Genomic DNA, 144,179 nt, shown 5'->3' on the forward strand with positions numbered 1-144,179 from the left:
AAGATCTGTATCTTGCTTTACGCTAAGGTACAGGGCACAATTAAAGGGAGGAATTTCTGGGATACCGTTAAGTGCGGAGGTGGAGCAATTGAAGTTGAAGATTCCTGGTGTTTGTGACGTCTGCTGTTTGGTGTGACTCAGACCCAGTGGAGAGCGTGATGAAACAGGTGACAGCCTGCTAATTTGAACTTTGATTTAGTCTTTACCTGACAAAGTAATGTTAGGATATATGAGTTATGCTGTTAGAACTTTTGTGCCGACTACACTGCGGTGTTCTAGGTGTCACGTTTATAGGCATGTAGAAGCAGTGTGTAGTAGGGAGATTCCAAAACGTGCAGAGATGGGATAGAGGAGTGTGTAGTTTCGGTGGGAAAAGCTGTGTGTCAACTTGTAGGGGTGCTCATGTTGCTGGGGATCAGCGGTGTTCGGTGCGAGAAAGGAAGGTTGATGTTGCCAGCCTCAGTAGTGCAGAAGGTGTGGTATGCTGAGGCAGTGAAGAAAATAGAGGGAGGATGAAGGGTAAGGGATTCTGAGAGGATCCCTGTGAATAGTACATCTGTACCAGAACAGAGGTTTGGGCCAATGAGTGATATACACTACATGACCCAAAGTATGTGGACACCTACTCGTCGAACATCTCATTCCAAAATCATGGGCAATAATATGGAGTTGGTCGACCCTTAGCTGCTATAACAGTCTCCAATCTTCTGGGAAGGCTTTCCATTAGATGTTGGAACATCGCTGCAGGGACTTGCTTCCATTCAGCCACACGAGCATTAGTGAGGTTGGACACTGATGATGGGTGATTAGGCCTGGCTCGCAGTCTGCGTTCCAATTCATCCCAAAGGTGTTAGATGGGGATGAGGTTAAGGCTCTGTGCAGGCAAGTCAAGGTATTCGTGGGTACCTGCTTCTATAAACCAATGAGGAAATAGGAGAGGCAGGACTTGCAGAGCGATCTGCGTCAGAAATAGGAATTACTTCCATTTTAGCCCTTGGCAACACAGACGCTCGTTGGCGCACGCGATGCGAGCGGTGTGGTCAGCCTATAACATGGACGATGCTGGGACAATTTTGCGCCACCTCATGGGTCTCCCGGTCGCGGCAGGCTGTGACACAGCCTGGGATCAAACCCGGTACTGCATTGACACCTCAAGCACTGCGATGCAGTGCCCTAGACCCCTGCACCACTTGGGCGGCCCGGGGTACGAGATTTGACTTGTGTTGAGTGGTAGTGTACTGTCCTCTCAGGCCGTTGGCCTGGGGTAGGATCAGATAGGGTTAAAGTAGTGGAATAAGGTGATGGTTGTAATGAGTATTGGGTTAGTTGGTAGGGTAATGTCAAGCTGTCTAGGTGTTATAATTATTTCAGCTCTGCCCAAACTTGAAAACGGCTTGCTCAACACGTGAAGGATGCAAAGGGACAACTCAATTCCTTTTTCGTGTTTTATTATGGTTTTGATGCCATTTGTTGAATATGTTGAAACCGTTGATTTGTTGAATAGAGTAGTTGAATGACAGAGGAACAAGGAATAGGGAACAGGAATAGGTTGATAACCTTAAACAGAGAATAAACATGCATTATTTTACACAATAAACAATGCATGACACAGCAACAAAGCATGGCTTTGAAAAAAGTAAACATTTAATCTAGCACTTAAAGCAATTACTTCTGCAGTCAGAAAATATCCACAACAAAAGAAGTCACCACTCCTACCAGAGTTAAACATATAAATTGTGCTAAGCACTGGATGCAACATAAGAAATAATTCCAAGCATTACATACAAGTTGCATCTTTAGGGTTGAACAATGAGCTGTTGGTATGTTGAGGACCCAAGCAAAGCTAAGCCCAAATATTTTATACCCATGCTTATCTGCCAGGTGCGCATGTAAAAGTAGTCCCTCCAGAAATCTTGGCTCAATTTTTTAGTTCCACCCGTTTTTTGGGTTATCTGCCCCCTTGAGGCCTGGAGTTCTTTAAAGGAAGAGCTGCCATTGTGCTCATGTTTTGAGTGTTCTGTTTTTTGACGCAACAGGTAATAATATATAAATATATATATATATACACAGTTGAAGTCGGGAGCTTACATACGCTTAGGTTGGAGTCATTAAAACTTGTTTTTAAACCACTCCACACATTTCTTGTTAACAAACTATAGTTTTGGCAAGTCGGTTAGGACATCTACTTTGTGCACAACACCACAAATCTTCCAACAATTGTTTACAGACAGATTTATTTCACTTATAATTCACTGTATCACAATTCCAGTGGGTCAGAAGTTTACATACACTAAATTGACTGTGCCTTTAAACAGCTTGGAAAATTCCAGAAAATTATGCCATGGATTTAGAAGCTTCTGATAGGCTAATTGACATCATTTGAGTCAATTGGAAGTGTACCTGTGGGTGTATTTCAAGGCCTACCTTCAAACTCAGTGCCTCTTTGCTTGACATTATCACTTAGCAAAACTATAGTTTGTTAACAAGAAATTTGTGGAGTGGTTGAAAAACGAGTTCTAATGACTCCAACCTAAGTGTATGTAAACTTCCGACTTCAACTGTATACATACATATATATATATATATACAGTACCGGTCAAACGTTTGTACACACCTACTCATTCAAGGGTTTTTCTTAATTTTGACAATTTTCTATATTGTAGAATAATAGTGAAGACATCAAACCTATGAAATAACACACATGGAGTCATGTAGTAACCAAAAAAGTGTTAAATATTTTATATTTGAGATTCTTCAAAGTAGCCACCCTTTGCCTTGATGACAGCTTTGCACACTCTTGGCATTCTCTCAACCAGCTTTATGAGGTAGTCACCTGGAATGCATTTCAATGAACAGGTGTGCCTTGTTAAGTTTATTTATGGGATTTATTTCCTTAATGCGTTTGAGCCAATCAGTTGTGCTGTGACAAGGTAGAGGTGGTATACAGTAGAGAGCCTTAATTGGTAAAAGAACAAGTGCATATTATAGCAAGAACTGCTCAAATAAGCAAAGAGAAATGACAGTCCATCATTACTTTAGGACATGAAGGTCAGTTAATACGGAAAATTTTAGGAAGTTTCTTCAGTGCAGTCGCAAAAACCATCAAGCGCTATGATGAAACTGGCTCTCATGAGGACCGTCACAGTAAAGGAAGACCCAGAGTTACCTCTGCTGCAGAGGATAAGTTCATTAGAGTTAACTGCACCTCAGATTGCAGGCCAAATAAATGCTTCACAGAGTTCCAGTAACAGACACATGTCAACATCAACTGTTCAGAGGAGACTGTGTGAATCAGGCCTTCATGGTCGAACTGCTACAAAGAAACCTGAGCAATGTACATTAGACTGGTGGAAATCTGTCCTTTGGTCTAATGAGTCCAAATTTGAGATATTTGGTTCTAACCGCTGTGTCTTTGTGAGACGCAGAGTAGGTGAACGGATGATCTCTGCATGTGTGGTTCCCACCATGAAGCATGGAGGGGGAGGTGTGATGGTGCTTTGCTGGTGACATTGTCTGTTATTTATTTAGAATTCAAGGCACACTTAACCAGCATGGCTACCACAGCATTCTGCAGCGATACCCCATCCCATCTGGTTTGCACTTAGTGGGACTATCATTTGTTTTTCAACAGGAAAATTACCCAAAACACACCTTCATTCTGTGTAAGGGCTATTTGACCAAGGAGAGCTGCATCAGATGACCTGGCCTCCGCAATCACCCGACCTCAACCCAATTGAATTGGTTTGGGATGAGTTGAACAGCAGAGTGAATGAAAAGCAGCCAACTAGTGCTCAGCATATGTGGGAACTCCTTCAAGACTGTTGGAAAAGCATTCCTCATGAAGCTGGTTGAGAGAATGCCAAGAGTGTGTAAAGCTGTTGTCAAGGCAAAAGGGTGACGACTTTGAATAATCTAAAATATATTTTGATTTGTTTAACACTTTTTTGGTTACTACATGATTCCATATGTGTTATTTCATGGTTTGATGTCCTCACTATTATTCTACAATGTAGAAAATAGTAAAAATAGAGAAAAACCCTTGAATGAGTAGGTGTGTCCAAACGTTGGACTGGTATTGTATATAATACATTTTTGGGGTTCCCCTTTTCCCATTTTGTATCACAAAGAGTAATGTATATACTATAGTTCAGTTGGCAGCGGTAATGCAACATATTAAATGCCAACCGCCGTTAAACCTCAGGAAGCGTAAGGGTGAGTTCTGTTCCATGACTCAAGAGAGCTCTGCATGACTATACTCTGGGCTGGCGGCAACTACTTCACAGCAAGTGCCCATACACTGCTATTCAAATCATATCTCTGCCATTGTTCAACTCCTAATACAAACACTTGTGTTAGCTGCTTCCAGTGAGATAAGTCTCAAGACTGTGCCTCTGTAAGCATGTGCTTTCAAACAACTTACAGTGTCTGTACACCATCCACATTTCTCTGCCACCTGGATGCATTCCCCACATGATTGTGCATTGGCCTTGATGCAATCACTGCCCTCTGAAAGGAAGAAACAATACATATTTTTGTACAGCCACAACAATTTGCCAAGAAGCAGCATTCAGAAAATGTGCATTGCAAATGGCACCCTATTCCCTATATAGTGAACTACTTTGCTTTACTATGGTCAAAAAGTAGTGCAATACATTGTGAATAGGGTGCCATTTGGGACAGAGCTTTGTAACTACATTTTTCCTCTCTTCCTGGCTCAACATGGTATTTAAGTTCTTCCAATCTGTTCAATTGCGAGTCATGTTGCTGAAGCCAGGCAGCTGTAGGCAGTTTCTTCAATATATGACATCATCCCATTAGGCCAACCTCTTCTACCACAATATCATAATCTGAAGAATGTCTTCTTTTCATTGCTTTTTGATGCACAAAGTAGACTAATGTTTTAGGTGCATAACAAAAATGTAAAATGTAGCCCTAAAACAATATATGTGTGTAAGTCAAATAACCTTACCTTGCTGTGCACTGCAGAAACATAGGGTTGCTAATAATGTTGCTATTGAAAGTAGCCTCAGATCCATCTGAAAGGAGACAAAACAGTGGTTGATTCAAACTACTGGACATGAATTTAGTAAGGCAAATCTCATATGGTATACCTGTCTTCAAACAGCATGAAAACAACCACTTAGGACCGTTCCAGTCGCTTCTCTCACACAGATAGCTTAGCAGGGACTGCAAGGACATTTTTCTTTGTTTCACTGGCCTACAGCCTGCTTGATTAACAAACATGGTAAAACAAAAGTCACATGTTTTTAAGTGTGAGGACGTGTTGTACCGTGAGAACATCAGTCTCGGGAGACCAAGAGATTATACTCGGTTATATCATGAGGAGTTTTGAGAAGTGTGTAATGCATTCAGCACCACATGAACAAAGAATGTTAGTTTATTGCATGGATAGACTGCTGTTTAAGCAAGCCAAAGGTAGTCAGAGAGTGGCAGCGACGTGAATATCTAGTCAGGTAATCTTTAGTTAAGGAGATCTACACCCCAGGGTCATAACAAAGTCATTGCGTTTTCAGAAGCACTTTAAAGATATTGTCTAAGCTCGTGCCACTTAATCACATCACAAATAGGCCTGGCCACTAATGCAGCACTCCACCATTGGCACTGAACAAAAGACAGGAGAAGAAAAAGTCATCAACGGAATTCTGCATTTGAAAACACCTAGGAAACAGGCTTGATTATGGCTAACATTCCTATTGGACTATGTCTTTGCAGAACAGACCTAGGCTTTGTCCCAAATGGCAACAATATCCCATATAAAGTCCCCCATGGGCCCTGGTCAAAAGTAGTGCACTATGTAGGGAATAGGGTGCCATTTGGGAAGCAGTCCTGTCAGGTTTTGGCCAGGACTGTTCAGGTTTTGGTCACTAGATGTCCCCATTGCACCTTTTTTGTACCTTTTGTTTTTCCTTGCTCTAATTATTGTTTGCACCTGTGTGTCGTTCCCTTGTTAGTATTTAAACCCTGTGTGTTCCTCAGTTCCTTGCTCAGTGTTTGTATGTTAGCACCCAGCCCCAGCCTTGTTCTGAACATATGATTCTCTTATTGGATTTTCCAGAGGTTCTCTGGTTTAGTTCTTGTGTATTTTTGAGTAGTCTTTTGAGGTTTGTTTTTCCCTGCTGTTTTTACCACTTTGTGGAGTTTTCTTTGTATTTTGGAGGATATCCATTTTGTGCTTCTTGACTTTATGTTTGGACATTGTGGATTTAGATTCTTTGCCTGAAGATTTTGTTCTTTAATTAAACCACCATCTCTAGTACTGCTGTGTCTGCCTCATCTTCTGGGTTCTGACGATTATTACTGACTGTTTCTCGCACCGGGTCCTGACAAGTCCACTGCTTCCTAACACAGAACAGAGAATGGAGAGGTGTGAATCTGCTACTCCCATATTTGGTCAGGCAGCTACATGCCTCCCCCAAGTCCCCCCCCCCCCCCACTCCAGCTCTCCCACCAGTGACACATTTCCTCTGATGGCCTTCCCAGTCCTCCTCCCATTTAAATTATGAAGTCAGCCTTTTTCTCTCTTCCTCTTCCTCCCCCTCCCGGTCTTCTCTCAGCCCGGTAGAAGACACATAGCATACCAGAGAGACAAACAGTGCCGACAACAACTTTATTAGAGGGCAGTCAGAGAGCCATGAACCATTTCTTTTCTTGACACGACCTACAGTATGTCTGACTGAGGGTTACGAAAGGCTTTGTTCCTGTTCCTCACTAACACAAGTATGTCTGTCATCCAAACATATCACTGAAATATGTCAAAAGTACACCCTGAAATGTGATGTTGGTTAACCTTGGGAAAATGATGAGGTTGGGCAGGAGCTTTGTCTCTAGTTTAGACTACAGACTCTACAGCTATTTGATTTTGTACACATCCATGAATGCAGTCGTGTTGTCTAGACTATAGACAAATAACCACGTCCTGTGAGTACTGGCCAGGCCATCTAATTCGAAGCCCCCCAAAGAGCTTCAGTGATAACCATCAGAGAGAGAGAGAGAGCAAGCGGACCTGAAATCTTCACTCGGTCACAAGTGGTTTCAGCAGTCCCATCCAAGATGTGAAATAAAAAGTGTAAAAGGGAGAGAGGGATATTGGCCATCTGGACCTAGCATACAGTGTCTATAAATCATCAGTAGCGTCTATGAATCACAAGATTATGAAGGCATAAATTAATGAAAGTGTTTATTCTTATTTTAAATAAATGTATGTAGTTTCTTTCCTTGATGTACTTGTCCATTAAAGGTGAATTGAAATACTTTAGTAAAGCTAAGCAAAGATATGTATTCCATCCACTATTGCTAAATGTGTATTTAACATAGAAACATCTCTATTTTTAGGATTTTTATTAGAGGTGTGGTTGTGCCATCTTGAATTGCCATAGTAACGACCGTTGTAGACTCGATACACCGTTGTAGATTCGAGTCACATGAATTGGACTCAAGTCTGCCTCGAGTCACAAACTCAATGACTTGAGACTCGACTAAATAACAAATTAACTAACTAGACACTTGACTTGGAGCCTCAAGACTCGGGACTTTACTTTGACTTGAGACTGATGACTTGAACTTATCTGGCCAGGTTTTTAAAAGTTTTGTCACTCATTTGTTGGCACAGAGTCTACGTGGATTACTCTACACGTAGCCAGAGACAGTGGCTGCAGCATCGCCCTTGAAAAAAACCCTGTAACAGATTGGCTAGTTAAACGCACACTCTGCAATCTGATTGGACCAGCAAACTGTCAGAGGTTGAGTGGTAAACTAGTGAACAGATTGCTGCTTTGCTGTACAGCTAAAGGATCGGGTGCAGTGCAAACGTCAAAATATAATTAGAGAATTGCCATAATAAATAAATAGACAGCTCTAAAAAAAAAATGGTGATCAATAATATGAACCGTTTACTTTGCAAGCTCATCAGCAATGGGGCAACAATTACTAGCATAGGCCTACAGGTATTTTGGAATGTAACAAATTACTTATGAAGCTTGTATTTGGAATTAGTTTAAAATGAATTATTACTCTGGCGAAGACGACTCCAACACCATCATTAAGTTTGCTGACGACACAACAGTGGTAGGCCTGATCACAGACAATGACGAGACAGCCTATAGGGAGGAGGTCAGAGACCTGGCCGGGTGGTGCCAGAATAACAACCTATCCCTCAACGTAACCAAGACTAAGGAGATGATTGAGGACTACAGGAAAAGGAGGGCCGAGCACGCCCCCATTCTCATCGAAGGGGCTGTAGTGGAGCAGGTTGAGAGCTTCAAGTTCCTTGGTGTCCACATCAACAACAAACTAGAATGGTCCAAACACACCAAGACAGTCATAAAGAGAGCACAACAAAGCCTATTCTCCCTCAGGAAACAAAAAATTGTCAAAGACCCCAGTCATAGATTGTTCTCTACTACCGCATGGCAAGCGGTACCGGAGTGCCAAGTCTAGGACAAAAGGCTTCTCAACAGTTTTTACCTGCAAGCCATAAGACTCCTGAACATTTAATCAAATGGCTACCCAGACTATTTGCATTGCTGCCGCCCCCCCTCTCTTACAGTGCTGCTACTCTGTTATTATCTATGCATAGTCACTTTAATAACTCTACCTACACATGTACATATTACCTCGACTATCAAATGGATACCCGGACTATTTGCATTGTGTGCCCCCCCCCCAACCCCTCTTTTTACGCTGCTGCTACTCTCTGTTTATCATATATGCATAGTCACTTTAACTATACATTCATGTACATACTACCTCAATTGGGTCGACCAACCAGTGCTCCCGCACATTGGCTAACCGGGCTATCTGCATTGTGTCCCGCCAACCCCTTTTTTACGCTACTGCTACTCTCTGTTCATCATATATGCATAGTCACTTTAACCATATCTACATGTACATACTACCTCAATCAGCCTGACTAACCAGTGTCTGTATGTAGCCTCGTTACTTTTATAGCCTCGCTACTGTATATAGCCTGTCTTTTAACTGTTGCTTTATGTCTTTTCTTACTTATTGTTCACCTAATACCTTTTTTGCATTATTGGTTAGAGCCTGTAAATAAGCATTTCACTGTAAAGTCTACACCTGTTGTATTCGGCGCACGTGACAAATAAACTTTGATTTGATTTGACCATAGGCGCAGCTCTTCACTTGCGTTCTCCAAACTCCCGCCAGCGGAGTGCTTTTATGAGAGGTTCCAAGATGGCAGCTTGAACGCACGCTTCTTACCGAGCTCTGCATATCAACTTTTGAAAGATAATGAAAAGTGTATTATTTTGAACTACCAAACTAATACTTTGCTTGCTAAAAACACCAAGTTATTGATGATTTAAGATGATGTTTTCCAAAATGTCACAGCGCGCGGACAGAAAGAGAAATCTTATGGCTAACTCCTCAGCTAGCAATGCTCAGGCATCATCCAATATTGTTACACAGGAGGTAAATGCTTTGATTGACAACTGCCACAACTATACTGGTCTGACAGACTCTATGACACTTACCGTGTCAGACGAGGATTTTTCTTCTTTGCCTATAACCCCAAGCAAACCTTCAGCTTTCAAGAAAGGCATGTTTGAACTGAGCCCAGATGCCACTGCAAATAATTATGTTATCGCCACTCTTTCCAGGCTCATCAATGCAAGGTCCGATGAGATAGAGAAAATGGTTGGCGACAACGCAATGAAAATCGAGGTCTTAAAAAAAACAGTTGACTTTGCATGCATGGAAATCAAGGATGTTAAGAAGAAGGTCGCCCACATCGAAAAGAGTGTCGAAAAGGAGGAGGGAAAGAAGAACTTGTGCCAAAGAAGAATCGCGGAACTCGAAAGCTACTCCAGACGGTGGAATCTGAGACTGTATGGAGTTCCCGAGGCAGATAGGGAGAACGTGCGGCAAGAGACAATCAAAGTCTGCCAAGCTATCCTACCCGTGGAGAAGGCTAAGCTAGCAGATGTTGTCGACATTGTACATCGCCTCGGCATGAGAAGGCAGGGTGACTCCAAGCCCAGAGGTGTCATTCTCCAGGTAACATAACGGATCTACAGGGATGCCATTTGGAAAGCAGCCAAGAAATCTACTTTCCTACGCGATAACAATCTGCGGTTTGCTGAAGACCTCTCGAAAGCAGACAGAGAAAGGAGAGAGAAACTCTGGCCAGCTTTGGAAAAAGCACAAAAAGGGTAAGCGGCTTACTTCATCGGAGGGCGCGCTTTCATCAACGGATCCCAAATCAACCTTCCTCCTTGAGGACTGTCATAGGCTGTGCCTGGTGGTCAAAATAGGCTACCTAGATAGCTACCTCTGATGTGAGCAGGTCCCACTCCCGGCTCTAAGGCGACTTAACCTTCGTTCTAACTGCACAGGACTACTGGAGTAATGGATATTTACTATTATATTTGTTCTCTCACTTCTGATATTTTTACCTGCAGTACAGGCAGTGAGCAAGCTCTTTGCTGTTTCTTGTTCTGGCAGTTAGCTTTGTTATGCTAAACTATTCTCACTCAATCATTTGTATCGACGTATATGGTATGCAATGCTGGTTTCCTTCTGTAATGACTTTCCTCTTCTCCTGATGAGGAGTAAGAGATATCGGACCAATGTGCAGCGTGGTAAGTGTCCATTTTCATATATAAAACTGAACACTACAAAAATACAAAATAACAAAGTGAATGAACAAACGAAAATCGAAACAGTCCCGTATGGTACAGACACAGGAAACAACCACCCACAAAACACAAAGGAAAACAGGCTACCTAAATATGGCTTCCAATCAGAGTCAACGACTGACACCTTCCTCTGATTGAGAACCATACTAGGCCAAACACATAGAAATAGAACAACAGAACAAAACATAGAAAAAACAACATAGAATGCCCACCCCAACTCACGCTCTGACCAAACTAAAATAAAGACATAAAAAAGGAACTAAAGTCAGAACGGGACACCTTTCATTCTTTTTCGATTTGCGATTTTTGTTTTGCTCATCATTTGTTCTATATTCCACTTTGTCATTGTCTATAGTTTCACTCAATGCTAGTGGGTTAAGAAATAATGTAAAGTGCAAAGCATTATTTTTATTTGTGAAACAGCATAAAATAGATTTATGTTTTTTTTCAAGAGTCTCATTCAGTTGCTACTGACGTCAACTTCTGGAGATCTCAGTGGGGTAATGATGTATGTCTCTTTCATGGTTCTGAACTCTCTGCTGGAGTTATCACTCTAAAGAATCATTTCAATGGAAGTATTTTGCACTCCGACTGTGACCCTTCTGGTCACTTTCTTTGTCTTATCAACTGTAACAGCATCATCATTATTATTACCAACATTTAATGTTACAATTCCAAACTTGAAAATGATCACTTACTTGAATCTTTAGAAAAGCGTATTCTCCATTGGCTAACCAAGTTCCCGAATGCTTTACTTATAGTAGGTGGGGATTTTAATATTTCTCCGAATAATTTAATTGATAGATGGCCTCCGGGACAGTCCACTTCTATGAACACAAGTTTGAGGCAGTTTATGGAAAGGCTTGGTATTATAGATATTTGGAGAGTAAAGTTTCCTAATGACAAGTCTTTCACATGGAGTAATGAGGCATGCTCCAGACAATCACACTGATGTTTGGCTGGTGTCTAAATGGTTTGATAAACAAGGTATTTCTGTTAACATCATGGCCACTCCCCTTACTGAGCATAGAGCTATTTATATTGACATTAAACTTTTTCTCTCTGATAATGGCCTTGGCAGAGCATCCTACTGGAAGCTTAATAGCTCTACAGTATATTAAAACATGAGTTGGTCAAGATGGAGATAAACTATTTAATTACACACTTTTGGAACAAAACTATAAATGACAATTCATACAGTAATAACTGGGAGCTTTTTAAATATGAGTTTGGAAAATAATTAAGAAAATATTGGAGTTTTCTTGCCAAGACAAGCAGAGCTGAAGAAGAAAGTGTAATTACAAAGATCACCTGTCTTGTTCAAAAGCCTGTTGAAAGTCTCTCAGAGGACAAATCTGTTCTGTTTGAGCTACAACACAAGTTGGATGATATGTATAAACTGAAAGCAGAGGAACCTTTGTCAGATCTAGGAAGAAGTGGCTAGAGGAAGAATTAATCTTGTTTTTTCAGGTTAGAAAATACAACTCTAAAAAAATACAATTCAACAATTAAATATTAATGGTCTCATCACAGATGATACCAAATGAATCTCTAACTTTAGTTGCAACTTCTACAGGATTTTATATAGTTCTATGTATTGTGCGGCTTCCTCAACTCTTTTTTTTGACTCTCTGGGGGATGTGAAATCAATTGGGGAGACTGAGAGGGAACACTGTGATGACCCTATTATAGTTGAAGAGATCATTTATTCTATTGAACACCTTCAAAATAATAAGTCTCCTGGAACTGATGGTATATCTGCTGAGTTTTACAAAACTTTTTCTCAACAGTTGATCCCATTTCTTTTGGAGGTCTTTTCTGAAAGCATTACAAATAATGCTCTCCCTCCCAGTTTGACTCAAGGTCTGAATACATTAACCCCTTGTAACGGCGTTCCTCTCTCTCTTCATAAGAAGAGGTGGAGTAGTGATCGAGCCAAGGCGCAGCGGGTTGTGAATACATGATGATTTATTAAATAAACAAAACAGACAAAGACGAAAACGAACTATACTTGATATAACTAACAAAATAACAAAACGATGTAGACAGACCTGAACAAACGAACTTACAAATACACGAAGCACGCTAACACAGGAACAGACTACATAAACGCACGAACAAACCGAAACATTCCCGTATGGTGTAACATCGACACAGACACAGGAGACAATCACCCACCAACAAACAGTGAGAACACCCTACCTAAATATGACTCTTAATTAGAGGAGAACGCAAAACACCTGCCTCTAATTAAGAGCCATACCAGGCAACCAAAACCAACATAGAAACAGATAACATAGACTGCCCACCCAAAACACATGCCCTGACCTAAACACATACAAAAACAACATAAAACAGGTCAGGACCGTTACACCCCTAAGCCCAAGAAAGACTTGCTTCTACTCAATAATTGGTGTCCAATCTGTCTGCTCAATAATGACTACAAAATATTATCCTCTATATTTGCAAAAAGAATGAAGGCAGTATTGGACTCAGTTATAGAAGAGACCCAATCTGGCTTCATGAGGAATAGACATATATCTAATAATATCCGACTGGTGTTAGACCTTATTGACTATTCTGATTTAATCTTCGAAGATAGTTTTATTGTATTCTTAGACTTTTATTAAGCCGTCGATACAGTAGAACATGAGTTTCTATTTCTCTCCCTTGAGAAATTTGGTTTTGGGGAATTATTTTGTAGTACTATTAAAACTTTATATGAATGGGAACGGTTCAATTAAATTAAAGCATGGCACTTCTCCTAGATTTGATTTGAAAATAGGAATTAGGCAAGGTTGCCAAATTTCACCTTACCTCTCTCTGCTTGAAACCCAAGTTTTTACAAGTGCTGTTAAATCCAGCGATATAAAAGGGATCTCTATTGCTGACAGAGATATTATCATAAGTCAACTTGCAGATGACACAACCCTCTTTTTGAAAGATGCTGACCAGATTCCTAGAGCAGTCGATGTGATAAATATATTTTCCAAAGCATCTGGTCTTTGCCTAAACCTTAATAAGTGTGAATTGTTTGCTGTTAAAGACTGTTGACTCACCTCTACATGCAATATTCCAGTCAAGGAAAAAGTAACATACCTTGGGATTACCATATCTAAGGATCAACAGGAAAGATGCTCATTAAATATTATACCTATTATTGGAAAAAACAAAAAGAAGTTGAACCATTGGTTGCAGAGGGATTTATCCTTGAAAGGTTGAGTATTGCTTTCTAAAGCTGAAGGTATCTCTAGACTTACTTATGCATCCCAGGCCCTACGTCTTGACCACAAAATAGATAAAGCGGTTGACCAGGTGCTTTTCAACTTCATCTGGAAAAATCGTACACATTATATTAGGAAATATGTCCTTATGAACTCATATGAATATGGTGGTCTCAATTTTTTAGATTTTCCTACTTTGAATAATACTTTTAAGATAAATTGGGCTAAACATTTTTTAAAGAATCCGAATTCAATTTGGAATTTCATCCCTCATTATATTTTCTCCTGTTTTGGTGGCCTCAATTTTATGTTACTTTGTAACTATAACATTGATAAGATTACTGCAAAAGTATCTGCTTTTCAAAGACAAGTATTCTTAGCGTGGTCATTAATATATAAACATGATTTTTCCCCACATAGGTATTTCATTTGGAACAATAAGGACATTTTGTATAGAAACAAGTCTTTATTTTTTAAGAACTGGTTCAATAATCATATCCTGCTGGTGAGTCAACTTCTTAATGCAGATGGATTGTTACTCAACTATGAGGAATTTTTATCTCATTACAATATCCCTGTAACACCTAGAGAGTTCGCCATAGTCTTTGATGCTATTCCATCTGGAACTCTCATGTTATTTAGAGGTGTAGCCAGACCTCAACTTCTTGACCTACCCTCGCTTAATCAAGTTGACTCTCCAATAGGGAAAATATGTTTCTCCTTGCTCCCTCAGAACAACAGATCTATACGTGCTTTATTTCAAAGAAATATTGTATCCATTCCTTATGTCACAAGTTACTGGAATAGATTGGTCACTAATATCTGTTTGGGAAAAGTATGTTTATTACCACACAAATACTTTAATGTTAACAAGGTCAAAGAGGTCTCTTTCAGAATGATCCATAAGTATTACCCTGCGAATCATTACCTGAAGAAACTCAAAAAAGACATTAACATTGATTGTATTTTTTGTGTTGAGCATCCAGAAACAGTTTTGCATTTATTTTTGGCATTGTCTACATGTAAAATAGTTATGGAACTTTTATTATTCAAAACATAAAACACCATCAAATAACGTCAAAAATTAAAATAATAATGTGATTGATATTTTGGCCATATCACCCAGCCCTAGCTGTGGTTACTAGTGGAAACCGTTGTGCCCATTGTTTACACACATATATGCCCTCTCATTGGCTAGAATGGTCCCACCTGATCTTGTCTCCTCCTGGCTGCCTTTCATTTTTTAAGACATTTATTTTTATTGTTAGAGCGGCCACTAGAGTATCTGGTCAATATAATGGATGATCTGTGCTATCAGGCAGTGGAGTAGGCTGTTAGTGAGTGAGTGAGTGAGTGAGTGAGTGAGTGAGTGAGTGAGTGAGTGAGTGAGTGAGTGAGTAGGGAATGGGAGTCCCATAGGGCGGCGCACAATTGGCCCAGCGTAGTCCTGGTTAGGGTTTGGCCAGGGTAGGCCGTCATCGTAAATAAGAATTTGTTCTTAACTGACTTGCCTGGTTAAATTTGGGTCTATGGGGTGCTATCAATAAAGTTATTGACTCATTCATATTATATTACTTGTGTATCTCTTTCCTTATCATATGTGAGACTAAATGCCATTTGTAATTTGATGCAGATATGCGTCTGATAACGGAACATTCCATAGAATTCATTAAAACAGCTATAACTCATTCACAGTAAAAGGTATTACTATTTTCCATCCTTACTAAATAAGGAAAACTCAATATGCTCTTATTTTATTCTCTATCTTCATTAGGAAGTTGAGTAAATGGCAGTTGTTTGGGATTTTTTGTTGTTGATTTTTGCATAAAATACACATTTTCATAGGTGTTTTTTATTGACTGATTACCATTTAATTGAAAGGGCTGTTTCTCAGCTTTCAAAATATGCATCATGTTTTCATATATGGTTTGACACCAGCAAATTTAGCTCAATAATGCACGCAGAGTTCAGGTCTTTCAGCCATTTTTGGGATTCAGCCAGTGATATAACAATGCCAATATGGCGATTTACAGTTAGAGTTAGCTAGTGATCTAAAGCCTAGTGTTTCCATTTCCCTTTAAATGTTATCTAGATATTATGTCATGTTTTATGCGGACCCTAGGAAGAATAGCTGCTGCTTTGATAAAATACGAAATCCAAAAGGGAGACATCAGGGTCATATTCAATAGTAGACACCAAACAGAAGAAAATGGACTGAGAAAGGGATCTCCCTGAAATTATTTTTCCATTGCAAAAAGTTTTGCTATAGTTTGATGTGCACTAATGAAATTGACAGTTAAACATGATCCAACCCAAAGGCAGCAATTCCAGTCCCTCTAATAATCTAGACTCCTCCCAAACTTCCTGAACAGTATCTTTGTTTACAGCTCAGGGTATCATCTTGTATAGATTCCCTATATAGTACACTATTTTTGACCAGGGCCAATGTCAAAAGTAGTGCACTATGTAGGAAATAGGGTGCCATTTGGGACGCATCCCTAGAGCAGTCTAGGTCAACTCCCCATGAGGCTCAGATCGACCGTTGGAGAGAGGGGATATCTCTGGTGAAACAGAGCCCAGAGAACTAAAACATGCACGTTAACCTCTGCAATGATAACAGCAGATAGCACCACATATAGACCCATCCTTCTCATGTAGCCTAAACGAATCCACACTGGAGAGCATGCTAGAACTGGTATGCAGAATTTAGCAATAAGAAACAATTCCGCCAATTGAGCAACATTCTGTCAATGTTTTTATAGTTTAAACCATCTTGATGTGGATTGAGAGGGTAGCCTCTCCCCACAGGGGAGTATATATACTTGGGAATATGGCTAGATGGTACACTGTCCTTCTCTCAGCACATATCAAAGCTGCAGGCTAAAGTTAAATCTAAACTTGATTTCCTCTATCGTAATCGCTACTCTTTCACCTCAGCTGCCAAACTAACCCTGATTCAGATGACCATCCTACCCATGCTAGATCACGGAGACATAATTTATAGATCAGCAGGTAAGGGTGCTCTCGAGCGCCTATATGTTCTTTACATTTACATTTACATTTAAGTCATTTAGCAGACGCTCTTATCCAGAGCGACTTACAAATTGGTGCATTCACCTAATGACATCCAGTGGAACAGCCACTTTACAATAGTGCATCTAAATCTTTTAAGGGGGGGGGGGGCAGAAGACGGATTTGGCCATCAGATTTGCCACCAATGCTCCCGCCCGCTGGTTGATGCATATTTATAAAACTCTCCTAGGCCTCACTCCCCCCTATCTGATATATCTATTGCAGCCCTCATCCTCCACGTACAACACCCGTTCTGCCAGTCACATTCTGTTAAAGGTCCCCAAAGCACACACATCCCTGGGTCGCTCCTCTTTTCAGTTCACTGCAGCTAGCGACTGGTACGAGCTGTAACAAACACTCAAACTGGACAGTTTTATCTCAATCTCTTCATTCAAAGACTAAATCATGGACACTCTTACTGACAGTTGTGGCTGCTTTGTGTGATGTATTGTCTCTACCTTCTTGCCCTTTGTGCTGTTGTCTGTGCCCAATCATGTTTGTACCATGTTTTGTGCTGCTACCATGTGCTGATGCTATGTTGTGTTGCTACTAGGGTTGCAAAGGGTCGGAAATTTCCGGAAATTTCCGGAAATTATCCATGGGAAGTTAAGCATGGGAATTTGGAGAATTTAGCTTAAATTCATCCAAACAGTTAGCTTAAAACAGTGAACCTTTTTTTTGTGGGATACACAAGGCAATTCTAGGTCTTGTGGCATATTTTGGTTAAACTATCCCCAATTCAATGGAATTACAACCCTCTGCATGCACAGTGCATTCTTCCATCACATGTACAGTACAGCTGATTCTCAAGATCTTACACACTAATGAGATGCTATTGAGCCCACACTACTACACTGTCTGAGCCAAGGACTACATGCTTTCTGGTAAGTTTTAATTACAATACTGGGTGGGATGAATATATATGACATACATGATTTTTTGTTAACTAGTAAATAGCAGCCTACAGCAAAGTGTGTTTAAATAATTTCTAACTTGTTAACAACTTCTGCTAGTTAGTTTTTGCTACTGTCACGTTCCTGACCTATTTCTGTTAGTTTGTTATATGTGTTAGTTGGTCAGGACGTGAGTTTGGGTGGGCATTCTATGTTTTCTGTTTCTATGTTGGTTTATGGGTTGCCTGGTATGGCTCTTAATTAGAGGCAGGTGTTTGGCGTTCCTCTAACTAAGAGTCATATTTAGGTAGGTGTTTTCACAGTGTTAGTTGTGGGTGATTGTCTCCTGTGTTTGTGTATGTCATTACGCCACACGGGACTGGTTTCGGTTTGTTTGTTCAGTGTTTTTTATGTGTAGGCTTTTTTCCCTGTTCGTGCGTTCTCATGTGTTATGTGAGTCCGTCGTTCAGATCTGTCTACACCGTTTATTTGTTTTGTTAGTTTATTAGTCAAGTTCGTGTTTTTTCTTTAATAAATCATGTCCACAAACTCAGCTGCATTTAGGTTCGATCCCTGCTCCTCCTCTTCTGATGAAGAGGAGGAGGAAAGCCGTTACAGAATCACCCACCGATCCAGAACCAAGCGGCGCGAGTTCAAGCAGGATTATACACAGGGATCATGGACTTGGGAGGAAATATTGGACGGGAGAGGTCCATGGGCACAGCCGGGAGAGTATCGCCGTCCCAAAGCTGAGCTGGAGGCAGCGAAAGCAGAGAGGCGGTGGTATGAGGAGGCAGCAAGGAGACGTGGCTGGAAGCCCGAGAGGAGACCCCAAACATTTCTTGGTGGGGGGCTAAGAGGTAGTGGGCCAAGGGCAGGTAGGAGACCTGCGCCCACTTCCCAGGCTTACCGTGGAGAGCGGGAGTACGGGCAGGCGCCGTGTTACGCAGTAGAGCGCACGGTGTCTCCTGTACGAGTGCATAGCCCAGTGCGGGTTATTCCACCTCCCCGCACTGGTAGGGCTAGATTGGGCATTGAGCCAGGTGTCATGAGGCCGGCTCAACGCGTCTGGTCTCCAGTGCGTCTCCTCGGGTCGGCTTACATGGCACCAGCCTTACGCATGGTGTCCCCGGTTCGCCTACATAGCCCGGTGCGAGTTATTCCACCTCCCCGCACTGGTCGGGCGACGGGGAGCATTCAACCAGGTAAGGTTGGGCAGGCTCGGTGCTCAAGGGAGCCAGTACGCCTTCACGGTCCGGTATTTCCGGCACTACCTCCCCGCCCCAGCCCAGTACCACCAGTACCTACACCACGCACCAGGCTTCCAGTGCGTTTTCAGAGCCTTGTGCCTCCTCCACGCACTCTCCCTATGGTGCGTGTCTCCAGCCTAGTGCCTCCAGTTCCGGCACCGCGCACTAAGCCACATGTGTGTCTCCTAAGTCCTGTGCACACTGTTTCTCCCCGCACTCGTCCTGAGGTGCGTGCCCTCAGTCCGGTACCACGCACCAGGAATATAGTGCGCTTCGAGAGGTCAGTGTGTCCTGTCCCTGCTCCCCGCACTAGGCTTGAAGTGCGTGTCCTCAGTCAGGTGCCTCCAGTTACAGCACCACGCACCAAGCCTACAGTGCGTCTCAGCCGGCCAGAGTCTGCCGTCTGCCCAACGGCGCATGAACTGCCTGTCTGCCATGAGCCTGCAAAGCTGCCCGTCTGCCATGAGCCTACAGAGCCTTCCGCCAGACAGGAGCAGCCAGAGCCTTCCGCTAGACAGGTGCAGTCTGAGCCATCCGTCTCCGCAGCGCCATCTGAGCCATCCGTCTCCCCAGCGCCATCTGAGCCATCCGTCTGCCCAGCGCCGTCTGAGCCATCCGTCTCCCCAGCGCCGTCTGAGCCATCCGTCTCCCCAGCGCCGTCTGAGCCATCCGTCTGTCCTGAGCCATTAGAGCCGCCGTCTGTCCCGAGCCGTCAGAGCCGATAGTCAGTCAGGAGCCGCTAGAGCCAGTTATCAGTCAGGATCTGCCAGAGCCGCCAACCAGACAGGATCTGCCAGAGCCGCCAACCAGACAGGATCTGCCAGAGCCGCCAACCAGACAGGATCTGCCAGAGCCGCCAACCAGACAGGATCTGCCAGAGCCATCAGTGAGCCATGAGCGTCCAGAGCCTTCAGCCAGCCATGAGCGTCCAGAGCCGTCAGCGAGCCATGAGCGTCCAGAGCCGTCAGCGAGCCATGAGCGTCGAGAGCCGTCAGCCAGCCATGAGCGTCGAGAGCCGTCAGCCAGCCATGAGCGTCGAGAGCCGTCAGCCAGCCATGAGCGTCGAGAGCCGTCAGTCAGCCATGAGCGTCCAGAGCCGTTAGCCAGTCATGAGCTGTCCCTTAGCCCGGAGCGGCTATTTACCCAGAACTGCCCCTCAGTCCAGAGCTGTCTCTCTGTCCGGAGCTGCCTTTCAGTCCGGAGTTGCCCCTCTATCCTGATCTCCCTCTCTATCCTGAGCTACCTCTATATCCTGATCTATCCCTCTGTCTTGAGCTATCCCTCTGTCTTGATCTATCCCTCTGTCCCGGTGCTGCCCCTGTCGTTGATGTTACCAAGAGGATTTTGTGGGGGTAAGATGAGGGTGGACATTCTTAGGGGGAGATGGAAGCTGGGATTGACTATGGTGGGGTGGGGACCTCGCCCGGAGCCTGAGCCACCACCGTGGTCAGATGCCCACCCAGACCCTCCCCTAGACTTTGTGCTGGTGCGCCCAGAGTTCGCACCTTATGGGGGGGGGGGGGTTATGTCACGTTCCTGACCTATTTCTGTTAGTTTGTTATATGTGTTAGTTGGTCAGGACGTGAGTTTGGGTGGGCATTCTATGTTTTCTGTTTCTATGTTGGTTTATGGGTTGCCTGGTATGGCTCTTAATTAGAGGCAGGTGTTTGGCGTTCCTCTAATTAAGAGTCATATTTAGGTAGGTGTTTTCACACTGTTCGTTGTGGGTGATTGTCTCCTGTGTTTGTGTATGTCGTTACGCCACACGGGACTGGTTTCGGTTTGTTTGTTCAGTGTTTTTTATGCGTAGGCTTTTTTCCCTGTTCGTGCGTTCTCGTGTGTTATGTGAGTCCGTCGTTCAGATCTGTCTACACCGTTTATTTGTTTTGTTAGTTTATTAGTCAAGTTCGTGTTTTTTCTTTAATAAATCATGTCCACAAACTCAGCTGCATTTTGGTTCGATCCCTGCTCCTCCTCTTCTGATGAAGAGGAGGAGGAAAGCCGTTACAGCTACCATTTGCTTGAGCCTGCTAACTGAGGAGTGTTAATTCCCCTATTTCAATATATGTTTCATTTTAAAACATTTATCTTACAAAGTAGTTGTTTAATCTAATTGCTTAACTATTTATCTGTACATGGAATTGTATTTTATTTTTACTTGTTTTTTTCTCATCTTTACAGGAGAATGCCACGGGCACTATCAGATGTGTGGAGACATTTCACTGCAGTTAATGTTGAAGGAAAAGCTGTGTACATTTGCAAATACTGTGATAAAATCATATTTGAAGAATGCAACAAAGGTGCAGAATCATCTGGCCAAGTGTATAAAGTTCCCTCAGCGCTCACAACAAGCAACCTCTGACAAAATTCCCTCTACTTTTATTCAGTGTGAAAATGATGAATCAGACATCTTATCGATAGCAACAGCCAGGGGCGAAAATCTGATATCAACCTTGGAGGGGACAATTACATGAAATTTTCTCAGGAGCAATTCCTGAGGGGGACACCAAAAGTAGTGCTGTAACACATAGACTATGTTGTAATATGTTAAATGTATATTGAGGGACCATAATCACTACTACTGGATAATTGTTAGGTACAGTAGTTAACTGAAGGGTTGTCCCAACTTGTTTAAATCATTATAATACTACTAATAATAATAGTTATAGCAATGTTCCTTATCAGTGCAGTGTTCCTCTCTCTTGAAACGTTTGCAAGAGTTTGCGGTTCTATAAATTGTGGGTGTGGCTGATATGGTTTTGTGTCATCACTGAGGTAACTGGACGATGCTGTGCCACTGTCCCCTATACTGGTGCTGCTGGCAACAAGGGTGACACCTGGTCCTGCCGTGGCTGTGACACTGTCCTCAAGTCTCTCTCCTTGGCTCTTTCCCTTTCACCACCCTCACTGACTCACAGTCTGTCTCCTAGAAAAGAAATAAGGTGTTTGCTGTACTCCTAACTACCGGTACCCAAAACTACACAATTAATCACAACAGCAATACCATTGCCTTAAACAAATCTTGGTTCAGTCACCAGTTTAAATTGAGAGTGGGGGTATTCATGGCATTTTCCAATTGTGTCCCTATTTTACAAATCAAAAAAATGGAGAACCTTTCATAATGTTGCCAAACAAAGACTCAACAAACTTACCCGAGACTCCCTGTCTCTGCCAGTCTGTCCCTGCATATCTGTCCCCAGCTCTGCTGTCTGTGTGCCATCTGTTGCCTGCTCTGCCTAATGACATCATTGTGAAATATTTCCATTAGCATTTCACTTCTTTCTTATGAACATTTTATCAACTGGTCTTTGAGATATTAGGCTACTAGAGTTCTTACTTTGCGTTTTGGTGTACTGAAAAATACTCTGATGTCCGTCTTTTTACTTTTTTCTGACATTTTTCTACCTGGCTGGCTGGCTGACCGGTCTAGCTGCACACACACAACACATGCTGCAACGTTTTGAAATTTTAACATAGTTTGTTTCATATTGGCAGGCTTCCAACAATAGCTGAATTTGCAAAGCTAGCGAGCACCAATTCCGTTTCTGTGGTGTTTGCTATAATCTTTGCTACCTGGTTAAAGGTGAAAAAAATAAAAAATTCACTAGCGACAATTTAGCTTTTGCAACGAGACCATTAAATATATTTAAGACAATGGTATAAGAGAGTGTAGTTTTGTTCAGTTTGGACTTCAGTTTATCGCTAACCTTATCACAGGGACTTTGAAGCACTACAGCTGCATGCTAATCTTGGAATAAACTGACGATAGCAAATATTCCATCTTTGACGACGCCACATAAATGGAATAGGTACTAGCTAGCTTGATAGTTAATGTTTGCTTTAGTTTGCGCGCTAGCTCTGCAAATTCAGCTAGTGTGTGAACCCTGCAACATGAAAAAAATATATACATTGCTAAGGCGCGATTGACTGGATTACCTCACGTCAGTTACGTACATTGAGTGCCTTTCGGACAGTAGATTCGAGCCCTCTATTACCTTGCCAGCTAAAGAACTGGCAGTGGATCAAACCATTGTGAGGCAAAGGGTGGGGGGGTCGCAATCTTGTGAAATTTAAAAACGCGCTATTAAGTGTCTATAATCAGTACAAGTGCTTTCCTTGCGTATTATTAATATTATTGAAATTACATAGTTATGTTTACAGTGATATATTGGGGGGGACAAATCATATTTTCCCCAGGATGGGGGGGTCGTGTGTCCCCCGTCCCCCCTGGGATTTCCGCCTATGGCAACAGCTCATGGTCCTCCTGGAATCAGAAGTTTTTTGACTCAATGGAGGAATGAAGTCAGAGAAATGCAGAATGTCTTGCTCGAGCTGTGTATGCAACTGGTTCACCTCTGATGCTCACAGGCAATGTGCATCGGAAGAGATTTCTGAATGTTCTTCACCCAGCATACACCCCTCCAACCAGACATGATTTATCTACTCATTTTCTAGATGCAGAGTTCAACAGAGTTTAAGTGAAGGTCAAGCAAATCATAGAGAAAGCAGACTGTACTGCAATCATCTCTGATGGATGGTTGAATGTTCGTGGGCAAGGAATAATTAACTACATAATCTCCACCCCTCAACCAGTTTTCTACAAGAGCACAGACACAAGGGACAACAGACACACTGGTCTCTACATTGCAGATGAGCTGAAGGCAGTCATCAATGACCTTGGACCACAGAAGGTATTTGCACTGGTGACAGACAATGCTGCGAACATGAATGCTTGGTCTAAAGTAGAGGAGTCCTACCTTCACATCACAACCATTGGCTGTACTGCTCATGCAGTGAGTCTGCTGCTCAAGGACATCATGGCACTGAAAACAATGGATACACTCTACAAGAGAGCCAAGGAAATGGTTAGGTATGTGAAGGGTCATCAAGTTATAGCAGCAATCTACCTCACCAAGCAAAGTGAGAAGAATAAGAGCACCACATTGAAGCTGCCTAGCAACACCTATTGGGGTGGTGTTGTCATCATGTTTGACAATCTCCTGGAGGGGAAGGAGTCTCCCCAAGAAATGGCCATATCACAATCTGCTGATATGGACAGCCCCTTCAAGAGGATCCTCCTGGATGATGCATTTTGGGAGAGAGTGGTAAGCAGCCTGAAACTCCTGAAACCTATAGCAGTAGCCATTGCACGGATTGAAGTAGACAATACCATCCTGTCTGATGTTCAGACTCTGCTTGCAGATGTAAGAGAAGAAATCCGTACTGCCCTGCCCACTTTACTGTTGCTCCAAGCAGAAGTAATTGCAGTTCTGAAATACATCAAAAAGCGTGAAGACTTCTGCCTGAAGCCCATACACACCGCAGCATACATGTTGGACCCCAAGTATGTTGGCAAGAGCATCCTGTCTGATGCAGAGATCAACAAGGCCTATGGTGTCATCACTACCGTGTCTCGCCACCTTGGCCTGGATGAGGGCAAGGTTCTTGGCAGTCTGGCGAAGTACACTTTTAAAGCAAGGGCTTTGGGATGGAGATGCAATATGGCAGTCGTGCCAACAAATCTCATCAGCCACCTGCTGGAAGGGACTTTGTGGATCTGAGGCTCTTTCCCCTGTTGCCTCCATCATCCTCCAAATCCCACCAACATCAGCCGCCTCAGAGCGCAACTGGTCCTTGTTTGGGAACACACACACCAAAGCACGTAACAGGCTGACCAATACAAGGGTTGGTGGCCATCCGGTCAAATTTGAGGCTTTTTGAGCCTGACAACGAGCTATCCCAACAAGGGTGGAAAGTGACAGTGAAGATGAGCCCTCAGAGTCTGATGTTCAAGTGGTGGACATTGAGGAGGTCCAAGGAGAAGACATGGAAGCCTGAGGGGAAGACAACCAAAGCTTTAGTTTCTAGACTATCATTTTACAGATGTATGTTGAAAACATTTTGGGAGATGCGATGGATCATTGGGGATCATTCAATATTCCCTTTCTTTAGTTGTTCAGTGAAATCATCCCATGTGAAGTCTACTCATTTAATTACATTTCAATTTGTAACTAAAATTGTTTTTTAAATTTCTATTGGAAGGATTTAATAATTTGCATATATGTCTACTTATTAATTAAGTCCCCGCAGCAATGTTCCAACATCTAGAGGAAAGCCTTCCCAGAAGAGTGGAGGCTGTTTATAGCAGCAAAGGGGGGACCAACTCGAAGGGCAACTTACAAATCAACCGCCCCAGGTGTCCACTCATCCAAATACATCATATCAATTCATGAGATAGCCCACCACAAAGGCTGCGGCTGATGTGCTTTGTGGTGGGCTATCACATTAATTGATATGATGTATTTAGGTGAGCGGACACCTGGGGCGGTTGATATGTGAGTTGCTCTTCGTGCCTGCTCCCATACCCTATAATTTTGTATTCCTTTGTGACTCATTTGTAAACCGGAAAACCAGAAAATCTACATCCCTGATTGGCAGATGAGTGGCAACCCTGAATAGAAGAACCTCCTACTCATCTGTAGTTCTTTACAAATGCTGTTTTGAATTAAAAGACACACTGAAGAAGTCTGTAAAGTCGAAATGTCTCTGTATGACATCTCTGATGCAGTGAAATTAATTAAAAACATTGAATAATGAAGTGACAAAAACAGTCACTCCAAGCCCTTGGCAGCTACAATTTGCTTGAATTGTCATATTACTACCACTACTATTGTGAAAAAAACTAAAACCTCAAAGAATTTCAGGGAATTCTAGGTGATGTTTCTTATACGTTGGAGCTGGTATGTTTTGCAACATGGTATGTTTTAAGAGCCTAATATTTATATTAGTGTGAATAAACTCTGGCGAATCATGGCTTTTTATGGTAAGGTTCAACAAGCGAAAAGGAACAATCCTTTACAGAAGGTCAGTGCAAAATATAAGGCCTACTGAAGACCTACGTTAGCAGGTAAATAACGTCACAATAACATTCTGGTCATTCAGCAGACACTCTTATCCACAGTGACTTACAGTCAGTGTATTCAACTAAGGTAGGTAAGACAACCACAGCTCACTGCAATGAAAACCGTACTCAAAAGAAAAATCTACATTATATTACCACAGTCTACCACTGACCAGACAAATGGTTTTCTATGGTCTTAAACAGAGCCCAGAGAGGACACTAGAGGTGACTCAATCCTCTAAGCCAGTGGTCACCAACCTTTTCTGAGTCAACATCACTTTCGCAGTCAAAAAGCAAGCAGAGATCTTCTGCTCTGACTTTTTTAACATTACTTCATAAACAAAATGAATAACACAAACCTGTTTAGAGAGGGGGAGAAAGTACAAGACCTAACACCTATTCACTGAGTCAGTTGGTTGTGTTTATGGGATGTTTCATTTTAGTGCTAAGTGGTACCTAAACAAGCTAACACTTTGATCTGGTGATGTAGCCACTTGAACCTGACTGTAACGAACAGAGACCACACCTGCATGGATTTTCTCACGGCCTCACTCACCTCGCTGTTACTTCTACGACGCTGGTTAACCACATAAAAATGTTATCGTCGATGGACCACCTTGGACTGCACGGTGCATACAAATAGGAAGGAGTACAAAATGAGTACCTTTGATGGTAATCATTATGAAGATTAGCGTGTTAAATAAACGTGGGAGCAATTATTGTGTACGTGCTTTTGAGTCTATAGATTATCTCAACACTTTTAATGCATGAATGGTTGCTATGAATGATAACCACACAAAATATGTTTGCATCTTTAATTGTGCTGAGTTAGCAGTCTAAGTAAGGTGAACGGACACCCAATCCCCACTGCCTGTGTTACAGTCCACTCCCCGCTCCCTCTGTCCATTAGCTCTCCTAGCAGCAGGGCAGTGAATGAATCCATTTCCTTAATTAAACTGCTGTGCACGCTGTGCTCTCTTAACAGCACTGTGTGGATGGATCAGGAAGAGCATTCAGTTGTACCGGTGAGTACACGGGAATATTGAGGAAACCCAACCTAAACTGAGGAATTCCTTCTTAATCCAGTTCATTTGTATGTGGTACTGTTTAACAGGGGGCATCTATCGAGCTACTAGTCAGTAGGCTACTCAATCGTGTGAATGAGAGCTGCCTTCTTGAGATGATATGAGCTGTAAAGCAGTGCTGATCAAGGATCAGGTCTCCCCCTGTTCATGAAATCTCATTGACTGTGATCAAAAAGGCTAAACTGATCCTAGATCATCGCTCCTACTCTGAGACGCTTGATACAAAAAGCCTCCTTTTAACACAAAACGTGTAACTGCTCTCAGAAATGGAGATGGGGGTGGGGGCTGATCTAGATCATACTCAGAGAATGAGACAATACATTCCAACTTAATAGGCCCTTGTTCCAGATCCAGACCTCGACCCATGAAACGCAGTATCCATGACTCATAAGAATTTCCCCCATGAAGAGTCTAGGCCCACTCAATTCAGACAACACTGCCAGGCCTGGGGGTCTAGCTTGAAATGTGACTGGGAAATCTGAAAGGCATAGTCAGTCATCTGTTGAATCAGTCGGACAACTAAGGGGGGGGGGGGGGGGTTCGTATGTGTCAAGCGTCTCAGAGTAGGAGTGCTGACTTAGGATACGTTTCGGCTTTTAGATCACAATGAAGACCATTACATGGCAGGGGAGGACCTGATCCTAGATCAGCACTCCTACTTTGAGATGCTTCATATAGTAATAGGTCTATGACCCCATGACTACAGTATGATATTATCTGGACACTCCTAGTCTAGCGTCCCAAATGGTACCCTTCTCCCTTATAGTGCGCTACTTTTGACCAGAGCCCTAGTGCATTACTTTTTAAGTAGTGTGCTATAAAGGGAATAGGGGGCCATTTGGGACACTGTCCTAGGCCAGCCCAGTGATAATGGCGCTGTTAAGTCATAACAATGTAACTAGGGGAAGTGACTGATTGGGTCAGCCCAACAACACCACTTCTTCTCTGTGTGCTATTAACAAGCCTCTGAAGTCACTGAACCTGTGTGTGTGTGTGTGTGTGTGTGTGTGTGTGTGTGTGTGTGTGTGTGTGTGTGTGTGTGTGTGTGTGTGTGTGTGTGTGTGTGTGTGTGTGTGTGTGTGTGTGTGTCTGTGCCACGCTTGCTATCAGGATTGGTGGCAGTGCTTTCTTACACAGCAGATCAACAAATCATTCTGCGCCTTGAATTTGGTTGGAGCTGAACGCCATGCAATCGGTGCATCGATAATCTCTTCCCAAATATTTTGCAATCTACAGTGCATTCGTAAAGTATTCAGACCGTTCACTTTTTCCACATTTTGTTACGTTTCAGCCTTATTCTAAAATGGATTTAATTGTTTTTTCCCCTCATCAATCTACACACAACAATCCATAACGACCAAGCAAAAACAGTTTTTTATACATTTTTGGACATTTATAACAATTAAAAACTGAAATATCACATTTACATAAGTATTCAGACCCTTTAATAGTTTGTTGAAGCACCTTTGGTAGCGATTACAGCCTTGAGTCTTCTTGGGTATGACGCTACAAGCTTGTTCAATCTTGGTTTCATCAGACCAGAGAATATTGTTTCTCATGGTCTGAGAGTCCTTTAGGTGCCTTTTTTGGCAAACTCCAAGCGGGCTGTCATGTGTCTTTACTGAGGAGTAGCTTCTGTCTGGCCACTCTACCATAAATGCCTGATTGGTGGAGTGCTGCAGAGATGGTTGTCCTTCTGGAAGGTTCTCCCATCTCCACAGAGGAACACTGGAGCTCTGTCAGAGAACATCAGGTTCTTGGTCACCTCCCTGACCAAGGCCCTTCTCCCCCGATTGCTCCATTTGGCCGAGCGCCCAGCTCTAGGAAGAGTCTTAGTGATTCCAAACTTCTTCTATTTAAGAATGATGGAGGTCAGTGTGCTCTTGGGGTCCTACAATGCTGCAAAAAAACTGTTGGTACCCTTCCCCAGATCTGTGCCTCGACACAATCCTGTCACCGAACTCTACGGACAATTCCTTCGACCTCATGGCTTGGTTTTTGCTCTGACATGGACTGTCAACTGTGGGACCTTATATAGACTGGTGTGTGCATTTCCAAACCATGTCCAATCATTTGAATTTACCAATCAAGTTGTAGAAACATCTCAAGGATGCTCAATGGAAACAGGATGCACTTGAGCTCAATTTTGAGTCTAATTGCAAAGGGTCTGAATACGTATGTAAATAAGGTACTGCATCTCAGTGCTAGAGGCGTCACTACAGACCCTGGTTCGATTCAAGGCTGTATCACAACTGGCCGTGATTGGGAGTCCCATAAGGCGGCGCACAATTGGCCCAGCCTCGTCTGGGTTTGGCCAGGGTAGGCCGTCATTGTAAATAAGAATTTGTTGCAGCTGACTTGCCTAGTTAAATAAAGGTTAAATAATAAAAAATAAAATATTTATAATATATATATATATATATATGTCACGCCCTGACTATAGAGAACCATTGTTTCTCTATGGTGTAGTAGGTCAGGGCGTGACTAGAGGGTATTCTAGTTTATTCTTTATATGTTGTGTTCTATTTTATTTTTTCTATGTTGGTGTTTTGTATGATTCCCAATTAGAGGCAGCTGGTAATCGTTGTCTCTAATTGGGGATCATATTTAAGTAGCTATTTTCCCCACCTGTGTTTGTGGGATATTATTTTGTAATTGTGCATGTGCACCACGTAGTCACGTTCCGTTGTTCGTTTATTTGATTTATTTCTTTTTGGCATACTTTTCACTTTGGAATAAATATGTGGAACTCAATATCCGCTGCGCCTTGGTCCCATTCTTACGACAACCGTGACAATATACACAGTGGGGCAAAAAAGTATTTAGTCAGCCACCAATTGTGCAAGTTCTCCCACTTAAAAAGATGAGAGAGGCCTGTAATTTTCATAATAGGTACACTTCAACTATGACAGACAAAATGAGAAAAGAAAATCCAGAAAATCACATTGTAGGATTTTTTATGAATTTATTTGCAAATTATGGTGGAAAATAAGTATTTGGTCAATAACAAAAGTTTATCTCAATACTTTGTTATATACCCTTTGTTGGCAATGACAGAGGTCAAACATTTTCTGTAAGTCTTCACAAGGTTTTCACACACTGTTGCTGGTATTTTGGCCCATTCCTCCATGCAGATCTCCTCTAGAGCAGTGATGTTTTGGGGCTGTTGCTGGGCAACACAGACTTTCAACTCCCTCCAAAGATTTTCCATGGGGTTGAGATCTGGAGACTGGCTAGGCCACTCCAGGACCTTGAAATGCTTCTTACGAAGCCACTCCTTCGTTGCCCGGGCGGTGTGTTTGGGATCATTGTCATGCTGAAAGACCCAGCCACGTTTCATCTTAAATGCCCTTGCTGATGGAAGGAGGTTTTCACTCAAAATCTCACGATACATGGTCCCTTCATTCTTTCCTTTACACGGATCGGTCGTCCTGGTCCCTTTGCAGAAAAACAGCCCCAAAGCATGACGTTTCCACCCCCATGCTTCACAGTAGGTATGGTGTTCTTTGGATGCAACTCAGCATTCTTTGTCCTCCAAACACGACGAGTTGAGTTTTTACCAAAAAGTTATATTTTGGTTTTATCTGACCATATGACATTCTCCTAATCTTCTTCTGGATCATCCAAATGCTCTCTCGTAAACTTCAGACGGGCCAGGACATGTACTGGCTTAAGCAGGGGGACACGTTTGGCACTGCAGGATTTGAGTCGCTGGCGGCGTAGTGTGTTACTGATGGTAGGCTTTGTTACTTTGGTCCCAGCTCTCTGCAGGTCATTCACTAGGTCCCCCCGTGTGGTTCTGGGATTTTTGCTCACCGTTCTTGTGATCATTTTGACCCCACGCGGTGAGATCTTGCGTGGAGCCCCAGATCGAGGGAGATTATCAGTGGTCTTGTATGTCTTCCATTTCCTAATAATTGCTCCCACAGTTGATTTCTTCAACCTAAGCTGCTTACCTATTGCAGATTCAGTCTTCCCAGCCTGGTGCAGGTCTACAATTTTGTTTCGGGTGTCCTTTGACAGCTCTTTGGTCTTGGCCATAGTGGAGTTTGGAGTGTGACTGTTTGAGGTTGTGGACAGGTGTCTTTTATACTGATAACACGTTCAAACAGGTGCCATTAATACAGGTAACGAGTGGAGGACAGAGGAGCCTCTTAAAGAAAAAGTTACAGGTCTGTGAGAGCCAGAAATCTTGCTTGTTTGTAGGTGACCAAATACTTATTTTCCACCATAATTTGCAAATAAATTAATAAAAAATCCTACAATGTCATTTTCTGGATTTTATTTTTCATTTTGTCTGTCATTATTGAAGTGTACCTATGATGAAAATTACAGGCCTCTCTCATCTTTTTAAGTGGGAGAACTTGCACAATTGGTGGCTGACTAAATACTTTTTTGCCCCACTGTATATCAATGAGTGCTGTGAGACACTCCCATGCAAAAGTCTAGCTCAATGAAACAACCTGCCATTTAAGCATCTGTGCGATTACATTAGAAATCTATGTATACTGTACATAAACTAACACATATTGATTGACATGGTACATTTTAGGCTACCCCAGGGAGACACACTCGAAGTATGGCCACTCCGGAGCCCAATATAGGCTGTAACAATTCTTGATACAATATATCCCCTTCAAAATCACCAAATTACATCATGTAATAGGGCCTAGATTTAAGAGTAGACTAACCTAACTAACTTTCAGCCTCTGAAACATGTCAAAGAAAACTTAATTTATGGTAGGAAGGAAGGAAGGCCTACGCTGTTATAGAAAGTAGCCAACAGACAGTGGAATAAAATGGGGGACAAACAAATACAAAGTATACCAACCAAAATGCGTCAAATTGCCATTAATTGCCTACGGCTGGACAATATAGGAACGTCAATGTAGGCCTATTTAATACGAGAGAATTTACAAAGTTAATCGGTTTCGCGTAGCCCTGTCCGACTGCCGCTATCCCCACCCAAAGTTACCCAGCCCATTCCCCATCCCCTTTGTCGAATCTCTTGGATATTTCAGTAGCGTACATTTTTGACATAGCCTTCATAGACCTACCAGATATGCTGGATAATCATTTTAGAAAATAACGTACATCATCTTACCTTGACTCGTGTTTTCTAATATATATATATATATATATATATATATATATATATATATATATATATGTTTTTATAATATCAGAGCTGCATTTGAGGCAAAGTATTCCGTGCGCTTTTTCTAGATAAAAAAAACCTAACTCGCGGAGGGGTCCCTACTCCATAGACTACTCTTTTCACGGAAGAAAATACCCCAAGTATCAGTGAGGTTGCCAATCCGTAAATAATAATTGCCTCGTACAAAATAGCAAAACGTCGAGGAAAAACGGAATGTAAAAATGATAACTAGGGGCAGGAGTCCAGCTTGCCCGAACAGTTACAATATGTCAAAGGCGAAATATTTTTCCCTTCAGCAGAGTGGACAATGAATTTCGGGCACCTCTTATTATCGAGAACCTCCCACACAGGACATGCCGACTGTACTTGGAGCGCAATGAAGCAAGCTCACAGACAGACCAGTGAACCTTCCTGTGAGTAGGCAAAGTAAAACTACTTAATTATATGAGAAACTGTACTTTGTTCAAAGATGTTGAGGTGTTGTAGGGCACATCCTTTATTAGAAGTTATATTTGCTGTGATATGGATGGTTCAACAATGATTCAATATGAAAAACACATATTATAAACATGTTTGGAAGGTTCTACCTACTGATAAGAGCTGTTGCTAAGTGTCGATTCAACACTCTTTTTGGGGCATATAGTTGTGTTTAAACTACACAAACGGAATGTTGTTTGGTGAAAAAGTATAGTAAACGCCTCCTATGAGACAATGTAGTATAGTGAAACCACGGTTGGCTTGTTTTTGTGATCAGTGAACAAACAGTGACCCTGTTGCAGAGCATTGTTTATTTGTAAGACAGCGTAGTTTAAGTTGTGCTGTCTTACTGTTGAGGAAGCGTTCTCCAGTTTTTTTCCCATCAAATTTGACTTCTTCCAAACTGTGACACTAGTATAATATAACATCAACATTTTTACTCAGTTGGTAGAGCATGGAACTTGCAATGTCAGGATGGTGGGATTGATTCCATAGACCACCCGTACATAAAAAAAGTCACTTTGCATAAAGGCATCTGCTAAATGGCATGTATTATACTCTAAATGAGTTATGATGTATTTCCTCTGTGATGTAAAACACTGATAGCCATATGTGTCAAGACAAAGGGGCTCTGTGTAATATACAGTACCAGTCAAAATGCCAAGAGTGTGCAAAGCTGTCATCAAGGCAAAGGGCGGCGACTTTGAAGAATCTAAAAGTCTAAAATGTTTTTTGCTTTGTTTAACACTTTTTCGGTTACTACATGGTTCCACATGTGTTAATTCATAGTTTTGATGTCTTCACTATTATTCTACACTGTAGAAAATAGTAAAAATAAAGAAAACCCTTGAATGAGTAGGTGTGTCCAAACTTTTGACTGGTACTGTAGGTTAAATGAATTTAAAGGATAGGATAGTTTTCTCTGAATGAGTGTGTGCATAGTCAATGAGAACAATGACAATGAGAACAAAGCTGTAAATGAAAGACATTACGTTAACACAGAACAATAGTCCTTTGTATTCAAATCAATGTATTTGATGATGTTAGGATAATATTATTGTGTAGCCAAATAATTAGTCACAAACAAAACAATATTTTTTTACATTTTCGCCTGAAATGACATACCCAAATCTAACTGCCTATAGCTCAGGCCCTGAAGCAAGGAAATGCATATTCTTGATACCATTTGAAAGGAAAAACTTTTGTGTATGTTTGTGGAAATGTGAAAGGAATGTAGGAGAATATAACACATTAGATCTGGTAAAAGATAATACAAAGGGAAAAAAAACGTTTTTTTGTATATTTCTTTGTACCATCATCTTTGAAATGCAAGAGAATTGCCATAATGTATTATTCCAGCCAAGCTGCAGTTTGGATTTTGGCCACTAGATGGCAGCAGTGTATGTGCAACGTTTTAGACTGATCCAATGAACCATTGCATTTCTGTTAAAATGTTTGTATCAAGACTGCCTAAATGTGCCTAATTTGTTTATTAAAACCTCTCTGGGGCAGGTGGGACGCAAACGTCCCACCGACCAATAGCCAGGGAAAATACAGCGCGCCAAATTCAAATAACATGATATAAAAATCAAACTTTCATTAAATCACACATGTAAGATACCAAATTAAAGCTACACTCGTTGTGAATCCAGTCAACATGTCGTATTTCAAAAAAGCTTTTCGGCGAAAGCATAAGATGCTATTATCTGATAATAGCACAACAGTAAACAAAGAGAGTAGCATAATTCAACACTGCAAGCACGACACAAAACGCAGAAATAAAATATAAATCATGCCTTACCTTTGACAAAATTTTTGTTGGCACTCCAATATGTTCCATAAACATCACAAATGGTCCTTTTGTTCGATTAATTCCGTCGATATATATCCAAAATGTCAATTTATTTGGACAGTTTCATCCAGAAAAACACAGCTTCCAACTTTCGCCAAGTCACTACAAAATATATCAAAAGTTACATGTAAACTTTACCAAAATATTTCAAACTACTTTTGTAATACAACGTTAGGTATTTTTAAACGTTAATAATCGATCAATTTGAGGACGGGATGATCTGTGTTCAATACAAAAAGAAAATAAACTGACGCAACTTTTTTCGTAACGTGCCTCTTCTCAAAAAATTTACTTCATGTGACCCTCATTTACGATAGCCCTACTTCTTCACTACACAAAGGAATAACCTCAACCGATTTCCAAGGACTGGTGACATCCAGTGGAAGCGGTAGGAACTGCAAGCAAGTCCATTAGAAATCTGGTGTCTCTAAGAAACCTAATTGAAAAGACAGTGACATCAAAAAAATACAAATTCTGAATGGTTTGTCCTCAGGGTTTTGCCTGCTACACAAGTTATTCTCACAGACATGATTCAAACAGTTTTAGAAACTTCAGAGTGTTTGCTATCAAAATCTACTAATAATATGCATATATTATATTCTGGGGATGAGTAGCAAGCATTTGAATTTTGGCATGCTATTTTTCCGAAAGTGAAAATGCTGCCCCCTGCCCTCAAGAAGTAATTAATTACTTTTCAAGTTCAAAACTGTGCACTGTACTCAAACAATAGCATGGTATTATTTCACTGTAATAGCTACTGTAAATTAGACCGTGCAGTTAGATTAACAATAATTTAAGCTTTCTGCCAATATCAGATATGTGTATGTTCTGCCAATATCAGATATGTGTATGTCCTGGGAAATGTTCTTGTTATTTACAACCTCATGCTAATCGCATTAGCCTACGTTAGCTCAACCGTCCCGTGGATGGGACACCGATCCCGAAGAAGATTTATTAATAACCTCATCCCTGTTTTGGGTTTTGAAGTCAGCCTTACATTATTCAGCATTCTGTGCTGTCTTTGCTGTGTAATGGTGGCAGGAAAAAGCCTTTATTAAGTATGGCTCTATAGAGGCAAGTGGAAGGGGGAGAAAGTAAGGAACGTGTCTGTCGTCCCTGCAATAAGTACCAAAATTGGTTAAAGAAAGTTGTAAATGGACTGTTGTGCGATATACAGTGCATTCGGAAAGTAATCAGACTGCTTCCCTTTTTCCACATTTTGTTACGTTACAGCCTTATTCTAAAATTGATTAAATATTACACACAATACCCCATAAGGACAAAGCGAAAACATAAAAAAATTTTTTTTTTGCTAATTTATATATAAATAAATCCATACAGAAATACCTTATTTACATAAGTATTCAGACCCTTGATATGAGACTCGAAATTGAGCTCAAGTGCATCCTGTTTCCATTGATCATCCTTGAGATGTTTCTACAACTTGATTGGTGTCCAACTGTGGTAAATGATATTGATTGGACATGATTTGGAAAGGCACACACCTGTCTATATAAGGTCTCACAGTTGACAGTGCATGTCAGAGCAAAAACCAAGCCATGAGGTTGAAGGAATTGTCCATTGAGCTCCGAGACAGGATTGTGTCGAGGCACAGATCTGTGTAAGGGTACCAAAAAATATCTGCAGCATTGAAAGTCCCCAAGAACAGGGTGGCCTCCATCATTCTTAAATAGAAGAAGTTTGGAATCACCAAGATTCTTCCTAGAGCTGGCCACCTGGCCAAACTGAGAAATCGGGGGAGAAGGTACTTGGTCAGGGAGGTAACCAACAACCCGATGGTCACTCCAGCAGAGCTCCCGAGTTTCTCTGTGGAGATGGGAGAACCATCCAGAAGGACAACCATCTCTGCAGCACTCTACCAATCAGGCCTTTATGGTAGAATGGACAGACGGAAGCCACTCCTCAGTAAAAGGCACATGACAGCCTGGTTGGAGTTTGCTAAAAGGCACCTTAAGGACTCTGACCATGAGAAACAAGATTCTCTGGTCTGATGGTACCAAGATTGAACACTTTGGCCTGAATGGCAAGCGTCACGTCTAGAGGAAACCTGGAACCCGCCATATGGTGAGCACGTTGGTGGCAGCATCATGCTGTGGGGAAGTTTTTCAGCTGCAAGGACTGGGAGACAGGATCGAGGGAAAGATGAATGGAGCAAAGTACAGAGAGATCCTTAATGAAAACCTGCTCCAGAGAGATACAGACCTCAGACTGGGGCAAAGGTTCAACTTCCAACAGGACAACGACCCTAAGTACACAGCCAAGACAACGCAGGAGCGGCTTCGGGACAAGTCTCTGAATGTCCTTGAGTGGCCCAGCCAGAGCCTGAACTTGAACCCTAATCAAACATCTCTGGCGAGACCTGAAAATAGCTGTGCAGCGACGTTCCCCATCCAACCTAACGAGCTTGAGAGAATCTGCAGAGAAGAATGGGAGAAACTCCCCAAATACAGGTGTGCCAAGCTTGTACCATCATACCCAAGAAGACTCGAGGCCTCAATCGCTGCTGAAGGTGCTTCAACAAAGTACTGAGTAAAGGGTATGTAAATGTGATTTCAGTTTATTTTAAAATACATTTGGAAAAATCTCTAAAAACCTGTTTTGCTTTGTCACTATGGGGTATGGTGTATAGATTGATGATGAGAAAAAAAACAAAAAACAGGTTGTAACATAACAACATGTGGAAAAACTAAAAAAGGGGTCTGATTACTTTCCAAATACACTGTAGATTGCAAAATAGTTGGGAAGAGATTTCAACGTTTTTTTTTCATGGTGTAGGGTTTATGAACTGATACACAAAATGACGCTGGATTCAAAACTGAGTTTTTCCAATTTCAATTATTATACAAAATGATTGCAACCAATAGAATGTTTTATACAGTTGAAGTCAGAAGTTTACATACACCTTAGCCAAATACATTTAAACTAACTAAGTTTTCACAATTCCTGACATTTAATCCTAGTAAACGTTCCCTGTCTTAGGTCAGTTAGGGTCACCACTTTATTTTAAGAATGTGAAATGTCAGAATAGTAGAGAGAATGATTTATTTCAGCTTTTCTTTCTTTCATCACATTCCCAGTGGGTCAGAAGTTTACATACACTCAATTAGTATTTGGTAGCATTGCCATTAAATTGTTTAACTTGGGTCAAACGTTTCAGGTAGCCTTCCACAAGCTTCCCACAATAAGTTGGGTGAATTTTGGCCCATTCCTCGTGACAGAGGTGGTGTAACTGAGTCAGGTTTGTAGGCCTCCTTGCTCGCACACGCTTTTTCAGTTCTGCCCACAAATTTTCTATAGGACTGAGGGTAGGTCTTTGTGATGGCCACTCCAATACTTTGATTTTGTTGTCCTTAAGCCATTTTGCCACAACTTTGGAAGAATGCTTGTGGTCATTATCCATTTGGAAGACCTATTTGCGACCAAGCTTTAACTTCCTGACTGTTGTCTTGAGATGTTGATTCAATATATCCACATCATTTTCCTGCCTCATGTTGCCATCTATTTTGTGAAGTGTACCAGTCCCTCCTGCAGCAAAGCACCCCCACAACATGATGCTGCCACCCCTGTCCTTCACGGTTGGGATGTTGTTTTTCGGCTTGCAAGCCTCCCCCTTTTTCCTTCAAACATAACGATGGCCATTATGGCCAAACAGTTCTATTATTGTTTCATCAGACCAGAGGACGTTTCTCCAAGAAGTACAATCTTTATCCCCATGTGCAGTTGCAAACCATAGTCTGGCTTTTTTATGGCGGTTCTGGAGCAGTGGCTTCTTCCTTGCTGAGCAGCCTTTCAGGTTATGTCAATATAGGACTCGTTTTACTGTGGATATAGATACTTTTGTACCTGTTTTCTCCAGTATCTTCACAAGGTCCTTTGCTGTTGTTCTGGGATTGATTTGCACTTTTCGCACCAAAGTACGTTCATCTCTAGGAGACAGAACGAGGCTGTGTGGTCCCATGCTGTTTATACTTGCGTACTATTGTTTATACAGATGAACGTGGTACCTTCAGGCGTTTGGAAATTGCTCCCAATGATGAACCAGACTTATGGAGGTCTACCATTTTCTTCTGATGTCTTGGCTGATTTCTTTTGATTTTCCACTGATGTCAAGCAAAGAGGCAGTGAGTTGGAAGGTAGGCCTTGATATACATCCACAGGTACACCTCCAATTGACTCAAATGATGTCAATTAGCCTATCAGAAGCTTCTAAAACCATGACATAATTTTCTGGAATTTTCCAAGCTGTTTAGTAAATGTAAACTTCTGACCCACTGGAATTGTGATACAGTGAATTATAAGTGAAATAATCTGTCTGTAAACAATTGTTGGAAAAATGACATGTGTCATGCACAAAGTAGATGTCCTAACCGACTTGCCAAAACTATAGTTTGTTAACAATAAATTTGTGGAGTGGTTGAAAAACGAGTGTTAATGACTCCAACCTAAGTGTTTGTAAACTTCCGACTTCAATTGTATATAGTGGATACAACCATCCCAGCTCTGCAGATTTTGCTGAGAATAGACAGAATCATTACATCGTTTTGGTACTGTCCATATGTAGCTTGTTTTTGGTCGCAGGTTCAGGAATGGCTGAAGAATTGTAACATTTACCTGGAGCTAACTCTGCAAATAGCACTGCTGGGTGATTTAAAAAGTCATAGTCAATCGATCAATAATGTAATACTCTTAGCAAAAATGTTTATCTTTAATTTACAATATGTAGAATCTATGAGAAAAGAACGGTTCAGAACTTTTGAGAAACATCACAGCACAGTTGAAAAATATATGGCAAATAGAATTTGGGTAGTTCGAGGACATTTCTAATTTGAGTCTTGAGCTGAAAAAGCTTAATAACCTCTGGTCTATGGTGATATGAAGAATAGCTCTATGTCTGATAGCTCTGTGGTGATATGAAGAATAGCTCTATGTCTGATAGCTCTATGGTGATATGAAGAATAGCTCTATGTCTGATAGGTCTATGGTGATATGAAGAATAGCTCTATGTCTGATAGCTCTGTGGTGATATGAAGAATAGCTCTATGTCTGATAGGTCTATGGTGATATGAAGAATAGCTCTATGTCTGATAGGTCTATGGTGATATGAAGAATAGCTCTATGTCTGATAGCTCTGTGGTGATATGAAGAATAGCTCTATGTCTGATAGCTCTATGGTGATATGAAGAATAGCTCTATGTCTGATAGCTCTGTGGTGATATGAAGAATAGCTCTATGTCTGATAGCTCTATGGTGATATGAAGAATAGCTCTATGTCTGATAGCTCTGTGGTGATATGAAGAATAGCTCTATGTCTGATAGCTCTATGGTGATATGAAGAATAGCTCTATGTCTGATAGGTCTATGGTGATATGAAGAATAGCTCTATGTCTGATAGCTCTGTGGTGATATGAAGAATAGCTCTATGTCTGATAGCTCTGTGGTGATATGAAGAATAGCTTTATGTCTGATAGCTCTATGGTGATGGTGGCTTTATCAGGACATTTCACCCTAACCACACGTCTTCTTCGCACATTGGTACAGTATCTCTACCCGTAAACAACTATACATTACAGGAACTGAGTTGTGCTGGTAATTCACTGTATTTGATAATGTAATACCCTAATAACTTTATGTGTGAGAAACTGTAACACACGGACAATGCACAGGATTACTTGATTTGTTGCTATTGATTTGGAGTGGCCCGTCACGTGCAGCATTCTATACAACACCGTCCTCCAGTGTTCAATGTGGATATAACAAAAGACACATTAAAAGGGTACAACTTTGGGTATATGATGGGGAAAATACACAATTATCACTTTCTAAACCAAAACAACTTGAAATAGTTAATCTTATTCAAACATTTATTTGATCCAATTCTTTGGAATGTAGTAGTCATTGATCAGAGTCAGAAACAACATAGACAGATGGGTAGAAGCTGACCAGGGAGTCAAATGGCACCCTATTCCCTACACCGTGCACTACCTTTGACCAGAGCCCTATGGGTGCACTATATAGGGAATAGGGACATTTGGGACGGAGTCCAAGTAAAGAAACATTACTTGAGTCATTAAGGCCTCAACTGCTAACTTCTTTTTTTCTTTTTTATCTGGGACGGCAAATTACAGAAGCAGTATTGAAAATCAAACATTTTGTAGAAAAAAAATGGCACAGACATTTGTGACAGTACAAAAAACACAAGGTGATATAACATACCAAGTTAAACATTACGTAAGTAAAGATACATGTATAGCTTTTTCAATAATGAAAAACATCTCCATAATTGTACATTTCAGAACTATATCATCTGAAACCATATAAAAGAGTTATCTGTAACACTGTCTTATCCTTCTTTTGCTTTCTTTCTCTTTTTTCACAAGTCAATATCATAAACAACACAAAGATCTTTTAAACATATCAGTGCAACATTGTTTTCACATCTATTGCTGCAGCATCCTTTCCTATTGACGAAGACTACACCAAAACATTATGCCTTAACAAGTGGTGGAACCATACAAATAGAATGACTCATTTAAATTCCAATCATTCTAATCCTATGGAATGTGGAATACTGTTATGAGCTCGAAGCAGAGCTATGAAACATCTGTTTAACTAGCTACCCCGCATGAAGAAAACATGAAAGAATCTAAACATAGAAGCTCATAGACCCCGGCGGAAGGAATAAACAGCATAGCTACATCACATCCATTGATTAAACCATGGATCTATGTCTTCGCCATTTTATACAGTACTTTGTTTTGTCTGAACTCTTCACATGAACATTCAATACAGACAAAAAGGAGAGCAAAGAGGATGTAGGCTACAGTACATGAAAACAGCATGACGTCATAAGAGTCTCTTTCATTCTATCAAGGGCCATCATTCCACCACAGAGATGTAGGGCCGGTTTCCCAGACATAGATTAAGCCTAGTCCAGGACTTGAAAGCATTCTCAACGAGATTCTGAATCTATGTCTGAGAAACTGGCCCATAATGTCCCAGGTATTGTCATAGCACTGTGATTGCATTTTCTTCGTAGAGATGCTTCAGCCGCCCAGTCTGTTGTCTGAATACGTCCTAAATACCACCATATTCCATATATAGTACACTACTTTTATATAGCCCATAGGGCTCTGGTCAAAAGTAATGCACTCTTTAGGGAATAGGGTGCCATTTGACACTTCTTCACTCTCTCCTTGTTAGGCCTTTGTAACCAATTGTTGCCCCTATTAATAAGGCTCAATACTGATGATCATGGCTGAATCTGAACATCTCTCAAAAGGCCATAACCATTGGCTATAATAACCCTCATTTCCCAGGCAGCATTGGGAGAGCACCAATGGAACATAACAACACAAAATGCCTATTACATACATGATGACAGCCAGATAACATTGCCTATGATACATAAACCACAAAGAAAGGATACTGCAGCATTTTGTCTCTTTTTATAAAGGCGCTCAAATATATTAAAACCTATGTACAATAAGTTGGATGTGTCATGTGCTATGGAGGGATGGCATGGAATCCTGCCAATCTGACCCTGCTCTACCAACCTAACATACTGCTATGATCAGAACAGAATCAGTGGAGAAAAGGCAACAGAAACTTTCAAAAAGGCACTGTGGAACTAGACACAGGTCTAGGGCCAGGGCAAGCACCCTCTGGATGCATACACACATGCATACACATACACTTGCTCACGCACGCACACGTACATGCACGCACACACACACAAACAAGATGCACAAATCGATGCAGACATACAAACTGATAACATGACCAGCCGAAGAGCCACGCATCAGGATAGTGAATATACGTTTCTATGCTATTTCTGTGAAATAATAATGACCTCTGATGAAAAATAAAATATCCTATCCTTCCAGAAGAAAAATAACAAAAACATGATAAATACTTCCATCTCAATTGGTCTCATCACCAGCATCTGATTACAGAAAAACAAAGCACGTCGCAAAACAAACAAAAAACTAAAGAATCATTTTTGCTGTACACGTTTTATTATACACAGTGCCCACTACGGGTAGGTTCCTTTCACTGCAGCTCCTGAGAATAGCATGGCTCAGTCACAACCTCCCACCATCACTAAAGCCAGCTGCATCCCAAATGCCACCCTATCCCCTACATAGTGCACTATATAAGGAATAGGATAACACTTGAGTCACAACTCACAACCCTCCGTCCGGTGGTCTAGTTCCTCCAGCTATGAGGCTGCTTGTGTTCTCTTCCCTCAGAGGATGACGCTCACGCCTCTGAGTAGCTGTTCTGTGCATTTAGCTTGCTGTCCTTCTTTAGCTTGACGCCGTCCACCAGCTCAAAGTTATAGTTCTCCAGAGCCGACAAGTTCCTGCTGTCGGACATGTGGCCGTGCGAGCAGGCACAGTAGAGGACAACACCACAGATGGCTCCCAGGAAAACCCCCAGAGCGCTCATAGCGATGATGGTGATGAGAATGGGGTCCAGGGTTTTCAGCATGTTGCCTGGGCCACCCAGCTCGCTATTCTCCACTTCCTCTGGGTAGTAGGGGTCCATCGCTGAAATAGAGATGGAAAAGAAACACTTTAGTAGCCTGGGGTGGTCTAGACTAGCAGTTACTCCTGCTGCCTTCAAAGCACACATGTACTGTATGCCAATGCTGGCATGGGTTTGAATCTGTCCCACGCCCTTCTAAAACAGCATCTCTCCTCTTTACTTTCTTGTCCCTCTTCACTTTAGTTGTTAAGGATGGAAGATCCTTAAAAAAAACTTTAACAGCTGGATACATACAGTATATGGCCTAGCATGAGCTCGAATTTAGAGAGTTAGAGATTTAAAAAATATATATATATTACAAGCTCAATGAGCAGTGAGGTACTGCACTCACGGTATATGCAGATCTCTGTTGGCTGGGACGTAGGAGCCTCTGGTATATCTGGATCTGGAGGAGAAACAAAGTTGTTCTACATCATAAGCAGGATCAGTATTGTAACAAACTACCATTCTGGTTACCTTCCCAAAGATGTCCAGAAGTCCTGGTTGAAGGATTTCATATTTCCTGCCTGTTCCCTTCCAATAGGATTTGCAACCTTAGCAGAGTCAAGGTGGGCAGTGACTAGGGTTGATGGGTGGGAACCCGATTACCGAGATTTACCGGGATTTACAGCCCAAAACCGCTCCCTTTTCGCGGAATAAATAGCTGCGAGAATCCGGTCAATTATAATAAATTATTTATATACAGCATGGCGTGAAATTGAACTGTTAAATGATATGCAATGTTTAAATCTGGCTTCTCTGCGGCCTCTGCATGATGAATCATCAATGCTCAGGGTGGGGACAGACAGCCCATCTCACAGCACTCTCTCGCAGTCTTGAGCACTCTCTCCATTAACTCCACCCAAAATAGATGATCCTGTTCTAGATTGATATATACACTGCTCAAAAAAATAAAGGGAACACTTAAACAACACAATGTAACTCCAAGTCAATCACACTTCTGTGAAATCAAACTGTCCACTTAGGAAGCAACACTGATTGACAATAAATTTCACATGCTGTTGTGCAAATGGAATAGACAAAAGGTGGAAATTATAGGCAATTAGCAAGACACCCCCCAAAACAGGAGTGATTCTGCAGGTGGTGGCCACAGACCACTTCTCAGTTCCTATGCTTCATGGCTGATGTTTTGGTCACTTTTGAATGCTGGCGGTGCTCTCACTCTAGTGGTAGCATGAGACGGAGTCTACAACCCACACAAGTGGCTCAGGTAGTGCAGTTCATCCAGGATGGCACATCAATGCGAACTGTGGCAAAAAGGTTTGCTGTGTCTGTCAGCGTAGTGTCCAGAGCATGCAGGCGCTACCAGGAGACAGGCCAGTACATCAGGAGACGTGGAGGAGGCCGTAGGAGAGCAACAACCCAGCAGCAGGACCGGTACCTCCGCCTTAGTGCAAGGAGGTGCACTGCCAGAGACCTGCAAAATGACCTCCAGCGGGCCACAAATGTGCATGTGTCAGCATATGGTCTCACAAGGGGTCTGAGGATCTCATCTCGGTACCTAATGGCAGTCAGGCTACCTCTGGCGAGCACATGGAGGGCTGTGCGGCCCCACAAAGAAATGCCACCCCACACCATGACTGACCCATCGCCAAACCGGTCATGCTGGAGGATGTTGCAGGCAGCAGAACGTTCTCCACGGCGTCTCCAGACTGTGTCACATGTGCTCATGTGCTCAGTGTGAACCTGCTTTCATCTGTGAAGAGCACAGGGCGCCAGTGGCGAATTTGCCAATCTTGGTGTTCTCTGGCAAATGCCAAACGTCCTGCACGGTGTTGGGCTGTAAGCACAACCCCCACCTGTGGACGTCAGGCCCTCATACCACCCTCATGGAGTCTGTTTCTGACCGTTTGAGGAGACACATGCACATTTGTGGCCTGCTGGAGGTCATTTTGCAGGGCGCTGGCAGTGCACCTCCTTGCACAAAGGCGGAGGTAGCGGTCCTGCTGCTGGGTTGTTGCCCTCCTACGGCCTCCTCCACGTCTCCTGATGTACTGGCCTGTCTCCTGGTAGCGCCTGCATGCTCTGGACACTACGCTGACAGACACAGCAAACCTTTTTGCCACAGTTCGCATTGATGTGCCATCCTGGATGAACTGCACTACCTGAGCCACTTGTGTGGGTTGTAGACTCCGTCTCATGCTACCACTAGAATGAGAGCACCGCCAGCATTCAAAAGTGACCAAAACATCAGCCAGGAAGCATAGGAACTGAGAAGTGGTCTGTGGTCACCACCTGCAGAATCACTCCTGTTTTGGGGGGTGTCTTGCTAATTGCCTATAATTTCCACCTTTTGTCTATTCCATTTGTACAACAGCATGTGAAATTTATTGTCAATCAGTGTTGCTTCCTAAGTGGACAGTTTGATTTCACAGAAGTGTGATTGACTTGGAGTTACATTGTGTTGTTTAAGTGTTCCCTTTATTTTTTTGAGCAGTGTATATATTTTTTTATTTAACCAGGTAGACTAGTTGAGAACAAGTTTTCATTTACAACTGTGACCTGGCCAAGATAAAGCAAAACAGTGCGACACAAACAACACAGAGTTACATATGGAATAAACAAACGTACAGTCAATAATACAATAGACAAATCTATATGTGTGTGCAAATGTAGTAAGATTAGGGAGGTAAGGCAATAAATAGGCCATAGTGGCAAAATAATTACAATTTAGCATTAACACTGGAGTGATAGATGTGCAGATGATGATGTGCAGGTAGAGATACTGGGGTGCAAAAGAGCAAAAATAAATAACAATATGGGGATGAGGGTAGTTGGATGGGCTATTTACAGATGGGCTGTGTGCAGGTGCAGTGATCGGTAAGCTGCTCTGACAGCTGATACTTAAAGTTAGTGAGGGAGATATAAGTCTCCAGCTTATATCTGCAAGATTTTTGCAGTTCGTTCCAGTCATTGACAGGAGATAACTGGAGGGAAAGGCGGCCAAATGAGTAGTTGGTTTTGAGGATGACCAGTGAAATATACCTGCTGGAGCGCGTGCTACGGGTGGGTGTTGCTATGGTGACCAGTGAGCTGCGATAAGGCGGGGCTTTACCTAGCAAAGACTTATAGATGACCTGGAGCCAGTGGGTTTGGCGACGTGGTCCCGTGTGGCTCAGTTGGTAGAGCATGGCGCTTGCAACGCCAGGGTTGTGGGTTCATTTCCCACGGGGGACCAGGATGAATATGTATGAACTTTCCAATTTGTAAGTTGCTCTGGATAAGAGCGTCTGCTAAATGACTTAAATGTAAATGAATATGAAGCGAGGGCCAGCCAACGAGAGCATACAGGTCGCAGTGGTGGGTAGTATATGGAGCTTTGGTGACAAAAACGGATGGCACTGTGATAGACTACTTCCAATTTGCTGAGTAGAGTGTTGGAGGCTATTTTGTAAATGACATCGCCGAAGTAAAAGATTGGTAGGATAGTCAGTTTTACGAGGGTACATTCAATTCACATTTCCACAAACTTCAAAGTGTTTCCTTTCAGATGGTACCAATAATATGCATATCCTTGCTTCAGGGCCTGAGCTACAGGCAGTTAGATTTGGGTATGTCATTTAGGGAAAAATGTTTTTAAAAAAGGGGGCTATCTGTAAAAAGTTTTTAACACAGTGTCTAAAGAAGGGCTAGAAGTATACAGAATGGTGTCGTCTGCGTAGAGGTGGATCAGAGAATCACCAGCATCAAGAGCGACATCATTGATATATACAGAGAAAATAGTCTGCCCGAGAATTGAACCCTGTGGCACACCCATAGAGACTACCAGAGGTCCGGACAACAGGCCCTCCGATTTGACACACTGAACTCTATCTGAGAAGTATTTGGTGAACCAGGCAAGGCAGTCATTTGAGAAACCAAGGCTGTTGAGTCTGCCGATAAGAATGCAGTGATTGGGCCTCCCGGGTGGCGCAGTGGTCTAGGGCACTGCATCGCAGTGCTAACTGCGCCACCAGAGTCTCTGGGTTCGCACCCAGGCTCTGTCGCAGCCGGCCGCGACCGGGAGGTCCGTGGGGCGACGCACAATTGGCATAGCGTCGTCCGGGGTAGGGAGGGTTTGGCCGGTAGGGATATCCTTGTCTCATCGCGCTCCAGCGACTCCTGTGGCGGGCCGGGCACAGTGCGCGCCAACCAAGGGGGCCAGGTACATGGTGTTTCCTCCGACACATTGGTGCGGCTGGCTTCCGGGTTGGAGGCACGCTGTGTTAAGAAGCAGTACGGCTGGTTGGGTTGTGCTTCGGAGGACGCATGGCTTTCGACCTTCGTCTCTCCCGAGCCCGTACGGGAGTTGTAGCGATGAGACAAGGTAGTAATTACTAGCGATTGGATACCACGAAAATTGGGGAGAAAATGGGATAAAAAAAATAAAAAATAAAAAAAAATAAGAATGCAGTGATTGACAAAGTCGAAAACCTTGGCCAGGTCGATGAAGACGGCTGCACAGTACTGTCTTTTATCGATGGCCGTTATGATATCGTTTAGGACCTTGAGCGTGGCTGAGGTGGACCCATGACCAGCTATAAACCCAGATTGCATAGCGGAGAAGGTACGGAGGGATTCGAAATGGTTGGGGATCTGTTTGTTAACTTGGATTTCGAAGACTTAAGAAAGGCAGGGCAGGATAGATATAGGTCTGTAACAGTTTGGGTCTAGAGTGTCTCCCCTTTGAAGAGGGGGATGACCACAGCAGCTTTCCAATCTTTAGGAATCTCAGATGATACGAAAGAGAGGTTGAACAGGCTAGTAATAGGGGTTGCAACAATTGCGGCGGATAATATTAGAAAGAGAGGGTCCAGATTATCTAGCCCAGCTGATTTGTAGGGGTCCAGATTTTGCAGATATTCCAGAACATCAGCTATCTGAATTTGAGTGAAGGAGGAGCAGGGCGCTTGGGCAAGTTTCTGTGGGGGTTGCAGAGCTGTTGGCCTGGGTAGGTGTAGCCAGGTGGAAAGCATGGCCAGCCATAGAAAAATGCTTATTGAAATTCTTGATTATTGTAGATTTATCGGTGGTGACAGTGTTTCCTAGCCTCAGTGTAGGGGGCAGCTGGGAGGAGGTACTCTTATTCTCCATGGACTTTACAGTGTCCGAAAAACTTTTGGAATATTTTGCAACAGGATGCAAATTTCTGTTTGAAAAAGCTAGACTTTGCTTTCCTAACTGACTGTGTATACTGGTTCCTAACTTCCCTGAAAAGTTGCATATCGCGAGGGCTATTCAATGCTAATGCAGTACGCCACAGGATGTTTATGTATTGGTCAAGGGCAGTCAAGTCTGGAGTAAACCAAGGGCTATACAGTTGAAGTCAGAAGTTTACATACACTTAGGTTGGAGTCATTAAAACTTGTTTTTCAACCATTCCACAGATTTCTTGTTAACAAACTATAGTTTTGGCAAGTCGGTTAGGACATCTACTTTGTGCATGACACAAGTTATTTTTCCAACAATTGTTTACAGACAGACTATTTCACTTATAATTCACTGTATCACAATTCCATTGGGTCAGAAGTTTACATACACTAAATTGACTGTGCCTTTAAACAGCTTGGAAAATTACAGAAAATTATGTCATGGCTTTAGAAGCTTCTGACAGGCTAATTGACATCATTTGAGTCAATTGGAGGTGTACCTGTGGATGTATTTCAAGGCCTACCTTCAAACTCAGTGCCTCTTTGCTTGACATCATGGGGAAATCAAAATAAATCAACCAAGACCTCAGCAAAAAAATGTGTAGACCTCCACAAGTCTGGTTCATCCTTGGAACAATTTCCAAACGCCTGAAGGTACCACGTTCATCTGTACAAACAATAGTATGCAAGTATAAACACCATGGGACCACGCAGCCATCACACCGCTCAGGAAGGAGACACGTTCTGTCTCCTAGAGATGAACATACTTTGGTGCGAAAAGTGCAAATCAATCCCAGAACAACAGCAAAGGACCTTGTGAAGATGCTGGAGGAAACAGGTACAAAAGTATCTATATTCACAGTCAAACGAGTCCTATATCGACATAACTTGAAAGGCCGCTCAGCATGGAAGAAGTCACTGCTCCAAAACCGCATAATTTTTTTTTTTAAAGCCAGACTACTGCTTGCTACTGCGCATATCGTACTTTTTGGAGAAATGTCCTCTGGTCTGATGAAACAAAAATATAACTTTTTGACCATAATGACCATTGTTATGTTAGGAGGAAAAGGGGGAGGCTTGCAAGCCGAAGAACACCATCCCAACCGTGAAGATCGGGGGTGGCAAAGTCAAGGTCTTGGAGTGGCCATCACAAAGCCCTGACCTCAATTCCATAGAAAATTTGTGGGCAGAACTGAAAAAACGTGTGCGAGCAAGGAGGCCTACAAACCTGACTCAGTTACACCACCTCTGTCACGAGGAATGGGCCAAAATTCACCCAACTTATTGTGGGAAGCTTGTGGATGGCTACCTGAAAGTTTGACAAACTTTAATCAATTTAAAGGCAATGCTACCAAATACTAATTGAGTATATGTAAACTTCTGACCCATTGGGAATGTGATAAAAGAAATAAAAGCTGAAATAAATCATTCTCTCTACTATTATTCTGACATTTCACATTCTTAAAATAAAGTGGTGATCCTAACTGACCTAAGACAGGCAATTTTTACTAGGATTAAATGTCAGGAATTGTGAAAAACGGAGTTTAAATGTATTTGGCTAAGGTGTATGTAAACTTCCGACTTCAACTGTCTGTTCTTAGTTCTACATTTTTGAATGGGGCATGCTTATTTAGGTTGGTGAGAAAAGCAGGCATCCTCTACTGACGGGATGAGGTCAATATCCTTCCAGGATACCCGGGCTGGGTCGATTAGTAAGGCCTGCTCGCTGAAGTGTTTTCGGGAGCTTTTGGCATTGATGAGGGGTGGTCGTTTGATCGTGGACCCATTACGGATGCAGGGAATGATGTAATGATTGTTGAGATCCTGGTTGAAGACAGCATAGGTGTATTTAGAGGGCAAGTTGGTCAGGATGATATCTATGAGGGTTCCCGTGTTTACGGATTTAGGGTTGTACCTGGTAGGTTCTTTGATAATTTGTGTGAGATTGAGGGCATCTAGCTTAGATTGTAGGACGGCCGGGGTGTTAAGCATATCCCAGTTTAGGTCACCTAACAGTACAAACTCTGAAGATAGATGGGGGGCAATCAATTCACATATGGTATCCAGGGCACAGCTGGGGGATGAAGAGGGTCTATAACAAGCGGCAACAGTGAGAGACTTATTTCTGGAAAGGATTCAGACACGACTAGGACATCCGGGTTTGAGGAGTGTGCTAAAGCAGTGAATAAAACGAACTTAGGGAGGAGGCTTCTGACGTTAACATGCATGAAACCAAGGCTTTTACGGTTACAGAAGTCAATAAATGAGAGCACCTGGGGAATAGGTGTGGTACTGGGGGCTACAGGGCCTGGGTTAACCTCTACATCACCAGAGGAACAGAGTAGGAGTAGGATAAGGGTACGGCTAAAGGCTATAAGAACTGGTTGTCTACTGCGTTGGGAACAGAGAATAAAAGGAGCAGATTTCTGGGCTTGGTAGAATAGATTCAGGGCATAATGTACAGACAAGGGTATGGTAGGATGTGAGTACAGTGGAGGTAAACCTAGGCGTTGAGTGACGATGAGAGAGGTTTCGTCTCTGGCGGCACCAATTAAGCCAGGTGAGGTCTCCGCATGTGTGGGGGGTGGAACAAAAGAGCTATCTAAGGCATGTTGAGCAGGACTGGGGGCTCTACAGTGAAATAAATCAATTAGAACTAGCCGAGACAGCAGTAGACAAGGCATGTTGACATTAGAGAGAGGCATAAAGCAATCACAGGTGTTGATCGGGAGAGCTAAGACAACAATGGGTTAATGGCAATGAATGGGTAGAGCAGGTTAGTTAGGTACATACAGGACCTGAGTTCGAGGCTGGGACCGACAGATAAACAAAATGAGGTACCGGGTTATTGCAACAGTCCAGGGGGCATCAGCTGTGTAGCCGAGTGATCATAGGGTCCAATGAGCAGCAATAGGTGAGTCAGGGAACCTTTCGGTAGTCACTACTACGCTAGGTGAGCGGGAGACACGGCGTTCAGAAAGCTAGCGGGCATGGGCTAGCAGATGGGTCTTCGGTGACATCTTAACAGAAAAGCCTGTTGAGACTACATCGGACGATTACGTCGGGAGACCAGTCGTGATGGATCGGCGGGGCTACGTGTCAACAATAAAGGGTCCAGGCCAATTGGCAAAAAAGGTATTGTAGTCCAAGAATTAGCTGGTATATGGGCCTAGCTCGAGGCTAGCTAAAGGCTAACTGGTGCTTGCTTCGGGACAGAGGCGTTAGCTAACAGAAGCCACTCGGTTGCAGTTAGCTAGCTGCGATGATATATAGCCCTATATATATAGATGTCCTATCCTACCTTTTTTCAATGCAGTATTAGCCTTATATTTAGCTAATTAATGATAGGTTATGCATAATAAGTTTCTAATTTATAGCCTCTGTCACTTGCGCAATACGCACAAGCCTGTGCTCCGCTGGCCTCTCTTCTTAAAAAATGCTCCTTTGCTCTTGGAGTCCCATGCAGGAAAAGCTAGACTAGAATAGCTTGCTGGACATACATTTTTTTTGCATTTCTTATACCAATAGACTACTTGAAGATGGACTCAAGCATAGCCATGGGAAGTAGGGGTGCTGAGGGTGCTGCAACACCCCCTGAAAAGTCAAAATATATTTTAATAAGAAAACAAATTGTTTTTGAAAAATATTTTTTTTTCAAGTGGTTTGTGATGATGTGATGATGTGGCTGAGTTGGTAGAGCATTGCACTTGCAATGCTAGGGTTGTGGGTTCGATTCCCATGAGGTACCAGTACAAGAAAGTAATACATGTATGCATTCACTATTGTAAGTTGCTCTGGATAAGAGTATCTACTAAAATGGAAAATGAATTAATAGACCATTTCAGTTTTCACACAGAAATAAGTTGGATTTAAAAAGTATTATCAGATTAACTGTTTTGCACAGATAATTATCAGACTCAAGTTACAAATCCTGGTAAACAATCCAATACATTTTGTTGACATTTTTTTCCCACAAAAGTAGTGCACTGGGCCTTTACTAGTCATGTATTAGCGGACTCATATAGTCTTCGGAGCGGCATATATTTATTTTCCGCTTCCCCCACGGCAAAAAAATCACAGCACCCTCACCCCCAAACTACTTCCCACGGCTATGAACTCAAGCTCTTATTTGTTGAATGTTAAATAGCCTACAGCAGTCAACAAAACTCACTGGTAGTTTGAAAGAAGAGCGAACACGCGATCGTGGTAAGCTATAGCAGTTATTTATTCAGACCCATAACCATTCAATCTTTGTGAAGTGACAGCCGTCTGCATCTAATTCTAGTCATATATTATTCAAGGATGACATTAGAATGATGAAGATACGGACAACAAAACTTGTTTCGTTTAACTGTTGAAAGTGAGGAAGGAATGAAGCAACAATAGAGAGAGAAAGAGGACGTAGGCTAATAACATTAGGGTAAATATTATGAAAGGTATATGTGTTAGCCTACTAATTATACAAATAGGTCCTAATATATTTAAAAATGTATCAAATTCGCTAGCCTATACTTGTAACTTTGTAGGCCGCATGTGCTGCACCAGAATAGTATGTTCTCTTCTGCTTTATCATGGTTTGAACGATGTGTGTAATTCCAGTCCATATAATAAAATACATTAATACAGTTCACCCTAAATATGATTAGCCTGCTGGAGCTAGTTTCATTTATTTACGCAAGAGAGCATATAGCTAGCTACATCTATGTTTTTCTTTCGTGCAAAATATGCAGTAGCCTATATTATATACAGTGCCTTCGGGATTACTCAGGCCCCTTGACTTTTTCCACATTTTGTTACATTACAGCCTAATTCTAAAATGTATTAAATCGCCCCCCCCCCCCCCTCAATCTAAACGCAATACCCCATAATGACAAACAGGTTTTGACATTTTTGATAATTTATTAAATATATAAAAATGAAAAATTACATTTACGTAAGTATTCAGACCCTTTACTCTGTACTTTGTTGAAGCACCTGTGGCGGCGATTACAGCATTGATTCTTTATGTGTATGACACTAAAAGCTTGGCACACCTGTATTTTGGAGTTTCTCCCATCCTTCTCTGCAGATTCTCTCAAGCTCTGTCAGATTGGACGGAGAGCATTGCTGCACAGCTATTTTCAGGTCTCTCTACAGAGATGTTCGATCGGTATCAAGTCCGAGCTCTGGCTGGGCCACTCAAGGACATTCAGAGACTTGTCCCGAAGCCACTCCTGCATTGTTTTGGCTGTGTGCTTAGTGTCATTGTCCCATTGGAAGGTGAACCTTACCCCCAGTCTGAGGACCTGAGCGCTCTGGAGCAGATTTTCATCAAGGATCTCTGTATTTGGCGCCATTCAACTTTGCCTCGATCCTGACAAGTCTCCCAGTCCCTGCCGCTGAAAAACATCCCCACAACATGATGCTGCCACCACCATGCGTCACTGTAGGGATGGTGCCAGGTTTCCTCCAGATGTGACTCTTGGCATTCAGGCCAAAGAGTTCAATCTTGGTTTCATCAGATCAGAGAATCTTGTTTCTCATGGTCTGAGAGTCTTTAGGTGCCTTTTGGCAAACTCCAAGCGGGCTGTCATGTGCCTTTTACTGAGGAGTGACTTCCGTCTGGCCACTCTACCATTAAGGCCCGATTGGCCTGAGTGCTGCAGAGATGGTTGGTTGTCCTTCTGGAAGGTTATCCCATGTCCACAGAGGAACTCTAGAGCTCTGTCAGAGTGACTATCGGGTTCTTGGTCACCTCCCTTGCTCCATTTGTCTTGGTGGTTCCAAACTTCTTCCATTTAAGAATGATGGAGGCCACTGTGTTCTTGGGGATCTTCAATGCTGCAGACATTTTTTGGTAGCCTTCCCCAGATCTGTGCCTCGACACAATGCTGTCTCGAAGCACTATGGACAATTCCTTCGACCTCATGACTTGGTTTCTGCTCTGACATGCACTGTCAACTGTGGGACCTTATATAGACAAATCATGTCCAATCAATTGAATTTACCACAGGTGGACTCCAATCAAGTTGTAGAAACATCTCAAGGATGATCAATGGAAACAGGATGCACCTGTGCAGAATTTCAAATCTGTAAATAAGGTATGTTTTTTTTAAATAAATAACTTTGGAAAAATTTATATATATTTTTTTTTTATGGGGTATCGTGTGTAATATTTTATCAATTTTAAAATAAGGCTGTAACGTAACAAAATGTTCTTAAATTAAACTGGTATACTTTTTTTTATATATACATTTGCAAAGATTTCTAAAAACCTGTTTTTGCTTTGTCATTATGGGGTATTGTGTCTAGATTGCTGAGGTATTTTATTATATTTAATCAATTTTAGAATAAGGCTGTAACGTAACAAAATGTGGAAAAAGTCAAGGGGTCTGAATATTTTCCGAAGGCACTGTATGCCTATTGAAAATTGTTCTATTGGATAATGGCACAATCATTTGCTCTTTTTTGGGCTTAGTCTCATTAAATGTCTTTAATGTAGGGCTCATAAAATGCATTTAATATATGGCTCATCAGGCTCAGGTAGCATCAGGCTTGAATTTTTTTAATCAAAGCTCTAATCAAATCCAGACATAGGCCTATTTATATTCTTTTGAATGGCACTTCTGGTTTTGGCGGGAAATACCGGGTCACCCGGGAAAAAAGTTATTTATTCTCAGGCTTGAACATTTGCAAAATACCAGAAAAATATTCAACACTAGCAGTGACACTTACCCTTACACTCCTCTGGTGTTAGTCCATCCAGGATCTTTATATTGTCCAGCGCGATGTGTCCTGTGCTCCTGTCTCCCACTCCCTCAATCACTATCTAGGAACAGCAACACAAACACACAGGTGAAATACTGCTATATAGTGTATTACTTTTGACTAGGGCCCATATAGTGCATTACTTTTGACCAGGGACCATACTGCTCTGTTCAAAAGTAGCACACTACTGTACATAGGGAATAGGGTGCCAATTGAAACGTAACCTAGGTCTAAGAAACTCGTAACTTAGGCCTAAGAGGCCCGTAACCTACCCGATGTAAGATCTTAATTTGATCACCCTGTTGCAGGAGACATTTCTTGCAATGCAGGACATTTAAAACTTTTAGTGTATTTGAGGTTTAAAAAGGCTTCTGAAGTTTGTAATTTCCACTTTAAAATTTCAGACTTGATTTTACCATATGAAAAAATTTATCAACCCCCCAGAAAAAGCCCATTAATTAACTTGGATGCCTGATGAAGACCTAAGGGTCAAAACGCTGTGTAAATAAAATCACCTGGGAGCATGAACAGCATTGTGCAGCGTTTTCCTTTTTTTATAGCATTTTTTATTAATTATATTACACATAATAATTCACTTTTCCTGTTGCTGCAGGATTTTTTTCCCGCTGGAGCAAACTGGCTCAAATTAAGATCCTACATCTGTTTTTCGAAGAGACTCCTAACCTAGCCTAGTGCTTTACCTCATAGGGTATGCTGGAGTGAGGCACCAACAGTCGTCCCTCCCTCCATCTGCTGCCCTGGTGTCCACTGACGGTCCAGAGTAGTGCCTCCGCCCGCCCCTCCTCTGTCTGTCTCCTCTGTTTGATGTGCAGGGTGCCAGCGTGCTCCCCGAAAATGTGGTACCAGAAGGACACACACAGGTTGGTGTCTGGGGCGGTGACAGGCAGGCTGGCTAGGCGTGCCACCCTCTCCTCCATCCTCTCCTCCACCTCCTCTACCTCTGTCTCCTCCTCCTCCTGCTCGTCCTCTTCTTCCATTTCGGTCTCAGCAGCCAGCTGCATGTAGATGAAGTTCCCTGGAACTCCTGTAGAGGGCAGTAAGAGACAAGCTAAGAGACAAGCTAAGTATTTTCTGAGTCCATGTTCATTGTGTTAGTCCTTATTTACTACAGTGTGTGTGTGCACTCTGTTCTCTTCTTCTCCCACCCACCTGTGTGGTCCAGGTTGGGCCCTTTGTGGACGGTGGGGGCCCCGCTGGTCTGAATCATCCACTCAGCACCAGTATCCTTCTCCAGTGTCCAGCCACAGAACGACGGGTTGCCCGCCCAGCCAAAGTCACAAGCAAACCACAGGTACTCTGGAAAACAGGGCAACCTTGTAAGTAACCACGCTCGTTTCCTCTGGCTGAGTAACTATTCTACACAATGTGTAAAGAGAGTGAGGTAAGGAAGTGAAAACGTGTCATTTCTCACTTCCTAATAACAATTTAAACTTCCACTACCATGAAAATACTTTCGGACTGCTGAAGCAAGCACACAATTCTTCTTAAGAAAAATGACAATTTCTAGTTTCCTTCCAGTCTTGAAGGCACTCAAACTTAGATACAGTATTTCATATTTGACTAAAGAAAGATTCACAGATCCAACACGTGTTTAGTACCAGGAGAAGGAGGAGTGAAGGGACCTTCCAGAGAGAAGGGAGGAGTGCCATCAGAACAGAACAGCGATGAAGACCAAACCATTTCCAGACCGTACACTACGAGACAGAAACCTGTTTTCCATCCCCACTATGCCAGCTCTGCACAGTAACCCTGTGGGCCCTGGGCAAAAGTAGTGCACTATAAAGGGAATAGGGGACTATTTGGGGCAAAACATTACACGGTGGCAGTGATTAACCAACGCATCCAAATGAATGCTACTGCTATGAATACAAAGAGTGTTTGTTTGGTTGTCAGGCGTTGCTGTAGCAGTCAGAGAATAAGTAACTGTTGTTTTGCCCTCTGGTTGTTGATATATGACTCCTTTCTCAGTTCATTGAGACCCAATGGTCCTGTTTCTGTAGTTCAGTTTTTTCCATCTCAAAGCCAGTTATGCACTATAAAGGGAATAGGGCGCCATTTCAAATCAAATTCCATTTGGGAGCCACCTGCTGAAAGTAGACTAATCTAGAACAGTAACGTAAATGATCCTTCTCATTTGTGCCTGGTTGCCAGATCTGTTTGTCCTTTAGCCAACTCCACTGTTGGTCTATGTCATGCCCAACATGCTAACAAACAACAGAGGAGTTGGCCAAAGCACAGAGAGAGAGAGATGGATGAAGTCAATGAGGCGGTACTTTATGGGCGTTCTCACCTGGCACAAGTTCTTCCTCCAGGGTTGGGTCTGCCAATGTGGTGCCACCTGTCAGACACAGACGGGCACAGTCAGGGATGCAAACAAAATAGATCCTGTAGATAGATAGAGGTTGTTATCGGAGAAAGAGGGATGGAGAGAGAGAGGTCATGAGCAGATGAGCTCCCACATTGTTCAGCATGTTTTAAAAAATTGTTACATTTAGAGTTAGACAAACTTCGATTTTTTTGTCAGAGACATATACAGGATGCTACCCTAAGCAACATAACCTCCACTCCAAATCAAAACTCCAAACCTACAACCTGATTTTGGACGGAATTACCTGGAATGCTTCCTACACCCAAGGATTATTATTCCCAAACTGTACAGAAAATGCTCTGTCAAACAAACAGAAACCTGAAAACACCATCCAACCTGGAACTGAGTGAGTCATGCTTATTCTAAAGCTATTTTTTACTTTCAAAAGCCAAGAAGAAAAATACATTACAATGATATATTTTACTTTATAAGGACTGACTGCTAATGCTACCAAGCTTGCTAGGACAAAGAGATACAACTTCAATTATCACTGATGTGTGAAGCGAGAGGTGTCAAAGCCCTTGAGCCCAACAATGGCAGGAGAGCCCCAACCAAATGGAGAGGCCTTAGAAGCACCCTCCTGCTGTTCAGAGGTAATTCAAATACAGTACCCTTTGAATGTAAGGAATAATAAGACAAGAAGATAGTATAAAATGAAGCTCCTTATGCAAAATCAAGAGACACTTTTTGCTGACTATTATAAAAATTGGAAATTAAGCAACCTTATCTTCCACACAGACCATCCCCTGGCATGGTGCAGTGCTATACTAACCAGACCATCCCCTGGCATGGTGCAGTGCTATACTAACCAGACCATCCCCTGGCATGGTGCAGTGCTATACTAACCAGACCATCCCCTGGCATGGTGCAGTACTATACTAACCAGACCATCCCCTGGCATGGTGCAGTGCTATACTAACCAGACCATCCCCTGGCATGGTGCAGTGCTATACTAACCAGACCATCCCCTGGCATGGTGCAGTGCTATACTAACCAGACCATCCCCTGGCATGGTGCAGTGCTATACTAACCAGACCATCCCCTGGCATGGTGCAGTGCTATACTAACCAGACCATCCCCTGGCATGGTGCAGTGCTATACTAACCAGACCATCCCCTGGCATGGTGCAGTGCTATACTAACCAGACCATCCCCTGGCATGGTGCAGTGCTGTACTAACCAGACCATCCCCTGGCATGGTGCAGTGCTATACTAACCAGACCATCCCCTGGCATGGTGCAGTGCTGTACTAACCAGACCATCCCCTGGCATGGTGCAGTGCTATATTAACACAGTACCCCTCTCCTGGCATGGTGCAGTGCTGTACTAACCAGACCATCCCCTGGCATGGTGCAGTGCTATACTAACCAGACCATCCCCTGGCATGGTGCAGTGCTATACTAACCAGACCATCCCCTGGCATGGTGCAGTGCTGTACTAACCAGACCATCCCCTGGCATGGTGCAGTGCTATACTAACCAGACCATCCCCTGGCATGGTGCAGTGCTATACTAACCAGACCATCCCCTGGCATGGTGCAGTGCTATATTAACACAGTACCCCTCTCCTGGCATGGTGCAGTGCTGTACTAACCAGACCATCCCCTGGCATGGTGCAGTGCTGTACTAACCAGACCATCCCCTGGCATGGTGCAGTGCTGTACTAACCAGACCATCCCCTGGCATGGTGCAGTGCTGTACTAACCAGACCATCCCCTGGCATGGTGCAGTGCTGTACTAACCAGACCATCCCCTGGCATGGTGCAGTGCTGTACTAACCAGACCATCCCCTGGCATGGTGCAGTGCTGTACTAACCAGACCATCCCCTGGCATGGTGCAGTGATGTACTAACCAGACCATCCCCTGGCATGGTGCAGTGCTGTACTAACCAGACCATCCCCTGGCATGGTGCAGTGCTGTACTAACCAGACCATCCCCTGGCATGGTGCAGTGCTATATTAACACAGTACCTCTCTCCTGGCATGGTGCAGTGCTGTACTAACCAGACCATCCCCTGGCATGGTGCAGTGCTATACTAACCAGACCATCCCCTGGCATGGTGCAGTGCTATATTAACCAGACCATCCCCTGGCATGGTGCAGTGCTATACTAACCAGACCATCCCCTGGCATGGTGCAGTGATGTACTAACCAGACCATCCCCTGGCATGGTGCAGTGCTATACTAACCAGACCATCCCCTGGCATGGTGCAGTGCTATACTAACCAGACCATCCCCTGGCATGGTGCAGTGCTATACTAACCAGACCATCCCCTGGCATGGTGCAGTGCTATATTAACCAGACCATCCCCTGGCATGGTGCAGTGCTATACTAACCAGACCATCCCCTGGCATGGTGCAGTGATGTACTAACCAGACCATCCCCTGGCATGGTGCAGTGCTATACTAACCAGACCATCCCCTGGCATGGTGCAGTGATGTACTAACCAGACCATCCCCTGGCATGGTGCAGTGCTATACTAACCAGACCATCCCCTGGCATGGTGCAGTGCTATATTAACCAGACCATCCCCTGGCATGGTGCAGTGATGTACTAACCAGACCATCCCCTGGCATGGTGCAGTGATGTACTAACCAGACCATCCCCTGGCATGGTGCAGTACTATACTAACTAGACCATCCCATGGCATGGTGCAGTGCTATATTAACCAGACCATCCCCTGGCATGGTGCAGTGCTATATTAACACAGTACCCCTCTCCTGGCATGGTGCAGTGCTATACTAACCAGACCATCCCCTGGCATGGTGCAGTGCTGTACTAACCAGACCATCCCCTGGCATGGTGCAGTGCTATATTAACACAGTACCCCTCTGTTAAGAAGGGGGGAGGGGGTGTTACCGATGGGTGGAAACTCAGGATACTAGACAACGAGGAGTCAGCTAATATAAATCTCTATAAGTCTGGAACAGTAATGTTACAGGGCAACCGGAGACAGTTTCAGCTGGACTTTCACCTAATCTAAGAAATAGCTCAGCAGGAGAAGCTCTCCCATGAGAAAGATACCCCCAACCCAAGCGGGTCAGACCAGACCTCTTCATAACATAACCCCACAGACGAGCAACCCCAAGCAGAAAGTCCACCTCCCAGCACAGGGTACTACTCCCTCATTGAAATGAGGGATAAATTCACAGAGCTGGAGGTAAGGCAGGTGGAGCTGGAACAGCAGGTGATTACACTCCAGTCAGCACAGACCCATACAATGGTCCAGCACAACAACACCCCCTTAATTAGACCTGGAGAGCTGGAGGTGGAGAGAGACATATCTGCAATCTGGACTGTAGTGAGACAACTTCAACAGGAGAAAGAGCAGGAGCAGGAGAACAGAGCACTAAAGAGGATCAGGGGAATGGCGTGTGACAGAGAACCCATTAGCGAGGTGGTCACCCCCACAGAGAAGCCAGCAGAACAGCCCACCTCAACTCCCGACAAAAGTCTCGACACCACAGCAGAACAGTCCAACCCAGACCCTGACCACGTCGACAACACAGCGAGACAGACAAATGAAGAACCCCAAGCTCAGGGATCTCACCACCTCTGAGCACCCCCCCCCTGTCAGCCACCCCGATAGCCCTCCTGACAACCGCCCCACACCCACTGAGGACATACACAAGACACAGATTGTTCTCCTTATGGACTCAAACAGAAAATATATACAAGAAAAGTTGTGTCTAAACTCTGGTGTCCAAACACCCAGTGCGCCCTAGACCTTCTGTCTGAGGTCCAACTAGGGTCACCCAGCCACATATTAATACACACAGGCACAAACCACCCGAGAGCACAACAGGAAAAATGTGGCCACAGCACTCAAGGGAGTAATTGAAAAAGCTTCTTCTACTTTGCCCATCCTGTTACCATACAGTGGGTAAACACAAGTATTTCCCGTGACTGTGCATCAAAATCAAATGTTTACCTGGCCCACCACTCCACCAGGGCCTTGAACAGCCTTTATGACCAGGCCCACTTATACAAGGCAGCAGTGTCCACCTTCGCTCAGACCCTAAAGGACATTGCTCTAAAACGCAGCCCCAAACTTCTGACCCACTGGGAATGTGATGAAAGAAATTAAAGCTGAAATAAATCATTCTCTCTACTATTATTCTGACATTTCACATTCTTAAAATAAAGTGGTGATCCTAACTGACCTAAAACAGGGAATTTTTACTGGGATTAAATGTCAGGAATTGTGAAAAACGGAGTTTAAATGTATTTGGCTAAGGTGTATGTAAACTTCCGACTTCAACTGTATGTACATAATGCCATTTGAAATGTCTTTATTCTTTTGGAACTTCTGTGAGTGTAATGTTTACTGTTCATTTTTATTGATTATTCCATTTCGTTTATTATCTACTTCACTTGCTTTGGCAATGTAAACATATGTTTTCCATGCCAATAAAGCCCCTTGAATTGAATGGGGGGTTGTGAGAAGGAGAGAGTGATAGAGAGAGAGAGGGGAAAGGATAGAGGGATGGAGAGAGAAAAGGAGGGTGGTGGTCAGCACCTGTTGTGTCATAGTCCTCCCCTCCTCCTGTTCCTGTTCCACTGTGACAGCTGGCCTCCTGGTCGTCACACTCTGACGTCAGGGTGGGCATGGTCACAGATGCGGTTGTGGTGGCAGCGAACGTGGTTACAGCAAACGTGGTTGCTACAGCTGTGGTCGGTAGGAGAGTTGTGGGCTCTGGAGGTAGAGAGAGGTATAGAGAGAGAGAGAGAGAGAGTTGGCTCCCAACCAAGGAGGGCCTACAGCAGCACCTATATCATCTGCATAGATTCTGTCAAACCCGGCCCCTGACAGTAAATCTCAGTAAGACAAAAATAATGGTGTTCCAAAAAAGGTCCAGTTGCTAGGACCACAAATACTAATTATATCTAGACACCGTTGCCCTAGAGCACACAAAAAACTATATATACCTCGGCCTAAACATCAGCGCCACAGGTAACTTCCACAAAGCTGTGAACGATCTGAGAGACAAGGCAAGAAGGGCCTTCTATAGCATCAAAAGGAACATAAGGAACATAAAATTTGACATACCAATTAGGATCTGACTAAAAATACTTGAATCAGTTATAGAACCCATTGCCCTTTATGGTTGTGAGGTCTGGGGACTGCTCACCATCCAAGAATTCACAATATTGGACAAACACCAAATTGAGACTCTGCATGCAGAATTCTGCAACAAATATCCTCAGTGTACAATGTAAAACACCAAATAATGAATGCAGAGCAGAATTAGGCCGATACCTGCTAATTATCAAAATCCAGAAAAGATCCGTTAAATTCTTCAATCACCTAAAATGAAGCGATTCCCAAACCTTCCAAAACAAAGCCATCACCTACATAGAGATGAACCTGGAGAAGAGTCCCCTAAGCAAGCTGGTCCTGGGGCTCTGTTCACAAACACAAACAGATCCCACAGAGACCCAGGACAGCAACACAATTAAACCCAACCAAATCATGAGAAAACAAAAAGATCATTATTTGACACACTGGAAATAATTTACAAAACAATAACAGAACAAACTAGAATGCTATTTGGCCCTAAACAGAGAGTACACAGTGGCAGAATACCTGACCAATGTGACTGACCCACAATTAAGGAAAGCTTTGACTATGTACAGACTCAGTGAGCATAGCCTTGCTATTGAGAAAGGCCGCCATAGGCAGACCTGGCTCTCAAGAGAAGACAGGCTATGTGCACACTGCCCACAAAATGAAGTGGAAACTGAGCTGCACTTCCTAACCTCCTGCCAAATGTATGACCATATTAGAGACGCATAGAATTTGAAAACAAATCAAATTTTGATAAACTCCCCTTTATATTGGGTGAAATACCACACGCTCAAGATTTGTGACCTGTTGCCACAAGAAAAGGGCAACGCGTGAATAACAAACACCATTATACAAACAACCTATATTTATGTTTATTTATACATAAATAATGGTACATTTGAAATGTCTTTATTCTTTTTTATTGTTTAACTTTTGTTTTATCTATTTCACTTGCTTTGGCAATGTAAACACATGTTTCCCATGCCAATAAAGCTATGAAATTGAATTGAAATTGTGTGAGAGAGGATAAGAATCGTTCAGGGAAATGATACCTCTGCTGTTAGGATGTAGCAAGCAGACGCTCTACAGGTCAACCTTGGATTAGGGGATAAGGGGTTTTAGATGGCAATGTGTCTGACAAGGTGACACCAAGCAGGGTGATTTGGAAAATGAATTGGAGTAGATTGCTCATAGTCAATTTTCCGATGCGCCCTTGTGAGTGTGTGTGTGCCCGCTCCCTTGTAAGTGTGTACATGCAGATGCTCTTTGATGTGGAGATTGTATTGATTTGGGACAGAGCTGGAGCATGTAAGCAGCCAGCCACACTCTTCTTCTTCTCTCATTTTTTACATTTATCAGACATTTATCATCTTATCCAGAGTGACTTACCGGAGCAATTATGGTTCGGTGCCTTGCTCAGGGGCAACAGATTTTTCACCTAGTCGGCTCGGGGATTTGAATGAGAAACCTTTCGGTTACTATCCCAACGCTCTTAACTGCTGCGCTACCTGCCACTCATTCCACCACCTCTCCCCTACTCCACCATCTGATTCTTCTCCTCCCTACGAGGGTAACCAGATACCCCATACCAGACCCAGATATCCCCAGCCCTCAGTTACCCACCCACTATGACTGGTCCACCTCCCTCTCTCACCCTCCCACTATGACTGGTCCACCTCCCTCTCTCACCCTCCCACTATGACTGGTCCACCTCCCCTCTCTCACCCTCCCACTATGACTGGTCCACCTCCCCTCTCTCACCCTCCCACTATGACTGGTCCACCTCCCCTCTCTCACCCTCCCACTATGACTGGTCCACCTCCCCTCTCTCACCCTCCCACTATGACTGGTCCACCTCCCCTCTCTCACCCTCCCACTATGACTGGTCCACCTCCCCTCTCTCACCCTCCCACTATGACTGGTCCACCTCCCCTCTCTCACCCTCCCACTATGACTGGTCCACCTCCCCTCTCTCACCCTCCCACTATGACTGGTCCACCTCCCCTCTCTCACCCTCCCACTATGACTGGTCCACCTCCCCTCTCTCACCCTCCCACTATGACTGGTCCACCTCCCCTCTCTCACCCTCCCACTATGACTGGTCCACCTCCCCTCTCTCACCCTCCCACTATGACTGGTCCACCTCCCCTCTCTCACCCTCCCACTATGACTGGTCCACCTCCCCTCTCTCACCCTCCCACTATGACTGGTCCACCTCCCCTCTCTCACCCTCCCACTATGACTGGTCCACCTCCCCTCTCTCACCCTCCCACTATGACTGGTCCACCTCCCCTCTCTCACCCTCCCACTATGACTGGTCCACCTCCCCTCTCTCACCCTCCCACTATGACTGGTCCACCTCCCTCTCTCACCCTCCCACTATGACTGGTCCACCTCACCTCTCTCACCCTCCCACTATGACTGGTCCACCTCCCTCTCTCACCCTCCCACTATGACTGGTCCACCTCACCTCTCTCACCCTCCCACTATGACTGGTCCACCTCCCTCTCTCACCCTCCCACTGTGACTGGTCTACCTCCCCTCACTCTCCCACCCTCCCACTATACATGGTCCACCTCCCCTCCCTCCCACTATGACTGGTCCACCTCCCCTCCCTCACCCTCCCAATATGATTGGTCCATCTCCCCTCCCTCCCACTATGATTGGTCCACCTCCCCTCCCTCCCACTATGACTGGTCCACCTCCCCTCCCTCCCACTATGACTGATCCACCTCCCCTACCTCCCACTATGACTGGTCCACCTCCCCTCCCTCCCACTATGACTGGTCCACCTCCCCTCCCTCCCACTATGACTGGTCCACCTCCCCACCCTCCCACTATGACTGGTCCACCTCCCCTCCCTCCCACTATGACTGGTCCACCTCCCCTCCCTCCCACTATGATTGGTCCACCTCCCCTCCCTCCCACTATGATTGGTCCACCTCCCCTACCTCCCACTATGACTGGTCCACCTCCCCTCCCTCCCACTATGACTGGTCCACCTCCCCTCCCTCCCACTATGACTGGTCCACCTCCCCTCCCTCCCACTATGACTGGTCCACCTCCCCTCCCTCCCACTATGACTGGTCCACCTCCCCTCCCTCCCACTATGACTGGTCCATCTCCCCTCCCTCCCACTTTGACTGGTCCACCTCCCCTCCCTCCCACTATGACTGGTCCACCTCCCCTCCCTCCCACTATGACTGGTCCACCTCCCCTCCCTCCCACTATGACTGGTCCACCTCCACTCCCTCCCACAATGACTGGTCCACCTCTCTCACCCTCCCACTATGACTGGTCCACCTCCCTTCTCTCTCCCACCCACTGTGACTGGTCCACCTCCCCTACCTCCCACTATGACTGGTCCACCTCCCCTACCTCCCACTATGACTGGTCCACCTCCCCTCCCTCCCACTATGACTGGTCCACCTCCCTTCTCTCTCCCACCCACTGTGACTGGTCCATCCCCCCCCCTCCCTCCAGCCCAGAGTCAAGGCAGCCTGCTCTGGCACGCGTCAGCCTTTTATGTCCTAACCCTCCCACATAACACATATCACATAACACACTCATTACACTTCCCACACTGACTGACAGGCAGGGTACAGTATACGACTGTCATCAAGCATGCAGTAAAGGCTAAATAGCTACTGCCCAGGTCTTGCCACTAACGCAGGTCTCAGGTCTGTAGTTAGGAGTAGGTAAGTGAAACCTATCTGGGATTCCATCTGTGTGTGGTCACTATGGTTGATGTCTAACTCTAGACCATGTCACAGGGGTCTTTTAATACTGAAAATAACTGAATACTGAAATAACCCTAGCCTGGTCCTAGATCTGTTTGTGCTCTTAGTCGACTCTGTGGCTGCCGTTGTTAAGTAAAACTGTTGCCATGACAATTAATGTGCATGTGTGTGTGAGCACATGTTTGTCTGTCTTTCTATTTGTCTGTCTGTCTTGTTGTGATTGTGTGTGCTAGGATGTTTGTGCTAACTCACCATGGATCTCACAGCCCAGCAGCTCCAGTCTGAGCCCCAGGCCATCGGGGGTGGCTCTATCTGGGTAGACCCTGAGGAAGCGAGTCAGCAGAGGGCCCAGCGTACGCAGCTCTGGGGTGTCATGGTTCTGGTTCCCAATGAAGATCTGGAAGAGAGCCAGGAGAACAGAACAGCGATGAAGACCAAACCATTTCCAGACCGTACACTACGAGACAGAAACTCGTTTTCCATCCCCACTATGCCAGCTCTGCACAGTAAACCTGTGGGCCCTGGGCAAAAGTAGTGCACTATAAAGGGAATAGGGGGCTATTTGGGGCAAAACATTACAAGAAGGGTAATGTCAGCTCCACACACTGCTCTGTGAGTTCAGCCACCTCATACTGCACCTGAGGAAGATCATCTCCAGTCTATTGAAAAATTACCCACTTTCTATCAAAACAAAACCTTTGGGACGATGACATCTAGGATCTAGCAGGGTTATGAAACTAATATTATATCCTTAATATAGTATTTTAAGCGAGAGGACATGTGAAAATAGTTAGCCCCTGCTGTGAGCAGGTAGCGGATGTACGGGACACCAGGCCTGCTACCACCATGATGCCATACCATACACAGCTAACCGGGAACATTTCCAGAGCATTAAGCAACACTCCCATTAAGTTCTAGTTTGGGTTTTATCTAACATTAGGATGATAACATTGAAACAACATTCAGTGAATGTTTTCGATTAAATTTATTTATTTATATCTCCACAAAATGTTCTCACCAGAGTGTTCCCACAACCTAATAAAACATTCTGGGAACCTTTAAAGAACCCACTAATCTGTTCTGGGAACATTCTTGTAACATCTCGTGAATGTGTTTTGCAACCTAAAAGAAACATTGTAGAATCATCATCACAGATGGACAGTTTTTGTGTTTTAGGAACTTATCTTTTGTGATGTCTCCACATTGTTCTCAACACACTGTTCCCGCAACCAAATTAAACATTCTGTGAACCTTTAAAGAGCAGATTAAATGTGTTCTAGGACCGTTCTTGAAACATCAAGTGAATGTTTTATATAAACATCACCACAACTGGACAGTTTTTGTGTTATGAGAACGTTTGCCGTGACTTAACAAATGTTCTGGGAACCTTCACAGAACCAATTTTGGTTTGCTGGGTAGGTTCTTATGTTTCCAATCAAAGTGAAGCCTGAAGTGGCAGTTTGAAAAACACTTTGTCAGCCTCCCAAATGGCTCACTATTCCCTATATAGTGCACTAATTGTGACCAGAACCCCGGTCAAAAGTGGTGCACATTATAGGGAATAGGGTGACATTTGGGATGTAACCTGGATGTATAGCTGAAGCCACAGAAATAGACTTCCTGTTTGTTCATCTTTGAAGACTGGAGGCTGGAAATGAGCTTTTTAAAAAGAAACAGGAAAAAGGACAGGGTGATATCTAACGCCACGATATCTAATGGCGCGTCCCAAATTGCACCCTATTCTCTATGTAGTAAGTATATTACTTTTGACAAGGGCGTGTACTACATAGGGAATATGGTGCACTTTAGGACAGATAAGATCTCCCTCTGTCTGCCATAAACAAGTCCCACCATCTGGAATAGATGGATATTCAAGTCAGACTGTCTTATGAAGGGGACAGGGAGTACGGAGAGTACTGCTGGATGTTTTGAATAGCAAGGTGCTGATGGTTTGCACACAAACACATTTCATCCTTGACTTTACCAACAGGATATGTTGCACTCTTGTCATCAATCTTGTCAAAATATTTTCTTAAATTATCGAGTTATTCACAGGATTTTGAGCTGTAATTCAAGATTTTTCATACAAAAAGCATTACAAGAATATTGACATCTTGATTTTTCCCAAAGTAACAGTAAACAGAATCAGGTAAATAGATAAAGCACACTTTTTTTAACCTCAATGTCAACTTGTTTAGACATTGCATTGTTGTTTTTTGTTTTTAGCTGTATATATTATGTATAGTGGATGTTTTCAATGTATTTTGAAGACTTTCAGACAATGTGTTTAATCGTCATGAAAAACAATGTGTGCACTAAAATTACAAACAGTTAACTCTGACAGCCCTACTTTCTATTGATCTGTGGGTCTCTGTTGAAAAGAGAGGAGATGAATGCACAGGATACCAAACATGAATTCCCCGGTTGCTTCCCTTACCTTAGGCCTAGAGCTGTTGTCTTCCTTCACCATGGTCCAGTCAGAGCCATTGTTGCTGTAGCCCACCTTGAACTTCTTCATAAACACATTCTTGTCTCTGTAGAAGAAGAATACTTCATTAATCCATTCAACAGGCCACTAAAGTGAATCTTCTGCCAAGATCCCAACCTCTGCGAACGACACAAACACACACTGGCTCGAACCCTCCGGTTGCTGACCCGCCTATCTATCCTCCATGTTACCTACCTGTGGCGTCCTCCTTGGATGAGCAGGCCGCTGACCAGCTTGTCCTGGCCCAGGTCCATCTGCAGCCACTCGTTCCGGAAGGGATGTCTGGTCTGTTGCTGGGTCCAGCCCGACCTCCCTGTCAGCAACCTGGCGTTCTCTGGTACCCAGCCGCGCTCTGCGTGCGATGACGCGCTGATCTGGGCGTCCGAGATTTGACCGGAGACCATCCCCAGCATGCTGGAGCAAGGGTAGTCTGTGAAATAGAGAGCGAGAGAGAGGGGGCAGGGTGAAGCTGCTGTGTCCTCATGGGCTCTATAAGGTAATAGGATACCATTTCAGACACATCCTGAGTCTGAGTGAGACAGTATGTAACAGCTTTCCCTGTGGAGATCAACTCCCCTAGTTCCCCGGTCATTCAGTGTTGAGGTCTATGTGAGTTCTTGTGTGATTTGTTTTTACCACTGCTCTTTGTGGGAACACCCTCTATGTGTGTGTGTGTACATGTGTATACTGCATGAAATATAAGTGGACACAGAGACAGACTGTCTACTTCCTTCCTGTGTCATTCTAAACTCTTAATCACCTGGGCGTTGTACAGTATCACACACACACACACACACACACACACACACACACACACACACACACACACACACTAGCCCTGCAGTGAGAAAGAGTATAATACCATCTTTATGATGTTCCCCTGCTGAGAGAAATAAGGGAGGATATGGATCTCTGGAATGAACCATATGCTGTGCTTTGTAATATCGTAAATACTGTATGTACGATGACTCAACTTGCCTTTTTGCCTTTTTCCATTGCACTTTTACAATAACAACCTAGCATGACCCTCAATCGGCTTACTTCGCCTCCATGGCCTTTTTATATTTTATTTATTTATACATATATCTGTTTGCCTTCACCTCCCTTATCTCACCTCACTTGCTCACATTGTATATAGACTTATTTTTTTTCACTGTATTATTGACTATATGTTTGTTTTTACTCCATGTGTAACTATGTGTTGTTGTATGTGTCGAACTGCTTTGCTTTATCTTGGCCAGGTCGCAATTGTAAATGAGAACGTGTTCTCAATTTGCCTACCTGGTTAAATAAAGGTTAAATAAAATAAAAAAATAAAAAGGAAGCAGTAATTCTTCTTCTTTACAACCAAGAACAGAATTCATTAGATTTCTTAGAGCACTTACTAGGGAACCAGGTAACAGTATATGGTCTATATTAGAAGTTAGTGGAAGAGCCAAAATATACTTATGCAATTGGTGATGTCTGCCCTGATGTCTGCAGCTGTGTGTGTGTACCTGATGTCTGCAGCTGTGTGTGTGTGTGTACCTGATGTCTGCAGCTGTGTGTGTGTACCTGATGTCTGCAACTGTGTGTGTGTGTACCTGATGTCTGCAACTGTGTGTGTGTGTGTGTGTGTGTGTGTGTGTGTGTGTGTGTGTGTGTGTGTGTGTGTGTGTGTGTGTGTGTGTACCTGATGTCTGCAGCTGTGTGTGTGTGTACCTGATGTCTGCAACGGTGTGTGTGTGTGTGTGTGTGTACCTGATGTATATAGCTGTGTGTGTGTGTGTACCTGATGTCTTGCAGCTGTGTGTGTGTACCTGATGTCTTGCAGCTGTGTGTGTGTGTGTGTGTACCTGATGTCTTGCAGCCATGTGTGTGTGTGTGTACCTGATGTCTTGCAGCTGTGTGTGTGTGTGTGTGTGTGTACCTGATGTCTTGCAGCTGTGTGTGTGTGTGTGTGTGTGTGTGTACCTGATGTCTTGCAGCTGTGTGTGTGTGTGTACCTGATGTCTTGCAGCTGTGTGTGTGTGTACCTGATGTCTTGCAGCTGTGTGTGTGTACCTGATGTCTGCAACTGTGTGTGTGTGTACCTGATGTCTGCAACTGTGTGTGTGTGTGTGTGTGTGTGTGTGTGTGTGTGTGTGTGTGTGTGTGTGTGTGTGTGTGTGTGTGTGTGTGTGTGTGTGTGTGTGTGTGTGTGTGTGTACCTGATGTCTGCAGCTGTGTGTGTGTGTACCTGATGTCTGCAACGGTGTGTGTGTGTGTATCTGATGTATATAGCTGTGTGTGTGTGTGTACCTGATGTCTTGCAGCTGTGTGTGTGTACCTGATGTCTTGCAGCTGTGTGTGTGTGTGTGTGTGTGTGTGTGTGTGTGTGTGTGTGTGTACCTGATGTCTTGCAGCCATGTGTGTGTGTGTGTACCTGATGTCTTGCAGCTGTGTGTGTGTGTGTGTGTGTGTACCTGATGTCTTGCAGCTGTGTGTGTGTGTGTGTGTGTGTGTGTGTGTACCTGATGTCTTGCAGCTGTGTGTGTGTGTGTGTGTGTGTACCTGATGTCTTGCAGCTGTGTGTGTGTGTGTACCTGATGTCTTGCAGCTGTGTGTGTGTGTACCTGATGTCTTGCAGCTGTGTGTGTGTGTACCTGATGTCTTGCAGCCGTACACCTCGAAGCGCATGCAGATGCCTATCTCCCAAGATATGGGTCTGATGCGGACGTAACGGGCTAGAGTCTGCTTGGGTAGGAACGACCTTTTTTCCTCTGTAGGATTGTGGTTCCCCTGGAAAACCTGGAGGAGAAGGAGGAAAACAAGAACAAGATTACTTTATTGTCCAACGGAAACATATCTTCTGCTTTATTCCAGAATGATAGACAATATAGTCACTTTGGTTAAATAGAACTGTCTGAATCAGTTGTGTAAAATATGGCAATTCTTTTTCTGGCATTATTTGTCCAGAGTACAGGAAATCTTGACTAAAGTATTGTGAAATGTGTATTGTGAAATGTGTGGTCTTGATGTCCAAATCAGACTGAACTCATTCTTTCTATTAGTTACAATGTATCACTATTCTGCAACCTCTCTGGGTTTCATCCTTCCAGGGCATTTTTCCTGACCACTGTGCTCTCGCTTCTGCTTTGGTTGCTCTTTGAGTTCAGGGCAGGATACTGTAAAGCTCTTTGTGACAACTGCTGATATAAAAAGGCTAAACTTATATCTTATGAGTCAGTCTTACCATCTGCTTGGATCCCTCCTTTATTGTGACCCAGTCTTCTCCATTGGAGCTTACGTCCACTTTGTAGGATTGGACAAAGTACTCCTTCTTCGTCTCCTTGGAGATGGCTCCCTGTGTTCCCACGGCTGAAACAAAACGGAGGAATCCTAGGTCCACCTGGCAACACAAATTAGGCAAGAACATACAGTTAGCTAGAACCCTGTTAGCTCATGCATTATTAGGCCAAACAGATATAAAGAAATGAAAGGCCTGTACAGGGAATATTGCTGCACCTAAGTCTAAAATGTTTTGACTTCACAGAAGCCTTCTTCAGGTGCAAACAAATACAATAACCAAATCGTTTGTTGGGTACAGGGCAGCTCTCAATGTCCTGCAATTGGCTGTTCATCCTATACAGCCTATAAGAAGAAAATTGCAAACACGCAATACAGGCCTACTAACTGTGTTAGAAAAGAGCTGACAGAAGCCACTGTGAGCTACCTGTCCGGGCTGCTTGTGTTTGTCCCTAAAGTGACAGAGCCACTCACGGTCAGTTAAGATATGGGTTGTAAGTGTTGATCATGTTAAGACACTCTGAATGAATAAACAGAGAGGCTGGGCTTGCATTCTGAGCAGGGCGGCGCCTGCTAGTACAATTGTGGCGGACAGGATGAAACCAGTCGGAAGGCCCACAATGCCCCTGACAGTGAGTACAGGAGCGTTGGCCCTTCCTCTGGGAGCAGGGGCAGATCCACAGGAAGTCAGCTCCACCGCCTGGGGAATTCCTGAGCTGCTGGTCTCTCTAAGGTTGCATCCCAAAGGGAACCCTATTCCGTATAGTGCATAACTTTTGACCAGGGCATATAGGGTAGTGGTCAATATATGGAATATGGGGCTCAACCTTGGTCTCTCAAGGGCACAAGGGCATGGAGGGCAGGGCTGCCTGCTGGCTACACTGCTGCTGTTGGCTTCATGTATTAAATATTGATGTGCTTTAAAGTAGCTGGGGCACAGCGTGGTTGGTTGCTATGTGATAATAGTGTAGATGTGTTTGTTTCTGTGCATTTGTCTTGAGTCAGTGGCATGCTTTTTTGCTTTGTCAAATGAAAGCATTTTCTTTCAGAGTATCCTCCAAAAGAACCGTTAGAGTGTCTTTGAGGTAATATTGATTTATAGACAAAAAACTGTGCAACTCCATGCCTTCTTTTAGGGGGTTTGAATTATGAGGTGTTTTCTAGGTACATCATTTTCCATTTTGTTATGATGAAGTATGCTACAGTAAGTGTCCTACTCCGCAGCATGGTGCAGCTAGCCAGAGGCTAAGTCCCGAATGGCACCCTATTCCATATAGTGCACTACGTTTGACTAGGGCTCTGGTCAAAAGTACAAAAGGAATGCACCATGTAGGGAATACAGTCCCATTTGGAACACAGAGTAATGCTCCATTCTTCTTACTTCAGCTGAATATAATGAGTTACTTAATTCATGCATGCGTGCCTTCGCTACATAAAATTATATTATTCATGTGTCGACAGTTTATATATTATGGATACTATTTCCAGGATACAATTCTTCACCATGTTGTCCTTTTAATGTGGCCTGGATGATGGAGGACAGGAATTGGTGCTTCGACTCCTCTATTATGAATCTTTGGCCATATAGGTATTATGCTAATTCATTGCCTCATCTTGGCTTTTATATTAAAGGGATATAGCTTGGCCCCTGTCTATAGCCAGTTTCCTCCGTATGCCACAGGTATGAATGAAACTACCAACCCATCACTGTGTGTAATTAATCCCCAACATGGCCGTTATTGTTGTACATACGAGTTGAATTGTAGTGAGATTGACATGTAATTGAACCCTGTGAAGTAAGCTCATGCAGGAAAGGATTCCTTCCTCCCCGAAGACAAAGCATTTATAGAGGTATACTGCTTGAGGAGAAACGTTTGTCATGGGTCTGTGACGTAGGGAACCAGGAAAGGGCTGTACATCTGGAGAACACATTTGGACCTGGCTGTGCTGTGAGTGAACATGTTGTTCTAGGACAGAGAGGAAAAGTGAAAACCACTAGTCCTCAGAGACTGTTGGAGGAGCTCCCATCATCCTAAGAGAAAGTGAAGAATGCAATATTTAGTTAGGTTCGCATATGATCCAGTGTCGATGTGCACATATCAGAATCATACACTAAAATGTATTATACTTAGGCAGGGCGTGAGTTTTATTTTGGAATTTTGGATGTCATGGTAGAAGAATTGAAGCATTCTGTGCTATGCAGTCGTTAACATAATTGCCTTGTTAGTGCAAAACAAGAGATGTGTAATTAGCTCTTTACAATGCATTCAAAGCTGGTCCATGTAGAATATGTTAACATGTCCAAAACCGACATCTCAACTGACCTGACCATGATTAACCCTGTCACTTTAGAGAATCTTGTTTAGTGGTAGGCCCAATAAGCTCACCGAACGGGACCACCGCCTGTTCTTGGATGCAACACTCACTACTGAGTTCCAAACGGCCTCTGGAAGCAATCTGGAGCAGTATTTTTCCTCGCTAACAATCCTACATGTGGTCGGAACCCCTTTTCCTGTCCTGATCTTAAGCAGTCTAAACCCAAGGTTATAGCACAGCACTTTCTTGAGAAAACACGGAGAGGTCTGAAAAAGTGGGTCACAGCAGTCAGTCACAGTAGCCTAGTGCTGATTACAAGCTCTTCCTCTCCTCGCCATAAAAACACCAATATCCTGTTTTGAAGGATGTGCCAATATTTTTGTTGAATCTCATTTAGTGAAGGTCCGGCTGATGAATGCAGCCGTGTCTGCCTCTTATTGTTTTCTCCATTAAAGGCCTGAGCGGAGGGTTTCATTTTCAACCGCAGAGTGTTAGCACTGCCAAGTGTGGAGTAATTAGGAATACGGGAGAGTAATTAGCATCAGTCTTTTCATAGAGGATTCTGGCCAATAGGCTTGGCCGGCCACTGCGGAGCTCATGTCAGATAGAATAGGAGGTGCTGGACAGAGTGTTCGGTGGCTGGACAGAACGTTCGATTCAGAGCCATCTATTGCAATAAAGGTCTCTGGTTTGGTTGTGAGATCAAGTTGAGACTGAGACTGAAGCTGAGAAACAAGGTATTTCCTGCCAGGATAGTCCAGGACACTGTCCAAAACCCCTCTAGTTTGTACTCAAGCTGCTTGTCTGTCCACCTTTTGGCAAACATTCTCAGCATTTTTCAATTTGTACAGATTTGTTGATGTGCACTTTGTATACAATGCTGTGCATGATTATGATTCTCAAAGAGATAACAAGTATGTCTATCAAATGTCCAAGTGGCTCAAAGAGTCTAACAGCGGGGCTTGTGTGCTATAAGTAGGTTGCCATTCATTTATAGAAAGCGGAGGGGAATATATAGAAACTCTAGGGATTTTACCAGGATAGGCTACAGTAAGGAACACAACAGCCCAGGTCCCAGGCGTACTCTGTCATTCACACAGTCCACACAAATCCATGGGGGGCTATTTCTTCCTCTCCCAGAAAAGAAAGAAGGAGTGCCTTCCCATCCTTCAGACTATGCTATATATACAAAAGTATGTGGACACCCCTTCAGATTTGTGGATTCGGTTATTTCAGCCACACCCGTTGCTGACAGGTGTATGTAATTTGAGCACAACTGCCTCTGGAAGCAATGTCAGCACAATAACTGTTCATCAGGAGCTGCATGAAATGGGTTTCCAATGCCAAGCGTCGGCTAGAGTGGTGTAAAGCTCGCTGCCATTGGACTCTGGAGCAGTGAAAACGAGTTCTCTGGAGTGATGAATCATGCTTCATCATCTGGCAGTCCGACGGACAAATCTGGGTTTTTGGTGGATGCCAGGAGAACGCTACCTGCCCGAATGCATAGTGCCAACTGTAAAGTTGGGTGGAGGCGGAATAATGGTATGGGGCTGTTTTTCATGGTTCGGACTAGGCCCCTTAGTTCCAGTGAAGGAAAATCTTAACACTACAGCATACAACGACATTCTAGATGATTCTGTGCTTCCATCTTTGTGGCAACAGTTTGGGGAAGGCCCTTTCCTGTTTCAGCATGACAATGCCACCGTGCACAAAGCAAGGTCCATAAAGAAATGGCTTGTCGAGATCAGTGTGGAAGAACTTGACTGGCCTGCACAGAGCCCTGACCTCAACCCCATCGAACACCTTTGGGATGAATTGGACGCCGACTGCGAGCCAGGCCTAATCTTGTGGCTGAGTGGAAGCAAGTCCCCGCAGCAATGTTCCAGCATCTAGTGGAAAGCCTTCCCAGAAGAGTGGAGGCTGTTATAGCAGCAAATGGGGGACCAACTCCATATTAATGCCAATTATTTTTGGTATAAGATGTTCGATGAGCAGGTGTCCACATACTTTTGGCCATGTAGTGTATGTTACTGTACTATTCTGTGGTAATGTAACAACATCCCATGATTCTAAGAACAACAGAATTATCATGCAATGGGGTCAAACTATGGAGGATGTCCCATTTGATACATGTTGTGTGTTTTCCTATCAGTTCCTTAAAAGCAGCTATTGCATTTGGTTGTATTAAAAGACATTATAATCCCTGCATTATTCCTGGAATTCTGTTCTGTTTCGTGAAACTAGTGAGATCTTGATTGACATGTTCCTGTTCAGTTCATAGTGTTTGGAGTGTGTGTGTGTAGTGTTACATAACGGCCTCATATAACAATCTGCATTTACCACAAGAGGCCCAACCCTGAGGTTGTTGCTGATACAAAACTAGATTATAGAATGTCCCTGTTGGACAGTTTGTTTACAGTGTGCATAGGTAGGAGCTTAATCAACCCAAACACCAACCAGTCCAGTCAGTCTGGCCTCTCAATCATAATCGCTGTTGTTTGTGACTTGGTGTTGTTTATTTTTTGGCTTTTGTAGGTCTGGCATCATTCACAAACACCCTCATGACCTGTGCTACTACAATCTCTCTCTCTCTCACACACACGCACACAATCAAATTTGCGCAGACAGACACACACACACACTAGTGTATACACGCACACAATCATGCTCACGCATGCATGCACACCTAGAATCACATACAGTACACACACACACTCACTTCACATGACAGTAGCTGAACAGGGAGCTGTAAAGGACTAAACACACTTTCCCAACCAGTCGAATACCCAACTCTTGCTCAATCCAGTGTTTACTATGCAGCCATAATGTTTTATAGGCACCAATAGGATAAGTAATGTCAGTGACAGACACACAGAACCCTATTCCTCTATGTAGTGAACAGTGCCCATAGGGATACAAAGGGAATAGGGTGCCGTTTGGGACTCAGACACCACACATGTAACCCAGCTTCCCCAGGGCTGTCTCTCCCTCTTACCTGTATCCACTCTCTAGCAGAGTCTTCTGAGGGGGTCCATCCGTTCTCTTTGTAGTTGAGTCTGGAGCGTTCTGGGGACCAGTTGGGGTTGTACTGAGAGGAGGCAGTGATCTGATCTGAGGTAATCTCTCCTGACTCCATTCCCATGCCCTCCAGACAGGTAAAGTCTGTCAGAGGAGAAATAAAACACGAGTTACACTTTATTTGGATATTCCCCTAGAGATGATCGGCATAATACCGATTCAATTATCAACAAATGATCAACTGATGATCAGTCCCGTGTGGCTCAGTTGGTAGAGCATGGCGCTTGCAACGCCAGGGTTGTGGGTTCGAATCCCACGGGGGACCAGTACAAAAAAATATGAATGTATGCACTTGTAAGTCGCTCTGGATAAGAGCGTCTGCTAAATGACTTAAATGTAAATGTAACTGCAACTCTGTTGTTACACAACAACTTGCTGGGGTTATGGTTAGAGCTAGGTTTAGTGTTAGAGTGAGGGCTATGAGCCTCCATCCTCTGTGCTGCCGTGTCTGTCTAAAGCAGTGTTCAATCTTTTTCAGCAGGGACACCATTTTTTTCAGGCAGAATTTCAGGGGACCCCATTTTTTCCCCAAATAATTTATCGTAACCTCAAATCTACATCAACAAATAATCTTCAATTCATTGCATTTTCATCTCTTATTAAAATGAAAGAAACCAATAAATATATTTACTCAATAAAATAGTATTTGTCTAATTATCTTTAAAAAAAAACATTTGTATATTGTCCCATACAATAATCTGTATGGGACATCTTAATCTTAATTTTTTGTTACTCATTTTGAATACCACTGGTCTAAAGAGACTCTCTGTATTAGTGTGACTCATAGAAGTCTCAATCACAAAGACAATTAATGTGTAATGCAATGGAAATTAACTGTGTTTTACTGGAAACTAAAAGTTACTTGCTCAAAATTGAAATACAAATACAACAGGTAGACCTTATGCTCAGAAGAAAAGAAGAGCATTGTGTATCTCAACTGGACATGTTAAAAGATGCCCCATTCAGAACATTTTGTCGGGGGCTAGAGCGCACCAAATTCCTCTGATTAGTCGTGGTTGTAAATGCCTCACTCTCAACACCCCCGGAGTAGTACGTCGAATGCCTGTCTTTGTTAGTGTCTGTTTGGTGACCCTTGCCCCAAACACAGGTTTAGGTTAGGTTCGCTGCCCTGATGCATGCACCCTTACCCCAAATTCAATCTCCTTAATGCTGAGTGCCAAGCAGAGAGGGACTGGGTCCCATTTTTATTTACTCTTTATCTCTGTAAAGTACCAGTGGTTGGTGTTCATGTTCATGTTGGATGACCAAAACGCACCAGGAGGTTGTACAAAACATCTCAAACAGACTCCATGTTGAAAATCCCCCGGACTCCTACAGTGATTTAGGGCCTTGCGACCTGTCCCTCTGACCCTGGTTGAAGGAATGTGTGTGTGTGCGAGTGTTTGTTTGTTTGTGTTTGTGTGTGCACACTCACACGGCTCCCATCAGATTGTAAATCTGTCCACATAGCCTTTCTCTGGATGGCTAAGAGCAGTGCTGGTGTTAGACAAATCTCTAATTATCCCAGATGGCTGTAGAAACACACATACACACATAAATACACACACACACCCTCCGTGGCTGGCTAGCTGTGTGTTTTCACAGTGGACCCACACAGAGCAGAGTGATGACTGGTCTTGTCACCAGGCCTCCAGCTAAGCGTGACAGATTGAAATGAAGGCTCCATGGTGAACCCAATCACATTGCCTTTTCCACAGCATTAGTTCCCAATCAGTCTGTTTGGTGGTAGAAATGTGTGTGTCTAAATGTTCTTAAAACTGTTTTGGGAAAACTTCAGATACTTTTTTCCATTACGCGGGAGGAAGGTTGGTGGAATGTAAAATTCTCAGAAATCAGTATTCCTCCTATTTCCCCGATGACGTTATCTTATCTTTAACAATCAGAAACACCCCATACTGTGACTTTGGTCGCATAAACTGTTGAAATAGTCTCTGATAAGGTCTTTCATTTTGGATTGCAATGATATGTGGACATTTTGATGTTCTGTCAATGCCTGCTGAGCGAATGGAAGCGAAGGAAACGCATGAATAGAAATTAGAGAATTAGCAGAGCGCTGAGGAGAGATGGAAGGACAGAGACTGTTTTGGATTCTCTGCGATGGGAGTAAGTCCATCCTTCCTCTGTGTGTATGAGAGGCGTCTAAACAGACCTTATGTCACCAGTCAGTCACACACACATTGTCCCCCCCGCCCCCATCCCACCTACTGTGGGTGTGTTGGTAAATTCTATCTGGAGTGCCAGAGCTCAGTGTGTGCTCAGAGTGCGCTCTGGGCGTTTGTAAATTCAGAGAGTTGTCAGATTGTCCATTAGTAAAATTCAGAGAGTTGTCAGATTGTCCATTAGTAAAATTCAGAGAGTTGTCAGATTGTCCATTAGTAAAATTCAGAGTGTTGTCAGATTGTCCATTAGTAAAATTCAGAGAGTTGTCAGATTGTCCATTAGTAAAATTCAGAGTGTTGTCAGATTGTCCATTAGTAAAATTCAGAGTGTTGTCAGATTGTCCATTAGTAAAATTCAGAGAGTTTCCCTCTCGGAGCGTTCAGAGTGCACACTGGACGCTTTGGCCAAGGGGTAGAGTTGATCCTAGCGTTCTGACCTCACAACGGCAGTCAAGCACCCAAGCTAACCGGCTAAAGTTAGCTAGCTACTTCCAGATAATTTTACTCGCCCTAGCAGAGCTGGTTAGGCTGTTTTTATGTTATCTAGAGCATTGATGACTGTAACTGTGCTGCTGGCAACAATTTAATTATGATTTTTGCCAACATTTACTGACATATTCAACGCGTGTTGAGCGTTCGTAAATTTGTCAGTTATTCTGTGCTCTGGCACACTGAGACGAGAGCGCTCTGAAATCGGAGTAGATGGCCAGAGCGAATTTACGAATGCCCGGGGCTAGAACGGCCCTGGGCCGTGAGGCAGTAGGTCATACTAACCCTCTGGTCCCTGTCGTAGGCTCCTCTCTCTGACGGTGTAGTTGGCTGAGAAGCCCTCTCTGGCGATGGCGTTGTCAGTGTTGATGATCATAGACAGGATCCCTGTGTAGGAGATGACTCGGCCAGGACTGCTGTTACCACAGTACCGCCCAATGTGGGGTCCCACTGGGATAGGGAGAAGGAGAGAAGGGGGTCAAGAGAGAGAGAGAGAGAAAGGGGAGAGAGAGAGAGGGGTGAGAAAGAAAGAAAGAGAGAAATGAAGAGAGAGAGGGGAGAGAGAAAGAGATAAATGAAGAGAGAGAGAGAGGGGAGAGAGAAAGAGAGAAATGAAGAGAGAGAGAGAGGGGAGAGAGAAAGAGAGAAATGAAGAGAGAGAGAGAGGAGAGAGAAAGAGAGAAATGAAGAGAGAGAGAGAGAGAGAGGAGAGAGAAAGAGATAAATGAAGAGAGAGAGAGAGGGGAGAGAGAAAGAGATAAATGAAGAGAGAGAGAGGGGAGAGAGAAAGAGAGAAATGAAGAGCGAGAGCAATGTAAAGTCCATCACAGCTACAACATCACAATTACTTCCTTCAATATCCCATGTTATGATTGATTCAGCTTTTCTACAATTAGCACGAGGGGGTGTGGTATATGGCCAATATACTATGGCTAAGGGCTGTTCTTATGGATACAGCCCTTAGCCGTGGTATATTAGTCATATACCACAAACCCCCAAGGTGCCTTATTGCTATTATAAACTGGTTACCAATGTAATTAGAGCAGTAAAAATAAATGTTTTGCCATATTTGTGGTATAAGGTCTGATATACCATGGCTGTCAGCCAATGAGCATTCAGGGCTTGAACCAACCAGTTTATAATCTGTAGTAATAGCCTAATTTACTGCACAAAGTCTCTATTCTAGAATGAACTTCCCTCCATTAAATGTTTCACTAACTTTCCTTCTGTTATCTGACAAAACAATCTATCGTGAACGTGTGACAACCATTAGAGGATAACAGGTTGGAACTTTCCGATGATCTCAGGTCTCACCTCGTTTGTGACTTTACACCTTGTGTCAAAACAGACGTGACATGTCAGATAGCAGAGACTGTGGCACGTTCACAGTGTTTATCATTAACACGTGTTCACAGCCAATATATAACAGGTCTGGTACAGAAAAAATATCTCTCATCTCCAATTATGTGTCAAGAATTCTCCTTTTCTCTTTTTGTTTCCATTTCACATACATTGTGTCGCCTACCATCTGGGATGTCAAACATGTACACACCTCAAACACAAAGCTTTCGCAGACCCCGGGACAGAAAACACACAGGTCTATTGAGACATGGCCGGCCTGGCATGTTTACAGCACTAACCCAGCTGTGAGGTGTGTGATTGTTTGGTCCTTGTGTGTTTCTATAGGGCTGTGCCAGTCCCTTCCTTGGGGCTGTTTCCCAAATGGCACCCCATTCCATATTAAGTGAACTACTTTTGAGCAGGGCCCATTGCAATCTGGTCAAAAGTAGTGTACTAAATAGTGAACAAGGTGCCATTTGAGATACATGCCCTAGCCTGGCAAGGCCCTAGTATAGAGGAAGAAGTCTCAGGGAGCCAGACAAAGCAATGTGCCCAGCCAGGCACTCCTCTGATGCTTGTCAATGTACATTTCCTCACATTCTCCTCAGACCCAATCACACAACAATGGGGACTGGGCAACGCGGTCAGTGAAACAACATCATTGTAGACAATGAATAGTGTAGGTTCTGCCTGTCTCCTTAATGTGCTAAATCAATCTGTGTGGCCTGGTGGATGAAAAACAACACTTCTGCTGGCTGGTGAAACAAATCTCTCTCTTTCTCTCAATTCAATTTCAATGTAAGGGCTTTATTGGCATGGAAACATATGTTAACATTGCCGAAGCAAGTGAACTAGATAATAAACAAAAGTGAAATAAACAATAAAAATTAACAGTAAACATTACACTCACAAAAATTCCAAAAGAATAAAGACATTACAAATGTCATATTATGTGGAAATAGTTAAAGTACAAAAGGGAAAATAAATAAACATAAATATGGGTGCTCGTGGTGGTGCTCGTTCTTCAGGTTGCCCTTTTCTTGTGGCAACAGGTCACAAATCTTGCTGCTGTGATGGCACATTGTGGAATTTCACCCAATAGATATGGGAGTTTATCAGAATTGGATTTGTTTTCCAATTCTTTGTGGATCTGTGTAATCTGAGGGAAATATGTGTCTCTAATATGGTCATACATTTGGCAGGATGTTAAATTTCTATATTGTAATTATTTCACCACTATGGCCTATTTATTGCCTTACCTCCCTTATCCTACCTCATTTGCACACACTGTATATATACTTTTTCTATTGTATTACGTTTGTTTATTCCATGTGTAACTCTGTGTTGTTGTTTGTGTCACACTGCTTTGCTTTATCTTTGCCAGGTCACAGTTGTAAATGAGAACTTGTTCTCAACTAGCCTACCTGGTTAAATAAAGGTGAAATATATATTTTTAAAGGAGGTTAGGAAGTGCAGCTCAGTTTCCACTTAATTTTGTGGGCAGTGTGCACATAGCCTGTCTTCTCTTGAGAGCCAGGTCTGCCTACAGCGGCCTTTCTCAATAGCAAGGCTATGCTCACTGAGTCTGTACATAGTCAAAGCTTTCCTCCAGTTTTAGTCAGTCAGTGGTCACGTATTCTGCCACTGCATGTTTAGGGACAAATAGCAGTCTGGTTTGCTCTGTTTTTTTGTTAATTCTTTCCAGTGTGTCAAGTAATGATCTTTTCTCATGATTTGGTTGGGTCACACTCTCACTCTCTCACCTGCAGGGAACCCGTCCCAGATCTCCAGCCAGTCGTAGCGACACAGTGCCCCGGGTGGAGGGGTGGTGTCAGGCTCCATGTCGAACATGTCAAAGTCCACCACGATCTCTGACATTTTGGGGGCGATGATCATGAAGGTGCAGTCCAGGTTGTTGGGGTACTTGTCAGGGAAGCCTGGCGTCTTTATAACGCCCTTAGACGAGGTGAAGTTTCTAGAACACTCAGGTCCTGATGAGAAGATGGAAAAAAATATGCATTGTATGTTAAACTTTACAAGTCTTTATCCTGTTTTGGTATATACTATTTGGGTCCATGGCTGTAGTTTTGTGGCTGTATGCTTGTATTAAATGTATTAATGCTGTTATTTATCACCATAATCACTGTATTTGTCTGTAACCCTAATCATACAGCAGTTGAGGATCTGAAAGCAAGCAATGTGTTGCCATAACTACAATGTTGTCACTTGGATTTATATAAACCACTGTTAGCAGGGGTTCATGGGTTCCTGAGTCCATTTACTCCATTATCACTGAGGTGTCCACTGAGCCTGTTCCTATTGGTCACACCTTCAGTGCCACTGGCTGGCTCTGTCTGTGTTTTGACTGGGGGCGCCTGGTATTTACTGACTGCTGCAGTCAGACACAAACACCCTGGGTTGTTTTTGGAGACTTTTTTTGGAGACCCCCCACCCCCACTCCACCTCACTCCAACAAACCCCTCACCCCCACTCCACCTCACTCCAACAAACCCCTCACCCCCACTCCACCTCACTCCAACAAACCCCTCATCCCCACTCCACCTCACTCCAACAAACCCCTCACCCCCACTCCACCTCACTCCAACAAACCCCCCACCCCCACTCCACCTCACCCAACAAACCCCTCACCCCCACTCCGCCTCACCCAACAAACCCCCCACCCCCACTCCACCTCACTCCAACAAACCCCCCACCCCCACTCCACCTCACTCCAACAAACCCCCCACCCCCACTCACCCAACAAACCCCCCACCCCACCTCACCCAACAAACCCCTCACCCCCACTCCACCTCACTCCAACAAACCCCTCACCCCCACTCCACCTCACTCCATCAAACCCCTCACCCCCACTTCACCTCACCCAACAAACCCCTCACCCCCACTCCGCCTCACCCAACAAACCCCACACTCCCACTCCACCCCACCCAACAAACCCCTCACCCCCACACCACCTCACCCAACAAACCCCTCACCCCCACTCCACCTCACTCCAACAAACACCTCACCCCCACATCACCTCACCCCAACAAACCCCTCGCCCCAACAAACCCCTCAACCCAACAAACCCCACGCCCCAACAAACCCCTCGCCCCAACAAACCCCTCGCCCCAACAAACCCCTCACCCCAACAAACCCCTCGCCCCAACACACCCCTCACCCCTACCACCTTACCCCAACACACCCCTCACACCCCTCACCCCTACCACCTCACCCCAACAAACCCCTCACCCCTACCACTCCACCCCAACAAACCGCTCGTCCCCACTCCACCCCAACAAACCGCTCACCCCCACTCCACCCCAAGAAACCGCTCACCCCCACTCCACGGCAACAAACCTCTCACCGTCACTCCACCCCAACAAACCGCTCACCGCCACTCCACCCCAACAAACCGCTCACCGCCACTCCACCCCAACTAACCGCTCACCCCCACTCCACTCCACCCCAACAAACCGCTCACCGCCACTCCACCCCAACAAACCGCTCACCGCCACTCCACCCCAACAAACCGCCCACCGTCACTCCACCCCAACTAACCGCTCACCCCACTCCACTCCAACCCAACTAACCGCTCACCCCACTCCACTCCACCCCAACAAACCGCTCACCGTCACCACACCCCAACAAACCGCTCACCGTCACTCCACCCCAACAAACCGCCCACCGTCACTCCACCCCAACTAACCACTCACCGCCACTCCACCCCAACAAACCGCTCACCGTCACTCCACCCCAACTAACCGCTCACCGCCACTCCACCCCAACAAACCGCTCACCGTCACTCCACCCCAACAAACCGCTCACCGTCACTCCACCCCAACAAACCCCTCACCCCCACTCCACTCCACCCCAACAAACCGCTCACCCCCACTCCACCCCAACTAACCGCTCACCCCACTCCACCCCAACTAACCGCTCACCCCCACTCCACCCCAACTAACCGCTCACCCCCACTCCACCCCAACTAACCGCTCACCCCACTCCACCCCAACTAACCGCTCACCCCACTCCACCCCAACAAACCGCTCACCGCCACTCCACCCCAACTAACCGCTCACCGTCACTCCACCCCAACAAACCGCTCACCGCCACTCCACCCCAACAAACTGCTCACCCCCACCCCACTCCACCCCAACAAACCGCTCACCCCCACCCCACTCCACCCCAACAAACCGCTCACCGTCACTCCACCCCAACAAACCGCTCACCCCCACTCCACCCCAACAAACCGCTCACCGTCACTCCACCCCAACAAACCGCTCACTCCACCCCAACAAACCGCTCACCGTCACTCCAACCCAACTAACCGCTCACCCCCACTCCACCCCAACAAACCGCTCACCCCCACTCCACCCCAACTAACCGCTCACCGCCACTCCACCCCAACAAACCGCTCACCCCCACTCCACCCCAACAAACCGCTCACCACCACTCCACCCCAACAAACCGCTCACCCCCACTCCACCCCAACAAACCGCTCACCGCCACTCCACCCCAACAAACCCCTCACCCCCACTCCACCACAACAAACCCCTCACCCCCACCCCACTCCACCCCAACAAACCGCTCACCCCCACTCCACCCCCACTCCACCCCAACAAATCGCTCACCCCACTCCACTCCACCCCAACAAACCGCTCACCCCCACTCCACCCCAACAAATTGCTCACCCCCACTCCACCCCAACAAACCGCTCACCGTCACTCCACCCCAACAAACCGCTCACCATCACTCCACCCCAACAAACCGCTCACCCCCACTCCACTCCACCCCAACAAACCGCTCACCCCACTCCACTCCACCCCAACAAACCGCTCACCGCCACTCCACCCCAACAAACCGCTCACCGTCACTCCACCCCAACAAACCGCTCACCCCCACTCCACTCCACCCCAACAAACCGCTCCTCCCACTCCACTCCACCCCAACAAACCGCTCACCCCACTCCACTCCACCCCAACAAACCGCTCACCCCACTCCACCCCAACAAACCGCTCACCCCACTCCACCCCAACAAACCGCTCACCCCACTCCACCCCAACAAACCCCTCACCCCCACTCCACCCCAACAAACCGCTCACCCCACTCCACCCCAACAAACCGCTCACCCCCACTCCACCCCAACTAACCGCTCACCGCCACTCCACCCCAACAAACCGCTCACCGCCACTCCACCCCAACAAACCGCTCACCCACACTCCACCCCAACAAACCGCTCACCCCCACTCCACCCCAACAAACCGCTCACCCCCACTCCACCCCAACAAACCGCTCACCCCCACTCCACCCCAACTAACCGCTCACCGTCACTCCACCCCAACAAACCGCTCACCCCACTCCACCCCAACTAACCGCTCACCCCCACTCCACCCCAACAAACCGCTCACCCCCACTCCACCCCAACTAACCGCTCACCGTCACTCCACCCCAACAAACCGCTCACCGCCACTCCAACAAACCGCTCACCGCCACTCCACCCCAACAAACCGCTCACCCCACTCCACCCCAACAAACCGCTCACCGTCACTCCACTCCACCCCAACAAACCGCTCACCCCCACCCCACTCCACCCCAACAAACCGCTCACCCCCACTCCACCCCAACAAACCGCTCACCCCCACAACAAACCGCTCACCGCCACTCCACTCCACCCCAACAAACCCCTCACCGTCACTCCACCCCAACAAACCGCTCACCCCCACTCCACCCCAACAAACCGCTCACCCCCACTCCACCCCAACAAACCGCTCACCCCCACTCCACCCCAACAAACCGCTCACCGCCACTCCACCCCAACAAACCGCTCACCCCCACTCCACCCCAACAAACCGCTCACCCCCACTCCACCCCAACTAACCGCTCACCCCCACTCCACCCCAACAAACCGCTCACCCCCACTCCACCCCAACTAACCGCTCACCGCCACTCCACCCCAACAAACCGCTGTCAAACCGTCACTGTTGCTTGGCATTGTACACATCCAAGTTCTACAACTGATGTACAAGACGTTTGACACAACAGAGTTTGTCTGCACAAAGATGCCTATGATGACAGACACAGTTCACCTCAGTCCAAAAGTCAGGGAGTCAGTCGACTGTCATAAAGTGACATGTGCAAGCCCAGGTTACTGTTGTAATGTTGACTGATCTTTGTAGAGAAGATGAGATGACAGACGCACACAGAGTTGATGTGGGTCACTGACCCACAGGAGAGAGATGTGTCTCTCGTGTTGCCGGGCCAGATGTGACCTCTGATACATGAGAGCATGCAACATAAAAGAGAAGAGTAAGGGTTCCGCTCACTTGATGTTCACACAGGTGGCATCATTATATGGGTGACATGATGAATGGCATCAGAGGAGAGGCGGCAGGTTTTGATCTGGCTCAGCTGGTATGAGAGAGAGTGTGTGTCTGTGAGAGAGAGTGTCTGTGAAAGAGAAAGCGAGAGAGAGAGAGAGTGTCTGTAAGAGAGAGAGTCTGTGAGAGAGAAAGAGAGAGAGAGAGAGAGTGTCTGTGAGAGAGAAAGAGAGAGAGTGTCTGTGAGAGAGAAAGAGAGAGAGAGTGTGTCTGTGAGAGAGTGTGTGTCAGAGAGAGAGAGAGAGAGCGAGTGTGTGTCTGTGAGAGAGAGAGAGAAAGAGAGAGTCTGTGTGAGAGAAAGAGAGAGAGAGAGAGAGAGAGAGAGAGAGAGAGAGAGAGAGAGTTTGATCTTGCCTGTACATTGTGTCTATCAACTAACCTCCTGCCAAACTCCACCCACTTGGACAGAGAACTTTCCCTGTCTAAGCCACAGTTTGATGTGGTCCTGGAAAAATGTCCATCTTTCTTAACCACCAGACATGTGTTTTTGGTTTGAGGAATGTCAGTGAAACGATAGTGAGAGGAGAGGCCTAGACAGATATAGTCTCATGGTTCTGTGGAACACCCAGTGTGTATCATTTATAAGACCACTGGTGCGTATTATGTGGTCAATGAGGGGAGGAGCTCTGGATGTGTTCCATTCGTCTGCATTCCAAATGGCTCCCTATAGAGTGCACTTCTTTTGACCGGGGCCTATAGGGCTCAGATCAAAAGTAGTGCACAATGTAGAGAATAGGGTGCCATTTGGGACACAACCACATTCATCAGTCACCGTGACGATACACTATCTTTAACACAAATGGTGCTTGTCTTCATCATGAGAGCAGTTTATGACAATTTCCAGTGTCGCTTTTCTCTCGTCGTAAAGATACCCATAGCCAGAGTCGTAGCTTGGCTTGTCACAGTATATTACACTTCCTAAACGCCATAGAAGGAGCAAAGCCATAGAGCGAACAGAGCCATAGAGGTTCCATAGAGGGAACAGAGCCATAGAGGTTCCATAGAGGGAACAGAGCCATAGAGGTTCCATAGAGGGAACAGAGCCATAGAGGTTCCATAGAGCGAACAGAGCCATAGAGGTTCCATAGAGGGAACAGAGCCATAGAGGTTCCATAGAGGGAACAGAGCCATAGAGGTTCCATAGAGGGCGCAGAGCCATAGAAGGAGCAGAGCCATAGAAGGAGCAGAGCCATAGAGGTTCCAAAGAGGGAGCAGAGCCATAGAAGGAACAGAACCATAGAGGGAGCAGAGCCGTAGAGGGAGCAGAGCCATAGAGGGAGCAGAGCCATAGAGGTTCCATAGAGGGAACAGAGGCATAGAGGTTCCATAGAGGGCACAGAGCCATAGAGGGCGCAGAGCCATAGAGGTTCCATAGAGGGAACAGAGCCATAGAGGGCGCAGAGCCATAGAGGTTCCATAGAGCGAACAGAGCCATAGAGGGCGCAGAGCCATAGAGGTTCCATAGAGCGAACAGAGCCATAGAGGGCGCAGAGCCATAGAGGTTCCATAGAGCGAACAGAGCCATAGAGGGAGCAGAGCCATAGAGGTTCCATAGAGCGAACAGAGCCATAGAGGGCGCAGAGCCATAGAGGTTCCATAGAGCGAACAGAGCCATAGAGGGCGCAGAGCCATAGAGGTTCCATAGAGGGAACAGAGCCGTAGAGGGAGCAGAGCGGTAGAGGGAGCAGAGCCATAGAGGGAGAAGAGCTGTAGAGGGAGGAGAGGCCAATGCAGGCGCAATTTTTAAGTCATATATATGGCAGGTAGCCTCGAGGTTAGAGTGTTGGGCCAGTAACCGAATGGTCGCTGGTTCAAATACAGGAGCCGACAAGGTGAAAAATCTGTTGCTGTGTCCTTGAGCATGGCACTTAATCCTAATTCCTCCAGGGGTGCTGGACAATGGTGATCCTGGCTGTGACCCCACTCCCTGTGGGTGTCTCAGGGGGACTTACACACGTGTGTAACAGTACAAATGATTATTTCCTACATGCGTCCCAAATCGTTCCCTCTATAGTGCACTACTTTTGACTACAACTTTTTTAAAGCAGTGCATTATGTAGGGAATAGGGTGCCATTCGGGGTGTACTCTTGGTTAAGAGGACCTACATTCGTCTCTCTAACCCCCCGCACCCCCCCCCCCCGCCCCCGCCCCCCCCGTTTAGATTCAGATTCAGCCTATCTTTGCAAGAGCATTCATCTAATATGCAGGTCACCCCTGAGCCTCCAAGGATAAACTGTCCATTAACTAAATGAGCCTGGGGCTACCGCACCTGTCCCTCCCTCCCTCTGTGTCTCCCTCTGTGTCTCCCTCTGTGTCTCCCTCTGTGTCTCCCTCTGTGTCTCCCTCTGTGTCTCCCTCTGTGTCTCCCTCTGTGTCTCCCTCTGTGTCTCCCTCTGTGTCTCCCTCTGTGTCTCCCTCTGTGTCTCCCTCTGTGTCTCCCTCTGTGTCTCCCTCTGTGTCTCCCTCTGTGTCTCCCTCTGTGTCTCCCTCTGTGTCTCCCTCTGTGTCTCCCTCTGTGTCTCTCTCTGTGTCTCTCTCTGTGTCTCTCTCTGTGTCTCTCTCTGTGTCTCTCTCTGTGTCTCTCTCTGTGTCTCTCTCTGTGTCTCTCTCTGTGTCTCTCTCTGTGTCTCTCTCTGTGTCTCTCTCTGTGTCTCTCTCTGTGTCTCTCTCTGTGTCTCTCTCTGTGTCTCTCTCTGTGTCTCTCTCTGTGTCTCTCTCTGTGTCTCTCTCTGTGTCTCTCTCTGTGTCTCTCTCTGTGTCTCTCTCTGTGTCTCCCTCTGTGTCTCTCTCTGTGTCTCTCTCTGTGTCTCTCTCTGTGTCTCTCTCTGTGTCTCTCTCTGTGTCTCTCTCTGTGTCTCTCTCTGTGTCTCTCTCTGTGTCTCTCTCTGTGTCTCTCTCTGTGTCTCTCTCTGTGTCTCTCTCTGTGTCTCCCTCTGTGTCTCCCTCTGTGTCTCCCTCTGTGTCTCCCTCTGTGTCTCCCTCTGTGTCTCCCTCTGTGTCTCTCTCTGTGTCTCTCTCTGTGTCTCTCTCTGTGTCTCTCTCTGTGTCTCTCTCTGTGTCTCTCTCTGTGTCTCTCTCTGTGTCTCTCTCTGTGTCTCTCTCTGTGTCTCCCTCTGTGTCTCCCTCTGTGTCTCCCTCTGTGTCTCCCTCTGTGTCTCCCTCTGTGTCTCTCTCTGTGTCTCCCTCTGTGTCTCTCTCTGTGTCTCTCTCTGTGTCTCTCTCTGTGTCTCTCTCTGTGTCTCTCTCTGTGTCTCCCTCTGTGTCTCTCTCTGTGTCTCTCTCTGTGTCTCTCTCTGTGTCTCTCTCTGTGTCTCTCTCTGTGTCTCTCTCTGTGTCTCTCTCTGTGTCTCTCTCTGTGTCTCTCTCTGTGTCTCCCTCTGTGTCTCTCTCTGTGTCTCTCTCTCTCTCTCACTGGGGGTCTCCTGCACCTGTCTGGTACCCTCCCTCCCTCCCGCTGTGTCTCTCTCTGTATCTCTCTCTCTCACTGGGGTCTCCTGCACCTGTCTGGTACCCTCCCTCCCTCCCTCCGTCCGTCCGTCCGTCTTTGTCTCTCTCTCTGTGTCTCTGTCTCTCTCTCTCACTGGGGCCCTGTCCTCACTGGCTGCTCCAGTGGAAAATTCCCAGCTTCTCCCACTAGCACTTCTAGAGCCAAAAGGCAGCAGGACCAAATCAGCAGGAAGACTTAGCAACAACAGGAAACCTGCTCCTACTGCATCCAGTCCCATTCTCTAACAACCACAAGCACCAGGCGTGGACGGGAGAGATACAGGCAGAGACTCAGACAGCCTGGTAATGGGTTCCAAGCAGTGATGACCGATACAGGAAGAAATCAGAGGATGGGCTCATTGTCATGACTGGAATGGAATGAATGGAAAGGTATCAAACACATGGTTCCCGTGTGTTGGATGTGTTTGATACCTTTCCATTCCATTCCAGCCATTACAATGAACCTGGCCACCATTGGTTCCAAGAGTAGTAGAGAGGGGTCTTTTCAGGAGAGTCAGTGTGTGTTGGACCTTCCTTATCAGATCTGTCATGATTGGCTCTCAGTCAGCTGGATAGAGAGACTGGCCGGGCTAATAGGGATTGGATAAAGGACATGGGAATGGGGTTCCTTCCTTTAAAGGCTGATATGAATGTTTACAGTACTCTCCCTGTCCTGCATCCTGCCCCCCGAGGGCCATTCAGAGAGCAGGGGGACTCTGGGTCCCTGGGTTCATTTGGCTTCAACAAGGGTGACCTACAGTACTGACGCTAGTTGTATAGGAAAGGATGAAGTAGCTTTAACTTTAGCTTGTAAGACCTTGAACAAAAGATTTAGCCTCTTAGCTGCGAATCCTAACTGGCCCTTAGTCTCCCATTGCTGTCAATGCATGACTAAGTGAAAATTCCTCTTAGGTGGAAGTTAGGATTCACCCTTGTCTCTATTTGAACAGAGTGAAACAAGTAATAACAAATAATAGTAAGAAATACTTTAGAAACGGTTCAACACCGGATCCAAAGAGGCTGACCTGTCTTGAAGACCTCGTAGCGCACTGAGAATCCAGCCCCGGGTGACTCGTAGTCGGACACAAACTTGATTAGGAGCTGGCTGCCGCTGGAGATGATGGGGGAGGGGGCTATCTTCCCACAGAACTTCCCCAGGGTCGGAGCCTGCTCATCCCCACCGTTAAACACCTCCACATAGTCATACCTGAGGACACAGAGAGGGGAGTAAGAATGACTTATTGTACAACACTGCTGCAGTAGCTAAACAATAGCTAAACAATAGGTAAACAATAGCTAAACAATAGGTAAACAATAGGTAAACAATAGTGAAATAGATCATTATTTTGGTTTGGAGGTTTGACCACAGCACTGGGCCTCAACCTACTGCAATTAAGGAAAATACATGTTCATAGAGTGGTATGGTGAGCATGTATGGTGGTATGGTGAGCATGTATGGTGGTATGGTGGTATGGTGAGCATGTATGGTGGTATGGTGGTATGGTGAGCATGGCTGCGTCATGCTCATAACATGATGCAGCCACCACCATGCTTGAAAATATGAAGTTGTACTCAGGGATGTGTTGTGTGGATTTGCCCTGAAACATAACACTTAGTATTCAGGACATGTGTTGTAATAATAATACTTCTTTGCAGTTTTACTTTAGTGCCATATTGCAAACATGATGCGTGTTTTGGAATATTTGTATTCTGTATAGGCTTCCTTCTTTTCACTCTGTGAATTAGGTTAATATTGTGGAGTAACTACAATGTTGTTGATCCATCCTCAGTTTTCCCCTATCACAGCCATTAAACTCTGTAGCTGTTTTAAAGTCATCATTGGCCTATTAGTGAAATCCCTGAGCGGTTTTCTTCCTCTCTGGCAACTGAGATAGGAAGGGCGCCTGTATCTTTGTAGGAACTGGGTGTATTGATACACCATCCAAAGTGTAATTAATAACTTCACCATGCTCAAAGGGATATTTAATGCCTCCTTTTTATTAGATTTTTTACCTATCTACCAATAGGTGCTCTTCTTTGCAAGGTATTGGAAAACCTCCCTGGTCTTTGTGGTTGAATCTGTGTTTGAAATTCACTGCTCGATTGACGGACCTTACAAATACTTTGATGAAGTTATTTTGGCTTGCCATAACAAAGGGGTCGAATACTTATTAACTAAAGACATTTCAGCTTTTCATTTTTTTAAATTAATTTGTAAAAAATTCTAAAAACCAAATTCCACTTTGACGTTTTGGGGTATTGTGTGAAGGACAGTGAAACAAAATCTCAATTTAATACATGTTCAATTCAGGCTGTAACACAACAAAATGTGGAAAAAGTCCAAGGGTATGAATATTTTCTGAAGGCACTGTAGGTAATAGTGTGCCATTTGGGACATATCCTAGGCTTTACACACAGCTACTTCATCAGTTTGCCCAGGAGTTTGATTCTCAGGCACCTCTCTCTCTGTGTGTGTGTGTGTGTGTGTGTGTGTGTGTGTGTGTGTGTGTGTGTGTGTGTGTGTGTGTGTGTGTGTGTGTGTGTGTGTGTGTGTGTGTGTGTGTGTGTGTGTGTGTGTGTGTGTGTGTGTGTGTGTGTGTGTGTGGTGTGTGTGTAATTGGGTTCTCCGCTGAGCTCTCTGGGTTTGGGTTTCTTTGTTTAAATCAGACAGCTAACACATTTATCAATTTTAGTTATTTAACATTTTATTTTATTTTTTTACCAGGTAGGTGAATTAAGAACAAATTCTTATTTCCAATGACAGCCTGGACATGTGGACCAATAGTATCTACTCTAACCACATGAACTCTTAATGTGAACACATTAACAGTTCAGCATTTTATGAATCCTGTATAGTTGTCTCTTCCCAATCCCATGACTGCTGTGTCTAAGCAGGCTTGATGATGACGACAGCTGTCTCTGTTCCACTCTCAAAAAAAGTTCCCATCCTCGGGTGGATTAAAGAACACCAATAAAGGGTTCCACCTCTCCACTTTTGCATGGCTGCCTATATGTAGCCTGGCTGCCTATATGTAGCCTGGCTGCCTATATGTAGCCTGGCTGCCTGTATGTAGCCTGGCTGCCTGTATGTAGCCTGGCTGCCTGTATGTAGCCTGGCTGCCTGTATGTAGCCTGGCTGCCTGTATGGAGCCTGGCTGCCTGTATGTAGCCTGGCTGCCTATATGTAGCCTGGCTGCCTGTATGTAGCCTGGCTGCCTGTATGTAGCCTGGCTGCCTGTATGTAGCCTGGCTGCCTGTATGTAGCCTGGCTGCCTGTATGTAGCCTGGCTGCCTGTATGTAGCCTGGCTGCCTATATGTAGCCTGGCTGCCTATATGTAGCCTGGCTGCCTATATGTAGCCTGGCTGCCTATATGTAGCCTGGCTGCCTGTATGTAGCCTGGCTGCCTGTATGTAGCCTGGATGCCTGTATGTAGCCTAGCTGCCTGTATGTAGCCTGGCTGCCTGTATGTAGCCTGGATGCCTGTATGTAGCCTAGCTGCCTGTATGTAGCCTGGCTGCCTGTATGTAGCCTGGATGCCTGTATGTAGCCTGGCTGCCTGTATGTAGCCTAGCTGCCTGTATGTAGCCTGGCTGCCTGTATGTAGCCTGGATGCCTGTATGTAGCCTAGCTGCCTGTATGTAGCCTGGCTGCCTGTATGTAGCCTGGATGCCTGTATGTAGCCTAGCTGCCTGTATGTAGCCTGGCTGCCTGTATGTAGCCTAGCTGCCTGTATGTAGCCTGGCTGCCTGTATGTAGCCTGGATGCCTCCATATAGCCTAACTGTCACACTCACATACTTGCACACGAAAACATGTTTTTTTCTTGTATACTGAGTACATCATGTACAATTATAATGAATATGCTTTATTTAACTGATTGAACAAACAATTTACATTTTTTTGTACTTATATTTCTGGTGTGGTTTTCATATAAGCCCTTTTGGGCTTCCAACCTCACCAGCACACTGTTTTTACCCGTGTTTTTAATCTGTACTGTTATGCCTTTCACTTCTTTTATTCGGTGCGAATAAATAAAGCTTACAAAAAAATCTGTGGGAAAAATGGGGTTGGCCCAATTGAACTGCTAAAGGAGTGGGGGTGGGAGGAGAGGGAAAGAAAACCCATTTGTTTCTGTCTACACCAGCAGGGAGGCACAATGTTACATTCTGTTCTAAGACACACCATTTGTAGGGTTGCATCTAATTTTAGGGCCGGGGAGTGACAGAGTGAGTTTGTCCTGTGAGTGTCTCTCTTGTCTATACCAACGATGTTAGTTAGACTGTTAGCTAGGCTGTGAGAACCATGAACTCACTCCCTGTACATTTGTAGGTAATATCAAGACTCATCATCACACCCACATTCAGTACATCACATGCTGAACCCAGAACGAAGGAGAGCTCGGTTTATTGTTTTGAAAGTCTCTGGAAAAGTATTCTATGAAAGAATGTCTGGTTATTAGCTAGCTGCAGTGCCTTCAGAAAGTAGTCATATCCCTTGACTTACAGCCTGAATTCAAAATGAATTAAATAGATTATTTTCTCACCTGTCTGCACACAATACCCCATAATGACAAAGTGAAAACATGTTTTTAGAAATGTTTGCAAATGTATTGAAAATGAAATACAGTATCTCATTTCCATAAGTATTCACACCCCTGAGTCAATACATATTAGAATCACCTTTGGCAGCAATTACAGCTATGAGTCTTTCTGGGTTCGTCTCTAAGAGCTTTGCACACCTGGATTGTACAATATTTGCACATTATTATTTTCAAAATTCTTCAAGCTCTGTCAAATTGGTTGTTGATCAATGCTAGGCAACCATTTTCAAGTCTTGCCCTAGATTTTCAAGCAGATTTAACTAACTCAGCCACCCAGGAACATTCACTGTCTTCTTGGTAAGCAACTCCAGTGTAGATTTGGCCTTGTGTTTTAGGTTATTGCCCTGCTGAAAGGTTAATTAATCTTCCAGTGTCTGGTGGAAATCAAACTGAACCAGGTTTTCCTCTAGGATTTTGCCTGTGCTTACAGTAGTTCCATTCTGTTTCTTTTTTTTTATCCTGAAAAACTCCCCTTAATGATTTATCCTGAAAAACTCCATAATGATTACAAGCATACCCGTAACATGATGCAGCCACCCATATGCTTGAAAATATGGAGCATGGTACTCAGTAATTTGTTGTTTTGGATTTGCCCCAAACATAACCCTTTGTATTCAGGACATGTGTTGTAATATTTTTATTGTGTACAGGCTTATTTCTTTTAACTCTGTCAATTAGGTTAGTATTGTGGAGTAACTACAATGTTGTTGATCCATTCTCAGTTTTCTCCTATCACAGCCATTAAACTCTAACTGTTTTAAAGTCACCATTAGCCTCATGGTGAATTCCCTGAGTGGATGTCTTCCTCTCTGGCAACTGATAATGGATAATATGTCTGCAAAGCTTGATAATGTGTGTGATGTTAACAGAGAGCTCTATTTTCTGGGTGACTTGACTGGTTAGCAACTAGCTGTCCTCTCAAGAGGAAGCTTCTAACTGTGACTAATGCCTGTAATATGACCCAGGTTATTAGTGCATTCCAATAGTGTTGGATCTTTGGCATCCACTTGTATTGATCATATTAATCAGTAGTTAATCATATTGAAAGTCAGTAGCAAAATAGCATTGTATTTGGTCAAACACAATCCTCTCCATCAGTTTACTAAGAACAGTTTATTAAGAATGGGCAGTAAACTGAAAGGACGCTTTACTATTTTTAGGCAGTGAAATTACCTTCGCTTCCTTCAATGCCTGTGGACACAGTCCTTTAGGCTTTGGTTAAAGCTGCAATAAGTCACTTTTTGGGCGACCCGACCAAATTCTCATAGAAATGTGTGGTATGTCTGACTGATGAGACACTACTCTGCCCTAAGGCAGGACCCAGCTGAGACAGAGTGTGTTCGTCTGTCGACAGTTTCCAGTTTTCAGCCTGTTCGACACTGCAGGCTGGATTAACCCTGAGTGTGGCTAGGTCAGTGGAATAACTAATGCCTTAACTTCTCCCAGTGAGAGGAGAGGATGGAAGGAGGCTGCTAGCCTAGCAGGCACACTGAGTCATTCCCAGTGTGTGTGTGTGATTTCCTTGCAACTATGTGTGCGTGAGGGTGGCTAAATTAAAGAAAAGCTGGGCCTGTAAACATTCCCATGATGCCTTTCAGATGATGGAAGATGGATTGAACGCAGTTGTTAGAAGGGAGGGTAACACAACTAGCATACGACTATAAAGGTGTTAGACTAGCACGTTGAGTTGTTAGGAAAATCCTTACTGTGGACCAGAGGGCTACTATGGTTTCAAGCCCCAGATGGACTTGCTACTGTAGTGTGTTGATGTGTATGTGTATGAATATGTGTATGCGTGTGTGTGTGTGTGTGTTTGTGCAAAGCACTTACCAGACCATCCTCACAAGAGGGCATGAATAACCTAACCAGCGATTCTAATGGACAATATGAGGGCAGTTAGGCTATGTTCTGTAGCTGTAGTCTAAGTTTCTACTTAACAAGGGCGAGAGGAAAGAGTTTCAGTTGGTTAATAGGGCTGTCTCAGTGAGCAATGAAAGCCCCAAGTGTGTAGCCATCTGCAAACTCTCTCCCCATGGCACTGCTTTTACAAGTCAATCTAAGGGGGGCATGATGCACAGGAATAAAATGCCATACATACATAACATCACTGCAAGCTAGGCACTAGTGCTTTACTAGAGGGCACTTCAAATGCTTCCCACAGGTCACATAAAGCCTGCTGTGAACAGAATTAATAGATTTTATAATGCAGAGTGTTCATTTAAGCATTGGAAACATATTTATGCCTTAAGCTGTCTGTGACCAATAAACTGCAGTCAGGTGGGAAGATTGTCGTCATAATTACTGTTTGGAGTGATTGATGTTATTGTTTGATTGCGAGGATCTCTTGCCTGATGTGTCAATTACTCCGTGTTTGCATAGTTGACTATGAGCTAAACAAGGCACATTGGCAGAGGATAATAGACAGACTCCCTTAAAGATGGCATAGCGAATGTCAGCCGCACACAGTAGATCACATGCTGGGTGTCGGAGAACAATGTACAATCATTACCTCTTTAACAACAGAATGTGTCCAGAAACAGTGAAAGACTATTAATGAGCACAACATAACCAAATAGCTGTCTGTTCTGACATTGAACAAATAAATACAGTAAAATCGAACCTATGGGGCCAACCACATTAAATGTGTCACTATCTTTTCCCCATGCCTCAGTCAGCGTACCCCTTAGGTTTAACACACATTTAAAGGGTGTTCCCAGGTCTAAATCCTGAGAAAGGAGACACATATACCTGGGAGAGGTAAGAGGAAAAGGGCCCTTGCTCAAAAGTAGTGCACTATATATAGGGAATACTTTATATTTATCCTGGACAGACAGACAGGGAGGAGAGGAACAAGCTGTTACTTTTACTCTGAAAGGAAAGCACTGTTATCTAATGGGGCTTACTGGTCTTTCTGATTGCAGCCGGCTGGCCACAAACACCTCTGGTTTCAGCCTTGTAGTGTCTGACACACCCTGAGATGGAAACATGAACATGGTGACTGGAGTCCTCATGATGACTGGTGATCAAGGCTTTTTTTCATCCATATTATAGCACAACAACAACGCAGTTATCTAGACATTCATGCTTGTCCTGGCAGATCATTTTAATGCTTGTCCTGGCAGATCATTTTAATGCTTGTCCTGGCAGATCATTTTAATGCTTGTCCTGGTAGATCATTTTAATGCTTGTCCTGGCAGATCATTTTAATGCTTGTCCTGGCAGATCATTTTAATGCTTGTCCTGGCAGATCATTTTAATGCTTGTCCTGGCAGATCATTTTAATGCTTGTCCTGGCAGATCATTTTAATGCTTGTCCTGGCAGATCATTTTAATGCTTGTCCTGACAGATCATTTTAATGCTTGTCCTGGCAGGTCATTTTAATGCTTGTACTGGCGATCATTATGTAGATGCCAATAATATATTTTTACACCATCCACATGGTCAGCCAGCCAGCCAGCCATACAGCAGTAACTCTTATTTTTAGACTGCAGCTGTACTCCAGTCCACTGCTTATTGTGTTTAGATACAGGAGGAAGGCCAGATATATACATAACCATCTGTGGTGATAGATAGTCCTATAGCCCTTCCCAAATACAAGCGGTTGAGTTTTTTATTTATTTTATTTATTTCACCTTTATTTAACCAGGTAGGCCAGTTGAGAACAAATTCTCATTTACAACTGCGACCTGGCCAAGATAAAGCAAAGCAGTGCGACACAAACAACAACACAGAGTTACACATTGGATAAACAAACGTACAGTTAATAACACAATAGAAAAGTCCATATACAGTGTGTGCAAATGAGGTAAGATTAGGGAGGTAAGGCAATAAATAGGCCATAGTGGCAAAATAATTACAATTTAGCAATTAAACACTGGAGTGATAGATGTGCAGAAGATGAATGCGCAAGTAGAGATACTGGGGTGCAAAGGAGCAAAAAACATAAATAACAATATGGGGATGAGGTAGTTGGATGGGCTATTTACAGATGGGCTATGTACAGGTGCAATGATCTGTAACCTGCTCTGACAGCTGACGCTTAAAGTTAGTGAGGGAGATATGAGTCTCCAGCTTCAGTGATTTTTGCAATTTGTTCCCGTTATTGGCAGCAGAGAACTGGAAGGAAAGGGGGCCAAAGGAGGAATTGGCTTTGGGGGTGACCAGTGAAATATACCTGCTGGAGCGCGTGCTACGGGTGGGTGCTGCTATGGTGACCAGTGAGCTGAGATAAGGCGGGGCTTTACCTAGCAAAGACTTATAGATGACCTGAAGCCAGTGGGATTGGCGACAAATATGAAGCGAGGGCCAGCCAACGAGAGCATAGAGGGCGCAGTGGTGGGTAGTATATGGGGCTTTGGTGACAAAACGGATGGCACTGTGATAGACTGCATCCAATTTGCTGAGTAGAGTGTTTGAGGTAATTTTGTAAATGACATCGCCGAAGTTAAGGATCGGTAGGATAGTCAGTTTTACAAGGGTATGTTTGGCAGAATGAGTGAAGGATGCTTTGTTGTGAAATAGGAAGCCGATTCTAGATTTAATTTTGGATTGGAGATGCTTAATGTGAGTCTGGAAGGAGAGTTTACAGTCTAACCAGACACCTAGGTATTTGTAGTTGTCCACATATTCTTAGTCAGAAACGTCCAGAGTAGTGATGTTGGACGGGCGGGCAGGTGCGGGCAGCGATTGGTTGAAGAGCATGCATTTAGTTTTACTTGCATTTAAGAGCAGTTGGAGGCCACGGAAGGAGAGTTGTATGGCATTGAAGCTCATCTGCTGGTTAGTTAACCAAAGAATAGTGACCAAAGAATAGCCAGAAGTATACAGAATGGTGTCGTCTGCGTAGAGGTGGATCAGAGAATCACCAGCAGCAGAGCGACATCATTGACGTATACAGAGAAAAGAGTGGCCGGGGGGACTGGCCAAATGGCACCCTATTTCACTATACAGTATAGTTCACTACTTATGACCAGGGTCTATAAGGCTTATAGCACTACAGATGTCCTATCTTAATTTGACCAGTTTCTCACAGCAGGAAATAAAGCTGCATCAACAGGAAATGAATATGTGGATTATAATATATATTTCTGTAGGGTTTTTACATGTTTAGTTAGCATAAACCAAGTCTGACATTTTAAAGTGGAAATTACAAACTTTAGAAGCCTTTTTAAACCTTGAATACACTAAAATAATCTGTGACAAGCGAGTGATCAAATTAAGATAGTATATCTGTATATAAGGAATAGGGTTCCATTTGGGATGCAGGTCTGATCTCTAACTTTTCCACAGCCGTATCGAGAATGAGTCTCAGCAGTCAAGAATCAAAGACGTCTGCTGTCCTCTCCTATAAACAATGCTGCTTTATGAGTTCAGACAGACTGGGGGGTCAGCCTGAGGGCCTGTTCTTGTGTTGGGAGCAGATACAAGGCATTCCTCCATGCCACTCGTGATAGAGAGTTATTATCCACCAGGGTCCCTGCTGTTGGTGGGCGGCTAACCCTAACCCTGGCTCCAGAGGATGGGCTTCCTGTCTGACTCTGGATGAGTCTCAAATGGCACCCTATTCCGTATAGATTTCACTACTTTTGACCAGAGCCCAGACCAGGGCCCTAGTCAAAAGTAGTGCACTAAAAATGGAATAGGGTGCCATTTGAGACACCCACTGCATTGCTGAAGTGATATAGACCATCGGCTCATCCTCTCATCCTGAGGACACTAACTGGGTGACCGTCGGACTCCCCTTTGACCCCTTAAGGGACCCTGACCCCAGCGGTAAGAGGTCTCCCTGCATCTCCAAGGTTTTTTCTGTCCACTATGAAATCACTTGAAGCTACAATGACATGATCCAAACAGAGTAAAAAGGCACTATTTTTAACTGGTTAGTTCATTGAGTTTGTTGTTCAGTGTCTCATGATTGTTGTTGGCACAGACACACACACACACACACATCGCCATGGTAATAGAACAATATTACTATTCACAGTGAACTCTGGAGAAACCCACTGTCAAGGGGGACAGACTGTGTACATGCTGTAGACAGCAGACCTGTGTTCAAACACTATTTGAAATCTTTCAATTACCTTGAACATTTGCTTTAGCCTGCCTGGAGTGCCAGATGAGCTGGGTTTGCAGTTATGCTAAGTATTTGAAATGATTTCAATAATCCTTAAACCCAGGTCTGGTACACAGTTCTTGTGACTCGTGACGCATTTCCTAAGTCCTGAAGACATCTGGAAGGGGGTGCTTTCTGTCCACAGAGGAATAGCAGCTGTGAGATTGCAGCGCAGCACCGCTCTGAATCTGAGTTTTGTCTTAACTCTCTCCTCATTAATCTGCTCGTTAGGCTGTAATCTGACATGTGTTTTCATTAGGCTGTGCAAAACTTCAGCCTGCTCATGAGTAGGGAGGCAGAGGGCCTCCGGATGCTCTGATTACTGAAGTGCACTTTAGACTGAAGATGACTGAAGAGCACATTTTAGACCCATTGCCTGAGTGAGTCGGTTAACAAAACACACAAAGTTGTTGTCCCAAATGGCATCCTACCCATCAAAGGTAGTGCACCCTATATAGTGCATTACCCATCAAAGGTAGTGAGTGCACCCTATAGGGAACATGGTGCCTTTTGGGATGCAGACACAATGTTTCATCTGGCGTAAGCCAAGTGGTGAGTGACAACATTTATTTGGGAAAACGCATCCAAACAATCATGACAACGGTCTTGAGAAATGAAAAGTCATACAATTGCACAAAAGCATGATTACAGTACAGATAATACCTATTTATATACTGTGTGTACAAAACATTTAGAACACCTGCTCTTTCCATGACAGATTGACCAGGTGAATACAGGTGAAAGCTATGATCCCTTATTGATGTCACTTGTTCAATCCACTTCAATCAGTGTAACTGAAGGGGAGAAGACAGGTTAAAGAAGAAAACCTTGAGACAATTGAGACATGGATTGTGTATGTGTGCCATTAATTAGAGGGTGAATGGGCAAGACTTAAGTGCCTTTGAACGGGGTATGGTAGTAGGTGCCAGGCGCACTGGTTTCTGTCAATACTGCTTAGTTTTTCACGCTCAACAGTTTCCCGTTGTATCTAGAATGGTCCACCAGCCAAAGGACATCCATCCAACTTGACACAACTGTGGGAAACATTGTAGTCAACATGGGCCAGCATCCCTGTGGAACACCATGCCCCTAATTGGGGCTGTTCTGTTCTGTTTATGTAAGTGGCTCCAATGATGTGGCTATTCAGTGTAAGCCAGTCATAAGGTTAAAAAATGGGTCAACTGCAGTGCCACTGTACCGGGAGTAAAAAATTCTTGGTGTCCATGGTGTGCACTTTGCACTTTGCACCAATACAGAGAGAAAGATCGAGAGAGAGACAGAGAGACAGCGAGAGAGAGAGAGAGAGAGAGAGAGACAGCGAGACAGAGAGAGAGAGAGACACACACAGGGCGAGAGAGAGAGAGACAGTGAGATAGATGGCGTGTGGAGAAGAACAACTGGAAACTGATGAGTGTATAGATAGTTCAGTGTGCATACAGTACAAAGTGAGAAATGGAATGTCATAAGAAAAGAGAGAATCCAGATGAAATCCAGAAGTCTGTCCAAGAGGTCATAGTACGACTGCCCATCAGGCTGACTAGCCTATGGCTCTATAACACTCACCACCAGCAGTCTAAATAACTATTTCATCTGGTTGACCACAATGACCACAGAACCATAGTGGGGCAGTGGGAATGTCCATTGACCACACTGAGAGGATCATTCAATTAGGGCTGTATCCTTCACTGGACCATTCCTCTCTAGCAGGACACCCTATACCCTACATAGTCCCTACATAGTGCACTACTTCCCCATGGTCCTGGTCAAAAGTAGTGCAAAACATAGGGAATAGAGTGCATTTGGGACAGTCCCTGTCCCTGACCAGGTTAGTAGCAGCACTGCTGGTTGGGAGTCTGTAGGTCTGCAGCTGTGGTTTTATTTGATACGTGTCATACCACAAAGGTTATTCCAACTACAGACAACAAGGGAAAACAAGGCAAGAGTAAACATGTCGTCCCCCACAAATGATGCAGCCCCCCCCCTTGGGCCAATTGAGATATAATGTGTGACTAACGTACTAACGCACGTGCCTCATCCATGTAGTTTAGGAACCTGCAGGCTGTGTTTAGTCCTGTAATCACCCTACATCCTGGCATTTAGATTTGATTAAATTACATGGCTTGAAGTTCAACAGAGAATAACTTCAGATAAGCATGCCAGTCGCAACTCTGAAGTTCACATAAATTGTTCATTGATGTAATTGGGAGACTTTAGTGGAAATTAAAATCACGAGCACCAAATATCTTAAATTAGGATTTGTCCCGAAATTCCTACAGCAAACTATCTCTTGGATTCATGAGATTATGTAAAGAGGGGTTTTACAAGAATCTATTTACAACTCTGATATGGTTATTTTAAAATTGGTATATAAAGGCCGATGTCACGAAAAGACACAAGATATAATCACAAACTATTTATTTACGTACAGGGTAATGTAATAGTGTTGTTGCAGCTACTTAGTACATGGAGAGAAAAAAAAAAGTCTCAGAAGTAACTTGCATGGTATGGCAGACTCTTACAGCACCGATCCCAATAGTGACAGTAAATACATGAAGACAGAGTGCACTCGTGGGCCTGGACCCAGATCCACAAAACCTTCTTAAGAAGGAATTACTTCTTAACTGCCATTGTTTCCTTAACTATAGACTTAAGAAGAAAGTTAAGCAAAGTTGCTGTTCCTCGAAAAGGTTATTGGAAATATTCTCGCGCTATTTCTTATGTTTCTCCTTTAGCAAAAAGTTAAGAAGAAATTTGATTCTTGAAAATAATGTTTTTAGAAATGTATTTAATTCCAAGATAGCTAAACCCTGGTCTTAAACTCAGAGCAGTGAAAGAAAAGCTCAAGAAAGCAATTGAAAATGTTTAATTCACTCACAAACTTCATCTGAAAGTTTCAGTATTGATTATTTTAAACCCAAGAACCTGTTTTAGAACAATACGCTACATGATTGCCATTGCTAGCTAGATAGCTAGCTAAAAATTTGCCTAGCAACAAACATCTTAAGAGGATTTTCAACGATATATGAGAAATTCATAAGAAAATGATTCAATCTTAAGATATTGTTGAGGAATTTCACTTACAAACTATATTATTTTGTGAATCTGGGCCCTAGCCATTCCAGCAATGGAACTGTCTGTAACGGCGGTCCTCCTCCTCTTCGCCCGAAAAGGAGGAGTATTGATCGAACCAAGGCGCAGTGGAGTTTGAACACATAATTTATTAAAGAAAACACGAACTTAACTAAACTAACAAAACAACAAACGGTGTAGACAGACCTATACGACGAACTTACATAAAACAAGAAGAACGCACGAATAGGACAATTAGACTACACAAACCGAACAAACCGTAAACAGTCCCGTATGGTGCAAACAATTACACAGACACGGAAGACAATCACCCACAACGAACACTGTGACAACGCCTACCTAAATATGACTCTTAATTAGAGGAACTCCAAACACCTGCCTCTAATTAAGAGCCATACCAGGGAACTCAAAACCAACACAGAAACAGAAAACATAGAATGCCCACCCAACCTCACGTCCTGACCAACTAACACACATAACAAACTAACATAAATAGGTCAGGAACGTGACACTGTCTGTCCCAACCCCTTACAGCAAAGTAAGGGGCAAGGCTCATGATCGGTAATTGTATTATTAAAAACACAACATATAATATAATTTATACCAGAGTACAATCTAATGTATTCATGTGTGTATGCAAGTATGTACAATACATGACCAAAAGTATGTGGACACTTGCTCTTCGAACATCTCATTCCAAAATCATGGGCATTAATATGGAGTTGGTCCCTCTTTTGCTGCTATAACAGCCTCCACTCTTATGGGAAGGCTTTCTACTAGATGTTGGTACATTGTTCTTCCATTCAGCCACACGAGCATTAGTGAGGTCGGGCACTGATGATTGGCGATTAGGCCTGGCTCGCAGTCTGCGTTCCAATTCATCCCAAAGGTGTTCGATAGGGATGAGGTCAGGGTTCTGTGCAGGCCAGTCAAGTTCTTCCCCACCGATCTTGACAAACCTTTTCTGTATGGACCTCGCTTTGTGCACAGGAAAGGGCCTTCCCCAAACTGTTGCCACAAAGTTTGAAGCACAGAATCGTCTAGAAAGTCATTGTATGCTGTAGCATTAAGTTTTCCCTTCACTGGAACTAAGGGGCCTAGCCCAAATCATGAAAAAACAGCCCCAGACCATTATTCTTCCTGCACCAAACTTTACAGTTCGCACTATGCATTTGGGCAGGTAGCGTTCTCCTGGCATCCGCCAAACCCAGATTCATCCATCAGACTGCCAGATGTTGAAGCGTGATTCATCACTCCAGAGAACGCGTTTACACTTCTCCAATGGCGGCGAGCTTTACACCAATCCAGCCAATGCTTGGCATTGCGCCTGGTGATCTTAGGCTTGTGTGCTGCTGCTCGGCCATGGAAACCCATTTCATGAAGCTCAGGACGAACAGTTTTGAGAAGTGGCAGTTTGGCAGTTTGGAACTCGGTAGTAAGTGTTGTAACTCAGGACAGACGATTTTTACACACTACATGCTTCAGCACTCGGCGGTCCCGCTCTGTGAGCTTGTGTGGCCTACCACTTCGCTGCTGAGCCATTGTTGCTCCTAGATGTTTCCACTTCACAATACCAGCACTTACAGTAGACCGGGGCAGCTCTAGGAGAGCTCTTCAGTAAGGCCATTCCAATGTTTGTCTATGGAGATTGCATGGTTGTGTGCTCGATTTTACGCACCTGTGGACACCCCTTCCTTGTTGAAGGGGTGTCCACATACTTTTGTATATATAGTGTATGTATGTACAGTATGTGTATACTGTATATACAATATCTTTGTCATGTGAATGCTGTATATAAAAGTACCATGCATGTAGTATGTAAAATGTGTGTGTGTGTGTGTGTGTGTGTGTGTGTGTGTGTGTGTGTGTGTGTGTGTGTGTGTGTGAGAGAGAGAGAGAGAGAGAGAGAGAGAGAGAGAGAGAGAGAGAGAGAGAGAGAGAGAGAGAGATCCTTCAAATCCCCAGCTATGTGGTGGCAGCATGGATCAACTGTTGTCTCCAAGGAGACGACTACATCGGCATAGCGAGCCTACTGTTCAATCAGCCCTTTACATTTGGGTTTAGCCTAGTGTTTTAACCTTCGGGCTCGCCAATGGGTTTAGCCTCAATTTGTTGGTTTCAATAGAAGTACCCCTATCCGGGGGTATACCCCCTGTCCGGGGGTATCATCGGATGGGGCCACAGTGTCTCCTGACCCCTCTTGTCTCAGCCTCCAGTATTTATGCTGTAGTAGTTTATGTGTCGGGGGGCTAGGGTCAGTCTGTTATATCTGGAGTATTTCTCCTGTGTTATCCGGTGTCCTGTGTGAATTTAAGTATGCTCTCTCTAATTCTCTCTTTCTCTCTCTCTCGGAGGACCTGAGCCCTAGGACCATGCCTCAGGACTACCTGGCATGATGACTCCTTGTTGTCCCCAGTCCACCTGGCTGTGCTGCTTCTCCAGTTACAACTGTTCTGCCTGCGGCTATGGAACCCTGACCTGTTCACTGTGATTACTATTATTTGACCATGCTGGTCATTTATGAACATTTGAACATCTTGGCCAAGTTCTGTTACAATCTCCACCCGGCACAGCCAGAAGAGGGCTGGCCACCCCTCATAGCCTGGTTCCTCTCTAGGTTTCTTCCTAGGTTTTGCTCTTCCTAGGGAGTTTTTCCTAGCCACCGTGCTTCTTCACCTGCATTGCTTACTGTTTGGGGTTTTAGGCTGGGTTTCTGTACAGCACTTTGATATATCAGCTGATGTAAGAAGGGCTATTTTAATAAATTTGATTTGAAGTAGAATGACTCTTTCCGACATCTTGTTTTACATTTTCTCAGCAGTGGAGGCAAAAACAGGAAGGCCAAGTGTACTATTGGATACAACATGATTTGTTTGAGGTTTGGTTTCTAAGGAAGTAAATTGGGCTATGAACTCCAATAATCTGTTTGTTTGTGCTCAGTTCCATGGGCATTTCCCCTTTATTTCACCACAGTGAAGTTGACAGGGGTCTTAACAGCTAAACTCTATAAGTGACAGACGGATTATATTAGAGCCGTAGAGGGTCATATTATCCTTTGTTTCTCTCCTGTCTTGTATGTAAATACTGTTAGTACCGTGTTCGTCTTCATGTATTTACTGTCACTATTGGGATCGGTGCTGTAAGAGTCTGTCATACCATGGAAGTTATTTCTGAGACTCTTTTTCTCTCCATGTACTAAGTAGCTGCAACAACACTATTACATAATTGAAAACAGACCAAAACTCAGATTCTGAGAAAGAAAATGTTCTTTGCGAGCAAAAACTTGGTCATTCTCGCACACTTGAGGAAGAAGTTCAAACAACCTCAAAAAAAATGTGTCTCAGATGAATCTATAATCCATATGTCTTGTTATGGACTTCTGCTCCAGTTTCTGTTGAGGGATTCTTTTCATCGGTCATGCTGTTTTAGTGTCAGCGTGAGGTAAGTCTGTCTTTGATTAGGCTCAGGACTGTGTCCCAAATTGCACCCGATTCCCTATATAGTTCACTACTTTTGACCAGGGCACTTAGGGAGTAGTGTGTGATTTGTTTGCTAAATAGGGAACAGGGCCTGATTTGGGACCCTGACTTTGATACTGCTCCACATTAGCATATCGAATGGACACCAGAGCATCTCCACAAAAGCCTGATTGATGTTATTTAGATGTCTGACCGCTCAAGGAATGTAAAGTTGTCAGTTCCGACTATGATATCAAGGGAAGAGCTCAAGATTGCACAAAAATGTAGCATTTGGAAACATAATTATAGACCAACCCCTCCTTAGTAGAAAACCCCCCCTGATGTTTTGTACAAGAGCTCTGCTTGAAGACAAATAGAACCTAAGCATCCTTTGTTTGGATAGATAGTTAATTACAGCCATGTTCCAGGGACATGTGCGTTCTATTTGGTTCTTTAATTGAATTAATAATATAGGGTGGTGATGGCATGCGACTCATGGGTCGCGACCCAAATGGCACTCTATTCCCTATTTTAGTGCACAAGTTTTGACCAGGGCCTTGGTCAAAAGTAGTGCACTCTATAGGGAAGAGGATGCCATTTGCGATGCAAACATGCACTGCAGCTTTCCTGGACATTGTATCTGAAGGAAGGAATTCAGTTGTGACAATACATTTTAATTAAAAGGAGACATTTGAAAAGAGTGGAACCACCGTAGGACAATGACCCTAACCGTTGCAACTACGACTTTTATAAATGATATTGAAATATCATGTTTTGTAGTTTGATTTGTAGATGTTGTTAATGGGAGGAAAAATTGCACGTTTTTCTCTTAGGAAACTGTGGTTTAGCCAAGGCCCCTCATTTGGCATTTTAAACATTTAGTCTCTTACCACAACTTTCACTTCTGCCAAACAATGACTATGAACTATAAAATAAATCCTCATAACAAATATTAGAGTAAACCTATCATCACAGTCAAAAACACAGGCTAGGACAGGCTAGGTTGCCGTTACACAGAATTTAAAGATTAACTTAGAGAATGCCTCCATTCCATGTTGGAACTGGAAGCATTCCAATCCAATTCCTATCCTTACAGCTATACACTATCCAGGATCTGTCAGAATGCTAAACACTGCTAACATTTTATAGGTCCCTTGGTGGTGAAACGTGATCCAATAGCAGTTAAGGACCCCAGCGCAAGTCAGTGAGCCTATGATTTACACATAGTTTATGAAGCATTTAAGAAGACAGAGGGACCATAATAAAAATGGGTTTATTTATGGTAAATTGTGAACATATGGGCTTTTGTGAGAAGGCATTCTTACCCCGAGGTGCAGAGTGCATGTATGTAGGTGTGTGTGTGTGTGTGTGTGTGTGTGTGTGTGTGTGTGTGTGTGTGTGTGTGTGTGTGTGTGTCATACTGTATGTGTAACCCAAATCATAATCAATGATCAGGACTAGATAGCACAGCTCAAGAAAGGGACTATGCAACATTCACCCACAACTAGGCAAAATATACACTATATAATTGACCCAACAATATTGTAGACAGCACTACACAGCAAAAAATACATCAAATCAAATATCACAACCAAAACACTTCATTCCAATTATATTTCCTCTCAAATGCCAATATCCAGAAGTAATGGATGATGCTCCGGTCTAGTTTTCTTCCATGTTTAAATGATCAAATTGCATTCGTCACATACTGATCAGTACAAATCAGTACTGTATGCATCACGTCTCATAGTAGGAGTGCTGATTTAGGATTAGTTTTGCCTTTTGACAACAATCAATACAAATAAATTGGACAGAGGGGAACTGATCCTAGATCACCTTTCCTACTCTGATACATATGGCCCCAGAGGGAAGGAAGTGAAACATCTTTAAAATACTGAACATTGTTCTTATTTTGACCAATAGGTGGCAGAGTTTCACACTTCATCCAGAAAAGAGCGCGTTACTTACTTGCAGTCTCTGTCCTCCAGATCAAAATGAGGGTTAAAGTTGATGAGTATCTTCTGTCCTGGGTCTGGGGCCGATATCACCGACGTACATTGTTGTGATGGAGGGTATGAGTTCGGATAGCCAGGAGAGGTGAGATAATCTGCACTGGTTATCTCAATGTTATCTCCACATTTATCTGCAAACAAAAACAGATAGAGATAACTATTCAACAGGGAAATTACACATACAATCGTTTTTATAACAAAAGAAAAACACTAGGGTGATGTGTAGGCCTATAGTCTCCCCTCTAAAAAAACGATGTGTGATCATTCAGAAACAATATTGATACACTCAGTCAATCCTACATGGACATAATTAAACAGGGGAAGATGTTAAAACACACATTTAGCAGTGTACTTGTTTCAAAACTAGTAGTGAAGCATGTGATATGAATCAGAAATAGGGTACTTTGTCATTTTCATATCCTTCTTTTTTTACTACATGAATAGTAAATAACATATCAAATATGAAGACCTGCTCGCAAAAGAACCCGCATGTACCCACACCATAATCGATAAAGGACAAGGAACAGCTTTTCAAGAACAAAAGTAATTGATTAGTGTACAGTATTCCCTCTTTCCGCTGTTAACACCTTTAAATAAATAAACAAATAATACACTCTACCGTTTTGGATAGCCTGACTTCCAATTGATTTAGAAAACAGAGCTACAGATGCGCCCAGCAAAACCCTCCAGCCTACTGTAGCCAAGATGCACCTCGGTAGACGACCCGAAAACAGGTGAGTTGTGATGACAAATCGTGCAAATTAAGGATTTTCTTACAAGGCTAATGTTAGAAAATATGATATTTCAAGAGTCCACACTTACAACTTTGAGTCAATGAAGCCACAAAGAGGAGTTGGGTTGAAAAGAAAAGTATAAATCCACAATACATCATTGTGCTGTAAAATACACACGTGTAAAAAAATAAAATTACTTGATATGTCCACCTTCTTATAGTGCGCAAAGCAAAATAACAAACGTCTTAGAAATGTCTAAATTCTTCTGAGTGCTTCAGGTCGCAAGCAGCATCCTGTGTTATTATTCAACTACTATTTCCTCTCTCTGAAAGTCGTGTATCTCTCCCAGAATAAGAATGTGCCATTTCCAAAGAAAATTAAAATAATCCAAACGCAGAAAACAATTGTTGATTCAGAAAACCCAGTCACCTAAAGTGCCCCGACAGGTATCAGTCGAAAACTGATATTTTTACATAAAAAATGTAACGAAAAAGTTCCAGAATTCAATAATATCTCATACACTCACTATCCCGTCTAAAATCAACCAAGGCATGAGTTAGCTACAAACACCTGCGTACTGAGAGTGCGAGCGGGCTACCCAATTCCTAATCCTCTTGACTGCGTTCCGTTCGGTAAAGGTTCGCCCCTTTTCCGAAGCGCGCTGACTGACCGAAAGAGTAGAATGTCAGAGGAGACACTCTCATTCGACTTGACGCCAACTGCGAAAGTAACAGTGAGTGGTATTTCCACTCCCCAAATTCCAGCTCCAAGACGCGAACACGCACAGACTGATCACTATGAGACGAGTGGGCAGGAGCGAATGACACCGGTGCGCCCTCCTCCCGCTCGTGCACAGCAGAGGGAGAGGGCTGAATTGGAAGGAAGGAACATAATGGACATAGCACACAAAGGCATTCATTTTGATAAGAAACCTAAGATGCAAATTAAAAAACAAGTGATTAAAATATAACAATGGGCACTTATAACAACGGCATAAGAGTTTATGGGGAATTGTTACTTTATGCACTTGACGCTTTCCTTTGCCGATAGTTCCTTGCATCTGAAATAGGATACTCATTATTCTTATTCAATTACAGTAGTTTAATATCAGTATATTATATATGTATTGTTATAACACTACTTCAATTCTATACATAAAGAGGAATATTTTGATCTGTGCAAAGCCAGTCTTCTGTTCCTATTAAGAATGCTGCTATGTCCCTAACAGTTGTTCTGTAGCCTATTGCTTATAAGAGAGTGCGTAGGCCCACTACTAAATTACCATCACACAACAGTCTGTTGAAAAAGCAGGCTTTGTATCTCTGAAGGGAGTGAGAAAGTAACTCAATCATCAGCACACTGGTTATGAATACCCCCCCACCCCCCCCCATATTGTCATGAGTAACATCCTCATTTTGCAGGAATAACTTTGCAAGCTCTGGAACAACACATATGATCATGCTTGAAACCACAGCAAAAGCCCTCCGTTAATTCAGGCAGGAAACAGGGGACGAGCCTCAGTGCCTTCAGAGGCACAGTTTAACCTGTGGGGTGAGTGGGAGCAGAGCAGGCAGTGGTGTGTGTGCGGGGGGGCATTGGTGTGTGGAGACTGGCCAGGGGATGGTCCTCACTGTTCAAATCTAATTAAATCAAATCAAAGTGTAAACAGATTTTCAATGTTGTCGCAGGTGCAGCAAAATGCTTGTGTTTCTAGCTCCAACAGTGCAGTAATACCGAGTAATAACAAACCTAAAAACACAATAGGCACATAATACAGATTAAAATTATTAATAATAAAGAAATAGCAGAACGAGCAATGTCAGAGACCGGAATATAAATATATACACATATCATGGTGTATATAGACAGTATATGAATAGAAAAGGTGTATACAGCAGTAGTTATATAGGATAAGCCTTGACTAGAATACACTATGTACATATAAAGTGGGTAAAACAGTATGTAAACATGATTAAAGTGACTAGTGTTCAATTACTCAATTTACATAGGGCAGCAAGGATGCATGGAACAGTGGAAGGACACAGGGCTCGAATTTAAAAAATGTCTCAGAGTAGGAGTGCTGATCTAGTGTCAGGTCCTGTCTGTTCATATATTCTTATTCATTATGACCTAAAAGGGAAAACTGATTCTAGATCAGTACTCCTTCTCTGAGACTCATTATGAACTCAGTATGAACTCAGATGCCTTATGTGGAAGAATACACCATTGACTGTGTGTATCTGGGTTGAGGTTGGTCAGTTTCTGCAGAGGATGGCATGGTTTCTATCTCTGAATGCCAGTCATTCTGGACTGAGTATGTTGAGTGAAAGGCATGTCATTGTACTGTAACACATTTTATGTGACAGAATTACACTGTGTGTGTGTGTGCGTGCGTGCGTGCGTGCGTGAAAGTACGCGTGTGTACGGTGAAAAATTATCTTACCTTGGGATTTCAAATGTTTAACATTCCTATGTATCAGAGTGAATCATGCACAACGGAAAGACACATAATAATCCTAAACATGACCAAAGCAGCAGCAGTCACGAGTAGATTATATGGTTATGCTGTAATTTGAACCCGCTGTTGTTTCACACAAGATTAATGGTAGCTGTAGAATACCATCAGGCACATGCACAGATAGGGCTCTACCTGAGAAGAGCACATGCCTTTTGCCCTACCAGTCTCCAAAGTGCCCTTTTGTCATGGGTAAAAAAATATATATATATACAGTATACTGTATATATATTTATTTGTATACACTTCTTATCGCTTTTGTCCTGAACCTACGTTGTTAAATTAGACGTTAGACGCAAGACGTTAAATTAGCTTTAAATGTGTAATTTAATTATCCATTAAGATGTGACCATCTATTGCTTTTATGTAATTACATAATCAAAGTCATAATTGCTCAATGAGTCTGTGACCGCAGTTGCCAATTTTTCTTTGGGGGGGTGGCCTTTTTAAAAATTTGAGCACCTGCCCCCCCCAAAAGGTCTGTGCACGGCCCTGTCTTTCTTGTGTGTGTGTGTGTGTTTATGCGTGTTAATGTGTGTGTGTATGTGTGTGAGAGTAGTAACACAGAGAGAAAGAGAAAGAGATTTACAGAGAGATTTACAGAGAGTGAGAGATAGAGACATTTATAGAGAGAGATTTTGAGTTAGAGATTTACAGAGAGAGAGAGAGAGAGCTTGAGGGAGAGACATTTACACAGAGAGAGAGAAAGAGATTTACAGAGAGAGAGATTTAGAGAAAGAGATTTACAGAGATAGAGAGAGAGAGATTTAGAGGGAGAGAGATTTACAGAGAGCGCGAGATAGAGAGATTTACAGAGAGAGAGATTTACGGAGATAGAGAGAGAAATTTACAGAGAGAGTGAGATAACAAGGGATGTGCATGTGTGAGAAGAAGCTCGCTATTGTAGCTAGCTAGCGTAGCTCTAAAATAGCCAACCCCCAACCCAGCCAACAGCAGAGCACTGAGAGAGAAAGAGAGAGAGAGAAAGAGTGAGAGAGAGAGAGAAAGAGTGAGAGAAAGACAGAAAGAGGGAGAGAGGGTTTTTTCTCTGGGGAGAGTAGATCAAAGCCACGAGGGCCTCAATGGTGGCAGAGCGTCATCAATATAAATTGCATCATTTATGTTTTAGGCCCCACTGATTTACGAAAGTCACACACGCACGCACACACACACACAAGACAGCTCGACTCTGTCCCCAACGTCATATTTTAACGGTAATTACACAATGTGTGTCCCCCAAATGTCACCATATTAACTATGTAATCCATTACTTTAGACCAGAGCCGTGGTCCCTGGTCAAATATAGTGGACTAGTTATACAGGGAACAGTGTGCCATTTGGGCCACACATGTTAGCACACTGATAATGGGATGTTAAGGCTCTTGTGAGGGTTCTTCATAGTATTTCCACATGGTCAGTCATCGGCACACTTATGCCGTTGGTGTCAAGCCTCCTGATAATGTGGGTTGAACTATAGGTTGAATACATTCACAATGTTGACGTGTGTGTGTGCATTTTTCAATGACTGCCAGGTAATAAGCCAGGAATGATGGAGGAGAGGAGCAGTTTCTGTAATTACATATTCATATCACCATAATTACAGGCTGAGGGACAGTGATGCATTACACAGTTATGGTGGACTTGAGGTGGAACGCCATCTTGAAGGTATCGCTCATAGTGGTGTATAGCCCTGTAGACACACATATCCACACTCACGCCTGTACACATGGAGCAAATCACACAAGTACTACCTTGGAAGAAGCCTTTTCTGCTACTGCCAAGAACCACCTCGTTTGATCTCCTTTAACCTAGTCAAATCACACAACATTTCTAGCAGAGGAAGACATTTGGACACATTGAAATAATAGTCATTCTATTTATATGTTTGGACACATCATGAGGTCATATAGCCGTGATAAGAACATAGTGTTTGAGGTGGATCTCATCCAGGGAACTGTCATCGTTTCACACCCAGCTTAGACAAAGGCCAAGCTGCCAGCGGTGCTGTCTGTTGGTGAACCGCCCTGCCAATACTAGGGATTGTTTCCCAGATGTCACCCTATTCCCTATGTAGTGCACTAGTTTTGATGAAGGCTCTGGTGAAAAGTAATGCAATACACAGAGGACAGGGTTCCATACGGGACGCAGCCTAGTGCTTCAGGGACCAGCGAGGGGATCAGATAGGGAAGCAACCTCCGGTTCAGGCCAAAAGACCCATTGTCACAGGATCCAGGTTTAGCTCACTGTTTAATCTCTATCATTGACCCAGGCACCCTTCTACAGTTCATTTGCGACTATCTTTCCCTGGCTCCTGTCTTTTTGTTGTCTCATCAGTTTGTTTTGAATGTGAAGTAGATATATGAGTCTATTGTCTCCTCTGCTGTGTAGAGAATACTAGTGCCATTGGGCCACAGCCTACCTTTTCAAAATGTTGTCTAATACCATTGAGGGTGTTGCTGAATTAGTGAATTAATCCCAAATATTTTGTAAATACAGTCATTTCAGCTATCACCACCACTGAGAAGATTTCTTTCCTCACATAATTTACATGACAGGTCTTACATGGTGATATATTAACACTTCTCATGTCTGTGACACATTCCTGTGGGAGATTTAAGTCAGCTCACATATTTTAAGTAACAGCTGTTTCAAATGTTCATTTTCCTCCTCAGAGCCTTGGTTATCAACATTTGTATGGTGAATTTATTATAAAGTCTTATATGACATTGCTGGTGTGTACGATAGCTTAAGCACGCTACCCTCTCAGAAAAAAAGGTGCAATCTACAACAGTGGAGGCTGGTGGGAGGAGCTATATGAAGACGAGCTGATTGTAATGGCTGTAAAGGAATGAATGGAATGGACTCAAACATGTGATTCCAGCTATTATAATGAGCCCGTCCTTCTATAGCTCCTCCCACCAGCCTCCTGTGATCTATAACCTTTAAGGGTTCTTTGGCTGTCCCCATAGGAGAACCCTTTGAAGAAACCCTTTTAGTTCCAAGTAGAGCACATTTGGTTCCAGGTAGAACCCTTTTGGGTTCCATGTAGAACCCCTTTCCATAGAGGGTTCTGCATGACTCAGAAAGGTTTTACCTGGAACCCAAAAGGGGTCTCCTATGGGGACAGAACCCTTTTGTAACCCTTTTAAGATTGTACATCTGTTAACTATTTTCCTACTACAGTACTCTCTATTTGCCAAACAACACCTCTAAACACCCACCTTCCTATGATATGATTAATGATATGCTCAAGACATATGTGCATGAAAACTTGCTATGAAACTTGCTATGAAACTTGCTATGGAAATGTTGTTCTTTTTATAAAAGTGTCTCCAGAAATACAGCATGTGTCATAGGTTTTCAGAGTGAGAGGACGTTGATATGTACAGTATATGCTGATTTGTATGCTGATATGTATGATACACTCTTAGAAAGGGGGTTCCAAAAGGCTTCTTCGGCTATCCCCACAGGAGAACCCTTTTTGGTTCCGTCCCCACAGGAGAACCCTTTTTGGTTCCAGGTAGAACTCTTTTTGGTTCCATGTAGAACCCCTCTGTGGAAAGGGTTTTACCTGGAACTAAAAGGGTACTACCTGGAACCAAAAAGTGTTCTTTAAAGGGTTCACCTATGGGGACAGCTGAAGAACCCTTTTAGGTTCTAGATAACCTTTTTTTCTAAGAGTTTATGTATGGATACGTATGCTGATATGTATATAGGCATGTACAGTATATAATTAACAGTGAATACTGTAGATAGGCCTTAGTATTTTGTCAGTACAGGACTTTTTATGTGTATCTTCTATTATTCTTATTTAAAACATATGTAGCTCTGTCCTTGAACTGTTCTTGTCTATTCATGTTTTGTATTAGTTATGTTTTATGTTTTGTGTGGACCTCAGGAAGAGTAGCTGCTGCATGAGCAACAGCTAATGGGGATCCAAAGAAACAAACAAACTATCAGGGTTGACACAGCATGCCCAAATATATCGAAGGTCTTCGCATGGTGTCAGTAGCCTCATACACCACACCATGACTGGCCTCGGGTCCCACATGGAACCCTATTTCTTAAATAGTGCACTGCTTTTGACTAGAGCTCTATGTCTATCGTCCCGGATCCAATCCCTGGTGATCAGGGGAGATGTTAATGAAGATAGTTCTGCTGTCCTAGTCACACAGAGACAGACAGACTCAGAGAAGAGATTATGTATGGGGGAGTGTGTATGTGTGCGTTTGTGTGTGTAAATGTTTACCTACATTATCAGGACCACAATGTCCTGACAAGTCACCAGAATGTCCTGACAAGGTAAAAAACAAGAAACATTTTAAAAAGTCAGGACCTTTTTCGTGTCCTGAACTTGTTAAAATGCTATTTATAGGATTAAGGGTTAGGTTTCGGGTTAAGGTTACGGTTAAGGTTAGGTTTAGGTTTAGGTTTAGGTTTAGTGTTTGAGGTTGATGTTAGGTTTAGGGTTAAGATTAGGGTTAAGGGTTAGGGTTAGGATTAGGGTTTTGGGGTTAAAGTTAGGGTTATTTTTACTCCCCCAAAAATCCTGAAATTGTGTGTGTTTGTGTGTGTATTAGTGCCGGTTTCAAAGGGACTGCTGGCAAATCGCCTGTCTGCAATTACCTCTGTTTGAGAAGGCTGAAACTTTCAGAAAGTGAAGTCCCTCACTAGAGGGACCTATAGCTCTGAAGTCTCTGAAAGGTTAGGGTATCGTATGGTGTCTCACAAGTTCTAAAGGCCTACACATTTTTCGAAATAAAACTCTGTATTAGAGAAAAGAACAACAGATAAGTGTATACACTCTGCCTCTACAAATCATACCATCCATATTGATCATGTTACCTCTAACTAACCTGTTAGATTGAAAGCATCAGGAAGGATAAGACTGCCCTGAGAAAGAGAAAGCCTATAATTAGTTTAAATGTAACTTCATTTGGATGAAGTGCCTGAATTCGAGGACTAAACTGGCTTTTTGTGCTGGTTCGACAATGATTTTAATCGAAAGTCTCCTCTTAGATATAATGGGAGAAAAGCTCCAGCAGTTTCTAGCTCAAAGGTTCAAGTTAATAGATGACAGTGTAATCAGTTAGGCAGAGGTCAGCGATCTGACACCCCCTGGGCGTCTGACTGCCTGAGACCCTAATTGAGTGGGTTTACCCTGGTCAGATAGTGTGTCCTTACTGGTCTGTTGGTCGGGTTTACCCTGGTCAGATAGTGTGGCCTCACTGGCCTGTTGGTCAGGTTTACCCTGGTCAGATAGTGTGGCCTCACTGGCCTGTTGGTCAGGTTTACCCTGGTCAGATAGTGTGGCCTCACTGGCCTCACTGGTCAGGTTTACCCTGGTCAGATAGTGTGTCCTTACTGGTCTGTTGGTCGGGTTTACCCTGGTCAGATAGTGTGTCCTCACTGGCCTGTTGGTCAGGTTTACCCTGGTCAGATAGTGTGGCCTCACTGGTCTGTTGGTCAGGTTTACCCTGGTCAGATAGTGTGGCCTTACTGGTCTGTTGGTCAGGTTTACCCTGGTCAGATAGTGTGGCCTTACTGGTCTGTTGGTCAGGTTTACCCTGGTCAGATAGTGTGGCCTCACTGGTCTGTTGGTCAGGTTTACCCTGGTCAGATAGTGTGGCCTCACTGGCCTGTTGGTCAGGTTTACCCTGGTCAGATAGTGTGGCCTCACTGGCCTGTTGGTCAGGTTTACCCTGGTCAGATAGTGTGGCCTCACTGGTCTGTTGGTCAGGTTTACCCTGGTCAGATAGTGTGGCCTCACTGGCCTGTTGTTCAGGTTTACCCTGGTCAGATAGTGTGGCCTTACTGGTCTGTTGGTCAGGTTTACCCTGGTCAGATAGTGTGGCCTCACTGGCCTGTTGGTCGGGTTTACCCTGGTCAGATAGTGTGGCCTTACTGGTCTGTTGGTCAGGTTTACCCTGGTCAGATAGTGTGGTCTCACTGGTCTGTTGGTCAGGTTTACCCTGGTCAGATAGTGTGGCCTCACTGGCCTGTTGGTCGGGTTTACCCTGGTCAGATAGTGTGTCCTTACTGGTCTGTTGGTCGGGTTTACCCTGGTCAGATAGTGTGGCCTTACTGGTCTGTTGGTCAGGTTTACCCTGGTCAGAAAGTGTGTCCTTACTGGTCTGTTGGTTGGGTTTACCCTGGTCAGATAGTGTGGCCTCACTGGCCTGTTGGTCGGGTTTACCCTGGTCAGATAGTGTGGCCTCACTGGCCTGTTGGTCGGGTTTACCCTGGTCAGATAGTGTGGCCTTACTGGCCTGTTAGTTGGCCTGTATGCCTGTCCCCTCAAAACATGTCCTGACAATCACCAAGCGAACAGAGTTCAGAAATAAAATGTCCACCTTCAACAATCCAGAAATTACTAGTGACCAAATGCCTTCAATTTATTAAGGCGACATTTGAAAATATATATTAAAAGTTTAGGCCTATTTTGACATTAGTTTTCATTATTCATCACTCCCAGAATATCATAGCCATCTATTTTCCATATTAAACCCAGACAGCTGGATGATATAAAAAGATCAAGACTATTTGGCAGTAGCTCATATTTGGCTCAGAGTACATAGCCGCGGCAGGAAGTTTGGGGGTGGGGGATGCTTACATTTTTGGGGGATCCACGCTACAGACGGCTATATTGATCGACTGGGACTAGTAAAGCCCCAGTGTAGTACTTTGTGAAAAAATGTATATTACTATATTTTTTGGATTCAGATTTTTCAAGGGGTGCTGCAGCATCCTCAGCATCATTACTTCCTATATCAGAGTATTAAGATCATCTGTAGTGTGTCCCTTTGTGTCAAATCTGGAAACTGTGGAGGAGGAGACTTTAATACGGCTCCATTTGCCATCAAGAGGTAACTTTAACCTCTTTTCTGAAATTCAGTTTTATGTAGCAAGATAAGATGATTGTTGATTCCATTAGAGTTCATGGTTGTTATTGATACACAATGCATGATATTATTATCAAAGGGATATATAATTCTCAAAGGGATATATAATTCTCAAAGGGATATATAATTATCAAAGGGATATATAATTATCAAAGGGATATATTATTATCAAAGGGATATATTATTATCAAAGGGATATATAATTATCAAAGGGATATATTATTATCAAAGGGATATATTATTATCAAAGGGATATATTATTATCAAAGGGATATATAATTATCAAAGGGATATATAATTATCAAAGGGATATATTATTATCAAAGGGATATATTATTATCAAAGGGATATATTATTATCAAAGGGATATATTATTATCAAAGGGATATATTATTATCAAAGGGATATATTATTATCAAAGGGATATATTATTATCAAAGGGATATATTATTATCAAAGGGATATATTATTATCAAAGGGATATATTATTATCAAAGGGATATATTATTATCAAAGGGATAAGGCAGCTGGTTGATGCTCTCGTACTGAGTGACTGAGTAAAAATGTACTGATTCTGATCTACGCTCAAATACTTCTTTAGAAGCAAAGGATTTAACTCTGATCTTGAATTATTATATATATTTTGGGGATTCTGTATTGCTCTACAGGTTGCAAGACACAAACATCTTGCACAGTGTACAGGTGTAGGCTTTACATTTGATCACCCTGTTGTTGCAGGAAATTCAAACTGGTACGTGTATTCAAAGTTTAAAAAGGCTTCTAAAATTTGATTTCCATTTAAAAATGTCAGACTTGATTGCCCTAACTACAAATGTATCAACCCCTACAGAAATGTCCATTAATTATAATCCACACGATAATTCACATTTCCTGCTGCTGCTGGATCATATTGTCTGAATTCAATGTGGAAACTAACGGATCTTTCAAAAAATTATCTACATTTCAAAGCCAACTTGCCATAGATAGTGACTCAATGCTACTTGATTTCAATCTAATACCATTCAGACAATATTAAAAGCAGTTGGTATACATTTCATAAAACAGAAAATGGGAGTAACCCACTTTATTTTCCATAACACCTCCCATTCACTTCAGTTTAGTACCCTCAACAGTTCTAAAAGTAGCCCTAGCCAACCACCTGACCAACCTTGCCATAGTATTTACATTTGCGTAATAAATGGCAGTAATGGACTCCAGCACAGTTACTAAATCACCCAGAACAGCCATTCCCAGCTGACAACATTTTCAATTTTTGTGCTGCCTCACCTCATTTTTATTCTGAATGTGATGCGTAGTGCCGGGTTACAGTCTCACCGCATGGACAGGAGAGCTGGGATGGCTTAAAGGACCATGCATCTTTCCTGCTCCACTGGCTCCAGTGGTTTCTGAGTTGATGGTTTACTGGGCTTTGAAGGAGCACATTTGTTCACTCTCTGAGATGGTTTCAGCTCAGCTCTGCTCTCCAGGTGGTGAGAGGGTGAGTTCGCTCACAGGGTGTGTCCCCCAAATGGCACCCTATTCCCTTTCTACTGTAGTGCACTATACAGGAAATAGAGTGCCATTTGAGACTCAGCCTGGGGCTACACCTCAATCAGTAATACTGGGAGACGGAATTTCAGGGAAGCAGAAACGTCTTGTGGAAGCATCTGCTGTACATGCATGTTTCTATTCCGTTAAAACAATACATGGAGAATAGGTCAAATCATTAACGTCCACTTTCAAGCATTAGTCCATTAAACAATTAAGACACACTACACAGCTTTTCCATTCTGTTCGGTTTAACCCACAGACCATCAGGAGTTTAGTGTTAAAATCCCTTGTGGTTCATTACATTTACCAGCAACAGAACTCCTTTAGGAATACTTCTGTACTCTACCTTCTCCCTACTGCTTTGTAACTGAATGATGTAACACAAGCGCAGTGTTGGGGGTTAATGAAGACAACAGCCATAGACTCCCTCCTTTACAGAAGACACATCGCCTCATTACGCTGTATCCACACAGTCCATTAGGACCAGATCGTTTCAGGCCACTCATCTGTCTTCTACTCTTTAGGCTATGGAGGGTTGAACAGGTGGAGCTTCACTTACTCACTTAGTTACTGATTCACTGGGGGCAGGTCCAGATCCAGAAATAGGGTAGTTTGGGAAAATGCCAGATGGGCTGGTCCCTATCTTTAGCCCAGTGGGCCGGTCTAAATATATATATTTTTTGGTGTGAAGAGTGATCATTATTTGGCTAAAATGGAGGCCTTGAGGAGGAAAATGGTCTGGTGTGGGGTCTTGAGGCTGTGGGCTGTTGTGGGGGCCTTGAGGAAAGAAATGGGCCGGTGTGGGGGTCTTGAGGAAAGAAATGGGCCGTTGTGGGGGCCTTGAGGAAAATAATGGGCCGGTGTGGGGGCCTTGAGAAAAGAAATGGGCCGGTGTGGGGGCCTTGAGGATAATAAAGGGCCGGTGTCGGGGACTTGAGGAAAGAAACGGGCCGGTGTCTGGGCCTTGAGGAAAGAAATGGGCCGGTGTGGGGGCCTTGAGGATAATAATGGGCCGGTGTGGGGGCCTTGAGGAAAGAAATTGGCCGGTGTGGGGGCCTTGAGTAAAGAAATGGACCGGTGTCGGGGCCTTGAGGGAAGAAATGGGCCGGTGTGGGGGCCTTGAGGAAAGAAACGGGCCGGTGTCTGGGCCTTGAGGAAAGAAATGGGCCAGTGTGGGGGCCTTGAGGATAATAATGGGCCGGTGTGGGGGCCTTGAGGAAAGAAATGGACCGGTGTCGGGGCCTTGAGGAAAGAAATGGACCGTTGTGGGGGCCTTGAGGGAAGAAATGGGCCGGTGTGGGGGCCTTGAGGGAAGAAATGGGCCGGTGTGGGGGCCTTGAGGGAAGAAATGGGCCGGTGTGGGGGCCTTGAGGGAAGAAATGGGCCGTTGTGGGGGCCTTGAGGAAAAAAATGGGCCGTTGTGGGGGCCTTGAGGAAAGAAATGGGCCGGTGTTGGGGCCTTGAGGAAAGAAATGGGCCGTTGTGGGGGCCTTGAGGAAAGAAATGGGCCGTTGTGGGGGCCTTGAGAAAAGAAATGGGTCGTTGTGGGGGCCTTGAGGAAAGAAATGGGCCGATGTGGGGGCCTTGAGGAAAGAAATGGGCCGGTGTTGGGGCCTTGAGGAAAGAAATGGGCCGGTGTTGGGGCCTTGAGAAAAGAAATGGGCCGGTGTGGGGGCCTTGAGAAAAGAAATGGGCCGGTGTGGGGGCCTTGAGAAAAGAAATGGGCCGGTGTGGGGGCCTTGAGAAAAGAAATGGGCCGGTGTGGGGGCCTTGAGGAAAGAAATGGGCCGTTGTGGGGGCCTTGAGGAAAATAATGGGCCGGTGTGGGGGCCTTGAGAAAAGAAATGGGCCGGTGTGGGGGCCTTGAGGATAATAAAGGGCCGGTGTCGGGGACTTGAGGAAAGAAACGGGCCGGTGTATGGGCCTTGAGGAAAGAAATGGGCCGGTGTGGGGGCCTTGAGGATAATAATGGGCCGGTGTGGGGGCCTTGAGGAAAGAAATTGGCCGGTGTGGGGGCCTTGAGTAAAGAAATGGACCGGTGTCGGGGCCTTGAGGGAAGAAATGGGCCGGTGTGGGGGCCTTGAGGAAAGAAACGGGCCGGTGTCTGGGCCTTGAGGAAAGAAATGGGCCAGTGTGGGGGCCTTGAGGATAATAATGGGCCGGTGTGGGGGCCTTGAGGAAAGAAATGGACCGGTGTCGGGGCCTTGAGGAAAAAAATGGACCGTTGTGGGGGCCTTGAGGGAAGAAATGGGCCGGTGTGGGGGCCTTGAGGGAAGAAAATGGGCCGGTGTGGGGGCCTTGAGGGAAGAAATGGGCCGGTGTGGGGGCCTTGAGGAAAAAAATGGGCCGTTGTGGGGGCCTTGAGGAAAGAAATGGGCGGGTGTCGGGGACTTGAGGAAAGAAATGGGCCGTTGTGGGGGCCTTGAGAAAAGAAATGGGCCGTTGTGGGGGCCTTGAGGAAAGAAATGGGCCGATGTGGGGGCCTTGAGGAAAGAAATGGGCCGTTGTGGGGGCCTTGAGGAAAGAAATGGGCCGGTGTTGGGGCCTTGAGGAAAGAAATGGGCCGGTGTTGGGGCCTTGAGAAAAGAAATGGGCCGGTGTGGGGGCCTTGAGAAAAGAAATGGGCCGGTGTGGGGGCCTTGAGAAAAGAAATGGGCCGGTGTGGGGGCCTTGAGGAAAGAAATGGGCCGGTGTGGGGGCCTTGAGGATAGAAATGGTTCATGTTAGAAACGCCAGAGCAGACCTATTTCATCAGAAGACCACTACACTGAAATCCTTTCAAGAGCTCTGCAGTGAATTCAATGTGCCAAGATCCCATTTTTTTTTTTAAATATCTTCAAATTAGACATGTCATTTCCTCATTTACTTCCAAGAGGAGGTTTAGAACTCAGTTGAATGAAGTTGAAACCCTTCTTGTCATAGCACAATCCATTAAAGGCAAAATATCTTATATCTATAGACTCCTTTCTGAGAAAGGGGGCTCCTCCTTTACTCCTTTGAAAATAATCTGGGAAAAGGACCTTGGTCTGACTATCAGTGATGAGTTATGGGCGGAGCTTTGCGACAGGGTATACTGCTCCTCTACTAATGTAAAAATGAAAGAATCTAATTACAAATTTTTGTACAAATTTTATTACACTCCCTTGAGACTCCATAGAATAAAAACAGACATTTCTCCTAACTGTAAAAGATGTACCTCTGAAAGTGGAACCTATATGCATGTATTTTGGAGCTGTAGAGAGATTGCCAGATTTTGGCAATGTTGTTGTGCATGTTGTGTAAGGTGCTGTAAAATCTAAAAACAAATTATTTGCTCGTTGTCTTAGCTAAGGCTGGAAATAGCTAATAAGAACCTTGATAGTGCTGCTGCAAGTTTTATATTTTACATTTTGTAATAATTATTCTTTGTGTATGTATATTACAATTTTTTAAATAATTTTTATTATTATTATAATTTATTTTTGATATATATATATATATTATTTTTTTAAAGTCTGTCACATCTGTGAATGTGGAATGTGTTTTGTTGGTTGATTGAAAAAACAAGAAAACTTAATAAAACTTTAAATTAAATTTTTTAAAAAAGAAACGCCAGAGCGAATTTCTGGTCCCAGTCCATCGCTGGGTAGGTCTGCAGAGAGAAAACATTGACTAGAGAACTGTTAACATTGATTATATAGAATTGTGTTTAAAAATAAATCAATTCAAGGTAAGAAAAACACAATCAAACAAAACAAACCAACTCATAGCAGCCTATACCTTCAGGTGTGTAAAATGTTATTGTCATCTCAATTCTACATTGATATAGACGTTAGCCCTTTCCATTGATACAGTTCACTTTAGGGCCACTGTTTTTCTCTTTGTCGTGCTGTAAGAAGTGAATGTGGATTTCAGAAGTTTGAGTCTGACTGGGTGGGAGCCGCTGACGTTGGATCAATATTTGAATAGAAGTGCTTTGGTTTCCTCCCTAGTGTGTCCTGCCCTGTGTTGCCCACGGCAGCGCTGGGATCAGTGCCAGACGACTCTCGAGAGATGATCAGCATGGTAATACTTTATGAGCACTCTCCTTGATACATTATGAATGAACCCAGAAATCCAGCCAAAACCTTACACACGCACGTTGCAAGACACACACACACACCTTTTCAATGGATTCAACTTGACGTTTAATCCACTGAACTCTATTTGCGTCTGTCACACACACTCACATTTCTTGGAGATGCTCATTATTTGATCATTTGATAACATGTCTCCCGATATCCACATTCTCTGTCTAAAGGTACTGATTCCCTAGGCTTCCCACAGATGTCGTTCCCACTGATACAGTATTGATTTCTAGTCTGCTGTAGAACATACCGTGTAAAGAGAAACTGAACCAGGGAGATTTCTTCTCATTATGGAATGCCTCCAAGTCCTGAGTGATTTTCTAAAGCTGTAAGCTGTTGTTCAATATTTAGAGAATTAAGCGGTCGCTTTTAAGAATTAGAGATAGCTAAACTTGCCAAGGTCATTTCTTGATGAACATTAATGGCAAATGAATTATTGAATGAGAAAAAGAAAGACATTGTACAATACATCATCCTCTGTAGATTGATTCTCAATCTCAAAGACTCAATTTGACCGCTATGCAGAGTTTGAGGAGGTACGTCATTTACCGTAGCTGTAGCTATGATACAGGAGCATTACAGCATGTTTATGTTGCTATTATGCCCTATATTGATTGTCTGTATATGAAGTGCTTTTGCATGCATTTTACTGTAACTATACTAGACATGTCCACAAAACAAACCTCTCCCCATCCACCCACCCTGTGCACTCAAGTGCTCATCTGTCTCAGAGTCCAACATGAAATTAGGGGGCATTCTCTTTCGCTCTGGTTTCCTAGGTAACCACTGAAAATATGAGGTGTTTCCAGCAGGGAAATATCAGCATGCCCATGTTATTTACCACCGGCAGGTTGGAGCACTAATCCTTGACACCCTTGCTCAGTCCCAAATGGGAACTTATTCTATGTAGTGCATTACTTTTGACCAGGGCCGTGCACTATATCGGGAATAGGGAACCATTTGGGATGCACAAATCCTTGACACCCTCCGTGCTGCTATGCCACCTCTCTCTGAAACATCCACCCAGCACCCCCTCCACACCCAGCAACCCCTCCACATCCAGCACCCCCTCCACACCCAGCACCCCTTCCACACCCAGCACCCCCTCCACACCTAACATTCCAGTTCCAGCGCAGTAAACACGCAACCTGCCGTTTCCATGGCGATATCGATATTCATCACTTAGCCCAACAGGATCAACAGGTGAGTTGTAATTTTGTCACCTCCCCTCCCTATCCATCAAACTGATAATCATCTAGAGTTCATTTGCATGGTTCCAGTCGAAGTGTTTACCAGATGGGTGTCTTTCTGTGGGCACTGGTTTCTAACATGATTAGTGCTGCATGCTAGCAGATCAGATCCAGTACTAGGATATACAGTTCCCTGATTGTCTGGGTTTGGGTGAAAACGAGAAAATTACACTGTATTTAGGTTGGTGTCAAACATGTACCCAGTTAGTTTAGTTAGTTTTAGGGCTCTTCCCAAATGTCACCCTATTCCCCATATAGTGTACTACTTTTGACTTGGGCCCACAGGGTGCCATTTGGAATGCAAACATAGTCCTTATCAGATCAACCTGGCTTGACCAGGTATTGATGTATCCTAGAAAAGCATTTAATTTATTTCAGATATGGAGGCCAGAGACTCCATTTAGTGGACAACAAATTGTCAAGAGATGAAATTTGTCATGTGTCATTCAGAGTGACATTTCCATTAGTTTGATGGTGACAGCTGCGGCACAACATACAATATGCAAAGTGTGAACAAGAATCCCTAATTGTTGACACATAACCATGTAGGTTCTCATTCACAGCACACCTCTGTGTCACAACAGACATTATGGGAGCTTGTTTTATGCTACCATGTGAAATTATTAGACAACATTTCGACCACCAGGTCTTTATAATTAAAAAAAACTGACGAGGTCTTCATCATTAAAGCCTGACGAACACGTTCGGGTTGAAACTGCAGGAGCATTCATCAGTGAATGTATATCGACTGTGTATCGACTGTGTCTTTATTTCATTGATCAGGAATTAAGTCAGTTTAGTGGAAAGGGGAAAATAATAGGCCACCAACCATAATGTAACTTGCAACAGTAATATAACAGTTGTCGGAAATGTAAATCACACTATATCTCAGAGTCAACACTTGGCTTCTAATAAGCATGGTAGATGACTTTGGTTGAGAGTGCCTTCTACATTTGTTAAGGCTTATTGTTCAAGAGGAACTACAGTGATGCTTCAGTAGGATCCTTAGTCTACAGTTTCACCATCAGGTACCCCAGGGATATCATTACGATAGAGCTTCTTCGAAATACATTGATTTGCAATTACATTTGCATATTGGATCATGGGAGTTTGGTTGAGGAGAGGGGGGAGGAGGACTCATATACATATAGGTGGCCTGGTGGTTAAGAGTGTTGGTCCAGTAACTGAAAGGTCGCTGGTTCGAATTAACAAGCTGACTAGGTGAAAAATCTGTCGATGTGCCCTTGAGCAAGAAACTCAACCCTTATTGATCCTGTAACTTACTCTGGATAAGAGTGTCTGGTAAAATCCAATTTGTAAGTCGCTCTGGATAAGAGCGTCTGCTAAATGACTTAAATGTAAATGTAAAATATATTTATGCTAATTAATATAGATAAAATTAGCCCAGAGCTTAACATGAGAGGAGGAGCCTTTCAGTGCTTGAACACCACATGGGAGGAGAGAGGCGAATGCCTGAGCACCGTTAGCAATGCCTGGTGCAGCTCTGAAAGATGCAGGGCTTCAGAAATGTGTCTGAGGTGGGGGAAGGAGGTACAGGCATGGGGGCTGAGCTTTGCTGCAAGGTCTGTTCAACCAGACAAGCAGTGTCAATCTCAGCAATGTGATCCTGCTACCTTTCTGGAAGACAACCAAATAATCAATCTCCCCTGTTACAATAGCTAATAACAGGTACCTACTGCAAAATTAATAACTGTACATTTCTGAGTAAGATACTGAGAGAGAGATACTGTAGCTATATAGAGTTACAAAAAACCCTTGGTGAAACAGAAAAATGTGGATTCACAAGTTTCCATCAAAATTATTTTGTCCTTCATATCACTGATACAAAATACTCTCCCGTTGGGAGGGAATTACATGTTCTGTATTGAGAAGAATAATATCAAATCAAAGTTTATTTGTCACGTGCTCTGAATACAACAGGTGTAGACCTTACAGTGAAATGCTTACTTACAGGCTCTAACCAATAGTGCAAAAAAGGTATTAGGTGAACAACAGGTAGGTAAAGAAATCAAACAACAGTAAAAAGACAGGCTATATACAGTAGTGAGGCTATAAAAGTAGTGAGGCTACATACAGACACCGGTTAGTCAGGCTGATTGAGGTAGTATGTACATGTAGATATGGTTAAAGTGACTATGATGATGAACAGAGAGTATGCAGTGATTATTGAGCAATACACTGAACCTGCATGAGTATCTCAAAGGAGAATGTTAATGATGCTTCTATGGGGGTTTCCTTCCACCCCTGCTGCCATTCATTTGCCTGCAATCTAGTGTGATGAAACAACACAGCTCTTTTGAACATAATTAACGTCTGCAATCACTTTGAACTCAGTGTATTGAGTGCCTGTGATGGAGAGAAATTACACCCGGCTATTGCCACGTATTTAATAGACCTGGGAGTGCCAATTAATATTTGAGAACCTTTTTTCATGTGAGCATCCAACCATTGCTCTATTTATTAAAAACACTTTTCTGAACTGAAGCCTGTACTTTTCATCAATTTCATTAAAGCCTTCAAGCAAGACAATTCCCAGACACCAACTGTGTTTCACCCTGAAGGTGCCCTTCATCCAATCTACACTGGACCACTACTTGGATATCACTGGCCTTGGGGGATACATGAGGATGAACAGAGCCACAGATTTCTGTTTTTTTGTTACTATCACTACCTCTTTACAACAGTTATATTTTCATATTCACATCTGCATTAGTATTTTGGTCTGCAAAAGCCATTGGTGTCACGCCCTGGCCTTATTATTCTTTGTTTTCTTTATTATTTTAGTTAGGTCAGGGTGTGACATGGGGAATGTTTATGTTTTGTTGGTTTTGGGTGTTTATTTGGTAAAGGGGTTATGGGGTGTAGTAGATGGTTTTGTGTTGAGTGTATATGTCTAGCGTTGTCTATGTTGGTTAGTTATCTAGGAGAGTCTATGGTTACCTGAATGAGTTCCCAATTAGAGACAGCTGATTTCGGTTGTCTCTGTTTGGGAGCCTTATTTAGGGTAGCCATAGGCTCTCATTGGTTGTGGGTAATTGTCTATGTAAGAACGTTTGTAGCCAGTGTGTGTAAGTGCACAACGTTTGTAGCTTCACGGTCATTTTGTTGTTTTGTTAAAGTGTTTTTGTGTCGTGTTCATCTTCGTGTTATAATAAAAGAAGATGGCGTATTTTCCAACTGCTGCATTTTGGTCCGTTAATCCGCCACACGATCGTGACAATTGGTGTTGAAGATTCCATTTCATGAGGGACCAGTCCTATTATCAAATTGTAATATAATGTATCTGTTTTTGTTTGATGAGCAATGAATTCTTCTGGTGAGCAATGACTGTGTCCCAAATGGCACCCCACTATGGGCCCTGGTCCAAAGTAGTGAACTACTGTTATGATTTGTATGAATAATGACTAAATTATGTATACATTTAACGTAGAACTATAACTAACAGAATTCTACCCTGTCACTGTATGATTGTATGTAATTTATTAGAATCATAAATCTAAATCTGATGTGTGTAGTTTTAGTCAGAATTAGAACAAGGACTTTTTGTTCTTTTTTAGTATGTAAGCAGGGTGCAAGTGTGAAACAAATGATAAGAGGAGCTATAGACAGACAAGCTGTACTACTCTGTTCCTTTCAGGACATTATATCCCCACCCAGGGAGGGGAGAGACCTTGGGCTTGTAGTAGATTATATAACAGGTGGCAGACAATGTATGAGAAAGAGAAGACTTGTGAACTATATTGTCATTGTTTCTGAGAGGAGGAGGGACATTTATGACGAAATGTGAGGTAGAAAGACCAATGTACAGGAAATGATAAGCAGAGCTCTCGTAAATAAACATGCTGACTATGGTGGACTGGCCTCTGTCTGTTTCATTTTAATAAGAACTTTACAAATTCTTAGTAACAGACAGAGTATTTTAATTGAAGTTCAGTTTATGAACATTGAGAACAAAATTCTCATGACAATTGGTCCTTCGAGACGGATCTCAATATCTGCCTCTGTCGTCCCAAGGAACGGCTGAAAACCGTGCACGGGCGGATCCAGGATCCGTAAGACAAAGACCTGACCTCTGAATTGAGGGTTTATTTCAGGCCAGTGGTGAACTGGTACACGACAGAGGTGGTGACGAGATCCAACCTACATTGCTTTTCCCAGTCTACAAGACAGGTCAGTAAATCTTTATTTACGAATTTGGGGGGAATGATTTAAGATATCTTTGATTTGATGTTCTAAAATGTTTAGAATTTATCAATAATAGGAGCTTGGGTATTCCAAACAGATTCACCAGGAGTTTTTTTAAAACCAATATCGATAACAGGGCAGGTCCGAAATGACCTGAGGTAAGGTGCACTACCATAAATAAAATTAGCTTAATAGATCCGGGTGCCTTGGTGGCCAGAGGGGTTATTAAGGCTTAAAAGATCCGGCGGCCTTGGTGGCCAGAGGGGTTATTAAGGGGGGATATTAAATAGGAGCTGTGAGATGCTGAGTGGTGCTGAGGACGGTGATCTTGTACAAATAGGATAACTCATATGGCTAATTAAACACAGGGTAGATTAGCCATAGATCCAATTCAACAAACATCCCTAAATAAAGTCCTAAGAGGATATAAACTAGGCTTGGTGAGAGAGGGAGGTAATTCTATGCGAACAAGATAACTTAACCTATACAGTACTGAAATAAAGTCCAAAAAGAAGGAGAGGGAAGCCTAATATAGCGGAGTGAGATACGAGATATTAACTTTGAGACCTAATGTCCGATCGACAGTCAACTCTATAGATAAAGTTTCCAGGAAGGAGAAACACACATCAAACATTACATACACATAGATTTTCCGGAATGCCACGAAGGTATCTGCACGCACTACCAATGGAAACTATCTAATGTTGAGACCTAAACGTTAAATTGGCCAATATACTGTACATTAGCCGATCTAACATACTAAGATCTAACAGTAAGACCTAAAAGTAAAACTGGTTGAAGTAATTGATCTAAAGTATATTAGTAGGAAGGGAGGCAAGAACTACCGGAGGCGCGCAAAATAGGTTCGACCATTCCACGAAAAGAGACACACACATAGATTATACGGGACAAAACTATAGTAATTGGATAACGGTAAAAAAGCACACACATAGAGACACAAAAATCTAGAATTGCTTATAAAACAGATACATAAGGAATGTGGAAAGGATGAGAATAAGCAGAGGGAACAAGGTTTAAACACAGCTAGAGTCTGGCTTTCAGAAGCCAGAGAGAGAGAGAGGAAGGCAGGGGAAAAGAAAAAGAAGGAGATCAAATGTTTTAATTGTAAGAAATACGGACACTTTGCTAATGAATGTGAGGCCCCATGCAAACATTGCGATAAGAAGGGACATAATCACAGAGATTGCAAAAAGGATAAAAGAGGAAAAGAGAGAAAGGCGCCCAAAACCTGACTTAGAGGATGACGATGATGAATCCTGACTGGAAACTGATACTGCTAAAATAGTCAGGAAGGAGTTAGTAGACGGGTACGGCGAACATGAGTGACTCTATTGATTACAATTTAGACCTTGACATTTTGGATAAGACGGACGGGGAGACTGAGGTGTTTGAATTAGCAACAGTAGACTTTGTTTTCGCTCAAGAATTGAAACCCTTCTTGACGCTGACGGTCATGGGAAAAATAATTACATTTCTGTATGATACGGGGGCATGCAGGACAGCTATATGCAGTGAGGACGCACCGAAAGGGATTCATTCTTCGGGGTGTCCTGTTAATCTATTGGGGAGAGACGTAATGAAACTCTTGAATATAGCCGTAACACCAACAGACAAAGGTATGAAAGCCCAGGTTGTCAAAAATAACATGGTAATCTGTGGGGAAGGGGATCCGTATTACTGGTATAGTCAGGACTATTGAGGGGAGGTTTGATTTATGATTCTAATAAATCACATACAATCATACAGTGACAGGGTAGAATTCTGATAGTTATAGTTCTACGTTAAATGTATACAGCATTTAGTCATTATTCATAAAAATCATAACAGTAGTTCACTACTTTGGACCAGGGCCCATAATGGGGTGCCATTTGGGACACAGTCATTGCTCACCAGAAGAATTCATTGCTCATCAGTAGGGCCATAAACAAAAACAGATACATTATATTACAATTTGATAATAGGACTGGTCCCTCATGAAACGTGACATACCCAAAGCTTTAATAGAACAAACAGATGATGTTCGGGTCCCACAAAAATGTCCCCAGATGATTTGCATTATAGCTTTGAGTCACTTCTCACTGGTTGGTTGTGCGCGCTGGGCTATATTTGGCTGTAAGAGATTCAGGTCTGAATAGTTGAATCGTAAAAGTTGTGATAGTTTCCGATTATTGATTATTGGTTTGATGGTTTAGGTAACACCAGTGAAATTGAACAGGAAGTTAAGGTATACTAGGATTATAATCTGTTTCCATTACGTGGAACCATGTTAGGTCGGTAAAGGGGATTGCAGTTTGGGTTAATTTTATATTGCAAAACAAGCTTGGAGCGCATGTTCAATTAAGTATAATGAACCATTGAGGAAATTTAAAACTAATGATTGGAGGGAGCACAATGTGGAATATCAACACATGTGGAATATCAGAAGTTTATTTTCTGAGTTTTAATTAAACACGTGAATTATTTTGATAAGGGAGTGTTCTGGGAATCTGGGATACAAGATGTAGAAAATGTTTGAGGGGTTTTCTTTAATTTGTATAATATAAATTCAGTAACACGACTGTAAAAGGGGGGTATGAATCTTGACCTCTATCATGGCTTTTTCCTTTGTGGTCTGATCAGCCTCATGGGAGGGCCATTTGGATAACGAATTTAAGGTCATTTGTGGTACTGATTTTAAGGTAAATTGATTAATTGATAATTATGAACGAGTTTATAGATAGTTCTTTGACATAGTGGTAATTTGAACCAATGAGAAGAAAGAAATGGCAGTAGACTTAGGTTAAGTATTTAGAACCTAATCCAGACCAACAGGACAGGGATATATGACATCTGTGGTGATTCAGAATTATTGAGAACATCGAGATAACCTTAATCAACCTATGTAATTACTTTAGAGATGGCCACCTTAGACAGGTAATTTTTCCAAAATCGATGAGTTCAGACAGTGAGACACTGACTATTATGAGAAAGAGCGACAGACAGATAGGAGAAAGGGCAGACAAAGGGGCCCTCCTCGCACTGCTGAGACCTTAAAGGTTTGGGAGCAGAGAGGAGAAGGTGGGGAAGGGGGGCCAGGAAATCAGCAAGATAGGAGTGACACAGAATGGGTCACGGTTACTGAGTGGAGACAAAAGGGGAATGAAAGCTTAGTTGGCTTCTGGAAATAAGGTGTTAAACACAGAAACATTGCCCAGAAATTATTTGGCACAACAGGCCGAAATAGTAGCATTGACTAGTGCCTGTGAAATAAAAAAGGAGAGAAAGGTTACTGTTTACATAGACAAGCACATACAGTGGGGAGAACAAGTATTTGACACACTGCCGATTTTGCAGGTTTTCCTACTTACAAAGCATGTAGAGGTCTGTAATTTTTATCATAGGTACACTTCAACTGTGAGAGACGGAATCTAAAACAAAAATCCAGAAAATCACATTGTATGATTTTTAAGAAATTAATTTGCATGACATAAGTATTTGATAACCTACCAACCAGTAAGAATTCCGACTCTCACAGACCTGTTCGTTTTCTTTAAGAAGCCCTCCTGTTCTCCACTCATTACCTGTATTAACTGCCAGCAGCATACCACCCTGCATACCACTGCTGGCTTGCTTCTGAAGCTAAGCAGGGTTGGTCCTGGTCAGTCCCTGGATGGGAGACCAGATGCTGCTGGAAGTGGTGTTGGAGGGCCAGTAGGAGGCACTCTTTCCTCTGGTCTAAAAAATATCCCAATGCCCCAGGGCAGTGATTGGGGACACTGCCCTGTGTAGGGTGCCGTCTTTCGGATGGGACGTTAAACGGGTGTCCTGACTCTCTGAGGTCATTAAAGATCCCATGGCACTTATCGTAAGAGTAGGGGTGTTAACCCCGGTGTCCTGGCTAAATTCCCAATCTGGCCCTCAAACCATCATGGTCACCTGATAATCCCCAGTTTACAATTGGCTCATTAATCCCCCTCCTCTCCCCTGTAACTATTCCCCAGGTCGTTGCTGCAAATGAGAACGTGTTCTCAGTCAACTTACCTGGTAAAATAACGGTAAAATAAAAAAAACCTGTTTGAACTCGTTACCTGAGGACATCAGGGATAAAATTGTAAACCGGCTACAGGACAATAGGCAAGCAGCTTGGTGAGAAGGCAACAACTGTTGGCGCAATTTCTAGAAAATGGAAGAAAATTATTAGAAAATGGAAGAAGTTCAAGATGACGGTCAATCACCTTCGGTCTGGGGCTCCATGCAAGATCTCACCTCGTGGGGCATCAATGATCATGAGGAAGGTGAGGGATCAGCCCAGAACTACACGGCATGACCTGAAGAGAGCTGGGACCACAGTCTCAAAGAAAACCATTAGTAACACATTACGCCGTCATGGATTAAAATCCTGCAGCGCACGCAAGGTCCCCCTGCTCAAGCCAGCGCATGTCCAGGCCCGTCTGAAGTTTGCCAATGACCATCTGGATGATCCAGAGGAGGAATGGGAGAAGGTCATGTGGTCTGATGAGACAAAAATAGAGCTTTTTGGTCTAAACTCCACTCGCCGTGTTTGGAGGAAGAAGAAGGATGAGTACAACCCCAAGAACACCATCCCAACCGTGAAGCATGGAGGTGGAAACATCATTCTTTGGGGATGCTTTTCTGCAAAGGGGACAGGACGACTGCACCGTATTGAGGGGAGGATGGATGGGGCCATGTATCGCGAGATCTTGGCCAACAACCTCCTTCCCTCAGTAAGAGCATTGAAGATGGGTCGTGGCTGGATCTTCCAGCATGACAACGACCCGAAACACACAGCCAGGGCAACTAAGGAGTGGCTCCGTAAGAAGCATCTCAAGGTCCTGGAGTGGCCTAGCCAGTCTCCAGACCTGAACCCAATATAAAATCTTTGGAGGGAGCTGAAAGTCCGTATTGCCCAGCGACAGCCCCGAAACCTGAAGGATTTGGAGAAGGTCTGTATGGAGGAGTGGGCCAAAATCCCTGCTGCAGTGTGTGCAAACCTGGTCAAGAACTACAGGAAACGTATGATCTCTGTAATTGCAAACAAAGGTTTCTGTACCAAATATTAAGTTATGCTTTTCTAATGTATCAAATACTTATGTCATGCAATAAAATGCAAATTAATTACTTAAAAATCATACAATGTGATTTTCTGGATTTTTGTTTTAGATTCCGTCTCTCACAGTTGAAGTGTACCTATGATAAAAATTACAGACCTCTACATGCTTTGTAAGTAGGAAAACCTGCAAAATCATCAGTTCTCCCCACTGTACATAGGGAATATGGTGCCAGGGATGTAGCCATACTGTTGATATAATAGAAATTCATATGATTTATTTGTTTAAGGTAATGGTAAGATAATGACTAAATTATTTATATGTTTAAGGTAATGTTAAGATAATGACTAAAAGTATTCTACCCTGTCACTGTATAATGTAGTGAAATGTATTTGAATCATAAGACTAGAATTCTTTCATAGGACAAGTTAAGACTTTACCATTTAGCAGTATAGGCAAGACAGTGTGTGCATAGGAAAAAAGGAACTGTTAACAGACAAGGAACTGTGGCAGACAACTTGTGACCACTGTGAAACTGATAACAGGGAAAGAGGTCTCCCCACCCAGGGAGGGGAGAAACCGTTAGGCTTGCAGTAGATTATGAAATATATTGAAGCAATGTATTTGTTGGAAAATTCTTGGAAATAGCATTGACAGTGTTAGAGTAGAGGAGGGGGATGTATAAGGGGTATGGTATGACCAAATGTGAGGTATAAAAGGCTATGTGCATAGTATGATTTTCAGCACGTTCTCTGAATAAACTTTTGACCTATTGCAGACTGCGACTTTGTCTAATTCTTCATTAACCAGGGATTTACAACCCTTGGGAATTATTCAAATCTAAAGTGATAGTTGAGTTCACAACATTGGGATAAAAATTCTCGTGACAACTGTTAATGTATCTGTTTTTGTTTATGGCCCTACTGATGAGCAATGACTTCCTATCATCTGGCTAGTGAACAATTATTCACTAATACCCAGGGTTATGTTTCATACCACTATTGAGTACTGAGTGGGTCCATAGCACCACAGCCCATAGCAGCACAGTGAGCACACATCTCAGGGGAGGGGCAATGATACTTGAACCATACAGGCTATGGGCTACAGATCTGATTATTGTCCAACTAAAGTTATGATTTAATCTACAAGAAGTAGCATATAGTTATCTGGCAGACAGGTATACAGCCACTCCACTGAGCGGGCACCATGCAGCAAGTGGACTAAGTTTCTGACAAAAGGAATTGGGGAACCCACCATATGTGTATCAGTCTATCGATATACGGTTGTTCTGATCAATAAGTTCCTGCATCATGGACAGATGTGCTCTGCCTTCTGTCAGGGGTCGTCAGACAGAGAGGGATTAAAGAGCGTATTGGAGCGGACTGTTAAATATTCAGTTAGTCAGCCTTCCATGATTCGTTCACTCTAATCAAAAACGTGGCAGGCGTCTTGAGTAATTGATGCATAGCTAATGACCTAGTGATTAATTGCCTTGGTGCTGTGGCTTTGCATCACTTGGGCTGATGACTGATGGCTGATGCAAAAGCCAGAGGAGGAATTGAAATGAAGACCACAATATATGTTAGTAGTGTTCGATGGCCGTTAAACATCGCCTGAACATTGTCGCACGTGTAAAAATGATCTAATTAGAAGAAGAAGAAAAAACAGCTTAGACTAATGCAGCTCTGTTAGGAAGTGATTGGTGTTAATTAAGTTTGTCCAGACATATGGAAGTTTGCTCTAAGGATTAACACTGCATGGCGTGAAGGACGATGGGGAATTTCTGCCTGGCGTTGGAACACGGCTGCGGCTCCCCATGAGCTGAGGGGGCTCCATGGCGACCGTGTACACTACGTATGCGTCCAAAATGGCACCCTCTTCCTTCAGTGCACTACTTTTGACTAGAGCCCTATGTTGGAAAAGGGTCCCATTTGGGAAGCATATTACTAGGGCCTGACTGTTGATTGCTGATTGGACAGAAGGGAGTAATGATAGAGCGAAGGCCTTCTCGGTGATTCAAAGTCCTCTGTTGCCTCAAGACGAGAAATAACCACAGTGCTTCCATTCCAAGCATCTTGTTACTCATAGAGCAAAGCTCTTCACTCCAAGTGTGCTTTCTGTGCTACAGTATGACTACTATAGTAGTTGATTCAAATGTTTTCATGTTGATTTACACAAAGATCATTTTGTATCCATCCATACTATATTGTCACCAAGTTCAATTCCAAAACATGCACCATTAGCACAAATAGAATGCAAATGGAAAGTTGATTACGGATTTTTGAACAGGGGGAAGAAGAGGGAATTCACCAATTACCTCACAGTCCACAAGTTGTTCACATTGTCCGTTCCGTTTTCCAGGGGTAATCCTCACACTCGGGTTCTCAGACAATCCGGTCCGGTACACAAGGGAGGTAGTCCAACAGTCCAGGTCACAACGGTAATCACACAGGTATTGCTCTCTTCTTCCACTATTCATCACGCACTTTGCTCTCTCCTACTCTGCTCCTTTGTGCAGACTACCTCCTATTTTATCCCCAAACACTCCCTGGCTTAATGAGCACAACCTTACCTCGTTGGGGCCTTGCCTCGTCCATATAAGGCCCAGGGGTGGAGTCAATGGGCTACCAGATATCTCCCTTCAATAACCACTCCCCTCACCTCTCCCTGCCATCTGCCACCCTCCTGGGGAGGGGCGGTCCAGCTCCCTAGAGCATCCCTCCTGGAGAGGGCATTGGCATTTCCATGGGTTGCACCTGATCTGTGGACAACAGAGAAAGCAAAGGGCTGAAAGGATAGGAACCAGCGGGTGACCTGGGCATTACTGTCCTTATTCCGTGATATCCAAATCAGTGGTGCATGGTCCGATACGAGGGTGAAGTGCCGTCCCAATAAGTAATACTTCAACGTTTCTAGAGCCCACTTGATTGCTAGACATTCTTTCTCCACCGTGGAATATCTTTGTTCCCGCGGCAACAGCTTCCGGCTAATGTACATGACTGGGTGTTCCTCACCTTCTTGGAGCTGTGATAGAAGGGCACCCACCCCTGTTTCAGATGCATCGGTCTGAACCACCAGTGGTTTGGAGAAGTCCGGTGTCACCCTACACGGGTCCAGAACACAGTGCTCCCTTTAGGTCCTGGAAGGCTTTCTCTGCCTCCTTGGTCCACTTCACCTGGGCGGGCAGACTGCTCCTGGTCAGATCTGTAAGGGGGCTGGCTAAGGAGGCAAAGTGGAGAATAAATCTCTGTTAGTAACTAGTCAACCCCACAAACATGCGTACCTGCTTTTTGGTGAGGGGGCGGGGCCAGTCCCAAATCCCCTCCACTTTCTACACCTGGGGTTTGACACATCCCCTCCCAATCATGTACCACAGGTACTCAGCCTCCCGCAGGCCAAGCCTACATTTCTTTGGGTTTGCCCCGCCTCCCGTAAGACCTGCACTACTGTGCTCACCTTGTTTAGATGGGTCTCCCACTCACTCCAATGGATCACAATATCATCGATGTATGCCGCCGCGTACTTCCGATGGGGTCGGAGAACCCGGTCCATCAACCTCTGGAAGGTGTCCTGGGCCCTGTTCAGTCCAAAGGGCAGCTTCTTGCAATGGAACAGACCATCCGGGGTGGCGAAAGCAGTTCTCCCCCATGCCTCGGCACCTGCCGGGAACCCTTTGTCAGGTCGAGCGTGCTGATAAATAGGGCAGTCCCTAGCCGTTCAATTAATTCATCAATTCGGGGCATGGGGTAGGTGTCAAACTTTGAGATTTCATTTACTTTTCTAAAATCCTTACAGAATTGAATGGTGCAATCTGGTTTTGGCACCAACACTATGGGGCTGCACCACTCACTATTTGACTCTTCGATTATACCAGCTTCCAACATCGTTTTTACCTTAGTCCTGACAGCCTCTCTCCTTGCTTCTGGTATACGGTAGGGTCTCACCTTCACCTTTTTCCCAGGTTCGGTGATGATGCGGTGCTGTACCAAATCGTTGTCTACTGGTTCACTGGAGAACACATCCTGGTTTCGGCTGACCAACTCCCTCAGCTCCTGCTTCTGGGCTTGGCTTAGCTTAGCTGCTCTCCCATTGTCACCTCCGCCGGCTTGGTCTCTGTGGTAGCCTTCTTCGGGGCAATAGAGTAGAGTACATCACGTGCATTCCATTTCTTTAGCAGATTCACATGGTAAATCTGGGTCAGATGCCTACGTCCCGGCTGTCTGACCCCATAGTTAACTTCACCCACCTTCTCAATGACCCGTTCCATTGGGCCAAAAACGTACATTCTGAGGTGGGGACCAACACCAACACTTTGTCTCCTGGCTGGAAGTCTCTTCGTTGTGCCCCTCTGTTGTACACCCTCGCTTGGGCCTCCTGGGCCTCCAGCATGTGTTCCCGTACCAGGGGTCACAGGATTGCCATCCAATCTCTCATTTCTCCCACGTGCTCCACCAAGGTTCAGTGGGGTGATGGTTGCTGTTCCAGGCTTCTTTAGCCACGTCCAGCAGTCCGCGGGGTCGTCTCCCATACAGGAGTTCAAAGGGAGATAATCCTGTTGAAGCTTGGGGCACTTCTCGGATCGAGAACATCAGGTAGGGTAGCAGCTGGTCCCAATTCTTTCCGTCTGCCTCCATCACCTTCTTTAGCATCTGCTTCAGGGTTTGATTGAATCTCTCCACCAATCCATCGGTGTGAGGGTGATACACTGAGGTGCGCAACTGGGTTATTCTCATTAGCTTGCATAGATCCTTCATGATTCGTGACATGAACGGGGTGCCCTGGTCAGTCAATATCTCATCGGAAACTTGGGAGAACAGGATAACCAACTCATGTGCGATTCCCTTGGTGGTCATGGTGCGCAGGTGAATGGCTTCTGGGTGGCATAATCCAAAATCACCAGAATGTATTGGTGCCCTCGGTTGCTCTTGGGTAGAGGTCCCTCCAGGTCCATTGGGATCCTGCTGAAAGGAACTGAAATAATGGGTAAAGGAATTAAGGGACTGCGGAAATTTGGTTTTGGAGCCACCTGCTGGCACTCCGGGCAACTATGGCAGTATTCCTCCACTGCTTTCTTCACCCCTGGCCAGTAAAATCATGCCTTGATTCGGTATTTTCCACCTCTAGGTGAGCCACAAGAAGGTGGGAGTGCATAAACTGCAGGACAGATGTACAAAGGGACGGGGCACTAACAACAACTCCAGACATTTGTCATTCTTCTTCATGACCTGATACAGCAACTTCTACTTTATAGCGAAATGGGGATAGGTTATTTGACTTACCCCCTCCACGGGCTTTCCGTCTACTACGGTCACCTGCTGGAGATCGCTGGCCAAGTTGGGATCACAACGGGTAATCACACAGCTATTGCTTGCTCTTCTTCCACTCTTCATCACGCACTTGGCTCTCTCCTACTCTGCCCCTTTGTCCAGGCTCTGCCCCTTTTATCCCCAAGCATTCCCTGGCTTGACGATCACAGCCTTGCCTCGTTGGGGCAGGAATTCCCCCCACCGGGGGTGGAGTTAACAGGCTGCCAGATATCTCCCTTCAATAACAACTCCCCTCACCTCTCCCTGCCGTCTGCCACAATATTAACATACAATTGGACTAATAACTACTGGGTATTGAGGGGCACAATGGCAGATATACAGTATGATACCCATAGTTGGAAGGATCCCCCTGGTTTTGGTGGCATTGTGCCATTATCCCCTGCTGTGTGTCTGGTTCAAACAGATGCTCCACGGGGAGAGAAGAGGGATCCCCCCCCCCCCCTCTCTAAAGAGGCCTGCAGAGATTTGAGCACATCGCTAATATTAGCCACTGCTGAAAGGTCACCTGGAAAGGAAAGTCATTACATTTTGGCAAAAACTGGGGCGGTTGGGAATTCTTCGATTTCTCTATTCTTAGAACTGAGGAATAAGAGGAGGAAGGAACTCCTCTTGAGTCTGAAGCAAATGCTTTGATAATCTACTTGATTCCTTTTTTTTTATTGGAGAATTGCAATGTGGATTTAAAGCTTGACTACTGTCTTCAAGGTAATAAATCCTATTTACAGATAAGTCTAAGTCTACCAACGTCACTATGTTTTTTGAAGGGGAAAGTTTACACTCTTTACTTTTCATCTCAAGCCACAATGGACCAACAGTCGGGTGTCTGTATCAGTAATGTTTCCTGTTTATATCAATGTCAAACACTTATCCTGCTGGTGATCTGTATTATACGTCTGTATAGTGTAGCTATATGTCTATAGTAAAACTATATGTCTGTATAGTAGGGATATATGTCTATAGTAAGGCCATATGTCTGTATAATAGGGCTATATGTCTATAGTAAGGCTATACATGTCTATAATAGGGCTATACATGTCTATAGTAGGGCGACATGTCTATAGTAGGGCTGTATGTCTATAGTAGGGCTATATGTCTATAATAGGACTATGTGTCTTTATAGTAGGGATATATGTCTGTATATTAGGGCTAAATGTCTATAGTAGGGCTATATGTCTATAGTAAGGCTATACGTCTATAGTAAGGCTATACATGTCTATAATAGGGCTATACATGTCTATAGTAGGGCTACATGTCTATAGTTGGGCTAAATGTCTGTATAGTAGGGACATATGTCTATAGTAGGGCTATACATGTCTATAATAGCGCTATACATGTCCATAATAGCGCTATACATGTCCATAGTAGAGCTATATGTCTATAGTAGGGCTATATGTCTATAGTAGGGCTATAGGGCTATACATGTCTTTATAGTAGGGCTATGTGTCTTTATAGTAGGGCTATGTGTCTATAGTAGGGCTATATGTCTATAGTAGGGCTATATATCTATAATAGGGCTATACTTGTCTATAATAGGGCTATACATGTCTATAGTAAGGCTATACATGTCTATAGTAGGGCTATATGTCCATAGCAGGGCTATATATGTCTATAGTAAAGCTATATGTGTCTATAGTAGGGCTATATATGTCTATAATACAGAAAACTGTCTTTAGTACGGCTATGTGTCTTTAAAGTATGGCTTTTTGTCTATAGTAAGGCTATATGTCTGTATAGTAGCGACATGTCTATAGTAAGGCTATGTGTCTGTATAGTAGGGCTATATGTCTATAGTAAGGCTATATGTCTATAGTAGGGCTATATGTGTCTGTATAGTAGGGCTATGTCTATAGTAGGGCTATATGTCTATTGTAGGGCTATATGTCTGTATAGTAGCGGCATGTCTATAGTAGGGCTATATGTCTGTATAGTAGGGATATGTCTATAGTAGGGCTATATGTCTATAGTAGGGCTATATGTCTATAGGATAGCTATAT

The 144,179-nt window shown here is 43.8% G+C and overlaps 2 protein-coding genes across 2 annotated transcripts in view; both read right to left on the reverse strand.

Moving 5' to 3' along the window:
- Nucleotides 1-32,607, reverse strand: part of LOC129823657 (integrin beta-1-like) — a 54,135-nt gene extending 21,528 nt beyond the window's left edge. The window contains exons 1-3 of the mRNA XM_055882538.1: nucleotides 32,206-32,607; nucleotides 4,970-5,036; nucleotides 4,421-4,506 (exon numbers count right to left, since the gene is read on the reverse strand). Coding sequence (XP_055738513.1) covers nucleotides 4,421-4,506; nucleotides 4,970-5,036 — 153 coding nt within the window. The 5' untranslated portion in view covers nucleotides 32,206-32,607. The remainder of the gene's footprint in view (nucleotides 1-4,420; nucleotides 4,507-4,969; nucleotides 5,037-32,205) is intronic.
- A 7,849-nt stretch (nucleotides 32,608-40,456) lies between these two features.
- LOC129823658 (neuropilin-1a-like) lies at nucleotides 40,457-112,079 on the reverse strand. The gene is made up of 18 exons (XM_055882539.1): nucleotides 111,348-112,079; nucleotides 110,482-110,656; nucleotides 92,277-92,458; nucleotides 83,151-83,378; nucleotides 80,332-80,496; nucleotides 77,295-77,461; nucleotides 71,931-72,086; nucleotides 71,341-71,485; nucleotides 68,912-69,146; nucleotides 68,666-68,762; nucleotides 66,481-66,625; nucleotides 61,940-62,116; nucleotides 57,344-57,391; nucleotides 56,203-56,349; nucleotides 55,734-56,077; nucleotides 55,000-55,093; nucleotides 43,488-43,541; nucleotides 40,457-43,158 (listed from the first exon to the last, which is right to left on the reverse strand). The coding sequence occupies exons 1-18, from the start codon at nucleotides 111,415-111,417 to the stop codon at nucleotides 42,869-42,871; spliced, it is 2,919 nt and encodes a 972-aa protein (XP_055738514.1). The 5' UTR covers nucleotides 111,418-112,079; the 3' UTR covers nucleotides 40,457-42,868.
- Between the last annotated feature and the right edge of the window lie 32,100 nt (nucleotides 112,080-144,179).

Source organism: Salvelinus fontinalis, chromosome 26 (assembly GCF_029448725.1).
Source record: "Salvelinus fontinalis isolate EN_2023a chromosome 26, ASM2944872v1, whole genome shotgun sequence".
Taxonomy (NCBI): Eukaryota; Metazoa; Chordata; class Actinopteri; order Salmoniformes; family Salmonidae; genus Salvelinus; species Salvelinus fontinalis.

Coding starts and splice junctions, on each gene's coding strand:
- LOC129823658 (XM_055882539.1), bottom strand. CDS start 111,417: ATGATGTATTGTGGATTTATACTTTTCTTTTCAACCCAACTCCTCTTT. Junction 110,657..111,347: donor GGCTTCATTGACTCAAAGTT/GTAAGTGTGGAC, acceptor TTTTGTTTGCAG/ATAAATGTGGAGATAACATT. Junction 43,159..43,487: donor AACAGAGATCTGCATATACC/GTGAGTGCAGTA, acceptor TCTCTATTTCAG/CGATGGACCCCTACTACCCA.